Consider the following 115,157-nt stretch of genomic DNA (forward strand, 5'->3'; position numbering starts at 1 on the left):
AATTGTATTTTCTACACTTACTCATACAATCTTTTTATATTTTTTATTTCTCATGATGTTCCATTTTCGTTTTAATATTATTTTTAATGAGTTTTTTTTTTATACTTTGATTTTGAAAAGCCTTTCCTATGGTATTTTATTAGTTTTTAGTTTTATAAAGTCGGCATATTGAATATTGAATAACGTCGTGACTGATTCAAAACAGCAAAATACTTCATCGTAGATCTAGCATAATTAAGTTTTGTAGTTCTTACAGTGATTTGCATCATTATGCCACGTTATTTCATATCAAGCTTATATGCACATTTAAAAGTGTACGATAAAACAACATTTTTTTTGTAGATTTTTCTCTCTTTTTATCATAGCAGCCATTCACAAATTGTATACTTTATACAGCCACCAAATTATGGATATTATTATTTTATTCGATAATTTAATTTAGATTTATGATATAAAATAATGATTATTTAAAAGAAAAAAAAATGTAATTGTTAAATTTGTTGTTGTATGAAATAGAGTGGTTTGCTTTGGTCATGCAGCCTCACAGTCCCTACCAAATGGCCAACACCTATCACACTTCTTCCTCATCCACTCTAAGCCCTAATCACACTCCTCACCAATTTCATCATCTTCAACACTGCGACTATCCTCAAACTCACCACAACCAACATTCTCACCAATTCTTCCAACAACAACCCCAGCATCTGGGAGCGCTCGATTCTTCTCTCGACCCCCAAGAACAATCCACAACCACAGCATCGTTTTGGTATAATTCCTTTTTCTTCTCACACTCCTTTTATAATTCTGTTTCCTCCATTACCACTCTCCGTCGTATTGGTGTTGCAGGAAAGCTTTCAACACTGTGCTCTCTGATGCAAAGGGGAAGCACCAAGAGGTGAATGAGAACATCGGGGATCTTGAAGATGTGTACAAAAAGGGTCGTAACGAAGACGCATCACGTGCAGTGATGAATGAGTGGGAAATGTTAGCGACGGAAACAGTTGAGACGGAGGGCGGAGGCGCGAGGAGGAGTGGGAAAAGGAGGAGAAAGAAGAGAGAAGAAGAAAAAATGGTTTCGTTTTTTAAGAGGTTGGTGAAGCGTGTGGTTAAGCAGCAGGAGGTTCTGCAGAACAAATTGGTGGCGACGATTGAGCGAATGGAGAAAGAAAGAGCGGAATGGGAAGAAGGTTGGAGGCGTCGAGAAGCGGAAATTCACGATAGAGAAGCGCTTATGAAAGCACGAGAACGAGATCTGGCTTCTAAGAGAGACTCTTCCATTGTCTCCAGCTTAGAGAAAATAACCGGTCAAAGGTTCGTTCTTGTTTCTGGGAAAGGTCATCACGACCAATTATCTACCATACATGAAAATTGACATCTACCGTATTTGTTTGCTTTTGATTTTTCATTTCTTTTTTGTGATTTGTGGAAGTTAATAAATACAAATTTGAGGTTAATCTTTTGAAACGTGCTAATCAAGGATAAAAATGGCTTTAGTGAAAGAACACTGTTTTGAGGTTGTCTTGTAGATGTTGAGAGAATCCTGCAACAAAGTTGGGTATTGCTGTTTGGATTCTCTGGTATGTTATGTTCACAGATCTTGTAAGTACTTCAGGATAGTAGCACTTTTTCAGTGACGACCATTATTTTTGTTTTTACTCCCACCAAATTTCTAGACATTTTATCCTTTAATTTTTCTCTTTCTTTAAAATTATAAAAATTTAATTTTGTAATGATCAAAATATTTCTAAAATTAAATTATCAAATGATACATATAGTGTAAAAAAAATTCCAAGTTTTTAAGCGTGACGTAAAATATTCAAATGATAATGTAAAATAGTAATATTTTAATTATATTTGTTTTGTTTTTAATTTAAAATTCTAATATATATTATTATATTAGTGAGTGTTAAATGAGTGCGATTTTTTTAGGAGTGGCAAAAATTATTTTCCAATTTTTAATTGTGGAATTTCACATTGCGTTATTTTGTCTCTTCCATCAGTTTTCCATTATTTTTGCTTTCTTTTTCTTATCTTATTCTCTCAACCACAATATCGGTCGTGAACATTATATTATTCTATCTCTCTTTTAACTTTCACATCTTACATCAAGAATATATAAGATCTAAAATTTAATTGATTCAAAATAAAGCAACAATTATGTCTTGTACTACTATTTATCATAAAAATAGTATTTTAGAGTGACTAAGAGTTGGAAAAAAAATATAATGACAATCTCAAAAACTACGAATAAGTAAGGTGTAATTTGTTAAAAGAAAGTAATGATGAATACAATTACACGTTTGAAAATGAGTTCGGCCAAATTTCAAATATAAGTTTCAACTTGAATTATTTACAAATTTGATTTGCTATAATTTAAAATATAAATATATCTATTTTAGCTTTGTGATAGAGAGAAATATATTTGAAAGAACAGTTTACTTTACCCAATCTATCAAATTCTCCGACAAAAAATAATTATCAATAAAAATTAGTAAATTTTTAAATAAATTTATATAAATTACAATAATTATAAATAGAAGAATATGTGAATACATATTAATATTCTCTCTATTTTTAATAGTTCCAAATATTTATATACATTATATGCTAATATTTATTTTGGTAAATTTAAAATTATAGATACATTTATTAAAAAAATTATAGATCTTAAACTCCCCTCATGCCAAGCATGGGTGTACTTAGGGATGGCAACGGGTCGGGTCGGACACGGATAGTGCCTACCCGCAACCCGACCCGACAAAAAAAAATCCACCCGCTATTCGACCCGCTACCCGCACGGATACCTGCTTAAAAAATATCCGCGGATATTTTAAAACCCGCGGATACCCATGGATATCCGCGGATACCCACAAATATCTTAAAAAAATATATTTTAATAAATTATTAAAATAATTTAAATAGAATTACAAAAAATATATAAAATATAATATAAATTAAATTAAATATAAATTTAAATTCAATTTTAATTAAATTTAATCTTGTAAAATATAAATTAATGTTAATTTTAATTAAATTTAACTTAATAAAATATAAATTAAATTTTTATTTTTATTTTTTGCGGGTAGCGGGTATCTGCGGGTACGGCTAGTATTAAAATATCCGCTACCCGTGGGTTGCGGGTAGTAAATATCCGCGGGTATCAACTATCCGTCGCGGATTTTATCCGCGGATATCCGCGGGCACGGATTTTTTTTCCATCCCTAGGTGTACTGGTAAAATATTTTTGTAGAAAATAGAGTATTAAAGTTAATATGTGTATTAAAATAATGAGACTAAGTATTTTATTATAAAATAATATTCTAATATAAATAGAATTTTTTAAACTCGTCTTATCTAAAACACCTTCTATCTCTAAAACACTATTATCTTAAGTATTATAACTCTTTGATCATGAGATACCTAGACGATTAGGAGGTACCTAGACGATCACTGCGTCAAGGTTTACAACTTCAACCAATCATTTTGTTGTTTGGAGCAAGTGAGTTTTTGTTCCTTTTCTTAGTATTTTTGGTGAAACACTTGATCATGTAAGGAGAATCTGTTTGCATGTGTCAAACATCTTTCTCCTTCAATTCTTGACTCAATTTAGATTTTAAGGTTTGTCTTTAATCGTCAATCGCCAATCGATGATATCTAGATTTTCTAGTGGTTCCTTACGGTGTAAGCAACTGTTAAGAATATCTAACTCGGTTTCTTGGTATTTTCGTTATCCACAAATATATAATTAATGAAATTACAATAATATTTACATTAATAATGAGAAACATTAAAATAAAAAAGTATCCGTCATTAATTTGAGAACAATTTTTAAAAAAATGAAGTGCTACAAACTAAACATCTCTCACTTTATTTAGGTCTATAAAATTCTCCTATTAACGTCAGGAATAATTTAAAAAAGATAAAGTAAATGATATTTTCATTAATTGGTTAGGTGAAATAGTGAGTTCGCGCATCCTTATATACCTCACATTGGCAACTCAAGTATTAAACAGTCTCTTCCGAGACAAAGCTATTCTCTTCCTCAAATTCATGTTCTTGGTAAGTTTTTCGTATCAGATGCTCACCATTGAAGTTCATCAAAACTTTATTGGTTTTTCAATTCAAAAGAACAAATTAAGTTGTCTTGATCGTTGCATCATCCTTCTGCATCATTAGCAAGATTGTAAACCGATCAAGTCCAGTTTCTTTTCATATGCCTATCAAAAATAAAAGTCCAGTTTCTTTATTTTGTGACAAAGACCATAACACGAGATTTTGACACAGAAGACAGCACAGGTGACGATTGGCATTGTAATATAGGTAAGACAGTGTTATAGATTACATTAAAATTACGAATTTCAATCCAAATTTTGATGCACATTTTTTATTAAGAAGTTTACATTATTTTCTTGACTTTTCTTGGTTATTTTTCTTTTCTTTCCTTTCTTGACTTTCATAAAACACCATTCAAGACTTATCTTGAAATCTTGGTAGTCAAGCTTGAAGCACTAGGCCAGATGTATTAGAACTTTATATATTTCTTAATTTTTCTTATCCAATGCAATAAATATTCTTTGAGGAAGCTTCATTATATCATAGATTTATCCTGTGGTAAGAATGATAGAATGTGATGAGACTGCCACATAGCACATTTTCTAAGAACAGAAAAAACATTACTTCATCAAACTCGCCGTAAAACATTACTTCTATTGGTTTAGTGCAATAGCGATAGACACCACAACTCCTAGCACTAACCATCCCAAAGTGAAATACCCAACCAATATCGTTGGTCGAACATCTTCAGTGTCCTGCAATGAGAGTTATGATGACATTCATAAATAAGAATGTTATTTATTTTGTAACTACAAGTAGATATAGATTATGGGAAACAGAGGTACCAGTTGTGGAGGATCTTCATCTGGGATTTTTGTCTGTGTTATGTCAACCTCGAACGGCCAAATGAATGTTTCGGTGTTGTTTACTCTGGCCAAACTCCAGTCATAGATTCTTCTTTCTTCTTCTGAGGACAGGATGATGTATGATTCCTAAACAAAGTAGTTGTTGATCATGAACAAATACCGCAAAAGTGATTCAAATTTTGAATACATATGTGTGTATTACTGACTTTGAGAAGTTCCAATTTCTTCTCAAGTTCCTCCTCCTCTAGATTCTGAGTCTTCAATTCTTGAATCTTGTTCTTATAGGCAACCCCCACCTGGTTTCAGTTAATAGAGAGAGGTGTAAAACATAAAATAGATCAGAAGTGAGTGAGTTGAAACAGAAAATCGGATTAAGGTGGTTGGTTCGGACCATGTCAAAGGGACATCCTCGTGGAACACCTAGCCTACCATAATGATCTGCATCTGTAATTGCTGCATTCTAAACTACGTCTTCATCAATTAAAAGCCCATTTGCGCTCTAAATAACAAAATACTAAATCAGGTATAAGAGTTCTGCAAAAACTTACGTAAGCCACGGAGAATCCTTTCGACGTTAAGAGCTGAAATTAATGAATAGGGTTCCTTGGGAAGTTCAATGGAACTCTCTGAATCTACGCCTGTGTCAGAGGTCTCAGCCGAGGAGCTTCTGATGCGTAACGATCTCCGCTGTTTCACAGTAAAGGAAACGGTGCTTGAGAAACCAAGTTTTTGGAGCTGAGGGTTTGGAATGTTTTTAGCAGGAAGACATACTGGGGCAGTGGTAGAAGACACAGCCATCCTTCACCTTTCCTGGAACGCGCTTCGGCTCTGCTATTATTTTGTTTATTAATCATACATGCATGGTGGGATAAGGTAACACTTCTTTGCCATTAAAAAGTTATCAACAGTGGATTCTCTCAAACAAACAAATATAATAACACAACAGAGGATTTGGTCAACGAAGGTGGTCGTTGTAGTATAGTGGTAAGTATTTCCGCCTGTCACGCGGACGACCCGGGTTCGATCCCCGGCAACGGCGTTTTTATATAGTTTTTAATTAAAACCTTTCTGTTCTTGTAATAAAAATAATATGTTTTAATATTGATCAAGAATGTCGTTGTAGTATAGTGGTAAGTATTCCCGCCTGTCACGCGGGTGACCCGGGTTCGATCCCCGGCAACGGCGATGTTTTTTAAATGCCTGTTTTCTATTAGACGATTTGTGTTCGATCTCGGCAATGGCGTATTTTCAAAATTTTTGGTTCCTTAAGTTCAGTTAGTTTCGTTCGATTCCAAGATTCTTTTCTACCTCTTTTACATTTAGAATATCTGCAGCATTTAATATGGCTTATGTGCGGGTTCCAGATACCGAGTTGTTTCTTTTCATTCAATTTTTGTATAATCTTACGTTGAAGGATTGCATTCGAGTAATATATATCTCTACGTGTGCCCCATCCCATATCAGCATGTCGGAGTTTTTTTTTTTCAATCAGTAATTTTTCATCAACTATTTATCGAGTTAATTTCTTTTCTTTCTTTTGCTAGTTGCACCACTTCATTTGTAACATTTTTAAGGAAACTTTTTCTCTGATTGTATACCATGCGTTGAATCTTTGGTACATATCGGTTTACCTGTCTAATTTAAGATCCATAGCATGATAAATACATTCTGTCCTCACAATGCTAAAGTTCTTTTGTGAAAGTTTGCACTGCCAGCTTCGAAGGAAGCTAGTCTTTCAACACACACAGTTGTTTTTACAAATTCCTTAAAGAAACATCGAGAACTTGATCACGGTAGATGCTGAGCAGAACTAAATAAAAACGTAGTGATGTTTACATAACTCGTTTTTTTACATATGACAATTCTTCTTTACATAACTGGTTACAGGCATCAGTTACCATCAATAAGACTCATTCACCATGGTAGGTGTTTTGTCTTTGTAGTTTACATTCAAAACCCAGTACTCCACATAAATCTAAGAGCTTCATTACACTTTAAACATTTTAATTTTTCAAATCACTGTAATTTAGAATCACAAAACATAATTGAAATGTGCATACAACAAAAGAACTTGATTGACTGATTACCAAATTGACAAGTTAACAGTTCAATGGACATCTCAGATTATGCTGATATCTACAACCACAACAAAATCATCACTGTTTCAAATTGAAACTGAAAACGAAAGTTCCAGATTCATTTCTGGGCATGACGTGGCTTACTGTCTCTGGGGTGAGGTTTTCATAAACAGAACGAAGTCGAGGATAAATTTTTCTATACTAAATATTGTTTTACCAACACAGTGAAGGCTGAACTCATGACATATTTGTTAGTAGTGTGAATGAAGATTTCAAAATTCTGATAATAGTTCATCATAGTTTTTGATCCACAGACTGTGTGGTTCATTTAATAAAAAACACAAAACATAAACATGTTGAACCCCGGATCAAACGCAGTTATTATATATTATAACGTTAAGAAGCACGGGGAGGGTACAAAATAAGGTGCAGAAAAAGAAGCAGTGGCATAAACTTACATGAAGTAAGAAATGAGAACAGGGACAAAAAGGCAGAGAAATGAAAAGAAGTAGATCATAGTTTAAGTCCTCTTAACCGGATCAAAGTTGGCAACTCCAACAACTGCTCCAAGTATGGCTACCAGCACGATCCCACCGGCGAAGATGCTGAGTAGAAAGTTCTTGAGAGAAGGGGAGAAATCGGATCCAGCAGCATTGGCCACCTCTGGGATCACCATAGAGGCTGTGAAGGTTGCGGCTGTGAGTCCCGTCACTGCCTTCTCCTTCAAAGATGCATTAATTTGAAGGTTGGAGCTTGACGGTGGCTTTTTTGAGAAGGTTCTCTTTGGTTGTGGTGAGGGCAATGGCCTGAAGAAGGCTTGAGATGAAGGCTTGCGGTGCGTGACAGAGGTCAGAGACAAAGCCACCGGAACGGAAGCAGAAGCCATCTCAGGAGTTGCCTTGGTCTGAACTGAAGATTCTGCTCATGAGGTTGAAGCTCAGAGAATGGATGATGAAATTGAGATTTTGTGCTAACGTGGCACTTGTAGGTTATCCTACGTGGGATATTCTCTACTTGCTATTGGGAGGATAACGTTATCATAATCTGCAACATCATCCTATTAACACCTCATATGTAAGGGTCAAAACTCTTCTCAAAAGAAAACTGTTACTACCTGGTTAGAAGAATGGTAGAAACTAATACTACTTTTTATTTCTTAATTAAATAACTAAGTTCATGAAATCACTTAACAAAGTAAAATTTAACTACCATAAAAAGCTGTTAATTTTATTTTCTTTAAAAAGCTGTTCATTTATAGTTTGTGTATTTCTCTGGTCATGATTGATCTTTGGGAGGAACAAAATGGCCTAATACAAACAAATCATGAACAGTAGAAATTACTTGACTCATTCTCATGCTTCCATCATGTCATCAGAAACAGGGTTGGATAGAGCTCAAATGTGGGGAGAAATTTTTACATTGGATCCACTTGAAGGTTCGTACAAGATTCTTGAATTCATAATTTCTTAATCTTAATATGTGGGAAACAAATTGCTAATACTAAGCCCAGTATGTATACTAAAGCACCACTCTCAATTATCACCAATTAAATCAAGGAATGGTATTTGACGGATGAAATGAAACATAAAAAGGCAGACGTGTATGCAGTTGATTCATGTAACCCTAGGGTCTGGCTCCATATGTCTGAGATGAATGGCTTGTGGAAGAAGGTTGTATCTGATGTTGAGTTCTTCAAAAATCTTCTTTATTTCCATCACCAATTCAGTTCTTCTCTTGTTTTTCTCCCCAAACTCTTGAAAGTTCATTGTGTGGGTAACGTATATACCCATCTTAATTTTGTTTACGTCTTCGATCTCCTTCACTACTAACCCATGATTAGGGTGCCAGTACTGTGGGTTTCTCTCCAGGTACCTTAATTATATAAAAACAAAATTAGAACAAATAACTGAGGGCATGACAGGAATAAGAGTTTATCCGAATTTGGTGATAAAACTGCAGTCATTTTTCAAATTTCCTGATTGAGATGCACACTTTCACTTGCAATAAGTCACAGTCAAATTTATTTTCAATATACTAATTCACAATATAACACACTTCATTTGGTAAACCCTTGAAAGCATGTATTAAAATGTTTATGTTTCCTTTATCTGTTCATATGTTGTTACATGATCCATGAATGAACAAATAATACTCATTTATGCATGAAGATACAATTAGCTTACCTCTTTACTCTTTCTCTCAGTGCCCCAATTTTCTCAGCTGGTGTTGTAAAATCAATGGAGAACTCTACACGGTCACCCATATCTGGGCTTCTGTAATAGTTGCTAATCGGTTTCATAGCCAAGACAGAATTTGGATAGTACACTTTTTCATTGTTAAGCTTCAAGAAGACTGTTGTCAATATGTTCATTTCTTCAACCAATAGCTGCAATATTAGTAGGATGCATTAATATGCAAATCTCAAACAAGGAAACAAAATGTAGTGGCCATAGATTACCTCAACCCCATCAACAACACATCGATCACCAACATCAAACGGATGCATCACAAACACGAAGATGATAGCTTCAAATATGTTCTTACAAGTGTTTCCAAACATGAAAGCTGCAAGTACTAGCTGGGAAGATAGAAACACAAGTACTTTCGTTGTTGCAATCTCCATTAGTAGAAGCCACACAATTACGGTCACAACTACTAGGATTACTGTCACGAGCTTGTTTAGTTGTCTCACAGCAGTTTTGGTGTCGCTTAAGGCATGTGCCAATGCTTTGCGTTCCTGATATACCTTCAACTGAAAAACACAAACAATAACAAACATTATGGAGTGATATGTTTGCAACCCAAACAGAGTTTAAATCCTTTCATTATCATGACAATTTTTTAGATGGGCATATGTTGGAGACCTTACCAACCAGTCTGTTAAGGACTTCCTGGTAATCTGCCCTGTTTCTGCTTCAGCCAGTAGGGGATATACCATCCTCACTTCTTCCTTAATCATGAACCTTCTTAGTTCTTCCTCGTCAATGTACCTATTCATAGTGACAGAACGATTTAGGAGAAACAACAGAGGCAAATATCACAAAAAAGGAGAATTATAAATACACTTCATAAGCATCGTGAATTGGAGCCATGCTAAAAAAATGTCTTTTGAATTGAACACTTCGGCGATATATATCGTAGGAGTGTTGTATGTGTGTCAGTGTCCGAACTTCATAGACTAGAAGTGACAGTGGATATACTTACGTGCAACCGGGGGGAGCAACATTCCTGAAAATGTGATAGGCTGCAGCAGTTGCTTCCATCTCATTAGTAATCTCTTTATCAGTCTGTTCATTTTCTCCATCATCAAAACTTTCATCTAGTGCACTAGAGATTGTGGACAGCCTTGAATTTGTCATTGCATCTACCAAGACCTTCATAGTCCATGCAGAAACCTTCTCTTGTTTCATATGGTGAAGCTTCGCAATATCAATGGTTTCTTTCTTCATTCCACCCTTACCATCTGTACTCCTGAAACTAAAGTGACCAACACTGATTGATTTCCCAATCTTCTCAGCCTCTTCTACAAGTGGAGGCCCAGAGAGAGTCTGCAGAATGTACTGGTGGAAAAGCGTTTCTTGAATTCGATCAAAGAAAGATTTAACATGAAAATTTGACGCCAAAATCTTGAGCAACAATGTCTTCATGAACCACAGGAATGCACCAATGAGGAGGGAAGCAAGAGTCCATGTTACCCCATTCAAAATCTTTGTGGCCAATTCAGATCGGTCCACCCCCCGGTTAATCAACAGCACCCATGTGAGAAGAACCAAACCAAGCCAAATGAAGAACTGGACACACTTCTTCAGTCCATGGACAAAATACAGCACCTTTTTCCTCAACAAAAAGTTCGTCTCAATCAAGAAAACAATAATGCGCATGAACCATCTGGTGACCAACATTCCGCAAAAGGTCACCATCACAAGCACACACCATCTCCAAATCCCCAAACCCCAAATCTCCGTTCTTTTAAGTTTTCCAACTGTTAAACTAGCCACCAAGGTACTTGTAATGCACACGAACACAAACCATTCAGACAAAACCTTAACTGTCACTCTTCTACTACGTTTGCTTTTACTCAATTCAACTTTTCTGTAAATGAGTTCATCGAAATCCTCCCCACCAGCCGGCCCGGGAGACGCCATCAACGGCGTCTTAGGAGTGATCACAGAAAGGATGGAGACTGTTCGACTAATAGTTCCAGGTTTATTGTTAATAGGCGATGCTTTATATGGTGAACCAACACCCAAATTTTCTTGCAAAGTTGAGGTACCATTCTCTTCTAAAAGAGTCCCATCAACAGGGTAAGGCTGTTCACCAAACCTTGATTTGGGTTTGGAATACACTGACCTTGTGAGTGATTTTCTCCGGGTGAGATTGGCGCTGGAAACGGGAATCTTTGGGGGCTTGTTTGGGCTTGGCATGAACCTTATCTCAGGGGAAGCACAGTTCAAAGGTGGCGACTTTACAGAAAACTCGTCGTTTAACATTCTGTGGGGCGAATTCCCCCTGCTCTGCTGCTTTGGCATCAAAGATTCACCACCACCCTCATTTGGAATCGCCACCATAACTTCCCTTTTCTTCTCAGCCAAGCTCACATCGCCGCCTTGAAGACCTTGCTTCTTAAAATTAGCATCCATTCATCACCCTACGCCAAAAATGTAAAGTTGACGAAAGTAATAAGTAAATCAATCACAAGAAATGAACACACTGATGCTAGTCTACTATTGGACATGTGTTTTTCCTGTTCAACATGTTAATGGTATATACCAAGAACAACTTGGATTTGAACTAATAGTACTAGACAAAACGGTATAAGTAAAAGAACAATAGAGTATGAAAGGAAACAGATCAGGTGAAGCTGTACTAGTTGTGTTAGATGGCACACAGTGGATAACAGATAAAGTTGGTTGGCAAAGGTTGGAAAAACACAAACAAAGACAAAGGTCTAGCTTTGCACCAATGGATGGATGAAAAACAGGAAACGGGGATTAAGGGTGAGTGTGCTTACATGAGAGTCAAAAACAACGGCGAAGTTTTGGGGGCAAGGACGAAGACTAATTGAAAAGTTTGAGTTTTTAGACTTGAGAGCAGAGAGAGAAAGGGAATGTGAAATGAAGGAATGAGTTGCAGTGGAAGAAACTGTGGATTTGCATCGCAGTCCCTATAAAGTCCAAGCCGATCAGAAAAGAAGCCTCTAAGACGTAAGTAAACAAATACTGGAGCAGGTATTATTTACTAAATAAACATGTATCATAATCATCAATCAGAGGAGACACTTTTTGCATCAAAGTCGATCTAGTTGGATAACAATCTCAACCATATCTCAAACAATATAAACTCCAATGTTTTATTCTTAATTTTTTATTCCTAGTGTAAAGTGATCAGAAAGAATTCATTGGTGATACTCCTTGTGTTTAAACTAGAATAATTAAAAAATCGATTTTTAAGATTGTTTAGTTGGTGTTAATAAAATAATATTCGTTTTTTGTTCTTTTAAACTGTCTTTTTGTAATTAGTTCTTTATGCTCTGTTCACTTCAGCATATTCTACCCTTTACATTAATTTGTGAGCGAGAAAATATAATAACTTTTGTGTTTACTTCAACGGAAATGTGAGCAATGAATAACTACGATTTTCAGGGTGTAGCAATTTTTATCAACCATGAGAAGAAAGAGATTTAGAGAGATTTAATGTGCAATCTCTTCTTTATCTTCAACTATTAGAGAATTTCAGAATCACTCAGGAAACTTTGACATTGGTCGTTTTCTTGGATTTATAGAACTTCCAAGACGTGGAAGCAGTAGACAACGCCTGATTCCATCTACCAAATTACCTCGCCCAAAATTAGCATCACCCACAATCAAAACTAAACCTTAATTCCCATATTTGAAGCCAAAGCCAAACCAATCTTAATTCTTCAAGGTTCCTCCCTACCCTCGGACCAAAGAAAAATTTTAACAGTTTCTTACCTCGTCGAAAAATCAATAAATTTCGTCCCTCGCAGTAAATTGTGTGAAGCGAGTGGGACACAAGTCCCCGCCGAAAAGTCCAAGGGCAACCCAAGCCGGAAAGAAATTAAAAAGAATTAACAAGAGAGATGTTTTAAGAGATTTTTGGGTTGCATTTCCAGATGCAATACATAAGGTGTTTTCTTTAAATATAGAAACTCTTTTATCTTTTTTTAATTTAGATAATAATACTAAATTTATTATTCAGTTTATCATTTTTCTCTATTTAATTATTTTTCACTTCATTAATTATTGTGTTAATTTTTTTTATAAAGAAAAACATTTATTTTATTTGTGTTAGGAGAAAATTTATTTATTTAAATATAATTAAGATTTAGCCAACATTTAGTTGATAAAGAATAATTCTAAAAAATTAAAAAGACTTAAATCCATTATTATGGTTTCACAAATGTTCAAATTTAATATTTATAAGATTGTAAGTATGGAATGAATCACTCAGGTAATAAATAATATTACAAAAATATTACAACTAAAAATAAATTTATTTTACTAAAATAAAAATTTTGTGCAATATTTAAATTAAATTTAATAATTAATGTTAATTTTTTATTCTTTATAAATATTTTTATAACTAAATATAATATTAATAATTATCATTTTATATTACTTTAATAATTAAGGGTATTTTGGTAATCTTCAATTTTTATTAATTAAATAAATTTTTTTTACTTGTAATATCAATCAAATCGTACATTAATTTTTTATATTATTATAATTTTTAATATATTTTAGTATCATTAACTGTCTCTGTTGTTTAGTTCTTAAAATATAAATAAAAAGTATGAAGTAAATTGAAAAGTTTTGTAACATCTATTCCACCTGTGAGTCTTGTACCTTAACTACAAGGTTAGATGGAAGTGGATCATTTCCCATTGAAAGTAATAGGAGAAGTTCTAATTAGTAAAATGTAGAGGGGTTAATTGAACGTGTGGGTGACAGTAATTAAATATAAAATTATTAATCTGATCAACTTTTGGTCAGTGTTTTTTATTATGAGTACTGTTTCATTAGATTATTGGAACCTTTAAACTCGTATTATATATATAATTCATAATACTTTGCTGATAAAAAAAACTCTTGCTCAGTGAACAAGTAACTTTTAAGTGATAGGAACTATTTTGATAAATGAAAATAATTGGTGTTGACATTATTGATGATTATAAATAATGAATAATATGAGTATGAATTGATCTTGTTGAGAATTATTGTTTTTAGTTTTGGTTATTTTTTAAACTGTACAAGTTTCAAAAAGATAATATTTTTAAATACAATGGAGAACAATGTTTATATTTTACTTATAATGTATTTAGTACGTATTATTTAATCTTTTAAATAAGATATCCTTTGCCATTCTTATTCGCTTTAACTTTGTTATACATTATATATATATATATATATATATATATATATATATATATATATATATATATATATATTTTCTCTAATGCAATAAAGGTATAATTGATAAATTAATTATAAGTTTAAATATTGTTTTTATACTTGCAACATTTGGCAAAAATAATTAAATCATGATATTTGAGTATTTACTGTACAACCCCTATTATGTGCTGTCGTTTTTCTAAACTTTCAAAATAAACATTATTTGACTTGTATAACTTGTCAACTTGTGCAATTTGAGTAGGAAACGTGTTAATTCAAAAACACATTTCTTACTTTTTCTGTAATCTGGTAGCAACACGATCCACCTTTGAATTATCGAAGCAGCCCATGTTTCTTTAAGTGATTTCAAAATCAGAAACACCGACAGTTCTTAGCTACAAAAATCGCATATATCTCAAATGTGGTTATACTAAAGATTTCGACAAATACGAGGTGATTATACAACTCAGAATGGAAGACCAACTTTTGAAATGTATGTATAGAAAAACCAATAATGCTTTTTGCTCTGTAATTTACATCACAAATCACCCACCAATACGACAACCATGATGCATCATAATATCTGAAATGGGGACCTCATTACAACTTATTTACCAACAGCTTTAGACAGTTAGACATCTTTCAAAATTTAACATTCCTTTTGCCTTTCCTTTTTCATAAGGTAATTTTAATTGTGCATTTTACTAATTCAATAAATAACGAATCCTGAGTCGAACATGAAAAAGCTCTATTAGATTCCTTTTTACAATGAGGAAACAGTTTATTTGACCTTTGATACATTAATTTGAAATTAGAAGGACCCTTTCGACATAAGATTTGAGGGTATGAGTAATTGTTGCGAATGATGGTCGAGTGGATGGGCTTGCATTCCAGCAAAGGCATATTAGGTCAATCAATTCTTCCAGTTCCTCACCATCGTCCTTTGATGCAACTAAAGGCCTTAGCTCATCCTCCACAACTTCCATAGCAATCTAACAACATTTTCACAACAAAATAACATTGGAAAATGTTCTTTCTACGCACCACTTTAGAGATGTTTTAATCATTAGAAAAAAAAGTTAACTTTTATATTTACACCTAAAATTTAAATTTTTTAATAAAAATTAAACTAAATTTAAACCACGCTTAATAAAAGAAAGGATAAAAACAAGTGTAGTTACCTTGGCGGGACCAAGTTGTGTCTCTATATAAGGGTAGTTTCCAGTAAGTAACTCGTTGAGAATGATCCCAAAACTGTATACATCACATTTTTCATCGTAGGGCTCGCACCGAATTACCTCCGGTGCCATATACACGTATGTTCCTGTTTCTCCGGTGAGGGCCATTTCGTCATCGTCCAAGAACCGCGCGTGACCAAAATCCGCCACTCTCACATGCAACGCATCGTCCAGGAAGATGTTGCTGGGCTTCAAGTCACGATGAATGACCTTGGGCTTTTGTTCGTGGAGGTACTGCATGGCTTGGGCTATTTCCAGGGCCCGTATCACCCTCTCTTTGAAGGGAGGGAGTGGCGTTGTTCGGTGTTTGGGCCTTTTCCCCGGCCCATGTAGCCACTCCTTGAGCGTGGTGTTCAGATACTCGGTAACCACCCATGCATGACGCGGAGGGTCGAGACACGCACCCATGAGGTGAAGCACAAACCGGTGACGCTGTTTCGAGAGGGTTTCAACCTCCTGAGCGAAGAACACGACACCGTTTTCGTTTTTGCCGAAGAATGAATCTGACATGCACTTCACCGCCACATCACATCCGCGCCACGTCCCTCTGTGAATCTCCGCCGTGGTTCCCTGCCCTATTTTTTCTCCCAGACGAATCTGTTCATCACTGTAAAACTGAGGTATATTCCAATTTTGAATAGGCACGGAGAAGGAAGATAGAAAGTAGTTAGTTTTACCTCACCGGGGTTGATGAACCATCCATTGATTTTGGCTTGATCAACGATGGGTATTAGATTGGGATGGTTGTGCGATGGTGTGGGGGTGGAGTTGAGTTCACGTGGAGAAGAAATGGAAGATTGCGAGAGTTCACCGTTGGAGTGGATAATGAGGTCCAAGATTCCATTTTCCTGTGCGATTTGGAGACAGTATTTCAAGTAATCCTGCGTCTTTTCCATTCTTTTCCTATACATAACGCGCAGTTCTGTCTGCCTCTGCACCTCTTTTTCCAAACCTGCCACCTGATTCAACTCACACTATCACTGGGAGGCTAATAGCTTTACTTCAATGTCCAATGGAAGCGATTTGCATGAGAAAAAAGGTACCTTTAGTTCCAATTTTTGGTAAAGCTGCTGAAGATGATGGTGTTGCAAGGTTGGTGCGGTGGATGAGACGGTCCTAACGCTGCTGAAGCCTCGACAGCATCCACCACTCTTGGACTTGGATGATTGGCGAGAGAGGTTGTGGCGAGTGGTTGGGCTCTCGCTTAGATTCATGTTGTCGATTCGAATGTTGTGTGGGAGGAGGCAATGTACGAGGAGAACTAAATGTGGTGGTAAAGAGTGTCTTATAATCATATATAAACATGCACCTTTTTCCTTGTTAACTGTATTGCAGGCTCAACTGACGGACTTTCTCACGAACCTTCCCTTCACCACAATTTTATCTGATTTTATTTGTTTAATGGTGTTGAGATTATTTTGAGTGTTCATTTTATCTTTTTCCTAAAATGAATTGACTATGTAGTTTGAGAATGAGACAGATTTTGTGCTGGCCAGATTTGTTGGTTTGTATGAAGACGGAAATGTTGTGTAAATTTAGACCTTCACAATTGAGAGACATTTTGGCGGAGTTTACTTTGAAGTTTAACGAGATTCATATCACACACAAAAGGTCAACTAATCGCTATATCGTGGTCAAAATTTTGTCTGCACACGACTAATTCCAAAGCAAACATGTCAAAAGCGGCAAGAACAATCTTCCTAGGATGTAGGATTTAGATTTCTTGAGGGTAGTTAATGTTAAGCTTTCAGAAAATAAATAAATTATGGATGTAAAGTGCGTTATGCATGCAAGGATTATTTAGCGTTAATTAAGCACTTTTTTTCCTTTTTTAGGTATAATTTATATGTTTTTGTTGAATCTTTATTTCTATTTATTATTTATCTCTATATTGGACCTACGTACCGAAACTTTTATCTGAATGAATTATTCTAAAGTAAGAGAATATACATTACAGATCATCACTGAGTAAGAGAAAGGAGAATAGTACTGAAAACTGTAGTGTACTATAAAATAGCCTAGTAAGGGAGTTCATATAACAATGACGATAAAAAGAAAGAAAAATTAAACCTATACCATAACACAAACAATTGTAGTACATGAAGGAGTACAATAAGATGAATTTGGGTCAATAATTTCACATTGAGTTCTTTTGTGAGAATAAGGAAAAAGACGTTACTAATTGAAGGTAGAGGATCATAGAGAACATTTTAATCACAAATTTGAAAGAAAAAAAACCATGCAAAATCATAAAAAATGACATGACATATATATAGATTCGGTGTATGTTTGAAGTTGCTAAAGACCACCACAACCGTGGTGGAGAGGAGGTTTATAGTCATATAATTCTTCTCAAATAGACTTCAAATTTATATAATGTGTTGTTAGTAGTGGGTTTTAAGCCTAACTCAACCCCCACAAAACCGGCTTGTAGGATGAGGTTTGCACCCACTTATAAACTAAGAATTAACCTTATCTCTAGTCGATGTGAGACTCCAACATGTGTATTAAGATTATCATATCCTTGTTGGAGTTGTTGAAAAGATAGGTAAGAATCACTTTTTCTAGAAGACCTTACTTTTAGGCCATTCCAAATTTCTTGCAGAAGGGTGGTGGCCAAGATATACTTAGAATTTCAATTAGAGTCATAAGTTTTTATATTGAGTAGAATTAAAAAAAAAGTTAAATAGCATTAAAGATTTATAAATTCATTATTTTAAAATTTTAGATTAGAAGTAATGTTAATGTTTTTATGTGATTGAACTAAGATTAATTTATTGATATTTATATTCTCAATGAACATTCTCATCTTATAAATCTAACTATCCCTCTTTATATCAAAAGTCTTTCTAATAACAATTTAAAATAAATACCTCTTAATTTGGCTCTTTCAATATTATGAATAAAAAGAAAACAAAAAGACTATAACTAACAACTAGAAAAGGAATTAAAAAAACAAAAGCCTAATTTTAGCATCAAGGAAGATAAATAAGAGAAAATAATATTGAAAACTTTAACCGCAAAATATCCACAACTTTTATTAATTTAATGAGTACTATATCGTCTCAAGTGTTTTTCGCCTAGTTAAGATTTTATTTTCAGTGACATTTTTATTCTTATATGAAGTTTTGAGGAAAGATAATGTTAAAGTTTGGCTAATTTATTTTACACAAAAACAGGTATAATTAAAATATTACTCATTAACATTTTAAAGAGCGTAAATTGTTCTAATTTTTTAACTTATATTCAAGATCAGTGTCGTGATACAATAAACTTTTTAAATTGTAATGGAACTAACTACATAAATTGTAGTGTGATTTATTCAAATACAACTAAAAGAGCAAACTGCTACATAAATAATTCAATTTAAAAAAATATAATCTATACAATACTTAATTCGAAATTAAAAGATAACTTTTGGAAATAAGTTGTTATTGCATTAACTTTAAAGAAAACATTAAGAACACTTGTTTCCATTATATACATAACAAAAAAGGTCTTGATCCGATAAAGTAGAGACAGATATTTATTTGCATCAATAGTATTTTGTTAAAAAGAAAAAAGTGATTTGAACGTAAAGAACAGAGGAGCACTAATAACATGGGCTAGGTATAATTTCAAAGGCTCTTAAGAGTCGCCTGTCACTTTTTTTTAACGATGTTTCTATTTCTGCAAGTTTTATTATTTTATCATCCAACTTCTCATCGTGGATTATACACACAACAGTACAGCAGCATTCTTTGACTTGTGTAGTTTATAGTACACCCCATAAACCAAGGCCTACCTAAGTGTATAGGGATTCATGAGTCCTCATGAAGGGAATATTATGATCATAACTAAAGTTTTTTATTAGTAACAACCGAGTTAATCTCGATACCCACAACCATAATTCAATTAAAAAATGAATACTCAGCTACCAACAAATTTAACTATATAAAATTAGAAAAACCAAATAATTTCTTTTAAAATTATTTCGGATTTGGAATCGGGGCTATAATCAAAACACACCTTCACATTTTTCTTCTTCAAAGAGCGACTCCTGGTAGACTTTCAGTGAGAGGGATACATGTATGAATCAAACATATATAAGAATGAGAGAGATCTAAAGACTGTATAGGTATGAGACTATACAATTAAAAAATAGCTTAAAGAAATTGATTTGACTACTCATATTACAAAAATGCATTGATAACCTAATTCATAAAAACTTCTAACTCCTTAGTATTTCGATTACTCATGTAACATTAACTGTTGAGTAAACAAAAGACAAATCGATCGTACAGTACTAAAATATTTAATAATAATTTTAGCAAAACCTGAAAATGTTCATGTACACGTAGGTCTGTCACTCACTAGATTATGCAAACTCTTTCAAACGTGTATAGTTTCTTTGTATAATGATGACTTAATGCACCATTTCTAAGTGTAGCACTGGGAGCAGAAGAAAATAAAAACATTACGAACGATGTGAAAAAAAGAAAAGGAAGATATCAAAGAGAAAAAATATGCGATAATAATCATTATCCTTTTCCATTTTAAATGGTAGACACAGTCTTTTAGAGAAGCCAGCAAAATTTTATTCCTCTCCCCATTGCTACCCTACTTCTCCAACTCACCCCATGTACGGAATCTTTAAACAACGAAAATTATAGGAATTTTTTTAAATCCTTGAAATAGTTTTTGTATTTTTTTACTATTTATTTCTGATCTAACTTTCAGTTTAAAACTGCTTTAAAACAGTGAAAGTGCATTAGGAATTAATTACGTAAGCAGTTGTTGAATAATTAAGTTACACACTCGCCATCCTCTAATCGAACAACGGGTAAATATTAGTTTGAAAATGATATCATGTTGATATTTTGACTAAGGGAGAGATTCTTTTTATGTGGGTCTTCCCACATTTTGCAACCATATGCATGCTCGTCATGCTCCTCACGTAGTAATCTTAATTATATATCATGCTTTTTTTAGTAGGCTATTATTAGCTCTACGACCAATCAACCCTACGTTGCTTCGCTTTTCTATGTTTATCAATAATTTAAATGCGGTAATCTTATTTATTTATTTACCATCTTCTTAGAAAAACCTTTTAAAATGGCAAAACTTGAAGAATGGTTTAAATTTTGAAAAACATAAAAAGTATTTATCTAAAAAATATATAACGAATAGTTATTAGATGTTAAGTTGAAGGAACAGTGATGTGTGGCTGTGATTAATGAGCATCTTAATCTTAACACCCCACAGCAATAATTGCTTACTTTACTGCGCATCAGTGACTTGTATTTGCTTTCAACACCATCATTTTTAGCAGAGTTTGCATTGTACTATGTACCAACAACACCTCAAAACAAAGGACAAAACGAACTCTTCGTCACCCAACATCATCCATTGCCACCATAAAACAACGATCAACCAAGTTAAAGCACGGCATTTTAAATTTAAGCAGAAAAAAAAACGTTTATTTTTCATGGTTGCGCAACCTGCAAGTAACGGGACCAATACAAATTGGGAATTCCAGAGAGGATGCAAGAAAGAAAGAAAGAAAGAGAGAAACTAAGAAAGCATAGGCTTTAGTATTCACTTTCTCTATTCCCATGGGCGAAGATCTGCCTTTCCCTTTACCATCACACTCCCCATTTTGCTTCTCATCGCCATCTCGAATCTTTCGTTTTCCTCTTCCTCTTTTTCTTTCTTTTCTTTATCATTTTCTTCCTCCTTCATCCAACTGCTCTGTCAGTATTTGTGTGAATGTTTGATCGTGATCGAGAATTTACACATCCCCACCTCTCTCTCCTTTTAGTACCCTACTCACTTTATAAATCACGCAGCTACTCTGCTTTTTATCATATTCTCCCTCACTCAACAACATTCTATGACAGATACACACGCACGCCTTCCCAGATACGTACTTCTACAAAACCAGAAAAGTTACTCTGTCTAACACGGGATGTAAAACACAAAAAACAAAACAAAAAACAAAATACTTACCAATGCCAAAACCAACTGAAAAACGGCTGACACAGTCTCCCGCAAATCAAACCATCTATGCATAATCCATGATCGAGTAGAAAGTTTGTTAAACTTATGCATAACAGTGCTGCTGTTTTATTGTTTGATAACTACTTCAAACTAGGAGATTCGTCTTTCATAGACAAACAGTCATGAAGATGATGATGATACATTGATTTTGAGCGATGATGGTGAACGAAGAAAACAAAATGATTATACTATATATGTAATCTGTGTAGTTTATTATGAAACTAGGATTGTAATGGACAGAAACTACATTATATGAGGCCATTGGCAATGGCGCGATTGGTACTGACATGTGTAGTCTCGTACACGGGAAGCTCTTCACGATACCTATTGTTTCCCATCACTGAAAGGTGATCGAGCTCAAAAAGATCCGAACTTGAATAACTCGCTGCATCTGTATCATCATCGTCTTCGCCTTCATCTTCCACCGCATTGGGAAAATCCCTGAAATTAATCAAGTTGCTCCTTTTCTGACTTCGGTGGTACTCTTTCAAAAACTCTCTGGCCGCCTCCTCCACACGTCTGCTCTTATCCACAACCTTTTCCTCTTCTTCGTTCTTGTTGCGTCCAATTTTCCACGCCGTTGGCATAGACACCGCCATTACGCGCGTGGTGTCTTCTTCGTACAAACACTTGTGCCCGCAAGGTCGACAATCCTCGTCCACGATCACGCTCACGGGGTAAAAGCGCACCGTTCGCTTAACCCCGTCGCGCACTTTGTTCGAGGAAGGCGAAGCCTTGCTCAAACAAGAGCGTGAGAACGAGGACGCAGATGAACACGTGGATTCTTGTCCCGACTTGGATTTTGCTTCGTCCAAGGTTTTGGCTTTCTTCCCGTTCCCCAACAGAGAGCTGAGAAAAGTACTCAGCTTCCCCCCCGGAGAGATGGGTTGCTTCACTTTCTTCAGATTGTTGTACATCTTCAACGCCCTTGATTTTGGCTTTATAAGACGCTCTCCATTGCTCGCCGACGTCATCAATGGCTTGGGTCTCGAAGGAGCAAAACACGAAACTCGCGACCTCGATCCGTACAGGGATTCAGTGTCGGAGGAAGACAGTAATCCAGAGGTGGAATCCGAGCAACTCGAAGTCGAACTGAAGAACATCACCTCCCGGTCGTGATCGTGACCATGCAAACGCGATTTTGGTTTTCTCTCCATCTGTGCTTTCACAGTTTTCTCGCTTCCCTTCCCTTTTTGCACTAAACAAGAACGGGGAATGGTGGGCGCCGTTAAATCTTGTTGGACGAGGATTCTGCTCTGTTTCTTGATGATTGTCTGGGTGTGGAGTTTCATGTCGTTGGCGGTGCTCTCTCCTTCGTCGATGGAGCGGTAGATGGTGTCGAGGAGAGAGGAGGAGAAGGAGGGGGTTTTAGCGTTGTTTTGGAAGGCGAAGGTGTGTTGTGTGTGTGAAATGTCGAGGGCGTACATGTTGGGTGCGCAATTAAATTGGAACAGCACGGGCGAAAGGGAATGATGAGATGGGAGAGTGAGGAACAGGGAGTAAAGTGTGGTGGGGTATAGGAAGAGGGGTAGGTGTTTGGGTTTTGTTTTAGGTGTGGGAAGTGGTGGAAGGTTGAAAAGCTGCCATGGAAGCTAGGTGGTGTAGAATGATGATGATGAGAGTCGAGTTGTGTTGTGTTAAGCTATGACAGGGGCATGATTGAGGGAAGGAGAAAGATGATGATTTGCTTGCTTTGTAGGCTTTTTGCGTTTGTGAGAAAACGTGAACAGGGTAATTGATTCCTTGTCTGGAGAAAGAGAAAAGAAAAGAGCAATGAGAGCAGAGTGACACGCTTTCGAGTTACAACGAATGAATGAATATGAATATGAATATGAATATGGATACCAAGGAGAAGGAACAGTGTGAGAGACACCTTTATAAAGCTCTCATCTCATCACGCGCGTGCGTTCCACCCTCCTTCCCCTGGGCGCAACTTTGCCAGCTTGGCATTCGCTGACGTGCCATTGTTTTTTACTTAGTTTTTTTTTTTGTTCTGATGATGGGCCACAAATTCGAATTTGTAGCCGTTGATGAAGTTTGGGAGAGTCGCCGGTGCGGTGAAGTGTTGAATGTAACGGTGCGCCCGAGAAAGCGAGGGCCCACGTGTGAAAAATGGGAAAACATTTGGGAATTTAGATTTTTTATGATTACCTATCACTTTAGCCCGTGCGTGAGGCTTTTCCTTTATATTTGTTTAGAGGGTGCAGAATTTTTGAATGTGGACAAATATTAATGATTATTAAATTCCATTTAATTATTCATGTGGTGGGTAAATTTAAAAGGAATTAGAATAGAGCTGGTAAGGGCATTATTGATTTATGTTAGGTAACAAGGTCTAACCTCCTAAAATAAAAAAATTATTCTCCATAATTCGGTCAATTAAGGAGGTATTAGGAAGTTCATTAAGGGATAGATTGAATGGTGTGAATAAATTATGGAGTTTGTTATGGTTGGTACATAATGCAGAATCATTATAATGATTGGGAGAGATTTGGAATTAACAAGTTAAATATTAAGCAGTAAGTGGATAAAATTAAGGAAACATTGCAAATGTGTTTAATTCTTCGATTTTGGGATATCGTATGGTTGATATGATTGGAAGATTATGTTATTGAGATTTTGTTTTTGCTTTTACCATCACAAAAATGATTTTCCAATTAAAATTTCCAACATAGGATGGGTTGGGATTATGGCACCCCTTTTGCTTATGCTAGTATTATAATTATCATTTTCTTTGAAGGCTGTATTTATAGTTGTTTCGGTGTACATTTTCCTGTGTGTCTCTGTTGCTCCTGGATGTCTGGGATGCTTGCATTTCTTCAACTGTTGTCCTTCGTATTCACCAAAGGAGGGGGAGGTACCTGCAAAGATACTCCGACGTTCAAGTCAGATATGAGTTATGGAGCTGAAGCTCAGAAGAGAGTAATTGGATACTGCTCTGAAATATTATTCAGGATCTCTAGAGCCTAAAGAGAACGTACCTGGACTTGGGTCCTGTCACTGTATTTATAAAGAATAAAAATAACCACCTTACCTAAAAGTTTGGTTAGTGGCTTTGACTGATATTTTAACTGTCTAAAATATCTAAGATATTTATGTTATTACATAAATATCCTTACTACATAACAATAATAAATATTTTATTATGAGAAATACGAATTGCGAAATTCTATAACCCATTGGGAAAAAAGGATCTCATAATAATTACAATATTTATTTCCTCTTTTGTTACTGTGTTTGAAATCCATGGATGAAAGGTGGTGCTCCTAAAGAAAATGGAAATGTCTGAGAAAAAAAAAGTAAAAAGAAAAACAGGTGGATGAGAGGCTTTAATGGTGGGGAATGAGGCGTCTTTAAAGAGGAAGAAGAATCTGTAAAACTGGTCTTTTAATGATGGTTGGCATGCCATGCCTCTACTCTAACTATGTGCCTTTTTAACACAACAAAACTTTCTTAAATTCTTCTCTTATTTTCAACCCAATCATACACTTAACATTCCAACATTTAAATAAAATAGCTAATATGGGTAATTTTCCATAAAATTCAACCAATATAGATAAAGTATTTAGATTCTTGTTATGCCAAATGGTTTAATAATATTTAGATTTCTTATGTGTAACAGTTTAAATAAAACCCTTACAAAATTATCTTTATTGTGACAATTTTCTATGTGGAAAAAAACCTTTCCATATGTGACCATTAATGTTTCATATTAATTCAGATGTGGAAACAAAATTTAAATTTGACACATTCTCCTAAATCAATTCCTACTCTCATGTATCAACTGTTTCAGTTTCCAATACTACCAGTTTAACCCGATAAATAAATACTAATTACACACATTATAAGCATGACATTTTTTTTTCCTTCTATATCTTGAGGGAGGAATAAAATTTAAAAATGAAAATGATCTATAAATTCTGACATTTATATGTAAAATAAGTAATTCTACAACCATAATTTCCTACTAATTTTGTGAAAGTACAGAATAAACAGTTTAAGTAATTTTCAATTGTTGAAGAATATATTTCTTAAATGTTGTCCATTGTTAGCAGTTGTGCTGGGTAAATATAGAGAGAGAGACATATATCAGCATCACTAATCCTCTTGTTATCGCCAAACTCAGCTCCCTCAATTAAAGTTGTAAAAATTAAGTTGAAACAAAAATCATTAATCCTGTCGAATTGTTATTATTTAAAATAATAATTGCGTTATTATATTTAATTTACTTAATCATCAGTTTATTGAAAGAAATTAATATCAAACTTCTAATTAAGTTAGTTTTCAAAACCTTCTGACAAATTTAGATTTAAGTTTTTTAAGTTATATTACCGTTTTTCTATTTCTTATGTAGGACAAAAATTCAAAGTAAAATATAACATTTTGAGATTTTAGAAAATATTAAAATAATAAAGTGTACCTTATTTCATAACAGTAAATATGATTAAAGGAATAAATTTAAAATAATAATTAAAGAATAACATAACTTCTTATAAGAATAAAAAATTATTAAAATAGATTTTAAACTATTAAAATGGATTAAAATATGCAAATTAACTTCACTTATTATGAGTTTGAAGTGACTTGAGTTTAAAATAATTATAAATTTCAATAAAGGTTAAAAAATTGAACCCCTTACTAAGAACTTAATTTATCTGATTGAATTAATGCTAAATTAAGTTGGTTTATCAATACAATATAAATTTTAAATTATAATATTAAAAAAATAATACCCTAAATTTAAATATTCTACTTTTTTTATTTGATTTCAACACTACAGTCTAACTGATTGCAAATTGTGCTCCTTCACGAACAATCCATGTTCTTTTTTATTATTGCTTCCTATACGACATTGTTGCTTAAACTGATTAAGTCAGTGAATTAATTTGTTTAACTCACTAACACATTATGAGTCGGAGTTTAAAATTTCTGAACTCACTAATAAATAAGTCGAATTGAGTTGACTCACTAAATGATTAAGTAAGGTCGAGTGACCTATTTTGACAACATTATCAACATGATGAATGTAGATTTAAGTTTTTTTTTAAGTCATTACCATTTTTTCTATTTCTTATGTATTACATAAAGATGTTTTGAACAAAATTGAAAGTAAAATATATTTTGTACCTTAAATTCCGTTTCACTCTTCATAAATATTTCAATATCTTAGAAAATATTAAAACAATATACAGTGTATTTATTTCATGACAAAATATGATCAAAGAATAAATTTAAAATTGTGATCATAGAATAACATAATTCTTTCAAAAGAATAAAGAGCACAAACATCTCGACCTATAACTATAAAAATGAACTCAAATTCACGAGTCAATTCGTTCTATCACAAGTTCAAACTGAATTAAGTTTGAAAAATTGCAAATTTCAACATGAACCAAAATTAAACCTAATTTACTAAAGACCTGATTCACTCGAATCGATCGCATGATAAATCAAGTTATCTCATCAACATATCCATAAATTTTAAATTATATTAAGAAAATAAAAACCCTAAATCTAGATGCTCTCACTTCTCTTATTTGATTTGAACGGTATAAACCAATTAATTTGATTTGAAGTGATGCACACCAACTAATTTGATTTGAAGCAATGTAGACCATGTTCATTCGCAAGTAAATCATGCTCCTTTACAAACAATTTATGTTTTTTTTGATTGTTGCTTCATTCTAGGACGATAGTGTTGCTTAAATAGTTTAAGTAAGCCAATGAACCAATTTGTTTAGCCTACCAACACATGGTAAGCTAGACTAAGTTCAAAAATTTTAAACTAATATATAAGTTAAATTAAATTAGTTTACTAAATTAGACCAAATCAAGTCGAGTGACTTATTTTGACAAAGTTATCTACAACTTGAATGTTTAATAAATAACTTCTTTTAAGAAAGTAATATTGTCAAAAATTCAATTAAAAACTTATTTTTTCCTGATTTCCAATTAACAAAAATTATACAAATTTTAAAATAAAATATCAAATAAACTAAAGACATCTTGATAATTTTTAAAAATAATAGTTTAAAAATAAGACCAAAAGATACTCATTCCCTTAAACATCATAAGTAACTCCAAAAATTCCTATAAATACAAATTTGTTTCCGTCCCTAGTAGGATTTTGAAAAAATGTTTGACAACTTATATCTTGACCATATATGAATGTATAATGAGTAATCATTAATGTGAGAACTGATTCGTGTTCTACTTAAAAGAGACACTTCACAATTTTTCTTAGAAACTTTAATCCAATGATTTGATAATAGGGCAACGGCTATAACCAATCCACAGCCAGATCTGCATTACATAGATTTCAATCTGGAGCCACTTATTATCATTAAGACATCACATTGTGAACCCAAAATTGAGAGATGTTAGTAGAAGTGATAGCACTAACAACAAAACAAGTTATTGGAGAACGCACAAATTCCTTTATTTCTTCCCTTCAGGTTCGGATTCCACATTAGCAAGCGAATGCCTCGTACAAGGTAATCCAGATGTCTAAATTACAATGGCACTGCTTCCATTCACTGGGAATTCAGCCTCTGAAAATCGACCAACTGGTAAAGATCACCTCGTCTTTGCTTAGTTACAGGGAGATTTGTCCTGAATAATTTAATGAAAACAATTCGTATGAATCTTATGACAGGTAATTAAAAGCAATGCACGTGCAGTGAATTTTAGTGAGAATAAAAGAAAACCTTCTCTGCTCCAATATTGAATAATCAATTTCTGCAATGATGATAGCCTCGTCGTGTTCTGTAGTAGCCAGAACTTCTCCAAACTGCCAGAGTGATATATTCCACAGAAAGTACAGACAATTAATACTGATTTCCATTTGTTATTAAAACTCTCTGTAAAACTCAAAATACAATACTGATTTCCATAATCAGAGCATTCACTGGCTCTAATAAAGGAAAGCTCTGTGTAAACGATCTACTTACTGGCCCTACAAGAGTAGAGTGGCCCCAGGCCACATAACCAGATCCTGTATCCCGAGCAGGCGAACAGGTAGCCACATACAACTGTCAGTAAAGAATTTCCTAAAGTTAAGCATCAATTAATCTCCTCAGAGCTTAAAATTTACAATTCAAACAATGACTATTATGGTCAGAAACACAGATAAATCCCTAACTATACCCTGCTTTATGCTTTAATCACACAATCAACTGCATAAATCTAACAGAAATGGATCAGAAATAATACGCAAAAATGGAAAATTTATTGAAATCAATTACCACTATATAGCTGTGTAGTGTATATACACGAACTGAAATGAATAGGAAAAATTACCATTATAATTTTGATTCAAAATTTCAAATACCAGTAAAGCGACTAACTCTACCGTTCTCCTGTTTATTTCAGCAACCTAATAAATATACTGTCTACTGGATAGTTACTAACATTATCTCTTACCTATGTACTCCCGCCCTATATTACAGTTATTTCCCCATTACAAGGCTAATGCTATTAATAAATCCTCACGACTCTAAAATTCTGTTTGTAACCGCACTTCCTCTTCCTACTATAAACCTTCTTCACAGGCAGTTCGCTGACACATTTCAAGAGATTAAAGTTCAACTGTAAAATACTGAAATGTGTAGTAGAGCCTTCCAAAACTCCACTGCTCATCTGTGGATAATCGACTGTAAAATACTGAGATGCGTAGGAATTGTTGTGGAGCTTTCCTAAAATACATTGTTCGTCAGTGGATAATAATCAACGTATTTGGACTCTAGACTTCAGATATGCGTAAATATATTGTTGAGACAATACCTTGTTGAACAAGGGAAACAACACTGAAGCAGGTAGCTTAGGAAGCAATGACAGCACTGTAGAATAGCATGTCATCACGTTCAACACTTTTTTCGACAAGATACTTGTCAGACACGCCTCTGGAACGTGTCTGGTGCTTTTCAGTTTCACAGATAAAATATTTTTTTCGTCTCTTACACCGATTTGACACATCTTGAACATCTCTTCCACACGACTTGAACATGAGTAAAAAAAGTAAGCCGACACCTAGTTTTTAGCTGAACTTTCTGGATATTACTCTAAAAAACAAAAGAGAGCAACTTATGACAAATAATGCACGACACACTTTTTTAGGCTTCTTTCTGTAAGACTTAACTAATTACTTTAACTAATAAGATGCATGTTTCTAATTTGAAATTCTATTGTGAAGGATGTTATTAAATGGAAACTGTGACAAATTTATATATATATATATATATATATATATATATATATGTATATATATATATATATTAGCAGTATCGCGGTGTCCTATATTTTGAACAGTTGAGTCTCGGTGCCCACAATTATGACTGGTCTTGGAGTCAGTGCTTCACAGAAGGTAGCATACGCTTTCAGTTTGTCAAATTTACAGCAAATTCCTTGAGGGGGTGAAGAGTTTGATTTCTTATTTAAAATGCACACATATCTCAATTCAAAGCTCTACTTTTTCAAGCCTACTGTTCGTGATCCATCAAGAACTAAACTAAATACATAAATGGTAGCAACTAGATGATTTTGGATTTCATATACTTTTAAAATAAAATATTAGTATTCATACATTAAAACCCCACATAAGTTCTAAAAAATAAGGGAGCATTACCTGATTATCTGTAGCCCTGCATGAGAAGAAAGAAACTATAGATTAGCAATGGAATTTTAATTAGTCATTAATGCTTAATCATAAGGATTTTATAGAAGTTAAAATAAAAAAATGGTTTTCCATGCCAAAGATAAGGAAGAGTCAAAAGAAAAAATGAAAGTAGAACAAGGAGAAAGGTAACCCAAATACATTTTTAACTTCAATTATGATCAGAAGTTTCTTGTTTGCTACAAACAAGATAACATTTGTCCACAAATGCGTATTACAAAATTATAAATATGGCTCAGAAAACTATCGTCCAATTTAGTTGATGTAATTAGTGCAAAAACCTAGTTAACTTTAAATTTATTGAGTTGGTTTAAAGACAGTAAGTAACATGTTATTGGCTTCAATATGTTCTCCATATTTGAGAGTTGACGTTTTACAATTTTAGTCCCTAGTTAAATTCTGTTTATTATGATTAGACCAAGATTTAACAAAAAATAGTGCCGGGACAAAAGGCATGTGGTTTACAATTTTCAAAGACTAAAATTGAATAAAAATCGAAAAGCTATCAATTTCAAATATTGTCATGGGTAAAGATAAAAATATATTAGGTTACAGAACAAATTAATGGAAACCTACAAGCCTAGGTAGGATTGTAAATGTTTCACTTAATTGTATCCATTACTACCTTGCCCTCTGCAATAACTCCCAATGTAATGGTCCGGTTGTCATGTTAAATGCCCCAGGATAGCAGAGTAAATGAGCACCTGAAGTCAAAAGCTAACTGATACTGTAAGTTTGCCAAAACTTAGGACAGGAAAATAATAACAATAGTTGTGTTTATTTGTTTTCAAATCAACACAAATTGAAAATTTATCTCAATTGATCCTTGAAAGAGTATACACAAAAAAGAGGAATAATTAACAGATAACATAATAAAGGGAATGAAATATCATACCAAGAACTATGGATTTGAAATTTCTTTTAGTATATCCCTGAAATAAGAAATACACAGGCAGTGTTGCCTAATGCATGTGAACCAATCTCTCCTTGTATCCATCCCAAAAAATCAAAATTTGTACTATATGACACTAATAGCACTCAAGAGGCATGGATACAAATAATTTCGAGAACTCAAATCATAGGCAACCAATCAAAACTTGAGAGAGATTAATTGTTTCAAAACATATTAAATATGGAAAAGACAAACCTCTAGCAGCATATATCATTGCTAGTTCTGGAAACCGAATGTCATAACAAATGCCTATGCCAATGCGTCCAACCTCTGCATGAATCAACTCACAATTTGAATTTGTTTACTCAAACAGAGAAATTTTTACTGCAAGAAAAAATAGTCTGAAACAAAATATTATGTTACTCCTTTGTCATGGTAGGCAAAACACATGCTCTATAAATAAAGATTGGATGGGAAGCCTTTACAAGGTGCTTTCTTCTATCTTCAGTATCATTTGATTAAGACTACACCGCAAATATAACTAGTTAAAAGCACAACTACACATTAACCTATCCTTCTAAGCTAACCTCCTGAATTCTGTATAACTGTTTCCTCTTTCATATCACACATACACATACACTCACACACGAGAAGCCAGAAATACGTAAAAGCATCTAGTCTTAACAAGTGATATGATTCACAAAAATTCCTTCAGAGACATAGAATGGTAGATTGTGCAAAAGGATAAGGTGGAGTAGCATGTGTGTTCAAGATGTTATGGACAAGTAAACATAATAACAGAGTATAAAACTGCATTTCCTTAACCCAAGTTCACAACCATAATAACTTCTGAGGTTTATCCATGTCAACCACCATAATAACTTTCATTTCCTTTATTCTGCAGTCTGCCTACATTATCATTACTAACTCAGTACTTTGAATTTTAAATATACATTTATGACCCCAAACATAACCAAAATGTAAAACCGCATCAGTACTGAAACAGAGAATGAGTTAGAATGTGAAATGAGAGAACATATTAGACCTGTGTCAACAATCGTCGGAGTCTCCCCAGCAGTAAGAGTTTTTGACTCGATAAATGTAATCTTCCCAGGGATGTCAATATCAAAAAGATGTATCTGCCGCATAGCCAGTATGTCCGAAATCACACAACAACAAAACACATTCAAAAACCAATTCACGCATTATTTACCTCCCGAAATTACATTCAATCACAAAACTCAATACCAAAGATAACGAAGTATTGTTCGGAGGAGCGATACCTTGCGGTGCTTGGCGAGCAGCTTTCCATCAGTCCCGAAAACGCAACAAGTGTTATACAAGCGACCCCCAGAAAGTTCTGGAATGGAACCACCGACGATGGTGATTTTCAAGAGACGAGAGAGTTCAGAGAGCATGGCGGTGGAAGGAGAAGCATCGGCACCGGCGTCAATATCCTCAGCGTAGACAGGGAAACTGTCATTGGAATAAGGACTGTTCCAAATTTCCTGACAAAAGAAGGCCGCACTCATTCTTAGAATTGGGACGTAAAACCTAACTCGATCCCAAAAGATTGCTCAAAAACATGTGAAAGTTTAACAAAGTTGTTCACAACTTAAATTCAGTAAAACGCGTGATGATGTTCAGAAGAGGAAGTAAAAAGAGGGGAAAAAGAAAAAGGAACTGACAGGCAAAAGAACAAGCTGAGCGCCCTTGGATGCAGCGTCCTGAATGGCGGTGCGCGCGTGGGCGATGTTCCTATCTTTGTCGGGAGTGACGGAGAGTTGACAGAGACCAATTTTGAACTGAAAGAGAACAAAGCGCGTGACGTGAGTGAGCGGGAACAGAGAGAGGGAGAGAGGGAGAGAGAGAGAGGGAGAGAGAGAGAGAGAGAGAGAGAACTTGCCTTGGACAGAGGGGGAGAGGGCATGGGAATGGCGGGTGGGGCCCGGGCGCGTTCGGAGTTGAATGAAGCGGCGGCCATGATTGGAGAGTGACGGTGGATTGGGCGGTGGTGGCGGAGATGGCAGGGGGAGAGAGAGGGGAGAATGAAAGAGAGGGGGAAAAGGGGGTTAGAAGAGGAAGAGTGGTGGAACGTGAAAGATTTGAAGTTAAGCAGTGATGGTGATAATGCGAATGCTTTCATTTCTGATTTTGAAAATCCAAACCCTTCACTTTGATTTCAGGTCAGCTCATCCGATGTGGGAGACGAAACCTACCAAATCAACCATCGTAAAAACACATCAAATTTCACCTTCCCATTATTTATTTCATGAATTAACTTTTAGTTTTAGAAAGAAAGAAAAAAAAGTTAAATCATGTATACATAAATTAATAATTTAATTAAAAAAGTGTAATAAAATAATAGTATGGTTTTTTAAAAAAATAAAATAACTAGGAATAGCAAGAACAAGTGAGGCCACTTACTTCCTTAATAGCAGCTGCACCTCTTTCTACTGGGCATCAGGGAAGGGATTGACACTTAAATACAAATGGTGCGTTTGTATAAAAAATAAAAGTTATTACAATAAAAAATAATTATCAGAACATTATTATAGTGAGAATAAAATTATAATAACTGTTATATATAAAAATTAATTATGAAGATTAGCTTCCATGGTATATTAGTATATTAACATTTTTTTTATAATACTTTGATATATTGTATGTTTTTTTTATTGAGTTGAGAGTATGTCACTGTAGAAATAAATAAATAATAAAATAATGGAAAAATGACACATAGTGTCAAAATATTATAAATAATTTGTGTCAAAATATTTTTTTTTCAAAGATAATATTATGGGTTTTATAAGAATATAATATTTTAAGTATTTGTATATGTGATAATTTATTACTCTATATTTATTTAACAATTTTATTAATACATTTTATATTTGAATTTTCCTTATTTTTAAAATATTTTCCGAAATGAAACAATCATCAATATAAATATTTCAAAATTTTAAAGAATAAGAAAATATTTAAATAAAAATATATAAAGTATTTAATATTTTTTTAAGATTTTGTAGTTTTTTCGTTGACGATAAAGGATAAGGTCCTCGTGTATAAAATGATATGAAAAAAATAAATAAATAGGCCTTTGTTTGTTTGTAAGATAGATTTGAAGAGTTAATTTGAGGGAATAAAATGTGAAAGAGAAATTATTAATTATATTAAGAGAAAGGTACCTAAAAAGTTAAAAATAAATAAAGAAAAAATTATAAAAATGAGTGAATAATGTAATAAGTTTGATATTGATAAAATTAATTTAGTATAATTTTACCTTTCATCATAAACCTAATTTAAAGTACAATATAATTAATATGAATAATATTGACATTCAATGTATATTATTATTTTAAAAATATAATTATTTTAATCAACCAATTAACTTAAAATAAATCGTGGATAATTATTTGAATATAATAAAAATAATAATTTTAAGTCATTAAATGAATTATCATCAAGAAGAAAATACAAGGATATCATTTGAAGTGTGATACGTTTGCTTTCTCACGTTGTCATCGATCCCTCTATTGTGAAAATAGCAAATCCATTTCTCCTGAAAATCACCGTATTTCAATAATTACAAAAGGCTAAACAAAAATAAAATTTCTTTACTTTTTAATTCTTATAAACATTATTCTCCCAAAACCATACACACTTAAATTCTTTGAAAATATAAAAAATTAAAACATTAATAAAAAATAAGTAACAAAATTTATCCGAAATTTAAATTTAATTAAACATATTTTGTATATAAGAAAATTAACATAAGCACTTATATTAAAATTAATATCTACGTTTATATTTTAAATTTTGCATATATATATATATATATATAATATAATATAATAAAACAATATTGGTTAACACTACTGGGTCACGTTATACAGTGATTGATTTATTTTTTCTTTTTCAATAAAATTACTTAATTTTCTTTCATTGAATCTCTTCGCAACTTTTGTTAACAACGACTCTCTTATATTCCGTTTTAACATAGAATTTGATATTTTAAGTCGTTTCGGTGTAAGAAACGAAACAGGCCATCCAGTTTAATTTAAAAAAAAAATGAATGAAACTGTTTTTTTTAAATCGATTAGTAAAAAACTGATAGTGAGTGGCTCGATGAAAATATTTTTTAAGAAAGAGGTATTTTATGATAAAATATTCAGTACAATAATAATTTCTTTTTCTTAGTAAAATATCTAAATGACCACTGATATTTTGATTTATTGGACACAATGTGTCAATGCAAATCACATATAAAAGTGTTTTGACGTGCATCACATATAAATCATCTCAAGATGGATCATAGAAGATTATCGGACTTTTTTCGTACTGAGATCAAAACACACATCTTCATTTCTCACCACCATTAGTTAAAGCATGGCAGAACCAACCAATGATGAAGGGTTATAGAGGAAAGTCTCTTAGTAATAGTTTTTCATAACAATCAACAAACTTCAAATTTTTCAACGGTCAATAACTGTCAGTTGCGCCCCTATATATTGTCTGTAAGAACACTAGTTGTCTCAATTACCAACAAATCGTGTCTTAGTGGCGGCGCTGTGTTTTTGGCGCCGCTACTACACACATTTCCATTTTTTCCACAGTGATTAAGGGTGTTTTTCTCCATGGATAATAATTGTAATAACTACTCCGACTCATTTCACAGTCCACTTATCGGTAACTACATCGAACCAGACCCTGCACTTATCTATATATTAAACGACCAACCCAATGTACAGCAACGAAATGCACAACAAAATGATCCTTTTGTCGTTGAACAGGATCATGTTTCCTTCACTGGTCTAACGATTCAAGATGTATCCACGCATAGCGATAATGATTTCACCATAGGAGGAGTTCCTAATTTGGAAAACGGGGGTTGGTCGACGAGGAAGCGTAAATTTCCCTACATGGATTCAATGATTGAAGGTCATCCCGTGCATGGCGATAATACTTTTCCCAACGAACTTCAATTTTGGCCTCCTGGGCCGTTTGATATTGATATTGATGCCTCATTTGATCCATTTCTTCATAATTTGATCGACCGGGACATCTCAATTTTCGATCTATCCAATGATGAACTCATTGCACCCTCTTCTCAACAAAATGCATTGCCCCAGCACCAACACGCTGTGCCAGGGCAACAAAATGCACTTTGCAAACAGCCAAATGCGCCGCCTCAGAACCAAAATTTGTATCCCTTTGGCCTTGAACAGATTCATGTACCCATCTTGAATCCAACGTTCCAAGATCAATCCTTGCATGTCAATTATAATTTTGCAACTGGAGAAGTTCCTAACATTGACATGGAGGGTCCATCAAGGAGGAAGGTTAAACAACCCATGGCTGAACATCCATTATTAAAGCATGGTATACTGAACGAGGAAGATGTGGTAGCACTTGACCATTGGCCCCCGTCACCAAAGTCAATGTCTTGCTCTTGCTGTCAAATTCTTAGACAAATAATTCATACAGATGGTAATTAAGTTTATACACAAATATATATTAGCCAGTACGTTTTTCGTCCTCGTTTTCATTTTCTTTAAATTTTAAACACTCCGCAGGTTTTAAGTTCGAAAAGTTAGAGATTCATGGATCGCTTGGGGTGATTGGCCATGCGATATTCCACGTTCAGGATATGACACCGGGTGGTGAACCTCCAAGAGAAGTTTATCAAATGATAAAGCAAGTTCTAACTTCCATATGTGTTGCTTTGGTGGAACTATATATTTATTTGCATTGAAGCATGAACATGTGTTTAATTATCCAAAACAATCATTGTGAATTAAAGTCATAGTTTTTAGTTGCTATATCTGTCGTTATTAACCTTCATCTTTTCTGGTATTACCAGTTTCGGCCTCAAAAGCATAGAACAAATAAGGAGTTTCCTGGTAGCATACTGCAAGGACCAGACAAGATTAGGGTTCGTCACTCTGGATGATCCGTTATCTGCATATTATGATACCATCTGCACTGGACTTGATTGGGCTGAACATAATGACGGGGACGATGACTTGAGTCCACGTTGGTCTTCTTCTCTTAATTCTCAAGTTTCTCTTCGACCAATAATGACAGTTTCACTCTGAATTTTGAATATTTTTTTCTCCTGTAGTTAATGGCACAGAGCCCGAGTCTGATTCTGAGCCCGAGCCCGAGCCCGAGAGTGTTCCGGAGCCTGAGACTGTTTCTGAGCCAGACCTTGTTCCCGAGCCTGGTAATGGGGAGGCTTCAACTGCTAGGCCTAAGCCTAAACGTAATATGGCAGTTCAGGTAAGAGTTTTTGTTTTCTAAAGAGGTTTTGCGTTTGCGCGTAAATACCACTTGTTTTAATATTGTCTTTTATTTTTTTACGTTACACAGAGAAAGAGAGTACCAAAGATGACAATGAATGATTTGAGCCCTTTCTTCCATTTAACTATTAGGGATGCTGCAGATAAATTGGAGGTAAGCGACTCTGTGGTGAAGAAAATCAGTCGCTTGGGAAACTTAAAAAGATGGCCACAAAGAAAGGTTAGATTTGTTGTTTGATTTTCTGAACATCATGGGATTTTTTTTGGATTTATCACTATATAGGTGTTGATGTGTTCAGCTGCAAAGCCTTGCGAAGGATGTGAGAGTGTTGAGAAAAGCATTGGATTCGCCCTATGAAGGGACAAGGCAGAGAGTTCGACAAGAAATTCAACGACTCCAACTAGAAATGGTAGCGATCTGTGGTGGAGTTACCCCAACCGGAATAGAAATTATCCAATTCGAAGAAGAATAGATTATGGTCAATGTTTTCCTATTTTTTTTTGTTTCTTTGTGACGGTCTGCTTGGTTTATGACTTTTCACGGTGGTGGTGGTGGTGATAACGAGTGAGTTTTTTTTTATATATATAGATTTTTTTGTTTTGATAACAATAAGATTATCTTTTCAATATTTTTGCCATTATCACGAATTCGTTTTTATATCTAATTAAGTCAACCTCTAACAAAACGTTTCTTCAACAACAGATTTTTGACAACAATTTGACAACAACACGTGTCTCACTGTCATTGGTTGTTTTTATTAAATTTTGTTTAAAGATTCATTTTGTTTTGGAGGGCATTTTTGGAATAATTTTCAAAAACTTTTTGGCGCTTTTCAGAAACCCTACTCTCTTTCCCCCTTTCCGAAACTCTCTCTCCTCCTTTTCGAAACTTTCTCTCCCCCTTCACCGAAAAATCCTTCAAAACTCTATCTCCGTCATTGAAGTTCCTTCCTTTGAAACTCTCTCCGTCATTGAAGTGGTGTCTCTGTCCACCGTTGTTCGTCCGTCGCTTGGGTCCACCAATGTCTTTGGAGGAAGTCGTCTCTCTCTCTCTATGCCATTGAAGTGCTTTCTGTGCGCCATTTCTCCAAAGCTCTCGTTTTTCCGCTGGCACCGTTGTTCCTTCGCCATTTCTCCAGAACCTTACCTCTCAACTTATAAACACCCTTCGTGGGTCTTCCATCTACATAGGACTCACCAAAGTTGAAATTGCTTGTTGTGAACGCCTTAAACCATCACTAACAGGGGGATCAATCCAAAAAACCTTGAAAACACAGTCGTCAGGACTGTTGGGGAGTGCTTCGGCCATGTCTGGGTAGCACTCCTCAAGTTTTGGTACAAAAGGGGATTTTTCCACTGGTAATCGATTACCAGCTCCCTGTAATCGATTACAACAACATCAGTCCTGTGTCAATGATGACGAACAAACAATGATCATGCACCTCACCTCAGTTGGAGAAAATCACCTAAATGGACATTTTTTTTGAAGAAATCAATGACTTAACCTCATTATTGGTGCAGGGAGCACACCCAATAACGTTTAACTCACTCACCCATCTCAAAAAATGAAAAATTCAACAAAAATAGAGAATGGGGAGCAGTGTTCATCTAGCTGGGGAGTACAGTTGAAGTTTCTGTACAAATTACCCTTTTTCCTCTTGTAATCGATTACAGGGGTCTTGTAATCGATTACCAGAGGAAAAAGGGTAATTTGTACAAAAACATCAACGGTACTCCCCATCTAGATTAACACTGCTCCCCAACTCTGTTTTTCTGAACTTTGCTACTTGTTTTGTTCTTAACTTTCTCCACCGAACTCCAAATGACTTGATTCTTGTTTTGTTGGAATCTAGACTCAAAGAGCTTTCCAACAACACAAGAATCAACGAATTTGGAGTTCGGTGGAGAAAGTTATGAGCAAAACAACCAGCAAAGGTCAAAGGTGGTAGAAATATATAAAACGTTAACTTTAAGGAATTAACTGCACCTACTCAGGTGTCCAAAAATTATACATTAGTAGTCATTGGAAAGATATTTGAGTCTATGTTCTAATAAAAAAAGAATCACATCATTTGGAGGTCTGTGGAAAAAGTTATGATTAAAATAGTGAGCAAAGGTCAAAGTTGACAGCATGGGTTATGCACCTCACCTCAATTGGAGAAAACCACCTAAATGTACATTTTTATTTTGAAGAAATCAATGACCTAACCTCATTATTGGTGCAGAGAGCTCACCCAATAACGTTGAACTCACTCACCCATCTCAAAAAATGAAAAATTCAACAAAAATAGAGAATGGAGAGCAGTGTTCATCTAGTTGGGGAGTACAGTTGAAGTTTCTGTACAAATTACCCTTTTTCCTCTGGTAATCGATTACAGGGGTCTTGTAATCGATTACCAAAGGAAAAAGGGTAATTTGTACAAAAACATCAACGGTACTCCCCATCTAGATGAACAATGCTCCCCAACTTTGTTTTTCTGAACTTTGCTACTTGTTTTGTTCTTAACTTTCTCCACCGAACTCCAAATGACTTTATTCTTGTTTTGTTGGAATCTAGACTCAAAGATCTTTCCAACAAAACAAGAATCAACACATTTGGAGTTCGGTGGAGAAAGTTATGAGCAAAACAACCAGCACAGGTCAGAGGTGGTAGAAATATATAAAACGTTAACTTTAAGGAATTAACTGCACCTACTCAGGTGTCCAAAAATTATAAATTAGTAGTCATTGGAAAGATATTTGAGTCTACTTTCTAATAAAAAAAAGAATCACATCATTTGGAGGTCTGTGGAAAAATTTATGATTAAAATTATCAACAAAGGTCAAAGTTGACAGCATGTTATCTTATACGTATATCTTTCCCTGTTAGAGCATGGGGAGTATTGTTCATCTAGGTGGGGAGTACAGTTGATGTTTCTGTACAAATGACAATTTTTTCTCTGGTAATCGATTACAAGACCCCTGTAATCGATTACCAGAGAAAAAATTGTCATTTGTACAGAAACTTCAACTATACTCCCCACCTGGATGAACAACACTCCCCAGGGTCATTTTTCTGTCCCTATGTGTGATTTTTTTCTATTTTTGTCACTATAATTGATTGACAGGGGCTTTTATAGGTGTTTAAACCAAGGTAGTTCAACTGGACTCCCCATGATGGTTTTGCCCGTGTTTTTGGTGACTTTTTTCCAATTTTTGAGATGGTTGAGTGAGTTTAATGGTCATGTGTATCAAATCCATTAACATTCTATGATGAGAACATATTTTGGTTCAATCCATGAATATTAACACTGAAAAAATATGTTGTGAATTGGAAATGTTCAATACAATCTATTACAATAATTTTTTAAAATATTAACGTCAGAATGATTGGAAAGTGGACATTCCATAATTTTATCAAGGAGACATTCCTCTCCTCATGAGTCAATCTTCCATTCAAAACATCAACAAACTTGGTTTTGAAAGAATGTTGCACACACAACTGCATAAAAAAAATTCATGTTAGAACAATCCAAAAAATAATTAACAAAACAAGAAACACAAATTGGCAAAGAGGAAAGGGGAAAGGCTAAATGGAAAATGGGAAAGAGGAAGTGGAAAAGGGGAAAGGGAAAACGTGAAAGGGGAAAAGGAATAGTGGAGATATCTTGCTCTCATCACCGAAGTCACCGGAGTTTTCCATTTTCCACAACAAAATCAATATAAAGGAGAACATGTTTCTCGCTGGGTTGCCTCGCCGAAGAAGATGAAGCTAAAATAAATAGAAACGAAAGAGAAAAAAGAAAGCTTGAAGGGAGAAAGGAGAGAGCTTGAAGAGAGAAAGGAGAAGGCTTGAAGAGAGAAAGGAGTGAGCTTTAAGAGAGAAAGGAGAAAGCTTGAAGACAGAAAGGAGAAAGCTTGAAGACAGAAAGGAGAAAGCTTGAAGACAGAAAGGAGAAAGCTTGGAGAGAGAAAGGAGAGGGAACGATGACAAAGGTTAAAGAGAGGATGAAAATGGAGTAAGGGAAAAGGAAAAAAGGGGAAATGGAAAATGGGAAACGGAAAATGGAAAGGGAAAAGAAAATACCTTGTTACCGGAGCTTTCCATTGCTTCACCGGAGTCTCGCCGGAGAAGATGAAGCTTTCTTCGTGAGAGAGAAAGAGAGAAAGGAGAGAAAACACACACAAAATGAAAACCAAAATGCAACAGTGGAGAAGAATGAAAACAAAAATGAGAGAGACATTTTCGGAAGCCAAATTTATTGTTAACTTTAACGAAAAAAAAATATTTTAAATAATCCAATAGCCTTTTAACACGTAACGTTGTCAATTTTTTGTCAAAATTGTATTGTTAGAATATCGGGATCCTTTAAGTTATAAGATACTGTAGACCTCACTCAGCGAAAAACCAAACATGGCAAGAGTAAGATTGATCATAGTTCCAATTAAAATAATAATAGTTTGAGACACTTTTTTACTTTAACATTCAAGTAGTGGTTCCACAGATAATTTGTTTTAGGAAAATAATTATTAAACACCTAAACTTTTTATATTTATTTGATGTTATTTCTTTTTATTTTTAAAAAAAAATATAAAACTATACAATTTTTTAGATCATTTTATGAATCTAAAAGTATGTCATGATATATTTTTAATCAAGTTACATCATCTTGAAAATCACTAACATATTACGGTATCAAATGAATGGATTTGAAACCTTGTGTCAAAGTATTTGTTCTTTTCTAATTATAGAAACTTGTTCAAACTGTAATAATTATATAATAGAAAATGGGTGTTTTACTTTGATGAAAATTTCACTGACAAAAATAAATGGAATGTGTGAGGTCTATTAATCATATAAAAACTAATAATAATAATTGAATTTATTAAAACAAAATATATTCTTTATCCTTATTTGACTCATTATGGCAGTTATCAAAATTACTTGTATATGTGTGATGATTAATGATATTATGACACACTTTTATATTCATTTGATACAAATTATAAAAGTAAAATAATAAAAAAATGTAAACTTATGTATTATTTAAAAAAAAAGTAAATAAAGATAATGTCAAATGATTGTAAAATATTTAAATGTATAAAAAAAATTTATTCATATATACAGAAATTATTTAAATTGATTAATTTTGAATTTATATTTTGTATAAATTGATTGTTTTATGATACGGAGCTTGTGTAAAAGTCATTTAAAGGGCATATTTGGAGGGAAAGAAAAGTGTGGCAGTAGATGGCTCGGGCATTTGGAAAAGTCATAGCAAAACCTTCTTCTTCTTCCCTGTCTTCTTCATCCAGCATTCCAAATCGAAATCTCTGCCTCATAACATCCATCACCTCAATCCTTCAAAATCTAAATCCTCAAATCCCAGATTTCTCATCTCTCAATAAATTTTCTCCTCATCTCACCCCGAACTTGGTCATTCAGGTGATCAAGAACCAAAAGAACCCACACCACGCTCTTCACTTCTTCAACTGGGCCTCCAACCCCAACCCCAACCCTAAGAACTACTCCCACACCCCTTTATGCTACGCGGCCATCACCGATCACTTGCTCTCCCACTCCCTCTTCTCCACCGCTTACTCCCTTCTTCACCACTCCGACAAACTCTCCGACTTCCTTATCTGCAGATTCATCAACGCTCTCGGTCACTGCGGCGATATCAGGGGCGCCGTTCACTGGTTCCACAAAGCAAAAAACTTGGGAAGAGAACACTGCGTCTACTCATGCAACGCCATCTTGGGCGTCCTCGTCAGAGCCAACCGTGTCAATTTTGCCAAGGCCATCTACAATCAGGTTCTCTCAGAAGCTGTGGTAGAACCCGATGTTTACACTCACACCATCATGATTCGTGGGTTTTGCAAAGTGGGGATGGTCGAGAGTGCGCGCAAGGTGTTCGACGAAATGCGCTGCGAACGCAACATTGTTACTTATAACACTTTGATCCACGGGTTTTGTAAGAAGGGTGACATGGAGGGTGCGCGGTGGGTTTTTGACAGATTGGTGGAGAGTAAGAGTTGTGAGCCGGATGTGGTGAGTTTCACCACTTTGATTGATGGGTATTCGAAAAGAGGTGAATTCCAAAAGGCGGTGGAGTGTCTGAAGCAGATGACGGAACGAGGGTGTTCTCCGAATGTTGTGACCTACAATGCCTTGGTTGAAGGTCTTTGCTTGAGCGGAGAAGTGGATGAGGCAAAGATGATAATGGGTAGGATGCGGTTGAATGGTTTGAAAGACAATGTGGCCACAAACACTAGCTTGTTGAAGGGGTTGTGTATTGTGGGAAAGTCTGATGATGCTTTTAAGCATTTCAGGGAAATGGCTAGTCGGGGGATGAAGCCGGATGTGAAAGCCTATGGGGTTGTTGTGAATGAGTATTGCAAGAATGGAAAACCAAGAGAAGCAGTCTCACTTCTGAGAGAAATGGTGACGAGGGGTGTTAAGCCAAGTGTGTCAAGCTTCAATGCAGTGTTTAGAGTTCTTGTGGATGAGGGGAAGATTGATGAAGGAGTTCTTCTTTTGAAGCAGATGAGTCGGATGGGATGCTCACCCAACTTCTTGTCATATTGCATATTGGTATGTGGACTCTGTGAAGTGAAGAGTAGGATGCAGGCAGTTGAAGAGCTTGTTTCAGACATGCTTCAGAATGGGCATAACCTGGACGCGACTTTGTATAACTGCTTACTTCAGGGATATTGTGAAGACGGGGATGAAGAAATGGCACTAAAGACATATTATGACATTATGAACAAGAACTTTGTAATCAAGCAAGACGTTTTCAGCACATTTGTGAAGGTGATGTGTGCAAAGGGGAAATTGAAAGAGGGGGATACAGTCTTTGAGGGATGCTTGCTCGGGGGATTCCAGTTAAGTGGGAAAGTTGAGGCTAATGCAACAGAGGAACACTGACGTAATTTTCAGACCAGGGAATTCTTGCACAGCTACAGTGGAGGAGGGTGTTAACTTAATCCTGCACTGGAAGTTCAATGTTCATTATTTGCAGTAGGGTTAAGTCTGTGATGATTGGTGGCATGGTTAGTAACTGGGTTTGGATAGAAACTCAGAAAAATTGAATTACTGATCGAGTGATTCAACTGGATAGGCCAATAATCAAAATATTTAAGACTACTTGACTGTATATTATATTTTTCAAAAATTATTATTTGATACTAAGTTTTTCAAACCAACACACAAAAAATTCTTTTAATAATAAAATATTATATTTAAATAAGATAGCTATTAATAAAAAGATTATTTAAAATTTAAATTAGAAGTATTTGTAGAGCTGTTCTTAGTCCAAATTGACTCCACCATGGGTTTGCTCCAACCAAATTTGGTTTGCTTATTAGTGAATAAAAAAGTTAAACTCGACTTATCCTACGGGTTAAATGGGTTAGTTTACCTAATTACAATTTTTTTTTCAATTTCAAAAAAAATAACAATTTCTTTTAAATAAAATCTAAATAAAGTTCAATCTAAATATAATTCAAAACTATATTAAACATCATATATAATCTAAAATTTTAAAAAAATATAGTTCAAATACAATCTAAAATTATGTTAAACTCCAAATACAATTCAAAATCAAAAAAATACAAAACAAATTATTATCTAATATCAAACCACAGTTAGCACTTATTCATCTATACCATTATAATCTTGAATGGATAAATTCTTAGCATAAGAGGTTTAAGTTTTGAATTATTTTTTTAATATAATTTAAAGTTTATGGATGGATTGGTGAACCAACCTAACTCACTATGGGTTTAACTTAAATGAGTCGATTTTTAGTGAGTCGGTGTTTAGTGAGTCAGGTTCAGTTTTGATCTATGACTAAATTTACAAATTTTTTAAAATCCAATCTAGCTTCAATATGTAATAGGTCGAATTGGTCCGGAAGTTTTAATCTGTTTTGACAACCCTACCTGTTGGAATGAAATAAAATAGTTGTTACAATATTAAATTCAAGATTTTTTTTTAACTAACACATATCTTATATTTACTTTTATAAATTAGCATACAAGATACCCACGCTTTCCATCTTTTCACACATACAACCCACATATCTATTCTTATTTTCTTTAAGCATGTGATTTGGAAATAATAAAAAAATTATACATCTAAAAAAAATAATATAAAGAAATAAAGAAAGAAACTCAATTTAATAATATCTAAATGTGTATTAAAGATTTCAATTAAATAATATTTCGGCAGGATTTAGAACCCTAATCCAAAACATTCAAAGTTGTCTGTTCCAATGTATAGTTGTGATGTCTTCTCTCTTCTCCTTGTCCAAGCCGCGGGGGAGGGTGCCTGCAAAAAACACTTCGACGCTCAAGTCAGTGACCTCGTGTCGTAATCTTGTAATCAAGATTAGTTATCAGAGCTTTAACTTTAAGTTCAGTTCAAGTTACCTGTCTTCTTTGCCAGACAAATATTTATAAATTATAATGAGTTTACCGTTAGGTCTGACTCATTAACCACCAATGAATGACAATATTAATTGTCAATAAATGACAATTATTTTCATTAACTCCCCGACAGTTATTACTATTGATTACCTTAACGGCTGATTTTACCAATCGGTTTATTGACTTGAGAGGTATCATCGGTCGGGATGATTTTACCGATCGATTCATTGACCTGAGAGGTATCATCGGTCGGCCGACTCTTCTGCACCTTTACCGTTCGGTCGACTATGAGCCCATAGTAACATAAGCCTCCCAAGCCTTAGCAAAATTTTTGATATTGCGTTGGGTTTATAAAGTTATATCAATCGGCAGAGGATTTTACCTGAGTTTCAATTCATAATAGCATGCATTCTTTATCGTCTGAGCGGGTTTTGTGCTAAGAGTTCCTTTGAAGTGTTCCCAGACCAAGGCGAAAGTTCACGAAAGAGCTTGCTTTGCCACTTGATTTAGGTCTTAGGAGTTCATTAGGAGCGTGCCCTAAGACCAAGGTGAGAGCTCACGAAGAGTCTGCCTCACTGGGTTGAAAAATGTTCCCTGCCGATCGGTTGCTCAAAGTTGGCCAAGTAGTTTGTATATAGAGTCCTGTTATCTGCAAGATAATATCAAGAATATAGACGTGACCGCTCGGTCAAAATGTTGAGGCCAGACGAACGAGCGAGTGAGACCGTTCGGTCTTGATGTAACTGCTTTAGAGTCTTGTGACCTGCAAGATAATATCAATATAGACGTGACTGCTCGGTCGAAATGTTGAGGCCAGACAAACGAGCGAGTGAGACCGTTCAGTCTTGATGTAACTACTTTAGAGTCTTGTGACCTGCAAGATAATATCAAGAATATAGACGTGACCGCTCGGTCGAGATGTTGAGGCCAGACGAACGAGTGAATGAGACCGTTCGGTCTTGATGTAACTGCTTTAGAGTCTTATGACATGCAAGATAATATCAAGAATATAGACGTGACCGCTTGGTCGAAATGTGACTGCTTTAGAGTCTTAGAATCTTGTGACCTGCCAGATATAATAAAAATATCCATTTGATCGCCGCTGTTAAAAGATGAAGTGGGAAATAGCTTGATTTTCCGCTGGGCATTTACTTTTCTCCTTATTAAGAAAAGTGCAAACCAAGGACACTTCTTTGACCTGAATTGGTGTATAAGATGACTTAACGACCACGACGTAAGTACCGAAGTTGGTGAGCGTTGATGGTGAGACTCTTTGTCATCGCCGATCAGTGCCAATAAACAAGCCTGATTCGGGTTACCGAGCGGCAGCTCTTTACTCATGTTCAAGGTAACCTCGCGTTCGGGTTACTGAGCAAGCATACGATCCTATCACCTGCACTTCCAATCTGTACAAAAGAAAAAATGTTGACGATGATTGTATGAACCATCACCACTCGGGAGGTGTTAAATAAGAGTTGAGGTGTCCAGTTGAAAATTCCACAAGTAATGAAACTAGAGAAACTCTTAAAATCGAGTAGTCGCTGGAAGATATCATAAAAATTAAATCATGTTGATTTGAAAATCACTGAAGTTGAAAATAGTGGCAATATCTCTGCATTCGGTGAAGTGAAGGACGCGTGCGATAAGGATCTCGGGCACTTTGTCATCGCGTCCAGCGGCTGTTGTGGAGCTCGTGATGAGACTTGTCGACGCTTTCCTTGAGTGCACGGACGCTGTGACGGATGAAGCATGTACGAATCGCCCGTGGAGGACACACAATTACCGGATCACTAGTTCCGTGGTGGTAGAGATCACAGTGTTGTATCTCGAATGAAAATGCATTGTGATGGCGATGGGGTCGCCGGTGGGTAAGATTAGATTGAAGGCTTTGATGAGCGTATTCTCTTAGTCGTGCAGGAAGACACGAACGAGCCATTGAATGCGAGGATGCTGGTGACGGGGCGATAGTTTTGTTGATAGCGAGCGAGCGTCACCAATGATGTTGAAACCGGTCACACGGTGGTCATCATCGAGGAGATAGATCCGCTCGGTTTTGGTACCGCTCGGTTTTGGTAGCAGAAGGGGCGACCTTCCCGAAGAGGAGAATGACTGGGCGATCTGTTTGGCGGTCTCTCGCGCGGGAGTCCACCATGCAACCGATGAGTTTTTCGCGGACGAGCTTGCTCAAGCAACCGGTTAGCTAGATCTGCCCATGACCTCGGTGACGACACCGGCGCGGTTGAAGACTCCACCTAAGGTTGTGGTGACAAAGAGGTAGAGGTTCTGTTGGGCGGCGCGCGCGATATATTACACGAGACAGCCCGTGCTCCATGACTCGGCGACGGTCATGTGGCCAACGCACTTACTGACGGGAGCCTTCGTGACATCAAGAAGAGAGACAATAAGGGTTGCCGCCGCTGTTAAAGGTTGGTCTTAGCCCATTGATCTTCCCTATAGGCGTCGTTCAACCCGGCGATAACGGTGGAGAGGTCGTCGTTAGCAAGAAGCGGGTTGGTGGGGGACCGGGAACCCTCTTTGGCCTGTGGGCCAAAGAATGAAGGCTTGGATCCTGTGGATGGTAGAGCCTGTCGTGCACCTCAAACTTGGAGAGGACGACAATGGTGGAGCCGGAGGCCAGGAGGAAGGTAGCGTGGGCGTTGAGACCGTATACGTGAAACATGAGTTTCACGCCCCCCGTTGATCGCCATAGCTGGCTGCAACTGAGGTGGTGGCCGTGGGCGACGACCTTCCCTCCTGTACTACTGTAGCACTGCCTCCGAGGTCAACCAAGGTGCACTCCGGCGTTGTCAGCACCTGTACAGGCGAGAAGCTTCTGGACAGTACCCTCGGCGAGGATCGCGAGGGACCAAAGATCGAAGACCATGCTCTAACAGCGGAGCCGAACGATGAACACATCGGCTTGGCCATGGGAGGATGTCTTTCTTCGGCAGAAGCTATCAGACTGGCCTTCGTAGCCGCTCTCGGGGCATACGAAGAAGACAGGGCCATATTTGTCTGCCATGAAATAATGTCGTCACAACTCTCAAGTTCGAATTGTCTACCAGCAGGTGGGGGGTGGTTGCCCTCACATTGTCTGTTAACATCTATGTTCTCATGTGCAAGAAGTGAAGTACATGATACTCCGAGAATGAATGCCAGATTGTCATAATCTATGTTGTAGCTACCATATTATGGAGATCAGGTGAATGCTTCATCATCGTGTTAGTCTAGTAGCCAGAAATGTCTACTGTTGTTTGGCATCGTGTGAGGGAAATGATGAAACCAGATGCCAAGATGATTGTCGTAGATCTTTTGTTCTTGAGTGTAGAAAGGAGAAGGTAATTACTTATTTTATTTTAGGTTTTTTTTTCTTCCCGCGGGTTCCACCTTTACCTTTTCTCCCTGCCGCAAGCACCGCCAAAGGAACTCTGTTGATTGAAGATAGCGGATCGCTTGGATCTTCGGTACCCAGCGTCGCACTTCTCGGGCTTCGATTGATGGAAGGACATAAATCCCAACCCATGTTGGTCACTTTAAAATAATCAAAACATCAACACGTGATCATCAATCTTTATTACGCCTCAGCGTTCAGGCTGCGGGCGTTAGGTGGGATAGATGGCACCATAGTTGTGCCTTCGTCGCCAGGAAATGCCGTAGGCTTTCTCTGATCGATAATAAAAATACAAGTTAAGTTATTCAATAAAGAATAAAATAAATTTAAGATGATGATATAACAATAGTTATCAAAAACAAGTGTATGTTTGGATAAAGCCGAGTGCACAAAATTTTAAAATTTGGTTGACATTGGTGGTGAGACTTTCTGCAAGCCACCAGTCAAGATCAGGCGCCCGACCGAAGTAGTCATCTTGAAACTGAACGTTTGTCTGGTTCTTAGTGGCTGAAAAGGGGATGCCGCTCGGCCCCACGATGGGCGCCAAAATGTTTCGGCAGGATTTAGAACCCTAATCCAAAACATTCAAAGTTGTCTGCTCCGATGTCCAGTTGTGTTGACTTCTCTCTTCTCCTTGTCCAAGCCGCGGGGAAGGGTGCCTGCAAAAGACACTCTGACGCTCAAGTCAGTGACCTCGCGTAGTAATCTTGTAATCAAGATTAGTTATTAGAGCTCTAAGTTCAGTTCAAGTTACCTGTCTTCTTTGCTACACAAATATTTATAAATTATAATAAGCTTACCGTTAGGTCTGACTCATTAACCACCAATGAATGACAATATTAATTGTCAATAAATGACAATTATTTTCATTAACTCCTCGACAATTATTACTATTGATTACCTTAATGGCTGATTTTACCGATCGGTTCATTGTCCTGAAAGGTATCATTGGTCGGGCTGATTTTACCGATCGGTTCATTGACCTGAGAGGTATCATCGATCGACCAACTCTTCTGCACATTTACCGTTCGATCGACTATGAGCCCATAGTAACAAATAAAAATAAATATGTATCTTACAAAATGTCAACTCTATACATTAGGTAATAAAGAAAATTTCATCTATATACCTAAATGTTAATATTTTTAATTGTGTACATTTTCTTAAAATAATTCTCTTTATATCTCTAATCAAGCAAATAGCAATAATATAACAGTTTTTTTCATCCCTCTTTTCGTTCTTTTTCACCCCATTTCTATCCTAAGAATGGAAAGGTTATCACAACTGAGATTAAAATTCACATAAGGCATGGTCGAACGAATTGATGAGGAAGGGAAACGGCATTATAGAGGAAAGTCTCTTCGTACCTAAATATAGATTTTCAAAACAATACTCAACTTCAAATTTCCAACGATCCATAACTGCCACTCACAACTCTTAGTCCCTTTATGGTTCCCATGCATTCCACCAACATACTTCTTTAACACTTTTTATCGTTGTCTCAGTCACCAACGAATCGTGTCGGTGGCGGCGCTGTCTTTGGCGTCGCCGCTGCAGACATTTCCATTTTCCTCACCGTGATTAAGTGTTTTTCTGCCTCCAATGTATCCATGGATAACGATTGGGATAACTCCTCCCACTCATTTCACAATCCACTCATCTGTAACTATATCGAACCAGATCCCGCACTCGTCTATACAGTCAATGACCACCCCGACGTCGAGCCCCAACAACCAAATGTTCCTGTTCTTGTTGAACATGGCAATCATCTTACCGTAGGAGGAGGAGTACCTAACTTGGAAAAGGGGAATTGGTCGACGAGGAAGCCTAAAATTCCTTTCATGGATCCAATGATTGAATATCATCCCGTGCATGGCGATAATACGTTTCCCAACGGAGAAAATACGAGTGCAGATGTAAATTTAAACGACCTTCGATTTTGTCGTCCTGTACCAAAGCCAATGTTCTGCACTTGCTGTCAAGTTCTTAGACAATTGATTTACACCAACGGTAATTAATTAAGTTCTGATTCATCTTACATTCCGGGTTTAATTCTTTCCCTTAACCATGTTCTTTAAATTTAAAATATATATCGCAGGTTCTGATTGTGATGAAACATTTGAGATTCATGGAGAGATCGGGGTGATTAGCCACGCAATAGTCCACTGTCAGAATTTCACACCGGATGGCCTTTCAGGCGACTCTTATCGCAGGATTGAGTACGTTCTAAAACTTTTGCATGGAGATGTTACATTAAACAAAGCTTCATCGTCATTTTATGTTTTAGTGTATATTCAACCCTTGTCTGCATTTGGGTGTATCAGTTTCTCCCACAATAGCACAGCAGAAATTAAGAGTTACCTGGTAGAATACTGCACACAGAAGAATAAATTAGGATACATTGCTCTAGAAGATCCGTTGTCTACTTATTATGAAGCCCTCTGCACTGGTCTGGAAACGGTTGGCGGTTTCATTGGGGAAGAAGAAAACACAATCCCACGTTGGTCATTATCCCTTTTGGTTGTCACTTTTTCTCTTCCATGAATCATGTCATTCCACAAATATGATTATTGAGTCGTTACTTTTGTACAGAGCCTGAGTTGGAGGCCGAGAGTAAAAGGGCTTCTTCAGCTGTTAAACCCAACCGCCAATTTCAGGTTATACATATTTTTTTGTTTGTCTAAAAGTGTTGCATTTGCATGACTCTAATGAAGGTTTGGGGCACAGATAAAGAGAATAAAAAAGATGACATTGAATGATCTGAGAGGTGTGTTCCATTTAACGATTAAGGATGCTGCTGCAGAAATAGGCGTATCGGTATCTGTGATAAAGGGTATTTGCCGCAGGGAAAGAATATCTTACTGGCCACAAAGGAAGGTACAATGCATGGAATGCAATTTGATTTTATGCAAATCATTATTGATGAACATCAGTTGAAAACATATACAGGTGACAAGCTTGGCGAAGAGAGTGGAAGTACTGAAGAAAAGTTTGGATTCAGCGGATCCAGTGGTAAGGAAAACAAGTCGAGAGGATATTCAAACTTTTCAACGATTAATAATCGAGTGCTGTGGTGGAGTCACCCCAACAGGAATACAGCTGCTTCAATTCCAAGAACAATAGTGTCTTCAATTGCAATGGAGAAGAAGCTATTATGACTGAGGTCTCAGGTTGTAAGATAAAGATAATTATTTTCATGATAAATATAAGTCCTTTTATATAGTTAAGTTAGAAATTCGAGTACTAAATTTTGAACAGTTAGAAATGAATGATTGTATTGCTTATATGTAAAAAATAAGATTTAAAGAAGTATATTTGTACTTTTTTCTATTTAAATAGGTATATTTCCGAATAATATTAGATTGCATAATATTCTTCCGTTTTTATTTTTTATTTTTTTGCGGGGCTTGGATTTCCTTTTAATATCTTAAGTTGTTTAATGAAAACTGAATGAAATGATTTCCCCTTCCCTCACAATTTTTTTCCACCATTTTCCTCTTGAAAAATAAAATCAATATTTATTTAATATATGATTAGATGAATAATGTTTATAGATTAGTTTGGTTTGTTTTTAATTGTTATTAGTTAATAATTAATAGTTAATGGAAGAGAAAGGGATGAGACTTTTGACAATCAAAAGAAACATAATCTACCTTCATCCATAATTTTATAAAATAAAATCATTTTGGTGATAATTTAATGAAAAAGGGGCTTATCCATAAATACAAAATATCCGCCGGTTTTTATAACATAAGATAAAATAAATATATTTAATAATTTGAAAAATTAAAAATTTGACTGAAAAATAAAAATAAGTAAAATTTTAAAACACAGTTTACCACCCTCTGTAGTTTTAAAAAGTGAGATTAAAAAACAAAAGTTGGGTAAAATTTAAAAAACTCAATTTACCTCTCTAGCCATATATACAAAAATTTTGATAGGGTTTTATAAATTGGACTTAACACATACTGAATATGTTTTGGGTTGGCATATTTTTGTTTCCCTTTCCCTCCATCTTTTCCTTTAACGGAACAGTCTCTTCGGTACATGGAGGCAGCCGTAGGAGCTCCGTCGAATCACCCTTCCGTCCAAGAAGTCTTCCTAGATTTCAAGGGCCGCAGAGCTGCCATTGTTAAGGCCCTCACCATTGGTACCTTTCGATTTCATTCTTAATTCTTGATAACGTTTTTTCTTCCTCTCCGTAACTTTTTTTTTTTGCAGATTACGAAGACTTCTTTCAGCAATGTGATCCAGGTATTTTTCTCTCTGTTCTAGTTTTTTTTAATCCTTGCCTACTCTAGTTTCTCTCCACTTGTATTCAATTCAATTATTTTTTTACGTTTTTGTGTTTCGTCTAATTCTTGTCAAAAGCCCTACTTGAATCTTTCTGTATTTTTTTATTTTCTTTATAAGTTCGTTAGTATGCCTTGTGGTGTGTGTAATGCCAGTACTACTGGATACATCTGATATGGTGTGCGATCATTGTTTCCGTCCCTGATTAATTCTCTTTTATGCCAAACTAAGTCGACACGACCGCGATGATAAATAGTTCAATGCATGTTGAAATCGTAAAGTTTTTCTTTTTCTGCTTGCTTTGTTCTCATTCTTACCATAAAGTGGTACTGTCAAATAGTTCAATGCATGTTGAAATCGTAAAGTTTTTCTTTTTCTGCTTGCTTTGTTCTCATTCTTACCATAAAGTGGTACTGCCGTCTCTGAATTATGAATGGGGTATTTGATCAGATTGTTGCAGATTTCAATTAAAATTGTCGATTTTTTGGTACTTGGGCCTATAGTTTTTGCTTGGTACCACTTCGCTTGCTAATTGAATATATGATAGATGACTGCATTTTACTGTTTTCTATTAATTTATTATTCATGCATTCTGGGTTGCAGGAATCTGAATTTCAATTTCATTCTAAATTTTCTCAAGGCTATTTATCCTAGTTTTCTTTCTGTTGTAAAAGGACGATCTTTTAAATACTTATATTTGATTTGTATGACCTTTGTAATATCAATAGTTATATTTAATTTGTATGACCATTGTGATATCAGGGAAGGATGATCTTTGTCTTTATGGATTTCCTAATGAAGTCTGGCAAGTCGATCTACCTGCTGAGGAGGTGCCTGCAGAGATCCCAGAGCCAGTATTAGGTATTAACTTTGCCAGAGATGGGATGGAAGAACGGGACTGGGTATGCTTTGTTGCTGCGCACAGTGATACATGGTTAATAGCTGTGGCTATGTTTTTTGGAGCAAGATTTGGGTTTGATAAGGCTGATAGGTAACTGTTTTACTCCACTGACCAGTTGTTTTTCATAAATGAGAGATATGTTTTATCTTTGGTAGGGAACTGTTTTATATGTGTTATTGTCTAAAATTGTACCTTAGATGAGTTGAATGTAAATGCATTATGTTACCTACAAGTTATTCTGTTGAATTAATTGCGCCTGAAATAAATAAATAAATAAAGCATTAGGTTATAAGATACAGGATGTTAAAAATGGGGATTCTACCTTAAATTTGGAAGAGAGATACAATTGCAATAAGTATATCGAATCCTAGGATTTTACAAATATCATAATACTTATTCATAATTCATATTCATAACAGTATTTGATTTGGATTTCATTTCTATATTTGTTAGAGTTGAAAAACAAAACTGTTATTTATACAATAAACGTTAAATTCAGGAACAGAAGTCAAGCTTTAAGTGGAGTGCTGATTTTTCCTTATTAACTTTAATAATGGAGTGTTTCGTTTCTTAATTTGATGCTTTGCCCTCTCATTTATTAGTGAATTTGATATTTTGATGAATGTTTTCAAGTTTTTTTTTAATCTTTCATTAATATCTATTCTCATTCTTCATGTGCAGGGATAATCTTTTTAATATGATAAATGATCTTCCAACAGTATTCGAGGCTGTTGTTGGGAAGGTCAAGAAACAAGGAAAGAAAAAGTCACCAGTTTCTAATCATAACAACAAATCTAAATCAAACTTCAAGGTATACACGCTGAAAGGATATCTTGTTTTTACAATGATTTTAATTTTAATTTGGAGTTTTTTACATAGGAAAGGGTATGAACTATCATAGACTGTTGTAGTGTCGTCCCTTGGTGATGTTTTGCTTGGTTTTTCAGATGCTAACTTTTGAACTGAAAGAAAATTAATACATATTTTGGTACAGAGAAATCCAAATCCAATTCTACAGTGTAAAGTTGAGTGAACTGCCGTTGTTGATGTCTTTTGGTTTGACATTTGCAGAAAGGTTCTGAATCTCAAGGAAATTATTAAAAACAATGGAATCAAAGGAAGAAGAAGAGGAAGAAGAAGAGGAAGAAGAGCAGGGAGAGACACCTTGTGGGACATGTGGAGAGAACGATGCGGGTGGTGTGGATGGATTCTGGATTTGTTGTGACATTTGTGAAAGGTGGTTTCATGGGAAATGTGTGAAGATTACCCATTCTAAGGCTGCCTATATCAAGCATTACAAATGTCCATCTTGCAGCACCAAGAAGCTCGTCAATTGTAGTTTCTAGTTATAATCTATTTCAGATTTATATTAGTATCTTAGGTACCAACTTGGACATTTATGACTGTTAATTTGCACATTTATATTAGGAATCTAAATCCGAGCCTGAGAGTAAGGGCTTGAACTTTTAAACCCAATTGCTATATCAGTTTATAAATTTTGTTTTTTAGTAATTGTCGTGTTCGAGTTCGGGCACAGAAAAAGAGAATAACAACTATAACATAAAGGTTGCAGCTGCACAAACGCATATCAGTCTCTGGCATAAAGGCATAAAGGCAAATTGATGCAGGGAAATGGCCCCAACAGAGATTCAGTGCACGTAATTGTACTCCTTTAATTTTTTTTCCATTTATTACTTGATTTGTTGTGTGCTAATATATTCACTTCTCAAAAGATTGGGTTTTAATTGCTAGAAAGAAGAGTTTATTTCAAATCAGATTACACTGAGATTCTGTGGCTTCATTTTAAATAAGGTTATATCACTGAAGAATACATGTGCTGTGTAATTCACATTTTACAAAAAATGAATTTAAATAATTTTTATAATTTTATTATAGGTAATATTTATTTTTTAAAATAATTTTTTACTATAAAAATTTAGTTTAAAAAATAGTTAAATTTTAGAAAAATGAAAAAAAATGTTTAAATTAAAAAAAATACATGCTGTCTATTATTATTATTTTCATTACTAAATCATATTATATATATATATATATATATATATATATTTCTTTTTGTAAGTGTTATTTTTTGTTAAAATGATGCAACTTTATTATCATTAGTTGATATGCACCCTTCATTTTCTAAATTACATTACAAAATATTCACCAACAGTAACTAATCTCAAACATATTTTTTAGAACGGTTGTTCGCAATAAACTATCAGGTAATAGTGTACAACTATAAACTATTACATCTACACTGATCTATAATAAAGCATGAAATAATTTTTATTTATAAAAAATTAACTAAATGATTTTAATTTAAGATTATGGTACAGGTTTTATATATTTTAAATTTAACTTAATTGTTATTATTAATTTGTATAACAAAATTTAAAAACTCACCTAAACTTAGACCTGAAAAAAAAATGGAACACTTGCTTAGACTTCAATAAACTTCTAGATAAAAATCATGTGTAGTAAAGTATTATACACCATTTCAAATTTAATGATTTAGTATAATGATATCTTATTTTTTTCTCTTAAAAGAAATGCACACAACATTATATTTTTTAGGTTCTCTTAACCCAGAGTACAAAATGATACTAAGATTAAAAGTGTTGTAACGATGCATATTCATGAGCTATATATATTATGTGAATAATATATTTAGTGAACAAGGTTTGACTTCCTTAATTTTTTAAAATTAATAACTTAATCATTTGTATTCTGAATATAAATTAAAATATTATTTTCTGCTATGTTTATTAAATATATTATTAAAAGATAAATTAATACTTTTTTTACCACCGGTTTATCAGGATAAAATCAAGAAAAAAATGGAAGAGAATAGTAGCGGCGGGTGAAGAATTTTTTTTTTAAACTAATGATGTGTTCAAGTTATTAACAAAGTTATTTTTAAAATGAATAAATTTTAAAAAATATCATTTTTTTTAAGTGATCATAATTTGATATATTTTTCTTTAAATATTTTTTTTATGTGTTATTTAACATGTTTAAAAAACTATCCATTAATATAAAAATAGTAACATCTCAATTTTAAGCTTGGGATAAAATAAAATATTATAAAATTAATAAAACAAAATAAATATGAGATCACTTTTAGATACAAGATTAATACAATTATCTAGAAGAAAATAATTAAACATAATTATTAAACCATCAAAAAGACTTCTGTGGTATCATCATTCTCTATCTATGATACTTCAACACTTATCTCTCCAATCAGATAATCATCGCAAAAGAAACAAACAACACACCAAGAACAACAAAAGAGACAACAGGGTGAACAAGTGTTTAAAAGAAAATTTCATAAACAATTTCATTAATCACATATTAATTCAACATTAAAACATTTTATAACTCATAAAAACATATAATCATTTGACTCTAGACTTAATTATCCGGATACAATGCTTTGACATAGACTTCAATGAAGGTGTACACCCATGGTAGTATTTATACTCGGTAGAGTTATAAACAAAGGGTAACTCGACCTACTACTCATGAGGTTAATCTTTTACTCATAAGACTCAAAAATCCAAGATAAAGACTTATCGGCACAACTTTTGCCCCTAGCAAATTAAAAGTAAAAGAGGTTCGGGCCTACAGTGGAAAAGTGACGCTCAATGTTCAATTCCACTACTCAACACTCACAAATCAGATAATTCTTTGACTTCATGGCGCTCAGAACCTACTCAAAAACTCAGTAGCTCTTAGGTTTTATAGCGTTCAACGTCCTACAAGACTGTTCATGAGCACTATATCAGATGACAACAATTCTAAAAATTAACTTAAATGCACTTTAAACCTATTCAAATAACCAAATTGGTATTCTTACTAATAAAATTGATTGATAAACATGTTTATAACTCATATTAAATACAAATTTACTCATGTGAACATGAATTGAGTTTATCAAATCAAACCAACTACCCAAAAACTCATAAAAGTTTTCAATCTATAGAAACCAGATATTTGCAAAGTAAAAGGCCAATTAAGTCCTGATTAACCCAAAAACAGTTCCCAAAGTTTTAAATTTTCCCCAAAATCATTCTTTTAGGATTTGACTTGTCAAAACCTCTCATTTTGGATCAAAAACACAAATTTTCTATCTTCTTATCACATCAAGGTTCCATAACAATTGAACATCTCAGAACAAACAATCTAACATTCTCAAATTCATCAAAAATCAATTCTAATATAATCAAACCAACTACAAACAAACATTCATGAATTTTAATTCAACATAGGACTTCTACAAACAACTCAACGTACCAAATTTCATCAAAAACTTCAATTACTCAAAACAATTATCATATCATCATACAAACCTCAAATAAAACTTGTCTATCAATTAAAATTAAAGTATTAATTCACATCTAAATGACCAAACAACTCTAAGGCCCTGTTCTTTTGAGTGGATTTGAGAGAATGGATTTGAGGGGATTTGAGAGGATTTGAAGATAATTTTTTTTGTCGTTTATTTGAGTGAATTTGAAGGTAAATAAAAGTGAATTTGGAAATAATTTTTTTTAATTTGTCATGTCAATATAATTCTATACTAATTCTCACAAATTTTATTTCCAAATTCACTCTCATTTACCTCTAAATTCACTCAAATAAACGACAAAAAAAATTATCTTCAAATCCTCTCAAATTCCCTCAAATCCATCCTCTCAAATCCACTCAAAAGAACAGGGCCTAAGGGTCCTAAAACGACTTCACAAGCTCAAGAGACTCTATTTGCTCATCGAACAACAAAAACACAATCAAGATACACCATTAGAACTACTGATCAACAAAACTCAAACTGAATACTGAAAGGACATGTGTAAGCCGAGTGAAGCTCACGTGCAACCAATATAAGAAAAGACTAAGAAAAATGGTTAAAAATTTAACTTACTCAAATTAAAAAATTAATTGATTTAAATTGAAGAATTCACTATAATGATCTATGCTCTCAATTCTTCAATCAGACAGCAGGAAAAGAAAATCTCTTATAACAAAATTAGAAAACTCTAGAAAAAATGATCTATAAAGAAATTATATTTTAAAATAATAAAATTTCTATATAACAAAACTATTTATAGTAAAACATTTAATATTAAAATAATCGAGTTTATTACTTTTATAATGTCATTTGTTAGGTATTTAAAAAAATTAGTTGTGACGAAGTGTGGTTTTGTTAAATAGGGTTAACATGTATTAGTATTTAAGAAAAATTAGATGAGATTTTAAAATTATTTTGATAATTTCCATAAATATAAATATAAATAATTTTTTTTAGAAATGATAAACGAAATGTGCCTTGTAATATTCTAAAAAAAATCGATTTTAATGAAAGATTTGTAGATATTCTTCGGATAGTTTTGATTTTAATGGGAGATTTGTGGATTGATTACGGATATAAATATGGATATTATCTAATTTTTTTGAAAGGGACAAAAAAATCAAAATGAATACGTAGATATTTAATTTATCCTTATATCATTTTTATTTTAAATGACTAAAATATTTATAATAACTTTTCATTATTTCTTTTACCTTATTTATATTTATATGATTATGATTTATTTTTTAATATTTGATATAGAAGAAAAAAACGTTTATCTTTTTAAATTTAAATACTTATATGGTTTGTTTTTTATTTTTGTAAAATAAATATTTAATTGGTATTTGAAATAGTAAAAAGATAAATATATGTTTTTTAATGAAATTGATATTAAACAAATATTTCATATCCACGGATTTGTGAATGAATTTATACTTAAAGATCAATTTAAATCTACAACAAATCTACCCATTATCATCATTAATAATGATTATCAAAAATGGATTTAAAAAAATTGTAGATGATAAACCGTGTTTTAAAATCTGACCTAACTTCTAACTTTTAAACAGCAATACTTTTATATTATAGGGTTTTTATAAAAGAAATGAATCTTCTATTATTTTAAAAATTAAAATTTAGATCGAATTTTAAAACTCAATCTACCCAGTTACATCCATAATTTCAAAAAAATTATAAATACGGAAATATTTTCTATGTCTGCTATAGGATTTTATAAAATGAGATTAACCATTAAATCCACGAAAATCTCATAAGATTTTTGGGCATTATTTTGAAGAAGTAAAAAGCATCAAATTTTAAAACAGATTTTACCTAATTCATATTTTGATAAATTAAAAAAAAATCTCATCAATGTTTCAAAGTCATATGTTTTTGTAAAACGAGATTATTGTATTTTATTATTTAAAAAATTAGGTCAAATTCTAAAAGTCAATTACCTTTATACATATCTTTTTATTTTTGTATGAAATTTTTAAAAAAATATTATACACAAAATAAATAAATGCCGCTAAAGTAATGAATCGTATTGGTAGGGTTTTATAAATAGGAATATTAAGATATTGAATTTGTTTGAATTGGTTGTAGAAAGAAGAGAGAGAGAGAGAGAGAAGAAGGGCGTGGTGAAAAGAGTTTTTGGCATCTTTGTTTGTTTTCCCTTTCCCTCCATCTTTTCTTTTAACTGAACTCACTCTCTCTTACACATGGACGCAGCCGGAGGACCTCCCTACAATCCCCGTTCCGTCAACGAGGTCTTCCGAGATTTCAAGGGCCGCAGAGCCGCCATTGTTAAGGCCCTCACCACCGGTACCCTTCAATTTTATTCTTAATTTTCATTTTCCAATTTCAATTACGCCTTTATTCCTTGCCGTAACTTTTTCTTTCTTATGCAGAGGTTGAATTGTTCTACCAGCAGTGTGATCCAGGTATTTTTGTTTTTGCGTCTCTCTACGCTTGTTTACCTTTATCGCTCTTGAATCCCTGCCCCTTATCGTTTCTTTTCACTTTTATTCCATTCGTTTTTTTTTTGGGCTTTCGTATATGATTTTACCTGACTAATTCTCTATTTTTTTTTTCAAATGCCCTACTGGGCTACCGAGTATTTTCTTTTTTAAATTACATTATTAATCTCTGTGATTCTAACGTGAGTACTTCTGGATTTTGTTTTATATGGTGTGTTATTATTATTTTCGTCCCGAAATAGTTCTCTTCATATCAAACTAATTCGTCTCATACCTGATGTAAATAGTTCAATAAATCTCGTTGAAATTGAAAAGTTTTTTATTTCTACTTGTTTTTTTCACATTACCGTACCCTGATACTGTCGCTGCTGAATTGGGAAGGGGAATATTTCTTCATGTGTTTGTAGATTTCATTTAAATTTGCCTCCTCTTTTGATACACTTCACTTGCCAACTGAAACCGGATCAAACTGATACGTAGGGCTTCATTTTACTTTTTTTTATTAGTTTATCATTCGTGTATGATGGGTTGTCGGGGATCTAAATTTTAGTTTCATTATGGTTTCTTTCAAGGCCATTTGTCCTAGCTTTCTTTCTGATGTGCAAGGGTTGAGTTCATCACATTTATTTGTACACTTTTGAATTTTCAATAACTATAATTGATTTGTATGAGCTTTGTCATACAGATAAGGAAAATCTTTGCCTTTATGGATTTCCTAACGAGCACTGGGAAGTCAATCTACCTGCTGAGGAGGTTCCTCCAGAGCTTCCAGAACCAGCATTAGGTATTAACTTTGCCAGAGACGGGATGGAAGAAAAGGACTGGCTATCCTTGGTTGCCGTTCACAGTGATACATGGTTAATTTCTGTGGCTATGTATTTTGGTGCAAGATTTGGATTTGATAAGGCTGATAGGTAACTGTTTTCCTTTCCACTATTTATTGGCACGTTCCATTTACTTTTACTCAACAAACGGTTTTTGTTTCCCTTAAATGGGGGATATGTTTCATCTTCAGTAACACACCTTTAGCTCAGCTTTTGGGATGTCTGAACACTGTTTTTCATATTATGTTCTAAAATTTTACCCTAATGATTTGAGTTTTTAATGTATCCAGCTATGGACAGTTTTTTGTTGATTTATTTGCCTTTGTTGAAGCATTAGGTTATAAGAAACAAGATGATATAATCGGAATTTTACCTTAAATTGAGAAGGGGGTTAAAATTGCAAAATAGCAGGATTTTATGAAATTCATAATACACATATAATCCATAAAGGAACAGATAACATGCTGGATTTGGATTTCGTTTCAACTAACCCAAAGTGTAATTTCTACAATAAGTGTTAAATTCAGGTACAGAAGTCAAGCTTTTGTTGAAAGGCTGATTTTTCCCTACTAACTTTGATTATAGACTGTTTCAGTTTGCACCCTCTCAATAATTTGATTCTTTGCCCTCTTTTTTTTTGTAGTTAATTTCATATTTTGATATACGTTTTCAATTTTTTTATCTTTCATTAATATCTATATCTCTTTCTTCATGTGCAGGAAGAGTCTTTTTAGTATGATAAATGATCTTCCAACAATATTTGAGGTTGTTGCTGGGAAGGCCAAGAAACAAGGAAAGGAGAAGTCATCAGTCTCTAATCATGACAATAACAAATCTAAATCAAACAAGGTATTCAATCTGAGAAAACAAACTAACCATTAGTAGTTGTTTGCTGATCGCATAGCTTTAGTTTTACAATGAAGCTAATTACTTTTTTTCTTTAATTTGATACAAGATTTGGTTAGTTTAACCTCTTTGAACTCCTGCTGGTGAACAAAGAAACTAACCATTAACGTTTACATTTTTTGCAGATGATATAGCTTTAGTTTTACAATAAAACTAATTAACTTTTTTAGTTTAATTCAAGATTTAGGATGAGTTTATTGTCTTTGAACTTCAATTGCTTCTGTTTTAAGAGAATTTCCTTTTTCAGAAAGAAGGGTTTGAACTTCAAATGCTAACATTGGAACTGAACCTAAATAAATACAGTGCAAAGTTTAATGTATTACCATTGGAAGTTAGATCTAAACAAAATAAGTAGTATTCGTTTATATCCAACAGCAATAATGCATTTGAGGTGAAAAGGTTGTACAAGCCTTCTTTTTAGACCCAAAAGACTTGTAATGATAGAAGCACCACGTTTGTGTTTGCCCCTTTTGATAATGTCGTTGGTTTGAAAATTGCAGAGAGGTTCTGAATCACAAGAAAAGTATTCAAAATCAATGGAACCAAAGAATGAGGGTGCTTTGGAAAAGGATGATGAGCATGGAGAGGAACTATGTGGGGCATGTGGAGAGAACTATGGTAATGATGCTGACGAGTTCTGGATTGGCTGTGACATTTGTGAGAAGTGGTTTCATGGGAGATGTGTGAGGATTACCCCTGCGAAGGCTCAGAATATCAAGGAGTACAAATGTCCATCTTGCAGCAACAAGAGAGTTCGTCAATAGTACTTTCTACTTTATTCATTTCAGATTTATATTAGGTACTTCTATTGAATGCAAACTTTGGATATTTATGACTGCTTATTTGTTTACGTCAACTGCATATTCCTTCTTAGATTTATATTAGCTTATTCTATCCAAAAGTTAATCCTTATTTCAGATTTATATTAGGTATTTGAGTAACGCTTCATTCTGTCTAAAATTTGGATATTTATGTTTTAAGCTAATTCAAATATTACCATATATTTCCTTGATCTTGGAGGCATCATAAATAACATCTCGTTTAAGAAAAGACCGTCAAGAAAAAATTATATTATCGTCTGTTAATTTTGTATTTTGCCGTTAATGTCATTGTTTTCTATTTTACGTTCTTCCATTCGAATAGAATGGACCAAAAGTGGAAAATAGAATATTTGTTTGAGTTGATTAAGAGTATGATTAGTAATAATAATCAGTTGAGTTTCTGATAGGGAAACTGGATCATCCCCATGGCAACTTTAGATTTGCATTTCATTGACGGATTTGTTATCCGATCATGGATTCAGTTACTGTTGATAAATGTTTATTTGATTAGTTTATGAATGTATTCTGATAAACGAAAATATCTAATGAAACAGATTTATTTTTCTTACAGCTTAAATAATAGTTTGATAAAGAAGTTTAGTCCGTAAGGTCGTAACTTAATTTTTGTTTCAAATATATTTAATGTTTTTTTTCTTACTTTTTTCTTTGTAATTTCCTTTTTAATTATTTTAATACACTTTTTTTTTTATTTTATCTTTTAATAAAATCTTTTTCCTTTTAAAAAATAATGATCATTTAGAACTAATACATTAAAATATGTATAAACTTATATTTTCCCAAAACTATACATTTATAAAATAAAGGGTATTTCTTTAAATAAACTCTTTTCAAACAAAAAAAATTACATCAATAGTTATTTCTAATGAGATTTTATACTAATTAATAAGTTTCGAGCAATCCATATAAAAAAATTGTGATATTATATTCTATCCAAAATAAAAATTATTATATACTGTTCAATTTTTTTATTTATAAACGTGTTATTGAACTTATATTTGTATTTAAAATTTTTAAAGTTGTTAATTAGTTAATAAACCTTACATGAATTTGTTTTACTAAATATGATCTTGATTTTTATAATTATGTTTCTGTATTAATTTATTGGGCTTGTTAGAGGGAGTATCAAATGGAGATTTTTGGATGGATTTATTTATAATTTATTTTGAATTATTTAATTTTTAATCAATTATTCCAAAATTTATGATATTGGTGTATTTTTAGGTTCAATATAAAATTATAAATATTTTAACTACATTACAGGTTATACTGTTCAAAACACTAATTTTACAAAGCTTCTAACTTGAAAGAGTAGTATGAAAAGAAAAGTGTATCATGATTTTTTTTAAAATATCATGGGGATGTTTCAAGAAATTACAGAGGTGCAATGAGATAATTGATGTACTAAAATGCATATTTAAATACAGTCTTGTGGGTTGGGCAAGATGAAATTTTATTCATTAATTCATATTTTACTAGTGTTACAAAAACACATACTTTTTTTTTACAATAATACACAAAACTTGTCTTAAAATCTCACTAATACACAAAAACTCAGAAGAGTCACAATAAAAATCTCTTAAATTTTCAATTGTATAATTTTGTGATTGAGAAAAATGTTATGATGTAACTTTAGTTTGCAATTTTACATCTTGATTTTACAATAATTTTTAACTTCAACTATAAATATCAAAATTACAAAATATTTATTTTTTATCTTCAGATGTATTTAATATCTTTTTAATTATTTAATTGATTTAAAGATAAAAATTATCTTTTATATATGCACACTAAAAATAAAGAAGTATAAACAATTTCATAAGAAAAAAGTAAAATTAATGGATTTCAATCCCCAGGAAAAATTATTGAAAAAATGATGTCGCCTTTAGGGTATTCAAAACCATTAGAAAATAATTAAGGTTATAAGCTGAAAGTAGGTGGATTGGAAATTGCTGGAACATAACAGGATTTCAAAGTTGTCCTTAATTTATGTTCAAAACTACTGGTATACTCCTATAGTATAACTCCCATTTAGAATTTCATATTTAAATAACATTTTTTTTTCTAAATTGATTATAATGGTTAGATATCATAAATCTTATCTATCTGTGTTTTTTGAAATTACTTATTTAAAAGTGTTTAAATAATTTAAAAAAATTAACATATACTGTTCCTTTTATTTCATTAAATTGTGACAATATGTAATATTATAGTAACTCATCATATTTAATATATACAAATTGGGTGCAAAATTCAACTCCAAACTTAGTCCTAATTGTGAAAATGGTTTCACTTGTAGAGAGCTTTAATAAATGCTTTTTCTTGATTGAGTAGCTCACAGAAAAGATAAAGTAGCTGGGATTGCCCTTGGTTTTGTGGATTATTAGATAAATAAATAGGAGTTAATCTAAAATTAAATATTCAAAAATGAAATTACAATTTTAACATTTTCTTTACAGTTACCTTAAAGAGATGTATTTTCTTCAAAGAAACATATTACTTGCATTCTAAATAAAGAAAAAACTATTGAACTTTATGAAATTTCATCCTGTTTATAAATAGACATATTAAATTCTAATTTTATGTTTACTGGACCATTAAATTCTATTCTGCTTGTATATATAAGTAAATTTAACTTCAATTTCATTCTGATTGATTCTTAATTTATATATATATATATATATATATATATATATATATATATATATATATATATATATATAAATTAAGATCTTAAATTTTAATTGATCCTTTAAATTATTATTTTTCAAACATAAATTGGAGTTAAATTATTTATCTTGTCAATATTTTTCGTTTGTTATAATTATTTTTTATAAGCTGAATATAACAAAAAATGAACTCAGAAGAAAAAAAAATACAAAGAATCTGCTTTTATTTTTTATTTTAAAATTTATGAAGATTAATGGCTCTTCCTTTTACCCTCCACTTTAAATTATATGTTTATTTCCATATGTTTCTATCAAAAACTGTTTCAAAACTATCCTTAAAAAAATCCTCAAGTTTCGCTCTTTAAAGCATTGAGTTTTTCTTTATTTTTTAGTCTCTTACATACACCTCTGTAAAATTTCATAAAATAGTATTAAATAGTATTTTAAAAGTGGTAGTAGTTTAAAAATAGTAAGACTCGATTATTTTAATATTAAATAGTTTATTTATAAATAATTTTGTTATAAACAAGTTTTACTAATGTATCATCTTTCTAGAAATCATTTTTCTAGAGTTCTCTATCTTCTCTCTAAGAGTTCTAAATCTTGAGTCATCTCTTTAACGATCAGGAGGTACTTAATCGACCACGACAACGAGGTCTACGTTTCTATTCGATCCAGTTTATTCAATAGAGTAAGTAAGTTTCAACTCCTTTTCTTTTTTCGTTCTTAATTAAGATCATGTTGATCTCTTGTTGCATGTGAGTTGTAATGTCCTTTCCAAGTTTCCTATAGATCAGAGGTCTTAAGGACTCTCTTTGATCATTGTTCGATGTTTTATAGGCGTTTTTAGAGTTCCTTGAGCTCTAAGCAAGGGTTTTGTGTTTATAGAGCTTTGTTGCTTTGGTGTAAGGTAAGGAAAGAAATATGTTTTATTTGAGTATTTATGCTATGTTAGTTCAATTAAATGTGTATGTTATTGTATTGTATGATCTATGTTTGATATGATAAAATTGAATGTCTTTGTTGTATTGAATGATGTAATATGAAGTTGTTTTGATGTTGAAAATTTATTTCAAAGTATTTAGAGGGAAGAGGGATTAAATACTTGGATGGTGAATTTTAAAAAGGAGGTTTTGATAGGTGAGTTTGAGAAATAGGTGTTAGGGGTGAAGAAACAACTGTTTTAGGGTTGTTATTTGGTCATTTGTAACTTGTTTGGGATGAGAATTAACTTTAGAATTGAGTGGTAGTCATTTTAGAGTATTTACAAAGCTGTTTAAGTGTATTTTGGGGGTTTGAACTAGTGAGCTTTTGAATTTTAAGTCTTGTGTCAAAATGGTGATTTTAGAGGGTATTGGTAAGTCATTTCTGACTTGTTAGAGCCCTTAAGTTAATAAAAAATGAGCTAGAACTTGTAGAATTAAATTTTGGTCTCTAAAGTGACGTTTAGGTTAATTTTAGATTGAAATCTTGTGGTAAAACAGTTTAAAATGAGTTTAGGTTGGTTTAGATACATTTGTTTAAGTCCATTTGAATTTAGAATACAATCTAAGAGTGTTAGAAGTTGAGAAAGATGCATAGGACAAATCATGAGTGGTTGAAGGGTGCAAATTCTGTAGTTTTGGTGCTGTAGAATTATGCAATCTAGCTGAGCGAGTGGATTCTAGCTGAGCAAGAAAACACTTCTCGTTGAGCGAGTGTAGTTGCTGAGCGAGCATAATCCATTGTTTCTGTATTTGCTGAGCGAGTCTTGGTGGTGAGCGAGTGTGCTGATAAACACTTTTAGCTGAGCGAGTAGACTTGATGGTTGAGTGACAATATTAGATTTTCAACTAAGTTTTTATATATTTTCTTAAAGTGTGTTCAATGTATGTGAGTGTTTGTATGATTGGTTTATAATACTTATTGTGAAGTATGAATTGATTTATAATATGAATTGGAAACAAGAATATGTATATGGTTTCAAATGGATTCAATGTAAAGATGAAGTGACATCAATGGTTTCAAAGTTATGAAAGTTAGTTTCAAGGTGGAACTTCGTGGTGTGGTTCATTAGTCTGAATGCAAAGAGCTCAGTATTGGCGGTTATCCTGACACTCTAATGGTCCTTCATTCTCAAGTAGAGAAGATTGACACATGTGGTGAGAGTAGTAGGAAATCTTAGTCTTGAGTGCTTCTAGTATGATCCAAGGCGTGAAACAAATTAACCTTGTGAGTGTGGTAGGGTGAAATCCACTGGCAATGATTTTGCAAAATAGTATAAGCCACCACAAGTGCACAACTTGTCATAGCTCGACATTCATTATAAATACAGATAGTCAGTCTAGGTCCTTGCATGTTAAGATATGTTTGGGTTGATGTATGTTATATGTGATTCATGGTTGCTATTGTCTAAATGTTATACAATTTGTTTCGTATTACTAACTTACCATTGCTTTTATATTGTCTATTTTGTTTTGTTTTCTCTTTTGTGATGATCACCTAAATGATGTGAGCTTAGAGAACGTTTTTTTAGTTGTTCCAGCGAGAGATAAGGACAAAGCATATGATTTGGTAGATGAATTTACAGAAGTAGATCTATTATCTTTGTGTAAGTTAATTTTATCATATATGTAAGGTAATATTTTAATAGCTTTATACTATTAAAATGAGATGTACATCCTCAATTCACCTATTTTAGTTTATATAATTTTTATAACCACTTTATCTTTCTAAAAATATGTTTAATATTTTACTAATTAAAATATTATTCACAAAATCTTATTTTTTAATTTTTTTAAGTTAAATAAATCTTTTAAAATATTATTAAACCATTTTATATCTTAAAAAATCTTTAAATAAAATAAACGTTTTTAAATAAATCATTCTATCTATTATCTTAATCTTTTTCAGTAAAATAAATCGTTTAAATTAAATAATTAGTAAACTATTTTATTTCTTATCATAATTTAAAATAAAATAAATATTTTAAACTATAATTAAGTAACCATTTTATATTTTACTCAAATTATATATTTAATCTTATTTATTTATTTTTTAATTATTATAATTTTAAGATCTCACGCTACATTATTATATTGAAAGTTTTTGTTTATTTGTTAAGAAATGCAATACTTAAATAATTATCTCCCAATCTTGTTTTACAATTTAGTTTAATATTTTTTTTCTATCCTGTTATATGAATCACTTTTGTCTCCTTTTCTTTTGACTTATAAGATGTTCCAATGGATCAAATATTGTCAACTGGTGATTTCAATAATGCTTGGTCAACAGTATCTTAAATTGAACGTCAACTTTCTTTAGGACAAAAATATTATTTGTGTCCAAAAGTTAATAACAACATCCTAATTCCTATACCTTATTTAATATACAAAAAGAAATACTTATGTTTGTTTAATATGGTCATTGAATGTCAATACAAATTAATTATACCAAAAATATTTCAATGGGCGTATATTTTCTTACTCCTCGAAGCCTTTTATTGTTTATTTAGTCTTTTCCTATCTTTACCTAAATATTTACATGATTTCTTTTTTCATTCAAATCTCACCTTAATTTTAACACTGTCATATTAATTTTTTTCTAAATGGAAGGATCTTATAAATGATAAAATGACTATATAGGTTAAATTGTGAAAAATCTAATTACTATATCATGTGGTGTAATTCATCCATTGGTAATTGAACTTAAATATAACTTCATTAAACTCATCCAATCAGAAAACACCACTAGTTAGTTGAATCTTTTCTGCCTACACCATTTATCCTTGTAAGAAGTAAAACAAATTGATAAAATAGCTAGAGAGATAGTAATGAAAAAAAAATGTATAATTCATGTTTTTTTCATAAATTTAATTTTAAAAATTAATTTCCAATTATTTACTTAAATTATATTCCAAATTCTATTTACTAATCTATTGCTTTACTTTGAGTTTTTCTATCCTCTCGTTTTAAAATTAAAAGATTTGTTATTATTATAATAAAAAAATAAAATGATACTATTATTACTTTTAGAAATATATTATTTCACATTGTTACCTCATCACAATTATATATAAGAAATTTATTAACTTTCACTGTAATTATTTTAAAGACGACATTAACTATGATTTATGATATCTTAAAAAAAAATGATTGAGTGATATAAAAAAATGATTCAAATTTAGTAAGAAACATATTTGCTAAGATGGTTTGGAAAAGGAAGAAAAACTGAAAAATGTAGTAAGAATTTGAAAGTAATCCCATTGACTTTGGAATATTATTTGTCTGAAAGCACAGAGTAACAGTGAGTGTGATTGTTGTGAGTTGTAAAACTTGGAAAAAAGGTTATCCTATTATATACAGATTCTACCATTTGTCACTGCCTTGTGAAGGTTTTGCATTACAAGAGACCTGGCTCATCATCTTCAAGGGATAGGCCTTGGCCCACAGATTTGGCTCCTTAATGGTCCATAGAAATGCTAATGCCAATTCATTTTTCTTATGGGACATAGCAGATCCAAAAATGGTTTCCTCTTCAGCACCTAGTTTCAACAAAGGACAACATTCAGGAGGCGCACCTCTGTCTACTGTTTTGTCTGCTTCCTTTATTTCTCATGCTTTTCATCTATTGCTTTTATCTACTTTTCAACTTAACAGATCCCTAATTTACATTTCAATTGGAATTAGATTAAATGATTTTATCTTTCTCACCATTTAAACTAGATTCCAAATTCTAAACCAAGTCTCACTTTGTTTTATAATGCAAACCAAAATAGTTCGGGTGGCTAATTCAGTGTGGTAACAAAAATTGCGTTCTTTTTCTTTTGCAGGCCAGAATTAGAAATAATATATATTTATACTTATAGTTTAGAATAAACTATCACATCACCCAAAAAGTTGGTCATTCTACTAATTGATTCCCAGCATCACCACCGGTAATGATAATGATTCTACCTTATGTATTATGGGATTTACTCCATGCTAAATTTCAATCATAACTCCCAACCAGATCTTACAATTTTCAATAGAATAATAAGCTTTGGGTAGTGTAATTATAAAGTAAAGCAGCCACTAAAATATATAACTCAGAAGGTCAATTTCAGTTTTGGGACTGAGTTTGAACACGACCCTGCATTCATGCCTCTAGTCTCTACCACGTCCTCTGCAATCCTCAAAGGCCATTGTAAAATCCAAAATCATAGGTATTGTATTTGGTAAAAGATCCAAAGAAATTTAAAAAGAAAAAAGCTTTATATACAGATAAGGTCGACTAATACAAACTAGAAAGAAATTTCCAAGCAAAGAACAAGTGATCCTAATTCTTAATTCCTAACAAACAATCTTTTACTTGGGTGGTCTATCATGCAGTCAAAATCCTATTGACTCTTGGTAGACATTCTTTTCAAAAACTCGTAGGTAGTAATCATAGTTGTAGCAGACAATGACATGGAAGCCCATCTTGGTCCCAATCCTCTGTAACAAGCGGGCAATCCACCTTCCTTTACCAAATTCCTCACCGTCTGAACAAAAGTTAATGGTCTCCTTCTCCCATGCTCTTCGTTATCCAACACCTGCAACCTTGTCTTGATGGTATCCAGAGGCATTGTCACAATTGCAGAGACCCCACTGGCCATAACCGCACTCAGCCCTTGAACCGCCACCATTGTCTTAGAATTAGGCCTAACACCACTCAAATTATCGTTGCTTTCACTTTTACCCTTACTCAAGTAAGAACCAAAAGCACTCCAGATGAGTCTGTGAACCATGGAATAAGAAGTCCACCAAAACGCATTGGAAGGAGCATAAGTCAATATCGAAATCCCAAACCCTCTGTAGAACCCTCTTGCTCCATCAGCACACAGAATCTTCCTGAACGCGTCAAACCCGTTCCTGTAACTCTCGGAATTAAGATTGGCCAGAATGGTTTTACTCCCTCCACTCCCCTGAACCATGAGCCGTTGACTCACGACATCAACCGGGGTCCACACCAGCTGCGCCGCCATGGCGGAAGTAACACCCGCCGTGGCATTAGCCACCGCCACAGCCGTCGTCTCAGAGAACCCCAATTCGAGAAAAGCTGTCCCGACGTTACTTTTAGTGACTTCAAGCGACCCCATGTAGAGCGCACGCGCGGGGATGGTTCCCATGAGGGAAGTGCCGAAGCCTTTGTAAAAACCTCTGAGACCCTCGCAGCGCATAATGGCGCAGGACATGTTGAGGCAGGAGAAGCGTGAGGAGGAAACCTGCTGGCGCGTCTTCAACACGACCATGGGGTAGAGCGTGAAGGAAACACCGGAGAATAAGGCGGCACCCAGGAAGAAAAACTTGGACTTATCCAACATGTGCCAGTCAATCTCCGCGGGGATGTGGATTTCAGAACCCGAATCGTCCTCGGCGGTGCCCAAACTCATCTTCGCCACCTGGGAGAATTTAAGGGTAGGGTTTGCTCTTCACTTCCTTAAAAACAAAAGGTAAGGTCGGGGATGCTAAGGTTAGCAGTGACAGAGTGTGTGATTTTTTTTTTTGCTTGCGGAGGGATATTTGGGAATGGATTAATGTAAAAGAGTGAAACATGTATCGGAAGAAAAAAAGGGTTGATGTTGATGAGAGTGAAGCATAGGTCTTACCAAGGGAGTCATGAGAATGGTTTTTCAGCAGTTCATCTCTTAATTATGCAGCCCTGGGGCTATGGTGTGATGCAGAGCAAGATGAGAGGGAAAAACCTAACCGCGGCAGTAACTGAGGAAAAGAAAAAAAGAATTTGAGAGATTTGGCACTGTTCATATGATTCTTGAAAGAGAAAGAGAAAGAGAAAGAGAAAGAGAAAGAGAGAAGGATGAGAATGGGTTATGTTACCAATATTATAGAAATGCTTTGGCATCACTAATGGACAGGTGTCTGTTGATGTATAGGTGAGTTTTGGGTGTTTAAATTACTTCATTTTGTGACAAGTTTATCTATTTTCTGTAATGAAAAACAATACAAAAAATCTGAATAAATGGGAGTAAAATATTAAAAAAAAAAAAGTGAAATGAAGGTGGAGGAAGGTGTCAGATAGAGGTAAGATGAAGGTGTAGACAGTCCAATGGAGTGATAGGTGTGTATGAGATGTAAATGTAATGACGATGGACTTTTAAAGAGGTATGAAATACAATGGGGACCATGGCATGGGCAAGCGGCACCATCGTTGTTGCGGGTTATCGTTGCTGTGGGTTTAAACAGAGTAATCTTCTGTCTCTTTATTGCAACTACGTGTTATTTTTGTATATGGTAATTTTTTCATAATTTTGTTCACTACACCATTAATTATAAAAATATTTTTTTATGGAATTTCGATATTATTTTATAATAAATAATTGATTCAATAAAAAAAATATATTTATATAATTTATTTTGTCACAATAAAAATAATTATAAAATTAAAGACCATTTGATTATACTAATAATATACAAATTCAAATAAAATTAAGAAATATTAAATATATGTTTAATTATATTTATAAAATTAAGTATTAATATAATACTTTTTATTATATAAAAAATAAATACCTAATTATTTACTTATTGATATAAAGAGAACTGATTTCTTTTTGTTGAATTATTTTCTGTTCATGAATTTTGTTTTTTTTTTACACTGATGTATTTTTTAATATTAAAAAATATTTGAAAATAAATTATGATAATTTAACAAATACTTGTTATTTTATATTAATTTTGAATATACAAGTATATTAGTGATGGATAATATTAATAATAATATAATAATAATAATAATATAATAAGCATAAATTTTACATCAATTTGTCTCTAACTGAAAACTCACCTGTTTTTATGTGCTGAGGACGTGGTAGAAGCATGAAAATTACAAAAACATAATGATGAGAGACAGGTATGAATTGTTACGAAAACAATTATAATATAACTAACAGAAATAAATCAATATTGTTAACATTTTTTCTTTTATATTTTTCGTGAATGACAGGTGATTGGTCACTGTTTTCTAATTTATTTTATAATAATATACATATATACATTTAATTATGTATATTATTATTATTTATCTATTGTGAACAATTACTAATAAAAATAATGATTTTATAAAATAATAATTATATAGCAAAAAATAAATTGTCATGGTTAAACTATTGAGATATTATTTTATTAGTATATATATATTGAAAATTATGAACAATCCTTATATTTATTATTAAAATTAATTTCATTAGTATAAGTTATAAAGCGGTTATACGAAATAAGCTTATACATATTATCTATGAGTTGAGTTCTTCTCTCTACACTCTCTCAATTTTGTCAAACGTCAATAATAGTTTGTATTATAGGTTCTAACAAAATTCTAACAATGTCTACTCTATTTAATCTTATTCACAAACAATTTTATTTACAAGATACTGTTGATCCTTAACTAGTTTAAAAATCAACCATTTACTTAATGTTAGTCAGTCCAAAAATTAACAAGTGAAAATTAATACAAATAAATATATATATATATATATATATATATATATATATATATATATATATATATATATATATATATGATAGTGTGCCTATAACTTTTGTAAATTATTTTTTATCAATCAACAATTGCATTAGAATTAAAATTAAAATACAAAAGCATGTTATAAGAGGGGAAATAAAAGTAGAAACAAAACAACAAAACATATTTCCATAACCACCATTAATATATGAACAACTAATATTTATGGGTAAAAACATATTTTAAATTTATTTTAATAAGCATCTTTAATCAATTAATCCTCTTTCTCACACAAAAAAACGTATTTTTCTAATACTTCTTTTTTTAGAACACTCTCAATAAAAAGTACCAAAAAACAATTATCAAATTAAAATAAACTCAAACATTTTTTTCATCAAGTTATAAGCAATTTAAATATTTTAAACAACTCGTAATATAAATAACTATAATAATCAACTCTCATTAATCTTAATAAAAAGTCACATCATACCATAAGTTCGTTCAATAAAAATTGTAAAAATATAAGCTAGGAACACTTTAAAAGTTTTGTCATCATTAGACTAAGGGGTAATTTCATAGTTGTCTGACCATAAAACCATAGTCACAAAATATGTATATTTGTTTTTGTTACAAAAGATTATCTTTAAACCAAACTTATTGTTGTTGACGTGACTTATTATTAAAAATTTGTTTTATTTTTGTTGATGAAAAATTTTAAATATATCTCTCATATTAAGATATATATATTTTAAATATGAAATTAAATATTAACTAGTGGTATGATAATAAATAATATATCTAACAAAAAATAAATTTTGTTACCATAGACTTCAAATTATATATATTTAGGGTTTAACGTGTTTAAAGGTGTATAGTGTAGGTGTGTGGTTTTGGGTTTAAGGTTTATGATTTAGGGTTTATGTGTATGTTGTAGGATTTATGGTGTCTAGTGTATTGTTTAAGGTTTAGAGGTTAGGGTTTATGGTATAGGGTTAAGGATTAAGGGTTTAGCGTTTAAGGTTCAAGATTAGGGGTGTAGGGTACAAGGTTTATACGGTTTGGGGGTTGGGCTTTTGGTTCTAAGGTTTTAGGTCTAGAGTACAGGATCAAGGGTTTATGGTTTCAGGTTTAGGGCATAGGGTTTAGGACATATGGTTTAGGCAAAAAGGTTTAGAATGTATGGTTTAGGGTTTAGAGTGTAGGGTTTAGGGGTGTAAGGTTTAAGGTGTGGGGTTTATGATGTAGGGTTAAAGTGAAAGGTGTAAGGTATAGGATTTACGGTTTAAGGTCTAGGGTTTCGGTTTAGAGTGTAGGGCTTAGGGTGTTGGATTTAGGGTACTCTGTTAAGGGTAAAGGCTTTAGGGTACATGATTTAGGGTGCAATGTTTAAGGTTTACGGTTTATGGTGTAGGGGTTAATGTGTAAGGTTTATATTGTAGGGTTGTTGAACTTTTGGCAAGCGTACCAATAGTCAACTGTAGTATAATGATTTTTAAGTAAGAGTGTCGATCCTATGAAGAACAACTTCAATTAAATAGATAAATTCATCTCAAACAAAATATGTACAAGGATATTCAATCTGATTCATAATGGATTTTTATAATTTATACTCATAAAAGTAAAATAGTAACAACAGATAAGTTAAAGAAAGTTTAATAGAAGAAGTTGGGATTGATTCCTCACATATCTAACAAACTGTCCAACATTATATTCAAGTGTTATAAGCAATTGATAAACTGAAACCTATCCCTAGCATTACAGGATATCGAGTGTTCTTGTTCAGATCTGATTTTAGAAATACTTTTCAGTCAAATCTAAAACATACATTCATGAAACTATTGACCAGATAGAATCAAGCACTAAGAGTAGAACAAAAATACCAATATTGAATAAAACAGAAATGTTATATATAAATATCACCAAATTACATTCGAGTTCGAATCGATTACATTCAATCTCAAGAGAAAAGATCAGCCACTCATCGTAGCCATTAGCATTCTAAGAGATGAAGAAGAAGATCCTACAGCTAAAGTGGAAGAAAAACTCTTTGGGTAACTTCTTTCTCCGCAGCTCTTCGTCCTCCCTCCTCTTTCTGAATCGTCAATATATATACTACTTGAATTCTCGCTTAAGCTAGATGATTATCGCTTAAGCAAGAAGAAACGTCTTGGTTAGATAGTCATTTTCGCTTAAGCGAGAATGACTTTTAAATCAATGGCTTCCTGGATGAATCTAGCTTAAGCGAGATCATTTTAGCTTAGGTGAATTGTTGCAGGATTTACTCTTCTCTCTTTTCTCTTAATTTACTTGGAACATAAACAAAATAGGATCAAATGATTTCCTTTTAATCAACAACTCAGAAACATATGATTACCTTTCATCTTTCTTAGATTGGAGAAAATTGATACAAATGTACACAATTTAATACAAAAGTGCCAAAATTTCATATGAAAATTTACTACCTTTTTTGCACTTATCAAGGGTGTATAGTGTAGGATGTAGGGTTTAGGTTGTTTGGTGTAGGTTGTAAGGTGTAGGTTGTAGGGTTTAGAGTTTAGAGTATAGAGTATAGAGTTTAAGGTGAAGGTGTTAGGGTTCAGGGTGTAGGGTGTGAGGTTTAGAGTTGTATGGTTTAGGGTTTATGATTTAGGGTTTGGAGTTTAGGGTTTGGGGTTTAGGGTTTAAAGTTTAGGGTTTAGGAGTTAAGGTTTAGGATTTATGATTTATGGTTTAAGGTTTGAGATTTAGGATTTAGAGTTAAGAGTCAAGAATTTATGTATTGGGACTTTTGTTAGAATTTACATTAACCATATTAGATAAAAATAAATAAAGGAGTATATAAACAAAGAATCATTGTAATTTTATGAAATTATTTAACATCAAGGTTAAATTAATTATGTAAAATTAATTATATATTTATGATAACCATTCTGGTGAAGTATTGAGAGATAAAATGTTATGTATTCGGACCCTTTACAAAGCCTAGTCTTAATAATTTGAATATGTCAGCATAAATGTGGATAAATTTATTGTCCATAGAAAAAATAAAATAATAAAACACATTATTATTCACATAAAATATTGTACAGTTTATTTAAATTTATAATAAATAATATGAAATAAATAAATTTAAAATATAATTAATTAAAAACTCTTTCTCAGTTGTAGAGGAGAAAACGGCCTATGTTAAGATGTGTGAGTAGGATGTAAACAAAAAAATGCAGACAACCACGCATGCATTTAACTGAAACCTCAACAAATCTAATATCACTTAAAAAAGATGTCACTACTACACGCCTATCTCTGTATAGACAAAAAAATAATTACATAACTTATGTTCCTATCACAAGTCTACATAAGCCCAAAAAACTTATGGTAAGATCATCAAACATTATTTTATTTTCTAATTTGTGCAAAGTTATTTATTTTATATTTGTAAGAAAATGTAGTAAAGATTCCCAATTGTGCATAATTTATTTTATATTTAATAAAAGTAAATAAATAAAAAACTACTCTTATAGTACATAAATATTTTTGTTTAGTTTGTTATTGTGGTATATGACTTGAAAAAGGTGTAGGGGTAGAATGTGAGGGAAATGAAAAAATGGGTCAGGCAAAGCCCAAAGCCCAAGGAATAATTAATTTAGAATTTTGTTTTTAAGAAATGAAGAGTGAAACATTGTTGTGTTCTGGACCTCCTAGAAGTATGGGAATTAAGTACGTAACTTTCTCGATCTTCCTACTATTATTCTGTCAATCTCTCTGGACGTGCGTGCGACATGCCTGTAACTTCCTACTATTATTATGTGAATGTTTCTGGACGTGCGTGCGACATGTCTGGAACTTCCTACTCTTATTCTGTGAATGTTTCTGGAACTTCCTACTCTTATTCTGTGAATGTTTCTGGACGTGCGTTTGGATGTGGCTGGATGCAAAAGCAGCGCGAGATGCAAAAGTATTGGCCACTCCTGCTGATGTTAAGGAATATGGGAACTCTTATGTGTTCGTGATCGACATGCCTGGCCTGAAATCTGAAGACATTAAGGTGATGGAAGAGGACAACGCGTTAATCGTTAGCAGCGAGAGGAAGAGGGAGGAGGAGAAAGAAGGAGTTAAGTATTTGAGGATGGAGAGAAAAATGGGAAAGTTCATGCGCAAGTTTATACTTCCAGACAATGTCAACACTGATGCCATATCTGCTGTCTGCCAGGATGGTGTGCTCATCGTCACCGTCAACAAGTTGCTTCCTCCTGAACCCAAGAAGCCCAAGATTATTGAGGTCAAGATTGGTTAAATTTCTTGATTTTCAAGATCAGTGGCATTGCACTGTATTACACCCCTGTTATTTGGTTATATGGTTTTTGTTTTTTCTTGCGTTTTTGTTGGTCTGACTTTGAATGTGATCCGAATGCAGCGATATAATGTATGCTTTGAATTGAACTTCTCAAGTAGTATGATGAATATAATAATAAAAAAAGTCGACATTCTCTAACCATGGGAAGAGTGTGAAAAAATTAATCAACAGTTAAACAAAATTAAAATGCAAGAATAGTTAGGAGTTCATTGACATTGATTTCATAAGACAAATTTATTCTTAATTTTCGTTAAATAACTTATCTGTATCCTCGGGAAACTTAAAAAGCCGCCAATGAATTAGAAAACTCTTCTAATTGTATAGATTTTTTCATTTTTTCGTGAATTTTATCGAAAAAATTCCACGATTTATATAATAATGAAAGTTTTCGTATGTAAAAAATCAATTATGATATTACAATGTTTAAATATTTATTAAAAAAAATGCATTTAGTTATCATTATTATCATATAACATATTTAAATTTAATTTGATAAAAAAAATTAAAAAAAATATTCAAAGATTGTAAAAAGAAAAGAAAAAGGATAGTTTGAAGTGAAGTGTTTTGGAAAGAATTGGGGAAAAGTCCATTCGAAATTTTGTCAAGAAAAAGAAATATGAAATATTTTGAAGGGAAATATTTGGTAGAAAATTGGGTAAAATATGATTAGAGGATGTATTACTGTGTAATGTAATAAGACTTATATTTTTAAAACATGTATATATTTCATGGGCAATGGTAGGTTGATACACATTTGACATGATGTTTATAATACGAAAATAAAAAATAATAAGTCAAATGACATGATGTTTATAATAGGAAAATAAGAAATAATAAATAAAAAATAATATGTTAAATTAGTGTAAAAGTATGTGAAACTATATTTTTTCATATTTCAGTGCAGCTGCATTTATATATCTGTTTCTAAAGTTATATATCTTTTTAACTTTATCGTAGTCATATTTGTTTAGAATAAAATAATTTCTTGAAAATATAGTATATATCGATATTCTATATAACACATCTATCACATCAAATGAATATTCTAGGCTACATTCTACATCTATATAGAATTAAGGCGTTAATTATACAATAAATCTAACAAACTAACCCACGCCTTTCAATATCTGGGGTGTTAGACAGCACTCCGCCACTTTTAGCAGGTCAAATAGACAGAACTGACTTTGTTACCACCCCTACCAATTGACCATCTCTATCTTTTATCGCCACACGGAAATCTGTTCTCGTTTTTTTTAGCCCGGGCTAGACAAAACTCAATCAATGTTAATATACAGGTAAGAAAATGGCGATGCCAGCAAAATAATTTAAAAATGTGTACTATTTTAAATGAAAATAAGAAAATTTAAAACATTTTACACCTCTAATTTTATCTTGGTCACCTCCTTATACCCTCCCATTTCGAAAGCTACATCAGTTGATCATATAACCACATTTTGAATGGGTTCGTGCTAATAATCGGCATACGTTTCTTCTTTCTTTGCGCGTTTTTAATTCCGGGAGTGCTACGTAAAATTCTAGTTTCGTTTTTATTTGAACAATCCCAAGATGCATCTTTCCTAACAAACAAAGCAATGAAGAAACCCTCGCCATGCGTAGCAGGATCTGTCCGAATCAGGCATTCAGCTGAAATGTAAAAAGAAAACGCTAAAAATCATGGTGCAAAACAATGATAGACCAGGAACTCTGCTGGTGTCTAAAATTAGTACTTACAGCCTTCAAACACAGGAAGACCACGGCATTGCCACTCGGGGAAGGGCTTGGCCAATTGAAATCCGTATGATTCGGCAATGGGAAGAACAGATTTGATCACATCCTCATTCTCAATTTGGTTGATTGAACATGTACTATAGACAATTCTTTCAAGAGCGGGAACTGCCAAATGAAACCATTCAAATTTTTTGAACATTTCTTAATTTCAGAAAAAAAATGTTAAAATCTTAAGTTCATATTTGTTTTTACATATCAAGGAAAGACATCTTTATTCTGAATTTGATTGATAGAACATGTACTATAGACAATGTACTATAGACAATTCTTCTGAGGACGTAGAACCAGAGATGAGTTCCCAAAGTCAAAATTTATTATCTAGATATGAAATTTATCTCATTCTTATCTATGTCACATAACTAGTATAACATCTAAACATTTAATAAATATTTCTTTCAAAAAATAAAAATTAAAGAAAAAAATCAACATTATAAAAAATTATACATATACCACCAGATCAACTTATATTTCCCCTGTAACATTGAGACAAGTTTGGAAGTTTATTTATCACTCTAAACTGGTAAATGAAACAATTCTAATTTTTTGGAATATGTCTTAATTTTGGAAAAATAAAAAAAAAATGTTAAAATCTTAAGTTCATATTTGTCATGTGTATACTCGGATGAAATCATCAAAAAAAAGAAACCGAAAGTTTTAAGCTGCCCCAGCAAAGAATTTGGAGACTGTTATTAAGTTTCTAAACTATCTAGACAATAAAATGATCTAGACAAGGAAGAAACGAACTAACTTACAAAGTAAAGCATGCTGAAGAGCCTTCCTCTGGAAAGTTGCAAGCTTACTCAATCTTTTCATATCAGTATCCTGACCTATGGAGTGAAAAGCTTATGGTTAAAAAGTAAATCATCATACCAAAGAAGGAAAGAAAATTTTCATACTTAATCTGGAATTAAAATTTTAAAAATGTGTCCAATACTTCAAACCAGGTCTTACACGACAGTAATTGACAGTGTACTATAATGGCCAAGTTTAGAGTGACAGCTAGGTAGATACAGTCTACATTGTAGAATATAATTAACCTGCTGTTTTAGATGGGAGCAGATGGTCCAATCTTGAGGCAGAAGTACCAGAACCAGAGCAGGAAGGATCCAAGAGAATAGCGTTCACCTGTCATGATAGATCTAATCATAATTAGACACAAACACACATACGAACCAAATAAAATAAAACTTCAATCCGTAAGACAAATTAACAAACGACTGTATACAAGTAAAATGAGTAAACTCCTCTAATAAGAAAAAAATATATGCTCTTACAATAGGAGGATCGGCCGTTTAGTGAGGCTTAACTCCTCCCATAAGAGGAAATACGAATGAAAGACAACATCTCTCTTTTACTCTAGTGTGCCTTTTTTTACAGAATCGAAGTTACCAGAAGCATTCAGCATATTACAAAACTTCATCATACAAAGGACCAACAAAACATATCCTTAACTCCTTTTTGCAATGCAAAATTACATTGACACAGAACATAAAAAACATTTCATAAATTGTAATTATTGAAGTTTACAAGAAAACTGCAGATGTACTAATCATTAGGTCCGGTTTGATAATACAAGATCAGTCAAACTATTAGCAGCCACCCATATACCCCATTAAACAAAAATATTTACCTACAGATTAGGAAATATACTTCACCTTAGAATATGAAGGATCCTTGGGATTAATGTTCAAGAAATCCTCATTCAGGACTTGTATGTCTGAACTTGGGGTTAAGTCTGACAGTTAGAACCACCAACCAAAAATTAACTAAAAAGGAGTAATTCCAGAATTTAATGCTCGTCAGCTGTGAAGACACTAAATACAGAAAAGAGACATGGATTCTAGACAACTAGTATAACCTGTCGTTTTAAAAAACATCCAACACACTTATTGTTGTTATGACATTGAAAAGGCTATCGGTAAGCACATAGATATAACATCAATGGATACTAGAAGCCCCAGATAGCTTTATAGTGTCTTTCAATCGCTTAACTCTTTCCCTTTTCAGCTCACATGCTACAATCTTTCCCCTACTCTTCATAAGGGCAGCAAGGTGAATAGTTTTGTTTCCCGGTGCTGCGCATGCATCAATAACCTTCAAATACATTTGAGGTGTGCAATTAGTAAGGATTGGAATAGTTAACAAAATATCTCAAGGATTCAACATTACTTTTTTATTTAACTCTGATTTCTGTAGTTATAATTTAATTTACAAATTGAACATTCATAACATGACAGTTAAAATGAGCAGGCGGAAAGCACATGGCAAATACACACAGAGTGGTTGCTCACTTATATTCTAGTAATTTAATTTACATATGGTAACCTTGGCCATTTCTTTGCAATCCTACAAATTAAAAATTCCTGAGGATTTATACAAGTAAAATTAAGCAAAAACATATCAACTTAATATATTAAGAAAAAGAAGAATTTAAAAAATAGAAGCCAAAACAAAAGATTCAGTGGACCCAGTAGAACAGATTAAATATAATATACTTCAATATTCCTGAATCACCAATAGGATGACCAAACTATCTAAGAAGGAATTTGGCCAATATGAACAGAATAATCTGTTAAACAGTAAATGTAGCATAATTACTTCGCCTCCAATTTCAGAGTAAATAGCTCAATCCTACTCTAAAATCGTCTTATCAAGTTACATTTCATGAGAAATTTTGGGCTACAATAACTCATGAAACTAATTGACTAGAGCTTCCCCGTGTTATGACCACATCAGTTCTGCTTTTCTTTCTACTTTTTGCTTGATCAGTTAGTTAATTACTAAATGGCTATGAAAAACCTTGAAAGACACAGACAGCAACAGGAAAAAAGGATACTTATTTAACAATTTACTGCCAAGAGAAAAAATAAGAGCAAACTTTCTTTTCTTTTCAGAAATACTCTTCAAAAAGAAAGAAAAGTGAAAGAGTTGCAAGTCCAATGTAAAAAAGATCCAAGCCTAGAAAGGGGGTGGGGACAGAAATTATAGGGTAGTAGGTGATGTTTACAAGGAATGAAGAAGTAGAATGCACCTATGATTAAATCAAATTCATATCTTAAACGTTTATTACATTGCAGCAATAACTCACCTCCCATCCTGGTTGAGGGCTAAGAGCTGGTGCTGCCATGGAACTTGCCTTACCCTTTACAAAAGTTTGTCTCCATTTTAGCAAAACGATTATAAAAGAAAGAAAAACATGCAATCAGAATTGAAATGTACGTTTCTTAAATATCAAAAGATAATAACCTTTTCATCCAATGAGACCTATATACAGATAATGATATATATCTATAACTTCTTAAAAAAAAAAGAAAAAAAAAAGAGTAATTCCTTACTTGCATAAAGATACTGCCGTTTTTAACAAGAGGGTGATCATGTAAATCAGTGCCGTTTGGGAGAATCAGTAACTCAGCCAGCAGATTATCTTTTTGAACCTATTTAATAATAATCCGTATCAACCGAAAATGTGGATTAAATCAATGAAGTAAACCTGGTGACTTTTTATAAATTCAGTTAAATACTTTCCTAAAAAGGAAGAAAACATTTTGACTAAAATATAAAATATTGATCATCAGAAATATTTTGATGAATTTACCGAGTAATTTTTCTGAAGTTCAAGCAAGGCAGAATCAACATCCAGTTTAAGCGTATTCACACGAACATACCGAGGTACAGAAACTTCTGCATAAGAGCATATATTGAAAATGTAAAAATTTCAAAAAAATCATCTGTAAAGCATCAGCTTCGAAATCAAAAACGTTGCCGCGCATCAACTGTAAAAAAGCACCAATTCCACAAACTATAAAATCTAATAAAATGCATAAAAACGGAAGATGTGAAAAATGACCTGGAATGTCATGCAGAGCAATCAACTGTTTAACAGTCTTCACATTTCTCTGTAACAAAAGCTGTTTAAGAGTCGAACGCAGAGCGCCTTCGTGTCGCATAAGGTACTTCTCTGCATCACCAACTAGTGAAACCGCCTATAAATTTCAAGTTTGGCCATAACCACATAAGTAACTAGTTCAATTTGCAGAAGTCGTAGAAGCAGGAATCCTTCTATACAACAACAGAAAAAACACCTCACCTTGCCGAAAAGGATATCATAGACAATGATATATACCAATTCTCGTTGCCTCTGCTAAAATCAACAATACACAACACATCGTGTTAAGAAACGAAGAAAAACCAAAGTACAATGCGGTACAGTTATTACGATTTATGACCTTCCACTTGGCGTTGAGAATGGAAGCAGCTTCCAAGACATCTTTGATGATGGGAAGATCTGCGAACGAAACAACGAACACGTTAATGAAATGATACATTCCATTAGTTAGTAAGTTAGTTAGTTACGTTTTAGGGTTTGACAAATGAGAGCGAAGGTGGCCTTCTTGTTCCTAACGGAAGGTTGATAGATGAGGGATTTAATGGAGGCAAGAGCGCGGCGCTTAGCGTCTCCTTCGAGAACCACTCTCAGCACCTTCGCTGCCTCTCTGCGTGCGAAATACGCTGACCTCTCAGCACCATTGAACTTTCCCCCATTTTCTTCCACACTCTTCTTCGTCTTCTTCATTCCCAGGGTTTAGGGGTTTTGTCTTGCGTCTTTGCATTGCACTTAATTTACTCAATAAACCACAACTTTTTGTCACTCTCTTCTTTTGCCTGAAACGACGACTCTATTTGTCGTCTTTGAGGTCTATGAACATTGAGCAATACGGAAGCCCATTCTAGCGAGTCTGGCCCGTACTTTTTTGGATTCCTTCTCTTGGGTTTAGTGCTTTGGATTCCTTTATAAGTTCGTGTCTTTTCGCATCTCTTTTTTTAAGCATGTTTCTCTATTAAATTCTACTTATTACTTAAATTTAGAGTTTGTATGGTTTTTATTTTATAAATTTAAATATATTTTATTCTTTAAGCATTGAAGATATATAAAATCATTTTTTAACTTCAAATGATAAATGAATTACATAATCCAAACAAAGTAATAATAAGATGTGAAAAAAATGTAGAAGTAGAATCACAACTAACCTTAAACTGTAAATTAGACAATACAAACTTTGAGTAGACTCTAATTCTTGAATTGTGTTATATGTGTCATGTTGTGAAAAAAATGACAATAAAATTATTTTAATATATTATCTTATGCATTTATATTTCAAGCTTGAATATTTATAAAAAAAACTAATAAATATTAGCTATTAACATATATTTTCCTCGCAATTTTTTTCTTTATATTGTATTTTTCCTTGTTTACTTTATTCAAATCAATACATATTTTATATATATATATATATATATATATATATATATATATATATATATATATATATAAACGATGGAAACCACAAAAAGAAAGATATACGAAGACTCCTCCAAAAAAACATAATATAAACGTTATGTAGAGTATAGTTTTTCAAAAGTTGAAAACTTGATAGATATTCCTTGAACATTCCCGAAAGAAATTCCTAAAAAAGTGGTTGTTGTGACATCCAATTATATAATAAACACAATCATATAATATAGGCGTCAACATCCAAATAAAGAACAATTAAGTACGGAATTACAGTCATCCAAATATGAAGACATAATTTTAAACTTAAAACAGTTTAGAGTATTCAATACTTCAAGCGTTCAAATAGGAAATTTTTACGTAGACTGCACTGCAGCGTCAGTATCCTCTAGTTCTTGCTCCAAAGGTATCTCCTCAACAATTTATGCTCCCATCCAAGTGAATGATCATCGTAAAAGAAAAACATACACAAGCAACACACATCAGAAGCAAGGGTGAGCTAGATAAACAAGCAATAATCATATAGTACAATCAATCGATGTCATCATGCTTAGTTACATATAAAGAACAATTAAAGCATACCCTTTAAACTATGACTCAAACACTCAACAAGACTCATCCGGATTTGTATAATTGTCGAACTATTGGTCGTCTTTGCACTTGCGTAGTTCAACTGGCACTCCCCAACACTATGCAAGGTAAATCCCCATTTGTCTATTTCTAAACTCTAAGACTATAGATGAGGACCTCCCTCTACTCTCACCACTCACATTGTTCTTCTTTATTTGAGCATGAACAATGATTTGAGTGTAGGGATAGACATACCAGTTCAAAGCTCCATACAGTTATACAGAACAATAACAACACCCCACACATCACTTTCAATCATCTCACCCTGAGATGTCCACTTCATACTAATTACATCATTGTAGTTCACATTCATATGCTTTACAACTTCATACTAATTACATCATTGTAGTTCACATTCATATGCTTTACAACCACTCAACAACACCATACATACATCCTCACAGTCAAACAACATCAAACAGCTCAAACAGATGTGGACAAATATGAAACTCACTGAACCAGGTCTCACAACGCACCAAGATGCAAGGCAAGACAACAAAAATTTACACAGCTCACCCCTTAATTCGCTATGCGAATTAACTCACTGAGGCCACAGGCCTCAGGTCTTCTCACATAGCGCACTCAAGTCGCTATGCGAGAGCTCAAAGAGAGATCACACCCCCAAACCTTCTCGTTATGCGCCCAACTCGCACTTCGAATTAAATGGGCAGTGATTCCAGATCACCACCAGTCGCATAGCGACAGGATTCGCTAGGCAAATTCCACCGACAGAGATCACACCCCCAAACCTTCTCGCTACGCGCCCAACTCGCTCTTCGAATTAGATGGGCAGTGATTCCAGATCACCACCAGTCGCATAGCGACAGGATTCGCTAGGTGAATTCCACTGACAGAGAGCACACCCCCAAACCTTCTTGCTACGCGCCCAACTCGCTCTTCGAATTATATCGGCAGTGATTCCAGATCACCACCAGTCGCACAACAACAAGATTCGCCATTCCTTTAAGCTATCCTTCAACTGTATAGTCCCATACCTATACAGTCTCCAAATCCCTCTCATTCCGGTGTATGCTCGATTCGTCCATGTACCCCTTCCACCCGAAGCTGCCAGGAGCCGCTCCTTGTCTGTGCCCCCTGCACTATGCTTCTTGCACCGGCGTCACTCCCCGCCCTCGTCTCCGTGCCCGGGTGTCACATGCCCACCAGCTTTTGCTCTGGTTCGTCCTCGAACCACACCGTACTGGGAGAGGCTAGGCTCTGATACCATCTGTAACGTCCCGGCAACTCACAGGGACCATCGACTGCCCCCACAGATCACCACCAGGCTTTCCAGTGTGCTTTGTCCTCACTCGCACACTTTCTGGGAAAACTTCCCAGAAGGTCACCCATCCCAGAATTACTCCAAGCTAAGCACGCTTAACTATGGAGTTCTTATGAGTTAGGCTACCGAAAAGCAAATGCATTTGGTGATATGAGTAGTCAAATCAATTCCTTTAAGCTATCCTTCAACTGTATAGTCCCATACCTATACAGTCTCCAAATCCCTCTCATTCCGGTGTATGCTCGATTCGTCCATGTACCCCTTCCACCCGAAGCTGCCAGGAGCCGCTCCTTGTCTGTGCCCCCTGCACCATGCTTCTTGCACCGGCGTCACTCCCCGCCCTCGTCTCCGTGCCCGGGTGTCACACCCAACTCGTTCTTCGAATTAAATAGACAGTGATTCCAGATCACCACCAATCGCATAACTATAGGATTTGCTAGGCGAATTCCACCGACAGAGAGCACACCCCCAAACCTTCTCGCTACGCACCCAACTTGCTCTTCGAATTAAATAGGCAGTGATTCCAAATCACCACCAGTCGCATAGCGACATGATTCGTCATGACGAGTCCGTAAACAGAGAGCATCACCCTATGGTAATTCGCACAGCGAATTTCCCAGACAATGAGCACCCTCTACATGGTTTCGCTATGCGAGACAGCTCGCATAGTGACTCTGCATCATCTGCAACTTCTAAGACTTCTAATTAATGTTATATACTTATTTAGACTTGCCTAGTTGACCAAAAACGTTACTACTACAATTCTAAAGTGATTTAGACTCAATTTCTGCTATAGAATACCAAAATCAACAACTTAGGGACCCAAATCCAATTCAATCATTTTGCACCTGTTTTGATCAGTTTGATGACTCTAACAAGTCACAACAGACTACAAGAGCCCTAGACCCTTAACTCTCAAATTCACTATCCCACTTCCTCCAAAATTTACCTAAAACACTACCAACTTATTCAAAACAGTGCATACTTTTCCTTACCTTCCCCTTGATCACCCCTCCAACAGAATACATACATCAACATACCAATCTCAAATATCATCTCAACCCAACCACATCCACAGTCGCAAATTTCCAGCATACAGTTCATACAATCAATATCAAAAATACAATTTCAACCCAAACAACATAGTCACACAGAGATCAGCACATGTATTGTTCATACAACCCATAGAAAGAGATCTAGCTCCCCTTACCTAGGTTTCTCCAAGCATAACTATTGAAACTCCCCTAGCAGTACCCTTGACAGCACAAGAAATCAACCTGCCCCGATCATAAAGAAGAAAACGTTCGGTAGAAATGAAACTCTCTACTCCGCGGACGCTTGGGTAACACTAAAATCGAATTCCTATGATTCAAGGTGCTGGGAATCTAGTGAGAAGTCAGAGGAAGAAGAAGAAGCTTTCTAGAGAGGGAAGGAGGTTTGAAGAATGATCAGAGTTTTGGTAAAGTTGATATTTGTTTATACAATTTTTTTTTATACCTCTATATTTACAAGTTCTTACAGTTGTCATCTTTGAATCAAACTTAAGAAAAAATGTTTAACACAAGATATTATTTCATCGGTTCCTATAATCAGTTAGCCAATAATATCAAATAACATTTCACTCACTAGTACAGGATAAGGAAATGGCATCGGTTAATTTTGTAAATAGGATTCGGTTCTGCAACCGAGTCATATTTGGACGATGTAAAAGAAGGTGGCTTTATGCCTCGGTTTTGAACCGGGTTAAAATGATACAGGATGATGCCTCGGTTCTTAGATAACTGAGGCAATTGCGTTTTTTTTCTTCAAAACAATCCACTTCTACCTCTTCGTTGCACAATCCAGACAAGCAAAGGTTATTGAATTTTTTTCCCTTTTCACAGATCCAAATATCAAAAGATATACACAGAACCAAATATCAGAATAGCAAAGGGTTATTGAATTTTTTTCCCTTTCACAGAACCAAATCTCAGAACATAGAACCAAATATCACATTAACACAAAAAAATCAACTACACCAACCTTAACAAAATTTCTCCCAAAACAACAGAGAAAAAAAGTATGGATTTTGATACAATGAGCATTTAGGGAAGAAGAAAAGATTTGGGGAAGAAGGGAGGTTGGTCGCCACCGTTGCAGGACGCCCTTGCCGCGACCTCGCCATGACCTCGCCACGACCTCGCCACGATCTTGTTTTAAACTATGATTAACATAGGTTCTCCTTTGAGTTTGCCCATCTCCCATGGCCTGAGGGTAGGCCAGACTTCAGGTGGGGGAGTGCAAGTGCCTTATATGCAGATGATGATTATGCAGGTGCAGATGGAGTTATCTTAAATGTTTAGTTATGTTATTTATGTTTTGTAATATGTATTGAACTATGTGTTAGTTGTAAAGACATGTGACTTTTTGATTTAATGGTTATGCATTGTCTTGATTAAGTTGATGTGATTCTTGAAAATGATAACACATATGACTGTGGTTGCAATGTGCTTCATATATTTTTATCTGTGTGTGAGTATGTATGACCAGATCTGTTGAGGGTTGAAAGCATGTGTTGAGAATAAGAAATATGATGAGTTGTATAGATATGAAGTTTACTTTTGCATGATTGTGATTCTACATACCACACCTGTGTGGTTAAGGATGAGAGAGGCATTGTTTGATATTGATTATACAGCTACTTGGTCAAACAACCAACCTTAACAGATCAATGATACATTTGTGAACCCTTTTGAGCCTTGAAAATTTTTTCCTTCCACCTTGAGCCTATTAGATGATATCCTACCTTACACCTTAGAAGAGAACATGTATTATGCTTTAAAAGAGGTTAAGGTTGAACTCAAATTTGTGGGAAGAAAAGATCAATAAAAAAATATGATAAAAAAAAGCTCAAAATGAAAAAGAAGGTTGAGTTGTGAAAGAAAATGGTATGTGATGAATGATATATTTTAGGATTTGAGTACTGGATTGGGAATTGAAGTTGTTCTCTTTCTAATAGGTGTTTTTGAATCCAAGAAAAACCATGATTCTTTTTCTAGCCAAGCCAAGCTTTATCCTGAAAAGACCTTTGGACTTAACCAATAGTGTGTGAAGTGTGTGAATCAAATGAAATGCAAAAGCTGATGAAGTTCTATGTCAATTCTACTATCATGTGAGGACAAACACTTGAGTGTGAGTAATGACAAATGCTGATCTGATTGTTCATATTCTATGCACAGATGATTTTGTGAGTGATGCACCATGTCATACTTGTTTGAAATCTTTAGGAATGCATGTGATTATTCTGATGTGCAGAGTCATTTTATTAAAATGTCAAATGTCTATTGTGATATTCATTTTCTTGTGTGATTTCATCAGGGCATGAAATAGTTCAAGTTTGGGGAGTTGATAAGTGTAAAAAAGAGTTGTTTTTATACTTATAAATAATCTCAATCTTTATTATTCATGTTGTTCCTCATTGAAAAGTTGTAATAGATAGTAGATTATTATGTAAAATATTGTACAAAAAATGGTGTATTATTCAGACTCTGTCAGCCAATTTTCGCAAAGCGAAAGCCAAAATTCGCACTGCCAGAAGAAGAAAATTTGCATAGCGCACCAGTACCTGTGCGCTGAGCGAATAACATGCAGTAGTTAAGAAAATTCGCATAGCACACCAGTACATGTGCGCTGAGCGAATTAATGAAGTTAAGTGGCTTTAAAAGACGTGACAGAAAGACAGAAACATTCTTCTGACAGAAGTTCCGGACAAAAGAAAGAAACGAAAACATCTAAGAAATTTCCGGAGACTACTTCAAGGCATCAAGACACCATTGTTGCATGGGATTGCTTCAAATGTGTACGTTTTAGATGACTAGGAGCACTTAAATTTCTCTTTTGTTGTGATTGGATGTAATGAACTCAGTGTGATTTAATTTTCCTGTTCAATATATTGTTGTTCGTTCATATGCTCTTTCTTGAATTTATTATCATTGTACGAAAATATAATGTTATTTGAATGTCTTTGATTACTGGAAAGTTACTTTGAACATGAATGTAGATAGAGCACTCAAGTGATTAGGATCTAGGGATAGACTCAATAACTTGATCATTTTTAACATCAGACTTAATGTAAATTGTATGTTAAATTGACTAAGGGATTATCATTTTAATATATTAATTTAGAACTAGTTGCTAAGGGATTAGGACTAGTATGCCTTGATGTGAATCTTTGAATGAAGTAATGAAATATTGAACAGAGTTTTATATTCATATGATTCATGAAACCCAATTCCAACGAAGTTTCTTTTAAATATAAATTCCTTGCACACCAACTTTTTGATAAAATACCAAAAATAGTTTTTTGTGTTGTTTTGTGAATTTTGATGTCTAATTGAGTTATAAAAGAAAGAATTGTCATTTGTTGCACAAGTCCCTTAGGAGACGATACTTTTACTTATTCAATGTATTACTTGGAATGATTTGGTATACTTGCCAAAAAGTTATCAGCTGTCACAGTCAGAAGATGAGGCAGTGAGAAGGAAAACAAACCAAGGAAGTGTTATTATTTATTAATAAAATATTGCAAAGATATGTGTCATCACTTGCGGAGGAAGTTGAGATTGGACCGCAAGTCTCTGCCTTAGAGATATTTTCCTATATGCACGCAGCCAACGTCACTTTTGGTGTGCAACATTCTTGTTTGTTTCCAACGGTGCTTTTCTCTCTCCACAGCCACCGATTTTGTACTTCAATTTTAAGGTTTGGTGCCACTTTTTATGTGATGTACTCCTCAAGCTAAGGAGGGTTAGTTCCATCCTAGGAGCTTTACTTTCATTCAGAAAATATGATCAGAATCATTCTTCTCTCTTTCTCTTTTCTCCTAATTTTATTCTCTCTCTTTCCCTAAAAATATTCTGGGTTTATTTATTCTCTTTTTAAGAGATCCTTGCTAGTTCTGAGATCCTCAGAAATTCTGAGAAGTTCCTGTTGTATCCTGGGGGCTTGCGCAATAAACCGCGGATAAGTTCTTAAGGACAATGATCTACACGCCTCAGGAAGTATATTGTTCGTGATCTTTATTCTACTTTTGTCAGCTTTTACAACAGGAAGGAAGTACGAAAGGAGACTCTACATGCTTGACAAAATTAGGTAATGAATCTCTTTTTCTTCTTTATTTCTTTTACCTTTTTTCTTTCTTTCTTTCATTTTATCATTATTATTATTGGACGAGGTTGAGTTGTGTTGTCTCACAACTCATGTTGTAGTGTGAAAAAAAAGGGTGTTATCTTTTGAGGGCTTCTAGTGATTCCTGAGACTTTGCTTTTTCTGGGGTTCTTTTCTTTCTCATGACCCTTTTCTTTTACTCAATATTTCTTATGCGTAGAGATAATGAGCGTTAGCTTTGTTTCCCTCTCTCTTTCTCTTTTATTTTTGTGGGTTTTAATCTTTTTCGTTTTTTGCAGATAAAGTTCGTTTCTTTAAAGTTTCCGCTGATTCTTTCTCACCAGAGTTGACGAAGGTAGACAGAGAAGAATCTAGAAAATAATATGATAATGGTTGAATTATATCAAAAATGAAGAATGGGAACCCAAAGAATAATTAATTTTGACTTTTGTTTTTAAGAAATGAAGAGGAGTTGTTATCTAGACTTTCTAAGTGTAGGAATTAAGTACGGAGTCGTCTGAAACTCCGTACTATTATTCCGTAAATCTTTGTGGACGTCTGCTGGAGATGTAAAAGTAATGGCTGCCACCCATGCTGATGTTAAGGAGTATCCGAACTGTTACGTGTTCGTCATCGACATGCCTAGCATGAAAGATGGGGACATTAAGGTGCAGGTGAAGGAGGACAATGTGTTAATCATTAGCGGCTATAGGAAGAGGGAGGAGGAGAGAGAAGGGGTTGAGTATTTGAGTATGGGGAGAAGAGTCGGAGAGTTCATGCGCAGGTTTTCGCTTCCAGACGATGCCAACTCTGATGCCATATCTGTCATGGACCAGAATGGTGTGCTCACCGTCACCATCAAGAAGTTGCCTCCTCCTATTGATGTCAAGTTTGATTAATAGAACATGTACGGTAGACAATTCTTTTGAGGAGGTCGAACCAGAGATGAGCTCCCCAAAGTTAAATTCATACTCTAGATTTGAAATTTATCTCTTATTCTTATCTGTCACATGACTAGTACAACTAATGTTCATCCAAACATTTAATTAATATTTCATTCAAAAAATAAAATTTCAAGGAAAAAAAATCAACATTATAAAAAATTATATTTTTCTCTCTTTAATGTTAAATAACAATAAAAAAATTATAGTTATATATGTTTTCAAATAGACTACAAAATAAGTATTTTAGTAATTTAAGATAGAAAAAATATACATATACCGAATCAATTCAAATATTTCGCCGGTACCATTGAGACGAGTTTGGGAGTTTATTTATCACTCTAGCCGGCAAATGAAACAATTCTAATTTTTGGTATCTGTCTTAATTTTGGAAAAATTTTAAAAAAAATGTTAAAATCTTACGTTCGTATTTGTCATGTAGAATGAAATAATCTAGAAAAAGAAACAGAAAGTTCTAAGTTGCCCCAGCAAAGAATTTGGAGACTGTTATTAAGTTTCTAAACTATCTAGAAACAGGAAGATTGATAAAATGATCTGGACAAGGAAGAAACAAACTAACTTAGAAAGTAAAGCATGTTGAAGAGCCTTTCTTTGGAAAGTTAATGCGTGTGATTATTCTGATGTGTAGAGTCATTTTATCAAAATGTCAAATTTCTATTGTGATATTCATTTTCTTGTGTGATTTCATGAGGGCATGAAATAGTTCAAGTTTGGGGAGTTGATAAGTGTGAAAAAGAGTTGTTTTTATACTTATAAATATCTTGTAATTATTCATGTTGTTCCTCATTGAAAAGTTGTAATAGGTATTAGATTGTTATGTAAAATATTGTACAAAAAATGGTGTACTATTCAGACTCTGTCAGCCAATTTTCACAAAGCGAAAGCCAAAATTCGCACTACCAGAAGAAGAAAATTTGCATAGCGCACTAGTACCTATGCGCTGAGCGAATAACATGCAGTAGTTAAGAAAATTCGCATAGCACACCAGTACATGTGCGCTGAGCGAATTAATGAAGTTAAGTGGCTTTAAAAGACGTGACAAAAAGACAGAAACATTCTTCTGACAGAAGTTCCGGACAAAAGAAAGAAACGAAAACATCTAAGAAACTTTCGGAGACTACTTCAAGGCATCAAGACACCATTGTTGCAAGTGATTGCTTCAAATGTGTACGTTTTAGATGACTAGGAGCAATTAAATTTCTCTTTCGTTGTGATGGGATGTAATGAACTTAGTGTGATTTAATTTTCCGTTCGTTCATATGCTCTTTCTTGAATTTATTATCATTGTATGAAAATATAATGTTATTTGAATGTCTTTGATTACTGGAAAGTAACTTTGAACATGAATGTAGATAGAGCACTCAAGTGATTGGGATCTAGGGATAGACTTAATAACTTGATCATTCTTAACATCAGACTTAATCCAAATTGTATGTTAAATTGACTAAGGGATTATCATTTTAATATATTAATTTAGAACTAGTTGCTAAGGGATTAGAACTAGTATGCCTTGATGTGAATCTTTGAATGAAGTAATGAAATATTGAACAGAGTTTTATATTCATATATTCATGAAACTCAATTCCAACGAAGTTTCTTTTAAATATAAATTCCTTGCACATCAACTGTTTGATAAAATACCAAAAATAGTTTCTTGTGTTGTTTTGTGAATTTTGATGTCTAATTGAGTTATAAAAGAAATAATTGTCATGTGTTGCACAAGTCCCTTAGGAGACGATACTTTTACTTATTCAATGTATTACTTGAAACGATTTGGTATACTTGCCAAAAAGTTATCAGCTGTGACAGTCAGAAGATGAGGCAGTGAGAAGGGAAAACAAACCAAGGAAGGAAGTACGAAAGGAGACTCTAAATGCTTGACAAAATTAGGTAATGAATCTCTTTTTCTTCTTTTTTTCTTTTACCTTTTTCTTTCTTTCTTTCATTTTATCATTATTATTATTGGACGAGGTTGAGTTGTGTTGCCTCGTAACTCATGCTGTAGTGTGAAAAAAAAGGTGTTATCTTTTGAGGGCTTCTTGTGATTCCTGAGACTTTGCTTTTCCTGGGGTTCTTTTCTTTCTCATGACCCTTTTCTTTTACTCAATATTTCTTATGCGTAGAGATAATGAGTGTTAGCTTTGTTTCCCCTCTCTCTTTCTCTTTTATTTTTGTGGGTTTTAGTCTTTTTTGTTTTTTTTGCATATAAAGTTTGTTTCTTTAAAGTTTCGACTGATTCTTTCTCACCAAAGTTGACGAAGGTAGACAGAGAAGAATCTAGAAAATAATATCATAATGGTTGAATTGTTCTTTATATCAAAAATGAAGAATGGGAGCCCAAAGAATAATTAATTTTGACTTTTGTTTTTAAGAAATGAAGAGTTGTTATTTCGACTTTCTAAGTGTAGGAATTAAGTACGGAGTTGTCTGAAACTGCATACTATTATTCCGTAAATCTTTCTGGACGTCAGCTGGAGATGTAAAAGCAATGGCTGCCACCCATGCTGATGTTAAGGAGTATCCGAACGGTTACGTGTTCGTCATCAACATGCCTGGCATGAAAGATGGGGACATTAAGGTGCAGGTGAAGGAGGACAATGTGTTAATCATTAGCGGCTATAGGAAGAGGGAGGAGGAGAGAGAAGGGGTTGAGTATTTGAGTACGGAGAGAAGAGTCGGAAAGTTCATGCGCAGGTTTTCGCTTCCAGACGATGCCAACTCTGATGTCATATCTGTCATGGACCATAATGGTGTGCTCACCGTTACCATCAAGAAGTTGCCTCCGATGTCAAGTTTGATTAATAGAACATGTACAATTCTTTTAAGGAGGTCCAACAAGAGATGAGCTCCCCAAAGTTAAATAGATTTCAAATTTATCTCTCATTCTTATATGTCAGATGACTAGTAGAACGAATGTTCATCCAAACATTTAATAAATATTTCTTTCAAAAAATAAAATTTCAAGAAAAAAAAATCAACATTATAAAAAATTATATTTTTCTCTCTTTAATGTTAAATAACAATAAAAAAAATTATAATTATATATGTTTTGAAATAGACTACAAAATAAGTATTTTAGTAATTTAAGATAGAAAAAAAATATACATATACCGGATCAATTCAAATATTTCGCCCGTACCATTGAGATGACTTTGGGAGTTTATTTATCACTCTAGCTGGCAAATGAAACAATTCTAATTTTTTGTATATGTCTTAATTTTGGAAAAATTTTAAACAAAATGTTAAAATCTTACTTTCGTATTTGTCATGTAGAATGAAATAATCTAGAAAAAGAAATCGAAAGTTCTAAGTTGCCCCAGCAAAGAATTTGGAGACTATTATTAAGTTTCTAAACTATCTAGAAACAGGGAGATTGATAAAATGATCTGGACAAGGAAGAAACTAACTTAGAAAGTAAAGCATGCTGAAGAGCCTTTCTCTGGAAAGTTAATGCGTGTGATTATTCTAATGTGTAGAGTCATTCTATCAAAATGTCAAATTTCTATTGTGATATTCATTTTCTTGTGTGATTTCATGAGGGCATGAAATAGTTCAAGTTTGGGGAGTTGATAAGTGTAAAAAAGAGTTGTTTTTATACTTATAAATATCTTGTAATTATTCATGTTGTTCCTCATTAAAAAGTTGTAATAGGTATTAGATTGTTATGTAAAATATTGTACAAAAAATGATGTACTATTCAGACTCTGTCAGCCAATTTTCGTAAAGCAAAAGCCAAAATTCGTACTGCGAGAAGAAAATTTGCATAGCGTACCCGTGCGCTGAGCGAATAACATGCAGTAGTTAAGAAAATTCGCCTAGCACACCAGTACATGTGCGCTGAGCGAATTAGTGAAGTTAAGTGGCTTTAAAAGACGTGACAGAAAGACAGAAACATTTTCTGACAAAAGTTCCGGACAAAAGAAAGAAACGAAGAAACTTCCGGAGACTACTTCAAGGCATCAAGACATCATTGTTGCAAGGAATTGCTTCAAATGTGTACGTTTTAGATGACTAGGAGCAATTAAATTCTAATTTGTCATGTAGAATGAAATAATCTAGAAAAGGAAACCGAAAGTTCTAAAATGCCCAGCAAAGAATTTGGAGACTGTTATTAAGTTTCTAAACCATCTAAAAACAGTAAGATTGATAAAATGATCTGGACAAAGAAGAAACCAACTAACTTAGAAAGTCTTAGAAAGTAAAGCATGCTGAAGAGCCTTTATCTGGAAAGTTGCAAGCTTACTCAATCTTTCCATATCAGTATCTGACCTATGGAGTCAAAAGCTTACTGTTAAAAACACAATCATCAGAAGGAAATAAAATTCATACTTAATCTGGTATTAAAATTTTAAAAATGTGTCCCATACTTCAAACCAGGTCTTATAGATGACAGTAACAAACTACTCTATTCAAGTTGTATTTTCCTTACCATAAAAACGTAAAACCTGAGATGCTATCACTGAATTTCGAAAAATAAAAAGTGTAGGTTCTAACAACATAAGGATTAGCTATTCGGTAAAATGAATAAACTCTTCCAATAAGAAAAAAATATATGCTCTTACAACACGATCGGCCGTTTAGTGAGGCTTAACTCCTCAATAGGAGAAAATAAAGACAACATCTCTCTTTTACTATGGTGTACATTTTTTTCAGAATCGAAGTTACCAGAAGCATTCAGCAGATTACAAAACTTCATCATACAAAGGACCAATAAAACATATCCTTAACTCCTTTTTGCAATGCAAAATTACATTGGCACAGAACATAAAAAACATTTCATAAATTGTAATTATTGAACTTTACAAGAAAACTGCAGATGGGCTGATCTTTAGGTCTAGTTTGATAATACAAGATCAGTCAAACAATTAGCAGCCACCCCAATATACCCATTAAACAAAAATAATTACCTACATATTAGGAAATATACTTCACCTTAGAATATGAAGGATCCTTGGATTTATGTTCAAGAAATCCTCATTCAGGACTTGTATGTGGGTTAAGTATGACAGTTAGAACCACCAACCAAAAATTAACTAAAAAAGAATAATTCAGAATTTAATGCTCGTCAGCGGTGGAGACACTAAATGCAGAAAAGAGACCTGGATTCTAGACAACTAGCATAACATGTCGTTTTAAAAAACATCCAACACACTTATTTTTATTGTGACATTGAAAAGGCTATCAGTAAGCACATAAATATAACATCAAAGGATACTAGAAGCCCCAAAGAACTAGCAGGTTGGTGGATGATTACCTGATTATATCACTTAAGTAGTATTTCTCTTATCTTGATAAATATTTTTAGAATTCTTTTTACTATATTGGTAGACTGCTAAAGATTGTCTTTATTCCCAAGATATATAAAGAAGACAACTAAGAAAAGGACAAAAATAATATTCAATAACCGTACAAGCAGTTTCTATGTATTGATGTGTTTTTGTACCTATGCAATTCATTTTTTAATGGTTCCGTGGTTTTTTATATCATTTTGGTATTCAACAATCCAAAAGTTTCTTTTTTTGTTTCTTTTTTTATGTTATGTTTTCTTCTGATTCAAATAAAAATTGTTACAAGCTTTCTGGTATGAAAAAAAAAACAAAAAAGTATGCGACACTCAAATGAAACTAGGTTCCTTATAGACCAGATAAAATTGGAAGATAGCTTTATAGTGTCTTTCAATCGCTTAACTCTTTCCCTTTTCAGCTCACATGCTACAATCTTCCCCCTACTCTTCATAAGGGCGGCAAGGTGAATAGTTTTGTTTGTGTAAGGACCTAAACTTTTATTATATTAAAAAGAGAAGGGAGGAGCAATTAATGCTGGGAAGTACCGATCAGCCCATAGAAAGAAGAGAATTTTTGTTTTATTGGGAAAATGGAGAGGGGCATGTTTGTGCCTTATTTTCAATCTTTTTGGCACCTTTCAGCAGCAAGCAGTACAGGAGATAAAAGGAGAAGTAGGTTTTGTGTTATTTGGAAAAAATGGGGAGTGTAGGTGTTGAAAATCAGCAGAAAAGTGGGGGAGCAGAGAAGCACGAGCTGTCCTAGGGAGAAGTAGTTTTTGTTTTATTGGGAAAATAGGGGAGGCAACGTCCGTGATTTCCTCTCCCATATTTTGGCACCTTTCAGAACTTAAGAAATAAAAGGTGAAGAGGGCTGCTGAACTGGAGGAGATCCTTGCCACCTTGCTGCCATTTTTGTAAGAGAAGGAGAAGTTCAAAGTTCTTGGAGGTGATTGGAGCTGCACATCTTGAGGAGGATAGATTCAAAGAATTCACAAAGGAAGTCTTCAAGAGGTAAGGGGTGCTAGATTTTTCGTTTTGATTAGTTAATTTTACTGTTTTTGTAGAAATCTAAAAGCTTTAGAGTTAAAAATGGAGGTTTTTCGGATTTTCTGGAAAAACCTGTGATTCTGCAGAATCTGCAGAATCGCGTTCGTCCAATTTGGTTTCAAATTGGACGTTCGTCCAAAACTAAACGAATTGAACGTTCGTCCACGTTGATTTGAACACTCGTTTTTCTTTAGCCTGACGAGCGTTCGCTCATGCGTTCGTCCAAGTTGCGCCCAAAAGAAAAGTGTTCGGCTAGCGTTCGTCCAAAGTGTTCGACTTAGCGTTCGTCCTCTCAAACTGAGTGAGCGTCCGTCCTCTCAAACTGAGTGAGCGTTCGTCCAGTGAGCGTTCGTCCTAGTGAGCGTTCGCCCAGTGAGCGTTCGCCCAGTGAGCGTTCGTCCAGTGAGCGTTCGTCCTAGTGAGCGTTCGCCCAGTGAGCGTTCGTCCAGTGAGCGTTCGTCCAGTGAGCGTTCGTCCAGTGAGCGTTCGTCCTTAGTGTTTCGTTAAGCGTTCGTCCGAAATTGGGCGTTCGGTTTTGATGGATTAAATAGCATTCGTTCAAATAGTGTTCGTCCAAATAGTGTTCGTCCAAATAGTGTTCGTCCAAATAGTGTTCGTCCAAATAGTGTTCGTCCAAATAGTGTTCGTCCAAATAAGGGTTCGTCCAAATAGGGTTCGGTTCCAGGGTTATTGTTGCTCTTATTATAAGTGTGCAATGTGTTTTGTATATATATATATATATATATATATATATATATATATATATATATATATATATATATATATATATACTCTGGGGTAAATTCATGTGAAACAAAAATATGTGAATGCATGAGATGTGATAAAATTACTATAACAAATGTATTTTATTATGTTGATATGAAATTGTGCATTTGATCACGAAATGATTATTACGGGGAGAGTTACATAGAGGTGTAATGTGAGTTGAGAAATATGAGTATGGTATGAATCTCATGGAGAGATTCTATAAAATTATAGTATTAGTGTGTATGTTGATGTTGAGGGTCCCGTAGTTGGAGGTTATCCTGATACTCTAATAATCATCCAGTCTCATGTAGAGAAGGATGAATTATGTGGTGAGAGGAGCAGGAGGTCCTGGTCTATGTTCCGGTGTGGACATAGTGAGGGGACTAACCTTGTGAATGGTATGAAGTATTTTGGGAGTATATTTGTAAGGAAAAGTAGAAGTCATCACAAGTGCATAACCTCCCGTGACCGCTCATCAACGTATCATCCGGATGAGTGTCTAGTAGAAATTGTGGTATGATGGTATATATAAATGTCTGACATAAATTTTATATGATGTTGTTCTCAAAGCATTTATGCATATTTTATAATTGCGGTGTTGCATGTTAGCTCACCCTTACTTGTTTGTTTGTGCCGGAAAAATCTTATTTTTGCGATGATCGTATAACGTTTTTGTTATACGGGAGTAGAGGAAGGATTGTCGCATGATCTGGTGTAGATGAAGGAAGATTTGGAAGATCATATTAGAGGGATTCAATGAGATCTTTGCAGTCAACTATGAGCTTAAAACTTTAAGTTTGAGGTTACATGGCGTTAATGTAATTATATTATTACAATACTTTAAATTTTGAATTTAAAGGGAAAATTTTTGGGATGTTACATTAATGGTATCAGAGCAGTTCGTCCTTAGGATGACCTTTGTGTTGTGGGTTTGTCGTGTCTTCTCTGTGAAGAATTGAGTGTAAATGGTATGACTTACCATTTCTTGCAAGTATATATAGTAAGGTGTGTATCTAACTAGAAGTTTTAAGAACAGAAAATGTCTTGATAAGAGTAATGAGGGTGCACACTCATGACTTTTATCGTAGATGATTTTCCTTTCTTAATTCTAAAGGTTTGAGGTAAGAAAGAGTTAGAGTTTCAGTGTTGTTTCCTGTAGTATTTCCTGTCTGGTTCTTGTTTTTGTGGTGGTATTATGTGCTCTATAGTAGTAGAGGAATGCATATTCAAGGACAACTTGAGTTGTATATTTTAGTGGAATTGGTTTAAGCCTTTGAGACAAGTTCTTGCCTCAAAGATAAGGAGATAGAAGGCCAGAGTTTAGGTTTCAAAGGATGGGTGAAAATGTTGGAGTTGGAGTTTATAAGTAATGTTTTTGGGGTGAAGAAGTTTTCAAGAATAGAGTCAGAAGGTCAGATACCGTGTATTCCACAAGAAGAGTTGGGTTTGAAGGTTAGAATAAGATGAGCTTTGGGTAAGCATGGGTGTGACAAAGTTTGAGAGATCAGTTTAGTTCAGTGTATCAGTAACGTCAGAGGTTAGAAGAAAGGGAAGTGTTGGTGAGCGACGGAGTAGCATTGGGTGAGATTTGTAACATGGACCAATGTATCGGCTCTTATTGGAATCTGAATAAGAGAAGTGATAGATGGTTTGAAGCTTAAGTTAAGAAAGAAATAAGTGGACCACGGGAAATCGTTATTTTGGTAGGAAATAGAAGAAGAAGGGTTTGAGGAGCAGTGTGTAAAACATAAAACGGATTTAAGGAGGGTGTAATAGAAGCCGGATCTCCAAGTTGAGGGAACATGAAGTGTGTGAGGAGAATTGGAGTATTATAGGACTGTGAGTTGAATAACCAAATGGAGTGGCTAAGCATTAATCGCAATTGGATAATGCATAGTTAAGTTTAAAAGAACGTTTCAAGATTAGTGGTTCGTATAGAATAAATGTTTGATCATTGGCTGAGATGAGAGATTTCAAATGTTGAAGGAAGGAGTACACCAGAATGTCAGTTTGGTAAGAAAGTATAAGGTCAGAGAATTAAGAGCACAGTGGATGAAGAAAGGAGAAAAAGAAAGGTTTTAGAACAGATGATAAAGGGTGATTGTAGTATAAGTTGCTAAAGAGGGTATCGAGAATGATAAGAGGAGTTTGGGTTGGTTGAGATGTTTAGAGTTATGAAGTTGCATGTCGTGATAGAGTTAATTTTCTTTGAGTATGGTTTTAAGGTGATGTTCAGTGTTCGGCTGAGTTTGATTAAGAGAGAAGTGGATGTTGAATGATGGATTGCAGAAGGAAGTGAATTGGTAAGTTCAGATAAGGTCAGAGGATTGATGTTGTTGGTTAAGAGTATCTTGAGGTTTAGAGGATTAAAGACAGGGTTTGTATTTTGACGATTCCGAGTTGAAGAGGGCAAGTCTTGAAGAAGAAGGTTTTAAGTTCATCTGGACGGGATGAGTGCAAGAAGAATTATGAGTGATGTGGCGTTTGTGGAGTTAATCTAAGGGCTCAAGTTTGAAATTTATTTGGAGTGGTTTCTTGACAAGGAAGGAAAACGAAGGTGGTACATCAAGTATAGTTGAGCGAAAGATAGAAGCAAGTGTTATGAGAATTCAAGATGTTTACAAATTGCAAATGAAGAAGAGATTATGTTGTTCTTTCGTAAGTTTGAGGTGTGATTCAAGGGAGGTTTGTTATTTCAAACATGTTCTCTAGTGTTTTATAGTCTTTAATAGAAGCTTCGTATTCCAAGAAGAAAAGTCACCGGTTATATATCAATTGTGGATCAAATTAGAAAGTGAAGAAAAAGGGGTGTGAGAATCAAAAGAGGTTAGCATGGATATGTGAAAAAGAGAAGATAAATCTTTATGGTGTAAGGGTTTTGGTTGGTTTTCTGCAACAAGTATGGGATTTTATAACTTGGAGAAGTGGAAATTCACTTTGGAGTGGGGTCTTAGGCAACACCAGTGTCCAAAATTTTTGGGTGGTTCCTGTTTAAGTCGTGTAGTGCAAGAGGAAGATGGAGGTTGAGTTAGAGCAATAATATTTGGACTCAGTATAATCATAGGGAGAACTACAAGGTTGAAGAATTGCAGAAGAGAAATAGAGGACATGTTGGCATAGTCTAGTATAAGTCTTAACAATCAGGAGTGATTTCGGGCATGGTCGTTTTGTGGAGTAGAAAACAGTGTTGAAGAAATGGAATGACAAGGCTATTATGCAAGGGAAGAGTTTTCAGGGTTTTGTAAGGTCATAGAAGTTCTGAGACAGGTTCTTCGAGGGTGACCATTTACTGGTTATAGTCATCATGAAGGAAGTGTTCTTTTAAGTAAATTGGTGAGTAAGGAAGTATAAGGATCAGAGTAGCGCAGCACATGATGGTGAGCATGTTATTGTCAGTAATAGGTATGCTTGAAGAGCTTTAAAAATTGTGGATTGGTGGTTTGTAAGGGACGAGTTCTTTGAAACAGTATTGGTGTTGTTATATGAGCATGAGTCGGGAGTGTTTGGTAATCTTCAAGAGTCAGAAGTGAGTTTAGGTGTGAAAGAAACATGTATCAGGCAGGGAAGATAAGTGAGCCTTCGGTTACAAGCTACAGGGTCAACTTTAAAGTGAGAAAGTATTAATGGCTTTGGAATGGGAAGGTGGGTCAATGAGCGAAGGAGACTATTTGAGTTGTGGTTTTGAGTTATAGTGGCAATCTAGAAGTAAGGTTATGATGGTTTGAACAAAGAGAAACTTATCTCGACTTTTTTCGATAGGCTTCATTTTCGAGGACGAAAATTTTTGTTGTTGGGGAGAATGTAAGGACCTAAACTTTTATTATATTAAAAAGAGAAGGGAGGAGCAATTAATGCTGGGAAGTACCGATCAGCCCATAGAAAGAAGAGAATTTTTGTTTTATTGGGAAAATGGAGAGGGGCATGTTTGGGGCTTAATTTCAATCTTTTTGGCACCTTTCAGCAGCAAGTAGTACAGGAGATAAAAGGAGAAGTAGGTTTTGTGTTATTTGGAAAAAATGGGGAGTGTAGGTGTTGAAAATCAGCAGAAAAGTGGGGGAGCAGAGAAGCACGAGCTGTCCTAGGGAGAAGTAGTTTTTGTTTTATTGGGAAAATAGGGGAGGCAATGTCCGTGATTTCCTCTCCCATATTTTGGCACCTTTCAGAACTTAAGAAATAAAAGGTGAAGAGGGCTGCTGAACTGGAGGAGATCCTTGCCACCTTGCTGCCATTTTTGTAAGAGAAGGAGAAGTTCAAAGTTCTTGGAGGTGATTGGAGCTGCACATCTTGAGGAGGATAGATTCAAAGAATTCACAAAGGAAGTCTTCAAGAGGTAAGGGGTGCTAGATTTTTCGTTTTGATTAGTTAATTTTACTGTTTTTGTAGAAATTTAAAAGCTTTAGAGTTAAAAATGGAGGTTTTTCGGATTTTCTGGAAAAACCTGTGATTCTGCAGAATCTGCAGAATCGCGTTCGTCCAATTTGGTTTCAAATTGGACGTTCGTCCAAAACTAGACGAATTGAACGTTCGTCCACGTTGATTTGAACACTCGTTTTTCTTTAGCCTGACGAGCGTTCGCTCATGCGTTCGCTCATGCGTTCGCTCATGCGTTCGCTCATGCGTTCGCTCATGCGTTCGCTCATGCGTTTGCTCATGCATCCGTCCAAGTTGCGCCCAAAAGAAAAGTGTTCGGCTAGCGTTCGTCCAAAGTGTTCGACTTAGCGTTCGTCCTCTCAAACTGAGTGAGCGTCCGTCCTCTCAAACTGAGTGAGCGTCCGTCCTCTCAAACTGAGTGAGCGTTCGTCCAGTGAGCGTTCGTCCTAGTGAGCGTTCGCCCAGTGAGCGTTCGTCCAGTGAGCGTTCGTCCTAGTGAGCGTTCGCCCAGTGAGCGTTCGCCCAGTGAGCGTTCGTCCAGTGAGCGTTCGTCCAGTGAGCGTTCGTCCAGTGAGCGTTCGTCCTTAGTGTTTCGTTAAGCGTTCGTCCGAAATTGGGCGTTCGGTTTTGATGGATTAAATAGCATTCGTTCAAATAGTGTTCGTCCAAATAGTGTTCGTCCAAATAGTGTTCATCCAAATAGTGTTCGTCCAAATAAGGGTTCGTCCAAATAGGGTTCGGTTCCAGGGTTATTGTTGCTCTTATTATAAGTGTGCAATGTGTTTTGTATATATATATATATATATATATATATATATATATATATATATATATATATATATATATATATATATATAAATATATACTCTGGGGTAAATTCATGTGAAACAAAAATATGTGAATGCATGAGATGTGATAAAATTACTGTAACAAATGTATTTTATTATGTTGATATGAAATTGTGCATTTGATCACGAAATGATTATTACGGGGAAAGTTACATAGAGGTGTAATGTGAGTTGAGAAATATGAGTATGGTATGAATCTCATGGAGAGATTCTATAAAATTATAGTATTAGTGTGTATGTTGATGTTGAGGGTCCCGTAGTTGGAGGTTATCCTGATACTCTAATAATCATCCAGTCTCATGTAGAGAAGGATGAATTATGTGGTGAGAGGAGCAGGAGGTCCTGGTCTATGTTCCGGTGTGGACATAGTGAGGGGACTAACCTTGTGAATGGTATGAAGTATTTTGCGAGTATATTTGTAAGGAAAAGTAGAAGTCATCACAAGTGCATAACCTCCCGTGACCGCTCATCAACGTATCATCCGGATGAGTGTCTAGTAGGAATTGTGGTATGATGGTATATATAAATGTCTGACATAAATTTTATATGATGTTGTTCTCAAAGCATTTATGCATATTTTATAATTGCGGTGTTGCATGTTAGCTCACCCTTACTTGTTTGTTTGTGCCGGAAAAATCTTATTTTTGCGATGATCGTATAACGTTTTTGTTATACGGGAGTAGAGGAAGGATTGTCGCATGATCTGGTGTAGATGAAGGAAGATTTGGAAGATCATATTAGAGGGATTCAATGAGATCTTTGCAGTCAACTATGAGCTTAAAACTTGTGTATAGATTTAAGTTTGAGGTTACATAGCGTTAATGTAATTATATTATTACAATACTTTAAATTTTGAATTTAAAGGGAAAATTTTTGGGATGTTACAGTTTGCCGGTGCTGCGCATGCATCAATAACCTTCAAATACATTTGAGGTGTGATTGGAATTGCTAACAAAATATCTCAAGGATTCAATATTACTTTTTTTATTTAACTCTGATTTCTGTACTTACAATTTAATTTACAAATTGAACATTCATAACATGGCAGTTAAAATGAGCAGGCGGCAAGCACATGGCAAATACAAACAGAGTGGTTGCTCACTTATATTCTAGCAATTAATTTATATTTCTTTGCAACCCTACAAATTAAAAATTCTTGAGGATTTATACAAGTAAAATTATGCAAAAACATTTCAACTTAATATATTAAGAAAAAAGAAGATTTTAAAAAATAGAAGCCAAAACAAAAGATTTCAGTGGACCCAGTAGAACAGATTAAATATAATATACTTCAATATTCCTGAATCACCAATAGGATGACCAAACTATCTAAGAAGGAATTTGGCCAATATGAACAGAATAATCTGTTAAACAGTAAATGTAGCATACTTACTTCGCCTCTAATTTCAGAGTAAATAGCTCAATCCTACTTTAAAATCGTCTTATCAAGTTACATTGCATGAGAAATTTTGGGCTACAATAACTCATGAAACTAATTGACTAGAGCTTCCCCGTGTTATGACCACATCAGTTCTGCTTTTCTTTCTACTTTTTGCTTGATCAGTTAGTTAATTACTAAATGGCTATGAAAAACCTTGAAAGACACAGACAGCAACAGGAAAAAAGATACTTATTTAACAATTTACTGCCATGAGAAAAAATAAGACCAAACTTGGGGGTGGGGATAGAAATGATAGGGTAATAGGTGATGTTTACAAGGAATGAAGAAGTAGAATGCACCTATGATTGAATCAAATTCATATCTTAAACGTTTATTACATTGCAGCAATAACTCACCTCCCATCCTGGTTGAGGGCTAAGAGCTGGTGCTGCCATGGAACTCGCCTTACCCTTTATAAAAGTTTGTCTCCATGTTAGCAAAACGATTATAAAAGAAAGAAAAGATATATATCTAAAGATATATAAAAAGATATTAACCTTTTCATCCAATAAGACCTGTATACAGATAATAATATATATCTATAACTTCTTAAAAAAAAAAGAGAAAAAAAAGAAAGAGTAATTCCTTACATGCATAATGATACTCCGTTTTTAACAAGAGGGTGATCATGTAAATCAGTGCCTTTTGGGAGTATCAGTAACTCAGCCAGCAGATTATCTTTTTGAACCTATTTAATACAACAAAATAATAATCCGTATCAACATGTGGATTAAATAGATGAAGTAAACATGGTGACTTTTTATAAATTCAGTTAAATACTTTCCAAAAAAAAAATAAAAGGAAGAAAACATTTTGACTAAAATATAAAATGTTGATCATCAGAAATATATTGATGAATTTACCGAGTAATTTTTCTGAAGTTCAAGCAAGGCAGAATCAACATCCAGTCTAAGCGTAGAAGTAGTGAAACCGCCTATAAATTTCAAGTTTGGCCATAACCACATAAGTAACTAGTTCAATTTCCAGAAGTCGTAGAAGTAGGAGTCCTCCCATACAACAACAGAAAAAACACCTCACCTTGCCGAAAAGGATATCATAGACAATGATATAAACCAATTCTCGTTGCCTCTGCTAAAATCAACAATACACAACACATCGTGTTAAGAAATAAGTAGAAATGAAGAAAAACCAAAGTTATTACGATTTATGACCTTCCACTTGGTGTTGAGAATGGAGCTTCCAAGACCTCTCTCTATTAAATTCTACCTATTACTTAAATTTAGAGTTTGTCTGGTTTTTATTTTATAAATTTAAATATATTTTTATTCTTTAAGCATTGAAGATATATAAAATCATTTTTAACTTCAAATGATAAATGAATTAAATAATCTAAACAAAGTAATCATAAGATGTGAAAAAAATGTAGAAGTAGAATCACGACTAACCTTAAACTGTAAATTAGACAATACAAACTTTGAGTAGCCTCTAATTCTTGAATTGTATTATATGTGTCATGTTGTAAAAAAATGACAATAAAATCATTTCAATATATTATCTTATGCATTTATATTTCAAGCTTGTATATTTATAAAAAAAAAACTAATAAATATTAGCTATTAACATATTTTTCTCGCAATTTTTCCCTTTATATTGTATTTTTCGTTGTTTTCTTTACTTTATTCAAATCAATATATATATATATATATATAAAAAGAAAGATCTACGAAGACTCCTAAAAAAAAAAGCATAATATAAACGTTATGTAGAGTATAGTTTTTCAAAAGTTGAAAACTTGATAGATATATTCCTTGAACATTCCCGAAAGAAATTCCTAAAAAAGTGGTTGTCATCTTTGAATCACACTTAAGAAGAAATGTTTAACACAAGATATTATTTCATCGGTTATCAATAATATCAAATAACATTTCAGTGCTTGAGCTTATCATAATAAATCACTGAAAAGTCACATAAATGACTTAAATATCTATTTTGGAACCACCAAATTTAATTAAAGACAAGCTTGAAATATATCGTATTGAGTATAAAGTTAGGATCACATGAATATTAAAAAAATAATACAAAATATAAGTTACGTTATTTATGGACTTTAAAAATGTGTACATTTTTTACAATAATAAGTCCACTTGTGTTGATTTATTATGCATTATTTTTAACGAAGAGAAATTCCAGTTAATATTTTAATTATAAGTTATTTATTACTTGAAATGTATATAAATTTCTTCTGTATTGTAATTTTTTTATGTGAACAACTAGGTTCAGAACTCCACAATCTTTGCCAAACAATACAAGTCAAAACGTGAGATTTAAGTCAGAGTACTTTTTAAAATATTATTACTTGAAAAAGTACTACTGATTAGTCTTTTTGCAATTTCTGTGAATGTGCTCCAGATGCTAGCATGTTCTGGTAGTGTTAACCATAATCTTTTATACTAAATTTAAATAATTTTAAAAGCTTAAGGCAGAAGATAAGTAGCGTCGGAAATGACAGAAGGAAGATTATTCACCTTCATGTGCCGCAATATTTCTACATGTTTGACTGTAAACTATAAAATCACATTGCATAAGAAATTATTATGAAAAGTGTTTTTAACATCAGTTTAAGGTTGTGATATGAGTTCGAGGTAATATCCACGACGCTTCCTAAAAGCCATAGTCGATGAGAGTGATGTGCCAGTAATAAGATGAGAGGTTCGTAATATTTCAAAATGACTATAAAATTTTTAATTGCTAACCAAACACTTATAGTCTTCGAATTTGTTGATCTGCCCCGAAATGGAAGTCAGCGAAAGATACCTACGAACTTCCTCACCTTTTGCCAATTTTGGGGATTATGATGATGTCTTCAGAAATTATGAATCGTTTTCCTTCAATTATTTTGTTTCATATATTGTAATTATAGTTTTAATAATTATTAATACTTAGAATTTTTTAATTTTGAGTTAGGTATTTTATATCCAAGTTACTTCCAAATACAATGCTGGAGTCTGGACTGTGAGTTTCTTGATTAGGCAAAAGAAATAATTAAAATAAAATGACGTTGACTTTATAGATATCATGACTCTCTTTTTTCACAATATTATTATTATATTTTATTTTATTAGAGATAGATTCGGGTGAGGTAATGCACAAAGTGTATATTAGGGACTTTAAAATTTTATAAAAAGACAATTTTCTATAAGGGTTATATATATATATATATATATATATATATATATATATATATATATATATATGTATATATATATATATATATATATAAGGTTTATTGTCTTAAATTTTTTTTAAAATAAGTATCTTCTTCATACATAGAGTAAATTTTGATTTCATATATTTTTTATTTTAATAAAGTAATTTTAGGAGAATTATCATACACTCCATTTATAATATATAACTTTGTGATACTTACTACTCTAGAATTGGTTTAGAAAAGGAAAGAATTACCAACATTTCAATACTTTGCATCGAGAATTATCATTAATAAAGTAACTACATGACAATCCACAAAATAGGAGTATTGAAGTGGATATGACATTTAACATGTGTCAATAAAGCAATGAAAGTAGCAGTGGAAGACTTGAGTGTTTACAACCTTTTATTTATTTATTTTCTTTGTTTACAATAAAAAAATAATGTATAGATATTTTAGATTATTTCAAAACCAACTTTCTATTACAATATAAGAGAGCAATCAAACATATCTATTAAGATAACCAAAAACTAGTGGTTCGAAAAGGAACCTCAAAGCACCATCACTTTTGACTTAGTTCTCACTTCTGTGAAGGGGTTGGTCTAACCACGACACTCAATAGCCAATTAAAACTTTAACAGGTTACATACTAATCTAATTAAAACAAAAAAAAAATTAACACTATTGGAAATAATTAAAATATATATTTTGTCAGCTCAAATTACTTTAAATTACCTGCTCTCCTTTTTTTGTTTTTCCAATATATAGCAAAGCAATTAACTGCATATTATTAAAATTGGTGCAAGTTGTATTCTGATTACTTATAATTAATGAGGTATATATCCTTTAAAAAGTCATTTTAATTTTATATGCGATCATTTTTATATTTTAGTAATTAAACTCATATTTTAGAAAGTCTTCCTGAATCATCTGAGGCATGTCTCACACTCTGTGTTAGGGGTGGACAAATAAAAATGAACTACACTGTATTATTAAAATTTGTAGTGAACTAAAAACTAATTTGTTTAAACTGAATTGAGCTATAAAACAGTTTAGACAAACTGAACTCAACTATTTTTTGTTTTATCAAACTGGATTGAATTGAACTATACTAAATTATACTAAAACTATACTAAATTGTACTAAACTACAATATAAACTAAATTGAACTACTAACTATACTAATTTTTAAACTGAATTATACTAATTTTAAACTGAATTGTACTATTTTTTAAACTGAATAGTATAACAATACATGTTTTTTTTAATTGAAATTTATTTTAATATTTATTTTATTTTATTCATAAGTGTCTTACAAATTAACTTTTTAATTATTTGATATTATTATTTTCTATTTTATTTATATTTCTTTTATTATTATATGTGTATGGAAATTATTTTATTATTTATTTATTTTATTTTATTTTTTATTTTTTTATTTATATTTATTTTATCATGAATATTATTTTACTTTTATATTTATTTTTTTTAATTATTTATTTATATTTTTTTGTTTTATATGTGTATATAATTTATTTTATCTTTTTATCTACTTATTTTATTTTAAAATAATTTTTTATTTATATTTATTTTGTTCTCTCGTAAAATTGTTTTATTAATCAATTATTTATTATTTATATTTTATTATGTAAAAATTAAACTAATATTTATTAATTATTATAATATAATAAAAGATGATACTAGAAAAATTACTCTTAATATATGTTTGTCAATTTTTTTATCATTTGATATTTCAATAATATTAATTATTTTTGCTAAATTACTATCTTTTTATGATATTTCATTATATATTCATTTAATAAAATTTAACGTGAAAAAATATATTTTAGTTTTAGTAGGTAAAATACTATCATTTAAAAATAATAATATTAATATTTATTTTAAAGTTAGTTGATTTTTAAAATAAATAGTTATTTTAGTGTATGCAGTATACACATTTTAATATCATTAAAAGTTTTTTTAATATATTTTTACATATTTAATAATATATTAAAGAATATAATATATTTAAAGTATTATTTTTTTTATATAGTCTTTTTTTTATGATTTATATTACTTAATCATTTAATAAAATTAAATTTAAAAAAATATATTTTACTTTTATTACTTAAAATAATATTATTTAAAAAGTAATATATATTTATTGATAAAAGATATATAAAAATTTATGATAAAAAAAATATTGTCTTAAAAAATTCATTATTAATTTTTTATTTGAAAGGTTTCTTTTATTAATATTTTATTATTAAATAGCGTTTTCTTAGTAAGACAGAGTAATTAAACGCTAACTAGAAAAAAAAAAGAGTAAATACAGTTCTCACAGTTAATTGAATCGAAACTGTTATAAATTCAGTTTTTAAAAACTAAACCATAAAATAGTTTACTAAACTTTCAAATAAAAGTGAATAAGTTTTTTTAACTATGATATAATATAGTTAATAATAATACAGTATATATCACTTATTTTTACCCATCCACATAGCTAATTGCATGTGCTCTTCCCAAGTGTTATGTGGTAATTTTTCGGTTGAACTTTAAGAGCTAATTAAGAAGATCACATACCACGACAACTAATATGGAACATATAGTAATTTGATGAAGATGAGGTGACAACTATGGGAAGGATACAGGGAAAAAGGACAATGAGATTTTCCCAAGTTGTACAGCCTTTAGGTCTGTAATCATTAATTATATTGTCCTTTATTGTGTAATTTGCTTGGGAATCAGAAGAAGTACTTCTTTCAACCTCAAATCACAATCTTTCCAGATCCTTCTTTTTCTAAAATTTACTTTTTAAAACATATAAAAAATTTGTAGAAGTATTTTTACTGGAAATTTATATTCTTATGAATTGTTTTCTCTTTTACGACGAATAGTTAATAATTAAATAATGATAAGAGTATTTTCAAATATAAAGATTGATGAAGAAATTCATTATGAGATCAAATTATTATATCACATTAACACCTTTTAAACTTATTGATATCAATCACAACTTTTAACTAAAATTAGGCCAACATTTATATCTTTTAAAATAGCATAGCTAAATCAAAGAAATTAGAGAAATAAATTAACAAAAACCTAAAATTCATATACTAAAATAGTAAGTAATGCGTATTTAATTGACCGAACAACATGTATGATAGTTCCTAGAACGAATAACCCTATAAGGTTTTGCATCGAACTAATGCAATTACTTTTAGAATTTAACTATTTGGAATTTTTTTTTATTAAATTACGAAAATTGATAAGTTATCTTTAGAAGTAACGACTTAAAATGATTATCTTTACTTTTGTAACCTTTTATTAAAAAGTTATTATAATGGTAGTGACTTTTGTGAAATCATTATTCACATGGTGTTTTTTTTTATTTAATCAATTAGATTTGTTTATTTAAATTTAAGAATTAAATTTACAATTTAAAACTTTTGTTTTTGTAATTTTTTTTAAATATATTTAAGTGTTTATATTTTATAAGATGCAGTTAGAATTTTTTAGCTATACTTTGAATAAAATCTTTGCAACTTAAGCTAAATTGAGTTTTGTTTATAAAAGTGAAAGTTTTGAAAAAGAAAATATCTTAAATGAGTTGGCACAAATCTATAAAAATTAAATTTAAACATCATATATTTTATTTCTTGAGTTGGTCTTTTAAATTATGC

The 115,157-nt window shown here is 33.3% G+C and overlaps 14 protein-coding genes, 2 non-coding genes and 1 pseudogene across 20 annotated transcripts; 9 read left to right on the forward strand and 8 right to left on the reverse strand.

Moving 5' to 3' along the window:
- The first annotated feature begins 525 nt into the window (after nt 1-525).
- LOC108331251 (uncharacterized) lies at nt 526-1,674 on the forward strand. Its single transcript, XM_017565895.2, has 2 exons — nt 526-766; nt 847-1,674. Exons 1-2 carry the CDS (start codon nt 534-536, stop codon nt 1,370-1,372), a joined length of 759 nt encoding a protein of 252 aa, XP_017421384.1. The 5' UTR covers nt 526-533; the 3' UTR covers nt 1,373-1,674.
- A 2,846-nt stretch (nt 1,675-4,520) lies between these two features.
- Nucleotides 4,521-5,795, reverse strand: LOC108331205 (NAD(P)H-quinone oxidoreductase subunit U, chloroplastic). The gene is made up of 5 exons (XM_017565852.2): nt 5,468-5,795; nt 5,311-5,372; nt 5,126-5,215; nt 4,899-5,045; nt 4,521-4,808 (listed from the first exon to the last, which is right to left on the reverse strand). The coding sequence occupies exons 1-5, from the start codon at nt 5,715-5,717 to the stop codon at nt 4,707-4,709; spliced, it is 651 nt and encodes a 216-aa protein (XP_017421341.1). The 5' UTR covers nt 5,718-5,795; the 3' UTR covers nt 4,521-4,706.
- Nucleotides 5,796-5,886: 91 nt separating this feature from the next.
- On the forward strand, nt 5,887-5,958 carry TRNAD-GUC (transfer RNA aspartic acid (anticodon GUC)). Its single transcript has one exon. It is a non-coding gene; the product is annotated as a tRNA-Asp (tRNA).
- A 74-nt stretch (nt 5,959-6,032) lies between these two features.
- TRNAD-GUC (transfer RNA aspartic acid (anticodon GUC)) lies at nt 6,033-6,104 on the forward strand. Its single transcript has one exon. It is a non-coding gene; the product is annotated as a tRNA-Asp (tRNA).
- A 1,249-nt stretch (nt 6,105-7,353) lies between these two features.
- On the reverse strand, nt 7,354-7,947 carry LOC108331844 (uncharacterized). Its single transcript, XM_017566812.2, has one exon. The coding sequence runs from the start codon at nt 7,881-7,883 to the stop codon at nt 7,518-7,520; it is 366 nt and encodes a 121-aa protein (XP_017422301.1). The 5' UTR covers nt 7,884-7,947; the 3' UTR covers nt 7,354-7,517.
- A 420-nt stretch (nt 7,948-8,367) lies between these two features.
- Nucleotides 8,368-12,261, reverse strand: LOC108331843 (mechanosensitive ion channel protein 10). 2 transcript variants are annotated; one of them, XM_017566811.2, is made up of 6 exons: nt 12,009-12,261; nt 10,202-11,645; nt 9,867-9,987; nt 9,456-9,749; nt 9,181-9,383; nt 8,368-8,869 (listed from the first exon to the last, which is right to left on the reverse strand). In XM_017566811.2, exons 2-6 carry the CDS (start codon nt 11,635-11,637, stop codon nt 8,611-8,613), a joined length of 2,313 nt encoding a protein of 770 aa, XP_017422300.1. In that variant the 5' UTR covers nt 11,638-11,645; nt 12,009-12,261; the 3' UTR covers nt 8,368-8,610. The 2 variants fall into 2 exon arrangements, with proteins under 2 accessions (XP_017422300.1, XP_052731875.1); XM_052875915.1 differs by lacking the exon at nt 12,009-12,261 and adding an exon at nt 11,865-11,961.
- A 2,948-nt stretch (nt 12,262-15,209) lies between these two features.
- On the reverse strand, nt 15,210-16,861 carry LOC108330513 (serine/threonine-protein kinase STY46). Its single transcript, XM_017564994.1, has 4 exons — nt 16,691-16,861; nt 16,325-16,606; nt 15,591-16,244; nt 15,210-15,401 (listed from the first exon to the last, which is right to left on the reverse strand). The coding sequence occupies exons 1-4, from the start codon at nt 16,859-16,861 to the stop codon at nt 15,210-15,212; spliced, it is 1,299 nt and encodes a 432-aa protein (XP_017420483.1).
- Nucleotides 16,862-21,676: 4,815 nt separating this feature from the next.
- Nucleotides 21,677-23,521, reverse strand: LOC108331028 (protein BIG GRAIN 1-like B). The gene has a single exon (XM_017565639.2). The coding sequence runs from the start codon at nt 23,111-23,113 to the stop codon at nt 21,935-21,937; it is 1,179 nt and encodes a 392-aa protein (XP_017421128.2). The 5' UTR covers nt 23,114-23,521; the 3' UTR covers nt 21,677-21,934.
- Nucleotides 23,522-27,920: 4,399 nt separating this feature from the next.
- On the reverse strand, nt 27,921-33,692 carry LOC108331974 (omega-amidase, chloroplastic). Its single transcript, XM_017567030.2, has 11 exons — nt 33,677-33,692; nt 33,156-33,464; nt 32,938-33,054; nt 32,533-32,757; nt 32,295-32,388; nt 31,505-31,579; nt 30,983-31,061; nt 30,310-30,325; nt 28,637-28,717; nt 28,394-28,476; nt 27,921-28,298 (listed from the first exon to the last, which is right to left on the reverse strand). The coding sequence occupies exons 2-11, from the start codon at nt 33,393-33,395 to the stop codon at nt 28,220-28,222; spliced, it is 1,089 nt and encodes a 362-aa protein (XP_017422519.1). The 5' UTR covers nt 33,396-33,464; nt 33,677-33,692; the 3' UTR covers nt 27,921-28,219.
- Nucleotides 33,693-42,781: 9,089 nt separating this feature from the next.
- Nucleotides 42,782-44,458, forward strand: LOC108330514 (putative pentatricopeptide repeat-containing protein At1g12700, mitochondrial). The gene has a single exon (XM_017564995.1). The coding sequence runs from the start codon at nt 42,782-42,784 to the stop codon at nt 44,456-44,458; it is 1,677 nt and encodes a 558-aa protein (XP_017420484.1).
- Nucleotides 44,459-53,325: 8,867 nt separating this feature from the next.
- On the forward strand, nt 53,326-56,178 carry LOC108330943 (PHD finger protein ALFIN-LIKE 4-like; annotated as a pseudogene).
- Nucleotides 56,179-60,980: 4,802 nt separating this feature from the next.
- Nucleotides 60,981-64,118, forward strand: LOC108330660 (PHD finger protein ALFIN-LIKE 4). Its single transcript, XM_017565168.2, has 5 exons — nt 60,981-61,224; nt 61,311-61,343; nt 62,065-62,293; nt 62,923-63,052; nt 63,610-64,118. Exons 1-5 carry the CDS (start codon nt 61,122-61,124, stop codon nt 63,871-63,873), a joined length of 759 nt encoding a protein of 252 aa, XP_017420657.1. The 5' UTR covers nt 60,981-61,121; the 3' UTR covers nt 63,874-64,118.
- A 7,689-nt stretch (nt 64,119-71,807) lies between these two features.
- LOC108330632 (uncharacterized) lies at nt 71,808-73,733 on the reverse strand. 2 transcript variants are annotated; one of them, XM_017565123.2, is made up of 2 exons: nt 73,225-73,733; nt 71,808-73,017 (listed from the first exon to the last, which is right to left on the reverse strand). In XM_017565123.2, exons 1-2 carry the CDS (start codon nt 73,234-73,236, stop codon nt 71,974-71,976), a joined length of 1,056 nt encoding a protein of 351 aa, XP_017420612.1. In that variant the 5' UTR covers nt 73,237-73,733; the 3' UTR covers nt 71,808-71,973. The 2 variants fall into 2 exon arrangements, with proteins under 2 accessions (XP_017420612.1, XP_017420613.1); XM_017565124.2 differs by having other exon boundaries at nt 71,808-73,054; nt 73,225-73,731.
- A 5,120-nt stretch (nt 73,734-78,853) lies between these two features.
- On the forward strand, nt 78,854-79,553 carry LOC108330516 (17.3 kDa class II heat shock protein). Its single transcript, XM_017564996.2, has one exon. The coding sequence runs from the start codon at nt 79,015-79,017 to the stop codon at nt 79,387-79,389; it is 375 nt and encodes a 124-aa protein (XP_017420485.1). The 5' UTR covers nt 78,854-79,014; the 3' UTR covers nt 79,390-79,553.
- A 1,192-nt stretch (nt 79,554-80,745) lies between these two features.
- On the reverse strand, nt 80,746-85,947 carry LOC108329873 (25S rRNA (cytosine-C(5))-methyltransferase NSUN5). Of its 3 annotated transcripts, none has more exons than XM_052877163.1 (13): nt 85,591-85,944; nt 85,464-85,522; nt 85,325-85,378; nt 85,085-85,220; nt 84,833-84,918; nt 84,573-84,671; nt 84,326-84,379; nt 83,187-83,331; nt 82,893-82,954; nt 82,275-82,362; nt 81,990-82,064; nt 81,181-81,342; nt 80,746-81,093 (listed from the first exon to the last, which is right to left on the reverse strand). In XM_052877163.1, the coding sequence occupies exons 1-13, from the start codon at nt 85,808-85,810 to the stop codon at nt 80,876-80,878; spliced, it is 1,458 nt and encodes a 485-aa protein (XP_052733123.1). In that variant the 5' UTR covers nt 85,811-85,944; the 3' UTR covers nt 80,746-80,875. The 3 variants fall into 3 exon arrangements, with proteins under 3 accessions (XP_052733123.1, XP_052733124.1, XP_052733125.1); XM_052877164.1 differs by having other exon boundaries at nt 85,325-85,375; nt 85,591-85,943; XM_052877165.1 differs by lacking the exon at nt 84,326-84,379 and having other exon boundaries at nt 85,591-85,947.
- Nucleotides 85,948-94,162: 8,215 nt separating this feature from the next.
- Nucleotides 94,163-94,483, forward strand: LOC108330517 (17.3 kDa class II heat shock protein). The gene has a single exon (XM_017564997.1). The coding sequence runs from the start codon at nt 94,163-94,165 to the stop codon at nt 94,481-94,483; it is 321 nt and encodes a 106-aa protein (XP_017420486.1).
- A 6-nt stretch (nt 94,484-94,489) lies between these two features.
- On the forward strand, nt 94,490-97,391 carry LOC108330518 (17.3 kDa class II heat shock protein). The gene is made up of 2 exons (XM_052876543.1): nt 94,490-94,496; nt 97,018-97,391. The coding sequence occupies exons 1-2, from the start codon at nt 94,490-94,492 to the stop codon at nt 97,389-97,391; spliced, it is 381 nt and encodes a 126-aa protein (XP_052732503.1).
- Nucleotides 97,392-115,157: the final 17,766 nt, after the last annotated feature.

The sequence above is a fragment of the Vigna angularis genome, chromosome 4 (assembly GCF_016808095.1).
Source record: "Vigna angularis cultivar LongXiaoDou No.4 chromosome 4, ASM1680809v1, whole genome shotgun sequence".
Classification (NCBI taxonomy): Eukaryota; Viridiplantae; Streptophyta; class Magnoliopsida; order Fabales; family Fabaceae; genus Vigna; species Vigna angularis.

Bases quoted from the DNA above. Each gene is read 5' to 3' on its own strand.
- LOC108330660 (XM_017565168.2), top strand. From the start codon at position 61,122: ATGGACGCAGCCGGAGGACCTCCCTACAATCCCCGTTCCGTCAACGAG. The intron at 61,344-62,064 runs GTATTTTTGTTT...TTTGTCATACAG, and splicing joins CTACCAGCAGTGTGATCCAG to ATAAGGAAAATCTTTGCCTT. The intron at 63,053-63,609 runs GTATTCAATCTG...TGAAAATTGCAG, and splicing joins ACAAATCTAAATCAAACAAG to AGAGGTTCTGAATCACAAGA.
- LOC108329873 (XM_052877163.1), bottom strand. From the start codon at position 85,810: ATGAAGAAGACGAAGAAGAGTGTGGAAGAAAATGGGGGAAAGTTCAAT. The intron at 83,332-84,325 runs GTGAGTTATTGC...ATGTATTTGAAG, and splicing joins GCCCTCAACCAGGATGGGAG to GTTATTGATGCATGCGCAGC. The intron at 82,065-82,274 runs GTTAATTATATT...TTCACTCCATAG, and splicing joins GCTCCCATCTAAAACAGCAG to GTCAGGATACTGATATGAAA.
- LOC108330514 (XM_017564995.1), top strand. From the start codon at position 42,782: ATGGCTCGGGCATTTGGAAAAGTCATAGCAAAACCTTCTTCTTCTTCC.
- LOC108331843 (XM_017566811.2), bottom strand. From the start codon at position 11,637: ATGGATGCTAATTTTAAGAAGCAAGGTCTTCAAGGCGGCGATGTGAGC. The intron at 9,988-10,201 runs GTAAGTATATCC...CACTATGAATAG, and splicing joins GTTGCTCCCCCCGGTTGCAC to GTACATTGACGAGGAAGAAC. The intron at 9,384-9,455 runs GTAATCTATGGC...CTAATATTGCAG, and splicing joins GTGTTGTTGATGGGGTTGAG to CTATTGGTTGAAGAAATGAA.
- LOC108331028 (XM_017565639.2), bottom strand. From the start codon at position 23,113: ATGTACGCCCTCGACATTTCACACACACAACACACCTTCGCCTTCCAA.
- LOC108331251 (XM_017565895.2), top strand. From the start codon at position 534: ATGCAGCCTCACAGTCCCTACCAAATGGCCAACACCTATCACACTTCT. The intron at 767-846 runs GTATAATTCCTT...TTGGTGTTGCAG, and splicing joins ACAACCACAGCATCGTTTTG to GAAAGCTTTCAACACTGTGC.
- LOC108330517 (XM_017564997.1), top strand. From the start codon at position 94,163: ATGGCTGCCACCCATGCTGATGTTAAGGAGTATCCGAACTGTTACGTG.
- LOC108330516 (XM_017564996.2), top strand. From the start codon at position 79,015: ATGTGGCTGGATGCAAAAGCAGCGCGAGATGCAAAAGTATTGGCCACT.
- LOC108331844 (XM_017566812.2), bottom strand. From the start codon at position 7,883: ATGGCTTCTGCTTCCGTTCCGGTGGCTTTGTCTCTGACCTCTGTCACG.
- LOC108331974 (XM_017567030.2), bottom strand. From the start codon at position 33,395: ATGAAAGCATTCGCATTATCACCATCACTGCTTAACTTCAAATCTTTC. The intron at 33,055-33,155 runs GCAAGTTCTCTC...GTTCTCTTTCAG, and splicing joins CCTCTCCCCCTCTGTCCAAG to TTCAAAATTGGTCTCTGTCA. The intron at 31,580-32,294 runs GTCTAATATGTT...TGATTCATGCAG, and splicing joins TCCGACGATTGTTGACACAG to AGGTTGGACGCATTGGCATA.
- LOC108330513 (XM_017564994.1), bottom strand. From the start codon at position 16,861: ATGAATCTAAGCGAGAGCCCAACCACTCGCCACAACCTCTCTCGCCAA. The intron at 16,607-16,690 runs GTACCTTTTTTC...GAGTTGAATCAG, and splicing joins ACCAAAAATTGGAACTAAAG to GTGGCAGGTTTGGAAAAAGA. The intron at 15,402-15,590 runs GTAACTACACTT...AAATGTTGTTAG, and splicing joins CACAACTTGGTCCCGCCAAG to ATTGCTATGGAAGTTGTGGA.
- LOC108331205 (XM_017565852.2), bottom strand. From the start codon at position 5,717: ATGGCTGTGTCTTCTACCACTGCCCCAGTATGTCTTCCTGCTAAAAAC. The intron at 5,216-5,310 runs GTCCGAACCAAC...AACTGAAACCAG, and splicing joins GAGGATGTCCCTTTGACATG to GTGGGGGTTGCCTATAAGAA. The intron at 5,046-5,125 runs GTCAGTAATACA...TACTTTGTTTAG, and splicing joins AGAAATTGGAACTTCTCAAA to GAATCATACATCATCCTGTC.